Source organism: Ammodytes marinus, assembly GCF_949987685.1.
Source record: "Ammodytes marinus genome assembly, chromosome: 20".
Taxonomy (NCBI): domain Eukaryota; kingdom Metazoa; phylum Chordata; class Actinopteri; order Uranoscopiformes; family Ammodytidae; genus Ammodytes; species Ammodytes marinus.
Window position 1 is genome coordinate 16,231,240 of NC_137224.1, and position 144,179 is coordinate 16,375,418.

Below are 144,179 nucleotides of genomic sequence, written 5' to 3' on the forward strand. Positions count from 1 at the left end.
TCAGTTGGTTCCCATACGGAGGCTGTGGAGTCCGCCCTGTCCGCCCGGGCTGCTGGTCAACCACTCTGGATGATCTGAGCGCATATCAAGGCCAGCTGAGCCCGGAGAAACGCCGTGAGAAGAAGAAGCGTCCTTGGTGTAGCGGTGTGACGGTGGATGTGTGGTCGAGCATCCTGCAGCCTCGTCCGGCTCTCTGCGTCCTATTGTCTCCTACTGCATCGCTCTGTCCTCTAGGATGGGAGGAGAGAGAGAGAGAGAGAGAGAGAGAGAGAGAGAGAGAGAGAGAGGGGGGGGGGGGGAGGAGGAGAGAGAGAGGGGGACCGGAGCGCCAGCAGTGAGGCGAGGAGATTGAGAAAAGCCCTCCCCCTCCTCGTCGTTCTGGCCAATGGCAGCGCCTCTCCGCCGGGAGCCGCCGCTGCTCGCTGTCTCCGTACAGACTATATGCCGCCTTCAGGGGCCGCCGGAAATATTAAAACAGGTGCGATATTCAAGATGCCTTTTATTGTCATTCAGCAAAAACACAAACATATGTTAAGCAGTTGCAGTGGCACCTGGAAGAGGTTTAAATGTCGCTGTTATTGTCAACTACAACAGTGTAACATGCAGTGACTGTGACCAGATTTCTGGGGACAAAGTAAAAACTACTGAAGTTTGTTCATCATAATCAGTCATCATAATTATAAACATATCACAGTGTAAACTCAATCAACAGTTAATATGGACTGAAGATTTAGGATGAAGCAAAAGCTTAAAAAAAGGGTTGTAGTAATGCAATTTATTTTAGTGTTAGAATAGTGAATCATTTATTTGTATGTGTTTCTTTATTTCCTTAACCTTTGAGGGATGTGGGGGGGGGAGAGGGGGAGATTTAATTGATAACCCTCGATTGGGTCTTTGGTATATTTTGATTCCCAAATGAATTCTGGTCAAAATACCATTATACCTTTTGAGATTCATCTAATGTATCGTAGATCACAATACACACAGTTTATCTGCGGTCTCTCTGATGATTAAAGAGTCCATGTGTTCCGTTCCAGTCTCTTTGGACAGCCTGCTAGAGGAATCTCTCTGGCAGAAGTCAAGACAATTGTAAAGTCCAGAGTGAATGATTCCATTGCCAATTGCGTCTGTTCTAATCAAGCCCATTTATAGCCTTTAAAGGTGGAGTCAGCGATTCTGGGGACTGCCTGTTGTCAAAATCAGTGACACACACGGCAAACACAGTACTGAATTGGTATAGGTATGATATTCACTGATTTTGATAACGAGCGTTCTCTATAATCGCTGACTTCACCTTTAATTCAGGAAAACTATATTTTTATCTGTTTTGTGAGTTTTTTCAAATGTTTTTCAACCTCAGCGGGACTTACCTTGCGAGATGGACGTGATATTTTTGTTTATGAACCGACTGAATCAATAACACACACTCAGAATAAGAACCCTGTTAAATACATAAACAACAGTCATTTAAAGGAATACTTCACCCAAACGGAACCGGCGTTCTATCATTATAAAATAGCTATTATAAAATACTGAATGAGGTTTTTCTTCCCTCAGTCTTCCCTTGGCTCTGCTGTCCTGTTAATCCTAACCCTACATTTCTACTAGTGTGATATCACACTAGTAAAATGTAAGGTTAGACAGTGAGACCATAAAACACTATTTCTGCCTTTTCTCAGGCTAGGATGAACAGATCTCATAAATGTTTGCACATTTATACTACATAGGATCTCAGAGTTCAATACACCTTCATATTCCCACTGGTGAAGTAGGCCTTTAAGAACTCTTAGGTCACAGGTAAGATTGTTTTTTAAAAACTTATTTTAAGATCAAAGCGCTACAAAGTTGGGCGTTTACAAGCTGCACATGAACGCCTCATGAGTCCAATACAGAGGGGGCATTTATGCTGGTGCGTGAGGAGTCCCACTTCTAATATAAATGTGTTTTTACCAAATAGCACCTGGTAGTCATCACTATTCTGTCTCATGACCGTGGCTCAATATCAGTCTCTGTGTCTCTGACATAACATATTCAGCACTGCAGCAAGACGACAGTGACTTTATCTGACCTGCTGCGGATTGGCATTTTTATTTACTTGTGCTATGAATACATTTTTAAACCAATAGCACAGAGTTGTCTTTCATGAGCTCCTGCAGCCATATAGCACACAGCTTTACATAAAAAAAACCTTTGTTCTGATTCAAACACGCTGCAGTTGGCTAATTCAGGATGTTTTGCCTCTCGGCCACGCTTTACCCATGACTGATTCTTTGTACTAAAAAGCCCTGTGGTTACCCAGAGGTTGCATCAGAGGATTAAAATAAGGAGGTGCTGTCCCCCAAAGGCGGCTACTGATCTCTCCACCAACACTCCACTATCACATGGATGAGTGTGCGTCCTCTTCCACTTTGGCTCTCAAAGTGAGGTTCAGGGACCACTGGAGGGTCCTTTAGGGTGGTTTTTTAGTTGTTAGTTTTTTTTGCTGGGAGTTTTTCCTCAGTCAACCTTAGGGTCTAAAGGCAGAGCATGTGATATTGTGTATGGAAAAATGGCGATTTGTGATATTGGGCTTTATAAATAAAAACTTATTTGATTTTGATATGGTTGCATCAGGGTCTCAGGAAAATAAAATTTAGGAATTTATGCAACATGATGAAGATTTCTCTGCTTCATGACCCCTTCCACGGAATCCACCTTTTTTTTCCAATTATAAAGTATAACATGTTATTCAGAGTTTGTAGCCTGCCGCTGCTGCAGTTTTTCTGTGGATCAGGCCCAATCTGAGGCAGAGTGTCAGACGGCCCTTTTCTTTGAAGAGTAATAATTCTTCCGACGAGAGCCTGGTACAAGGTTAAAGATGAATGGAAGAAGCTCTGTGACAGTCATATAGATGTTGTGTGTGTGCCCCATGGACCTATTATAAAAGGTGTGCCCGCTCTATCGCTCAGCGCAACGGGGTAATTACCAGGAATGATGGGAGTCTGTGAGGGAGGGACCGGTCCGCTCCGCCACTTCCACTTGATATAACATAAACCTCGGCTGTAATCACTTCATCTGTTTGCCAGGTTAAGGTGACACGGTCCCTCATGTATTCATTTAAGGCGTAAAAAAAAACTGGGACGTGTTGTGTCTGATCTAATACAGTCAAAAGCATTGAGTCATTCAGTTGACATCAAAAGGAGTTTATTTCAAGGGAATGCTAGAGAAAAGGTGAGGTAGGGGCAATACAAAAAAAAAGTTAAAAACACTTAAAAATTGTACACATACTACAAAAAACACACAACTGTGTAAACTGGCTATAGAAATATGCTGGACAACAATTTAAAAAAAGGAATGTGCAATGAGCTCACATTAGCTGGTAAAATAAGTCAGGAAAAAACACAGTAGTTATCATAGGCACATTTAAAAAAAACGAAAATCAGTGCAGTAAGGATTAATTTGAAAAAGGCATATGAGGGTAATGGACTGCCACTGGGGCGTGATATAGTGATATAGTGCAAAATATCAACACAAACTAACAAAAAGGACTTCAAACAAAGAGATAAAGTGCCAGGTCTTTGGTGTAGAGATGCTGCGCCAGGTTCTTAATGCGACACAGGCGCACGTTGTGGGCGTCTCCCGCGCTGTACACTCTGAATATGTGGTAGCGCTCCTTCTCCTTCAGTGCAAAGTCCAGCTCGTTGGCGGAGAGGTGGATGAAGGACTTGTCTTTCTTGATGGTGGACTTGACTTCCACGTACACCGTCCCCTCTGCGTCGGGCCCCAGGGTGAGCTTGAAGTCGTAGGGCTGGCCGCTCTCTCCGCTCTGGTTGCACCACAGCACGTGAGCCGGTCGTTTGGGGTCGTCTCCGTCTCTCCAGTGGCACAGGAACGAGTTGACCAGCTGCTCCCCCCAGTCCCCGATGGCTGCATTGTCCATCTGGTCATCCATTAACACCACCTACATAGACATGGGAACCATTTAAAGGGGACATTTTGGTGACACTCAACTGCTGAGAAACTAGGGCTAGGCAATTAATTGAATTTCTATTTTGGTTACGATTCTGGCTTCCCTGGGTAATTAAAAGAATATATCTGTGCACTCCCCTCTGCTCCCACCTGAACGTTTTTGCTTTCAGCTGGTGCTGAGACGCTAAGAGGGAGATTGAAGTATTGTCGGGTGTTTTGAAACACTTCTAGAAGAAGGCACAAAGGAAGCCTTTGGTCAAGTAGAAAGGTAAAAACAATTTTTGTTGTCTTGAGAACACTTTGGTTGGAACGGGCTAAATTAGTGTATAAGATACGTCACAAAATGGACATGTGAGTCACCATACGAATGACCAAGCAATAAAAACACAGAAAGTCAAAAGCTCCTTGACTCCTGTCATCTATAAACCAGACTCTCTACAATGAAACCACCTTTAAAAAAATAACAGTTGCCCTCACATTCCGGCCAGCAAAAGACAATCAACCTTATCAACACATTTAACGGTTTATTTTTTATGTATTTTTGACATATTTTTAAATGTATTTATTTTTGAATATTTTTATCTGCATTTTTGTAATTTTCCCATTCAATTGGTCCCATATTAAAGTGTTCAAACTTCAATAAATAAACGATGTTCTCAAATGAATGAATAATCGTCTTTAATATTGTAATCACGTTATTTAAATCAATAATAATGGGGATTATGATTGTTGCCATAATGGAGAGCAGCCCTATGAGAAAGCATGTGTGCAGCAGTGAGTGGATGAACATACAGTGGTGGGTCTTTGGCAGGTGAGCTCCATGTCCTCCAGTGTGGTGTGTGCGTTCCACTGGGGGAAGTCCAGGTTGAGAGGAGGACGCTCTGCTGTGGCCGCTGTGCCCTGGAACAGACCGGACACAACCACCGCCTCAGGAACCATACTGACAGAGACAGAGAGAGAGAGAGTTTAGAATGGCAAGGGGAAATGGGATTATGTAACTGTAAAAATGTATTAATTTTTGGAGATTTTTGGAGATGAGCAGTAGAAAAAAGGCCTACAGGCTGTTTGAAGCTGGTTGGTCACTGGTTGTCTCAGCAGACTGTGTAGCAGATGGAGGACTGTCTGCTGCTGGTCTGGGATCTGTGAAGCCTTCCTCTCCATTCGACTGTGGACGGCGCTCTGTCAGTGACACACAACACCGCATGGAAGAATTTAACACAGGTGGTTGTGTAGATGAAAAATAGAGCCAATACTATGTGGAGAATGCTCGCGCGATTATGGCATTGTTCAGCTTGTGCCACCATGTCTTCTTTCAGAACACTCAGTTTGAAATGGGCTAATTCTTTACAAAGTGGTTTACCAAAACACAATTATGAATTTGACATGTCCAGAAATCTAAACTTTTTTTTACTGAGAAACCTTGCTTTAGTAGATTGGATTGGCCTTCTATTTTGACAGAATGCCAATCTGGCTAAAGGCTATAGCTAGGTTTAAAAAATGAAGCTAAAAATATCCAACAAATATTCTTAATATCAAAATGAATGACATCCCTTAATCTATTACTATCCTGCAAAATGCAAAAAGCATTCATCAGCTGCACTGATTAATTATTTGGCCCCCTTGCGAGCAACATAACAATCTGATACCAGTTTACAGAGCCTAGGCTATGTATTGACACTCAATTTATTTTTTCAGCGCACGCACAGTACGGACTGGTAGCGGGTTTCGTGAGGAGATATTAACTGATTTTGACGAAAAAGTGAACTTGACAACAAGGGTTCTCTAGAATTGCAGACTACAACTTTAACTCTCTGAAGCGTTGTGAAGAATGGATGTGTAACCTGGAGGTGGCAGTGTGCTGGCGGTGGGTTGTCCTGGATGGTTAATGACTCTCTGGGTGCCTGTCTGCTCTGTAGGTCTGCTGGTCCTGGGTGGCTGGTTCCCCTCATAGCTGCTGCTAATGCTGATGCTGCTGCTGCCGCCTGGACTCTGAGGCCTAACATGGCCGCTGCTTCTCTCTGGGTCTCTGTCTGTAGGCGGAGCAGGAGGAGGCCACATCTTCATGACGGCATCTACCGCACCGCTATCAGCGTGAACTACGGGCACAGACAGAGAGAGGCATTATGGGAAAAAAAGTGAGAAATCTACCTCCTTAATTTACGTTTCCTCAGCATTGCTTTAATCACATTTTCAGATTATTACACCACACACATTATTATGGTATTGATTACTATTAAATATAATTAGTATTTTTAGGCAAGGCAAGTTTATTTATATAGCACAATTCAGACACAAGGCCACTCAAAGTGCTTTACAGGGGCAAGATTTTATTTAACAATTGTTTTGGTATAACAATGTTGTAGTACTTTTTATTGATTTAAAACTATGATTAGAACTAAGCATTTCTTCTCTCTCTCTCTCTCACTGTTGAACTAATTGAACTTTAGTGTTGTACAAGATATATTTTCTCTTTTTCCTTTTAGCCTTCCTCTCCTATCTTCTTCTCATCCCAATTCCAATAATTCCAGTGCGTGAACTATACCTTGTCTTATTCTTTTAGTGTTATAGTCTGTATATTGTACCACTATATCCCTCATGTTTTGTCTCCCTTGTTGTTTACTGTTGTCGTTATTTGTGTGCACATTTTCTTTTTTCAATTAAGTGAAAAATGTAGTTTTCCTTGTGTTTCTCAATGTACCTGTGCGACTGGCTCCTGTGTTCTGTATGGAGGCTCGAGGAGGCCAGCAGACCAGCGTCTGCTCCCCGTCCTCTTGTGCCGGGCGAGAGAACTCCTCCATAGAGCTGATGGAGGAGTAGCTCCTTGATAGCACTGAAGCAAAAAAACATTTTCAACAGTTAAAAACCCGGGGAGAAGGGGAGAAGAGACTGGATTAAAAACTGTGAAACACATTACATATAAACCCCGTTTCAGTGCCCTAATGCCATTACAACAGATTTGGGAGGAAAAAGTCCTTTGATCATATTAATCCTTTTAGATTAGAAGTGTGTTTGCCTGTGTGTGTGTGTGTGTGTGTGTGTGTGTGTGTGTGTGTGTGTGTGTGTGTGTGTGTGTGTGTGCACACGTCCTCTTTGCTGCAGTAAGAGATCTGCTACTCTCACTCTTTGAGCCCTGGCAACAGCTGCTCTTTAATGTCGCCACACACAACGGCGAACAAACCTCGAATTAGCATATCTGAGACACACACACTAGCTATCTGTGTGTGTGTGTGTGTGTGTGTGTGTGTGTGTGTGTGTGTGTGTGTGTGTGTGTGTGTGTGTGTGTGCACGTGTGCTGGCTGGTGTGTCAGTGTTTGTGCAGGGCTGACACTGAGAAGAAATTAAAAAGAAGAAAAAAAACTCTTTGAACATTATGAAATGATAATGGAAATGTTTGGAAGTGTGTGTCCCAGGGAAACTGCAGATGTTAGATGTCATTAAGTTAGACAGGGAGAGAGCAGCAGTGCCGTGTTGGCTCCAGTTATGGTGTGACTTACTGCATCATACTGTAATTCCATCGCACATTACTGCGGCTAAAGATTTATATTTTCCCGACACTCTCTGGAGGTGTTCATCTGAGTGAGGATGTGAGGAGAACTCCCAAAATATTTTTCTGCGCTCATTTTTCCTACACAACCATTGCACGTTGAGCCTCTAACCAGTTAAAGACTCCACAAAATCCTTCTAATTATGTCATTTGGGGAGTTAGTTGCATGATAGTAAGCGTCTGAAAAGAGGTAAGCATATTTATCGATCCAAATGAAAGATATTGTCATTTAGGTTTGACAAACTTTACAGAAATGAAGTTTAGATGAGGCGGGCTGTGCTCTGGTTCTTATTACATAATAAGCTGTTCTTTGCCCGAACGTTCTATAAAAACAATGACTGTTGCCACAGAGACCGTTTGATACGGCCACGCCCACAGTCCTGTCAAACGGTTCGGATAATTAAAAAAATAAAAAAAGTTTTATAATATTTATGAACATTTATTTTCAATCAGATTTTTGTAAAAGCTTATTGACACACCCATCTACGATATCATGTATTGTTTTTTTTTTTTTACTATTTTGGACTAGGTTTCCAGAGGCTTTAAAATATGAGGCTGGTGGCACTCTAATTCTTTGTTAATGTTCACAAACTGCATGTAAAAACTGAACCAACAATTCATTAGGCCATCTCTCAAGACTTCTATTCTCCTGTCTGTGGCGCTCAGGCCCAACACCATGAGTTACAACTGGAGGGTTTAAACTTTAAAGACTCACTAATAGTTCTATAAATAATAAATGAGAAGGCTAAATACTTTACTAAAGCAGCTGGGTTGTGTGGTCTTCTACAAATGTTGGGATGTTTAGTGTTTGTGTGAATATCCAAAGCAAAGTAGCCAAAGGGTTTCTTGTGCAGCAAAGACATATTAATACGCGGCTAGAAATAGTCCCCTATAGGTTTTTAACGGGACTTTAAAAAAAAAAAAAAAAAAACATAAATGAGACGGTCGTTTTAAAGGTGAACTAATGTTTGTTGTCTTCATGCCATTTGGCAATTAAATAAAAATTTAGAATATAGAACATGTAGAATAAATAAATAAATAAAGTATTTTACCCTTTAAGGGGTTATGTGTAATAGTGCTACATGTATTATTCATTCAACGACCTGAGCACTTTTACAGCATTGAGCTGGAATATGTTTTAATGCTTCAGATTAAATTCCATCCCCCTGCTTCGATCCAGATGTGGCTCACGGAGTTCTCAAGTACACTATATATGGAGAAAATCCGCTATGAGATCTCAGGGAAAGCAAAAAATACAGATATGGCAGCCTTTCCTGGACTATATAACAGTACTTTTTGACTTTAAATTTTTGCTTAACATTTACCTTTAGTTCAAACAATGTCCTCAGAAACCTGTTAAGTAAAGTACGCCACGTAAATTGTTTATTTTATTTTGTCTTTTGTTTGTGTGTTCACTTTTTCAGTTGTGTGTTTGTGTTCCTTAAAAAAAAATCCCCAAATAAAATATTTTAAAAAATAAGAATAAATTCCATTCCTTTTGTCAAATGTTTTTAAGGAATATCTACAGAAATTCTCCAACCAGTTCAACATCATTGCAGTGTCAGAAACATGGATTAAAGAAGGTAAAAACATGGACTTTGAACTAAAGGGATTTAAACTGGTTTGTGTCAAAATATAAGGTTTGAAATCGTAAATACAATGTGCTCTGCAATTGATAACCTAATGGAATGTGTGACTATTGAAATTCAAATGAAAGATACATGTTAATTATCAGCTGTGTGTACAGAACACCCGATTAAAAAATTACTTTATAGAATACATGGGAGAATTACTTTCAAAGGCAAATCAAAAGAAGATATTTATCTGTGGGGATACAAACATTGATTTACTTAAAAAAAACTCATTCACTGACTGAAACATTTGTAAATACACTGCATGTTATGGGACTGCAGCCGAGGTCAGCAGACAGACTGACTGTTTTGAATACTGTTGCAGATGTGTTTAGACTACCAGAGAAGAAATGGACAAGGCCATATCACTATCTGTATTGTCACAGGCAGAGAGGAAAATGGAAAGCATGTCCGGTGTACACTGGCAATAAATAAGGAGACCTAAAATTGTCTGTGTATCTTCTTAAAAAAAAAAAAAAAAAAAAAAAGTTTTAACTATCAGTAGCTGTGTATCTGTGCATCTGAATCTTATGGCAGTGGGGGCGGGACCTGATAAGCCTTTGGCTTCTCCTGCCACCCTTCGGACGATAACACAAAGTAATATGTATGAATATGCAAAGAGAAAATTGTGTATTGTGTGTAATTGTCCGGAAGAAAAAAAAGAAAAAGAATTTTTTTTTTTAACGTTTATCCATTGTACCTCTGTCCAGGTTGACCTCTGGTTTGGGCGGCTCTGGGACCTCCCACGGCTCCTCCTCGGCGGGCAGATCTCTGATGTCCTCCTTGTGCAAGAATCTCTTCAGGGATACTGGGTCCTGCACACACAAACAGAGGTAGCCATTCTAATGACAATATGCACAGAGCTAATCTTCATGTAAGAGTTTCTTATTGCTTTCCAAGAAGAGTGGAATGTCATTTTTACAGTCTATAAAACATGGCCTCCTTTTTTGGGGGGAATATGAAGTGATGAAGCAGATGAAGTGGAGGACTCTCCCGGCCCTGCTTCAGAGGCGTATTGACTCCTTATAATGATCATGAACTAATTAAACATGCGCTGCCACTGACTGTTTGCTCAAATCCCTGGAATAATGTCAAAAGCTAAAAGGAATAAGTGAGAGGCAGATCTGTACGCAGTCCCCCCTAAACCTCTCAAAACTCTAAATTTGGCACAGTGCCATTGATGAATCTCCTCTTTGCAGCTTCTGTCTGAAATGCTCAATTTTAGAGCATGTCTGATTAAGCCCCGCCTTCCAAAAAGACCAGTCTGCTTTGATTGGCCTTGAATGTAATTGCCGGTTTGAATCTAACTGCTAGTTTCATTCAGGGGTATCTGTGGGTGTGTTCTTATCACAGGCGGCGGTAGTGCTCAGTTAGGTTGGTCATGCGGGGGCTTGGCTTCTCCCCTTGTGATGTCAGAAGGGGAGAGAAATCTGACTGGGGTTTTTGAACACAGGGTTTCAGAAAGGTTGGAGATGGAGAAAAGGAGAGATGTATTTTTTCTCTCATACATTGGAAGGCTCTAGACACACCCATATTAATGTTGAAAAAACATGAAAAATCAATTTGAACAGTAGGTGACCTTTAAACCAAACAGATTACAATATGGATTATAGATTGCATTCCTCAGAGAAAGCCACACATTCACCAGAGAGGGATCAAAGTTGAGGCCTGGTGTGAGCCGTGTCACCCTTTTAAATGTCTGCTGTTGCACTACTCTACATAGAGGAAATCAAGTTGCCATGTCTTGTAAAAATCAAGCATCCTTCAGGGAAATGAGCCCGCAGTATTTAGCTGTAGCCGCGGTCAGTGCTGCGGCGGTGGCGCTCAGTGTGTATGTGTGAGAGGAAAAAGACAGAGTGGCAGCATTGACAGAGCGCTAGCCAGCACAGGCCTCTCCTCTGGCTGGGTTATTGATTGAGCGATCGTATATCACTTACATCCAGAGAGGTTATCAGGCCGCTCAGGAAACGCATCAGCTCTTTCCTCTGGCCGCTCTCTGTGCAGAACAGCTTGACCAGCTCCCTGGAAAACACACACACACACACACATACACGATGAGAAGGTGTTGAAAGATAACGGATGCGTATCGATTCAAACACAGACACACGGAATATAGGAGTGAGACCTGTTTTAATGTGCAGTAAAATGTCTGATTGTTTCTTGATAGGACTGCCTGTTTCCACATGATCCGCTACCTGTCCGTACTGTGTGTGTTGAAAAAAAAATCTAATGTTCATACACAGCCTGGGCTCTGTAAGCGGGTATGTAAACAATAGGGGCCCATCTTAAAAAAAACCTTCATGTGTGGTGTGAATCTTTAGAATATTGTGGTGGTAGTTTGTTGTAAAGACTCGGAGGAAAGGCTAATTAATCTTCTCATTCTATCTCAGCGTATTGATTTCACCTTCACACCTTGGTAATTAATCACTGCTTTACATAAACCTGCAACCAGAAGGGAGAATACATTAGAGCTACTTCAGAGTTCAGATCGGGGTACATTTAGTTGCTACACAAATTGAGCACGGTTCTTAACAGCAAACTGAGTTTTCAATGTGGGAATTGGGGATTAGACTGACAACAGGAGAGAGAGTTTTTTGGGGTTCTATCCATGGCCGACAAACCTGCAGATTTCCAGCTTGGCGTTGAGGTTGTCTTTCTGAATGTAGAGCTCCTTCTCGTCCTTCAGTAGACAGATGACGTCCTGCATCTCCACCACCACCTCATCACTGTCTGCAACATCCAGCTGGTAGCGGATGTACAGCATACCCACCTGTAATAAACAAGACAACAATGACCTTTTTGAGTATGTCTCTTTCGTCAAACAACCAAATAAGGAAACCTGTAGGTTTTATCTGCTCTAAAGCCTCGTTTCCACTGAGCTGAGCGGTGCAGCTTGGCACACATTCATTTGCATTTCCACTGTACCAGGTTACCAAAATAAGCAAACCGTGCCGCACCTATTTTTGTCACCTATTTTGTTGGGGTACCAAGCAGTCCCAAAAGGTCCCAAACGGGTGGAGCTAAAGACTGCAGTCCGTTGATTGGTTGACAGAATAGTCATTTCCATACGAGAGATGTGTGTAGTGACCTTGGCAAGAGTGAGTGATAAATGGCGGTGCGTAGCTCTTTTTTTTTATTGTGTGGTGTTTTTTCGTCATTGAATTAATCAGTGTGCTGCATAAACCCAGCCTGCAATGAAAGGGTATCGGCAGTGGAAACGCAAGCCAGATCTAGGGTTACCGTGCCCTGCCAGACTGTGCCGTGCCGAACAGAACCGTGCTACCCAGTGGAAAGGGAGGATACACCAGACTAGGTAAGAGCATCTGACCTGTCCGTAACGAAGCTGCTTGATTTTCTCTGCGATGTTGGTGTCCATCAGCTCCGAGTAGACTTCAGCCAGCTCTTCGTGGTGGAAGAGGAACTTCTGGATGGAGGGTATGACAGAGCGCACCATGGCCTGCATGGTAGGACAGGGCCTGAAGTTCTCAGTCTGAGGCTCCGTCTTCACACAGTGGGACAGCCGGCGGATCCCACAGATCTCCAGAAACAAGGAGCGGTCCGCCTCGTTGAAGGCAGGTACGGTGTTAGCTCGTTCTCCAGGCCCTGTTTGACCTAGCAGGCAATAAGGCAGCAATAATCACAATCTCCATTTTGAAACTCATATATTCTAGATTCATCAGACAAAGTGAAATATGTCAGGCCTTTCTTTTGTTTTAATTTTAATGATTACAGCTTACAAGCTCATGGAATAAAAAAAACCCAGTATCTCCAAATATTAGGATATTACATCAAACCAATTTAAAAAAAATATGTATAATACAGAAATGTCAGCCTTCTGAAAAGTATGTTTATTCTAGATCAATTTAACTTTATGTGTAATGAATCTAGAATATATGAGCATTTCACTCTTTGAATTATGTTAATTTTTTTAGATGCACGTGTATATGTAGGAAGACATTTAGAAGCAGCAGCAGTAGTTAGTATCATACCAGCGTTTATACCAGCCCGGCCCCTGGGAGCGCTCTTCTTCTCGGCTGGCGGCAGGTGCAGCAGACAGATCTGCTTGTGAGGTTTGAAGACCTTCTCCAGCTCTTTGTTGTCAGCGATCATGGGTTTGCGTGCCAGACTCACCCAGCTGTTTTCCTTGGTAGGGAAGACCCTCTTATCAGACACCATTCCTGAATATATGGCAAAAAAAAAAAAAAAAAAAAAAGCACAGTCAGGGTCAGTTTAAGGCCTTGTAACAACGACCCATTATGTAATACAAAATTATAATAAAACCCAAACCCTAATAACTTTTTGCACATTATAACAACTCATTACATCTTGGTTCACTTATTACAAAATATTTTTCACCTACTAGTTTAATAATTGTATTATATGTTATTTAATGTAGAGTGTAGTATGCAATAAAAGCAATGTTTCGATAGTTTTTACTGTAATTTAAGGCTCAAAGTGTTCATACACAAATGTGTGTCGGGCCGTTTATGTATTAACAATTTGAACCTTGAATTACTGTACAATTATGGGTGGTTGTTACATTATGGGCTATCGTGTGTGGTCACGGCCTTGTGCGGGTGGATGATACCTTACCAATGGGGGTCAACACGTGAACACATCATAGCTGCCAGTGGTAAAAAAAAAAGCTCAACAGGGTGCCAATAGAGGAATGATGCTCCACTAATCTGAAGCTGCTGCCCTTAAAACTTCATTATAAATTAAGGACAAGAGGATGAGTTTCGTACTCATCGAATTATCTGCATTAAATTAAAGCTCTCTGACTGCTCTCATGAAGTCATTCCGGGCTGCAGCCACTAATTCCCCGCAGCTGCTTTGAAATGTGTGCCGCACTGACAGGTGGTGGAGGATGCTCGGTCGCTGCAAATACTTGTGCAGTGAATAGTTTGGTCATTGAGGACTGAAGGAGTTATGAAGGATGTGTTGTGTTTGCAACATGAATTATGTATACAATAGGGTTGGTAGGTATTACATTTTTGACAGCTTTAAACCTTCCCCAAATTCTACCCCGGTAATACTGTCGTTTTGCTTTTAATATTTTTACTGAGCAGTACTTGATCAGATCGCAAAGTGACTCAATACAACCTACGAAGGAAACCGTAATTTAAGCCGCATTCTTATACTTTAAAATACACTGCTATTCACAATTTTTGTTTGTGTTGGCCATCTTTTCTTCTCTAATTATCCCTTCTTAGAAGAGGCTGTCACATGACGTGTGAGTAGGAGCGCACCGTCTAGATATCTTGGTCCTTTTTTGACAGGTTCTTTATTTGATATCATTAACAGGAGTTATTTCATCAATTTTTACAGCATCTTGGAACACTGTCGCTATCTCTAAATACCCTGGGATATGGTATTACTGCATCCCCGCCCAACCCTAGTATGCAGTACTCACCCTTCAAGGTGGAGCAGTAGTCAGGATTGAGCTTGGGCTGGTGGATGTTTTCCGGCTCGCCATGTACCGGAGCTGCACACTTTTGAGCTGTTGAAAATACAAAGATGTGACATATAGTTAGATTAGATCTGAAGTCAGAGAACAGAGGGAGGCTGTGACAAGCCAAGAGGGAAATACATCAGTGGGATAACAAACTGTGGACAGATGGGACATAAAAGTTTAAGGAAATGTGTGTGAGTCACTGTCTGAACGCCAGAAAATCAAAAGACTCGCAATTCAAACGTTTTCTCACCAAGTCTGGCATACAGCACCGACACATCCTGTAGCACTTCAGCCGTCGGTATGGGAGACGATGAACAGATCAGCTCCAGCAGACCCACATACTGGTTAATGTTGGGAGTGAGATCCACGTTGAGCTGCTGTACAAGCCATATGTAAAAGTGTACATTAGCAATGGTGTAGTTTGGTTTGAGAGAAATTGGCTGCAAACAATTAGGTATCAGCTTATTGGAACAACAGACGGCAACGTGACTATAATAATAATGATATAATATTACTCTTGTCCCTGCATTATATGTCTGCATTAAGATTACATTACATGACACATCAGCTTGTTTTAAACGCATTGGTGCTTTCCATTGGAACAATTTCTACGTTGGTTATGCATCTTCCTGGCGACATTTAAACCACTGATATACACTGGATCCAGTGCTATTTAGCAATAAAGTCATTGATAGAAAATCTCATGATGCATCATGTACTTTCCATGTATTGCCCACCAATAGATCTAAGTCATGAATCAACAGGAATATATAATCAATCAAACAGATGGGAAAGAAACCAGAAGTCAATATACATTTGAGAAATGAAGGGAAATGACATGAGCAGACAGTACAAGTGGAAGTATAAGTAACAGCAGCATACTCCGGTGAAGAAGACTTTCATGTCGTCCAGTACGTTGTAGAATGGAGCCAGGACTTTGGGCTCCTGCACGGGGCTGTCCGCTCCGTGAGTCAGCTGTTTGTAGCGCTGGAACATGTTGGTGGGGTCACTCCAGCACACCTCCTTCAGGTGGTAGAAACATCCAGAGCACCAGCCATCGTCTCGCCTGGAGAATAGGGGGGCAGGGTTTGATTTGTGGCCTGGGAACACTACATTTAGACTTTAAAAATGGATTTAGCATTTTTGGAGAATGTTGGTTGTCAAAATCATTTCATTTTCCTAGCCCTACTGCTTGTGTGCTGGAAAAAAAATCCTGTGTCAATGCACAGCCTAGGCTCTGTGAAAGGGCATGTTGCTAGCTATGGTGGCCTCCCTTTTTTGACATACCCCTTTGTTTACATACAGTACCTGTTTACATAGCCTAGGCTGTGATTTAACACCAGATTGTCACTGATTTTGACAAAAAATTATATTGACAACAAAGCGATCTGCAGAATCGCGGACTCCACCTTCAATCTGAGGTGGTGTGTGGATAGATCTAGCCTGGCGTTACCTGTTGTACTCTATGAAGACGGCGGGGGATTGCTGGAAGAGCTCCTTCAGGCCTTTGGGGGGACAGTTCTTTTGCAGGTAGCTGTAGACGCTGTAGATGTGCTCCACTGTGGAGGTGAAAGCCGTCCCCTCAGTCTGTTCCTCTGGTCTGACGCACCACTCTTTCAGGTAGTCCATCAGAGCCTCCACCGAGATACTCTGTCTCATTCCTAAATGCAGGGAAGAAAGTGATGGACGGATTGTCTGTTATGTAACTGACTCAAAATAACCTACTTAATACTTTCTAAATTCTAATATGTAGCCTACATATGATAATGGTACTCATCTGTACACATTTTGATGTATTGCAATGGGTGGGGTTTTGGGGGAGAAGGTAAGAGCCTGTGTGTGTGTGTGTGTGCTTGTCTTTGAAATAGTTTGTTTTGTGTCATTGTATTCTTATCACCTGTATACTTTTTGTTAAAATCTTTGTTTCCTTTGTTGTTTTTCTGAGGAACTCGAAAAAGAAAAAAAACAGATGCTGCATCTCAAGGGATTTATCCTCAAATAAAATTTTGAAAAAAAAAAAAAAATCTAAATCAAAAATTCAAATAACCTGCAGCAGTTATACAATAATTATAAAAAATGACTATGCCTATTGACAGTGAGACATCATTTTCTACCTAAAGCTCTGTTGAAGTCGCTGGGGTCCATGTCCACATAACAGACGTGCGTGCCCAGCAGGCTGCAGATCTCAGGTAAGTTGAGGTAGACAGAGTTTGGACACAGGTACTTCCTCTCTTGGCGTTGTCCTTCCAGCGGCCGATAGGCTGGCACCCATTCAAGGCTACACAAGAAGTGGTAGAAGGAGGATTTGGTGCTTCTGATTGGTCGACCGTCGCTGTCAATCACCTGGGCTGTGATGTACTGAGAGTAGCGGTGTCTGGAAGAAATGGGAAAAGGTGATTACAACTAAATGTTTGGAATAGCTTAATACAAACTTCAAAAGCCCCTCGCAACAGTGAACTGAATAGACTATACTCAGCAGCATTGTCCGCGAGAAAATACAACCGATTTCCTAAAGAAAGATCAACTTATGTCAAACCGACCAGTAAAATTAAAATGGCTACACTCTATATATGTCTACAGAGCTATGGTTAAAAATTAAATAAAAAAAAAGTCTTTCAGTTTGCCCTGTGATTCATGGATATTTCTCTGCGTTTAGTTTGATGTATTACCCCTCTAAGTCACAGTAGATATATAATCTGACATCTAAATTGTATAGATGTTTGTCTTTGTTACAATGCAAGGTTATTCAAGTTTCAGAATATTTACTGCCATTACTGCCAATGTTGTTGCATGCACATTATTTCGCTCCAATGAGCCAATCATTTGTTAGCTTACGTCAGTGGCTTCATGAACATTTTAGAGGGTGTTACAGTTTTCTCTTCCAAACAAATGTATGCATGATGAGACAGTGACAGAAAATATATTGCTTGAGATTAGCAATTATCGATCACATGGAAATGACGTTTCTCTAATGTTATCATTTCTGATTTGAATGATTGCCAGTGTGGTGCATTCGAGTGCTGCTGGGGGATATACCATACTGAAGAACACCTAGGACTGCATTCATAAACTAAAGCTGTCCAAACTTCAGACTAAGAGGACAAGTAGAAAGCAACATTAGAACAAAGCATAATGTGACTAGTTGCCAAAGGCCAGGCTAGAGTTAATAGGTGGCTGTCACATAACGTCGAAATGATAAATGATGTAAAGGCAAACGGTGTGATGCCTTAATTATTAATGCCACTGTGATATGAAGAGAGGCTGGTAGGAAGGGGTTCAACACACACTAATTCACCCAGTAACTCCCATACTGTGTCTGTAATGGCTGTGTGTCTGCCCAGGCTATAACGGTAAGCATTCAGAGTAACTGAATCCGGATGCATTCATCCCCAAACTGATGTTTCTGGCACACAAAAAGGCTGATTTGTGTCACTGCTTTTGTCTCACAGAGAACATTTTTAACTGCCAAACAATGTCCCCGCTCAACCCCGTAATCCCTTAATGGCCATAGTGGAAATGGTGGGAACTGACTACCAGACCCTCAATAATCCTAAAGCCATTAACCTAGCCATTATCTCCATTGCACTTGCACACGTACGTTGCACACACACACACACACACACACACACACACACACACACACACTCACACACACACACACAAACACACACACACACACACACACACACACACACACACACACACGCACACAAACACACCTGCTTATCACATGGGACAATCTTTACTGAATAGAACATGCCATTGGAGGATATGTGTGTGTGTGTGTGTGTGTTATACCCAGTGTCCCAGTTGGTCTCCAGTAGTTTCATCAGGTTGAATCTCTGCTGCTGGAGGATGGAGCCTGGCAGTGTGGCTGTAGCCAGGGCATGGAACTCCTCACAGGGGTAGTCATCCAGCACACAGCCATCCCCGGGATGTTGCTTCCAACCAGCACTTTCCTTTGACCAGGGACTGGAGGCCTGGAGGACCGGGAAACAATAGGATGGATAGTTTTAACAATTAAAATAAACACACACTCTTATGGTGCTTTCTTTTCCACTTCATTGTACCTACTCTACTCTACTCTTTTCTCAAAGTTGTTATTTTTGAAAAGGAACCTAGTACCTACTTTTTTGGAACCTACAGTATTATGTCAAGGTTTCAGGGGACCAGGTACTAAACAGTGATGTGAAACACTCCAGATCATCAGTGGGCGGCGCCCTCCCGTGCACAACAAACAGCCAAGCTAGTGTTGCAGTCGCAGTTTTCGGAGCTTGTTGTCTTTCTGGTTTTCCTCGCTATGACGACCAGCTACACAGAGGCGGTGCTATTATGGGTACTATCTTGTGATGGAAAACCACTTCCAGAAAAGCACCCAGTACCAAAGTCGAGTAAGGTAGAGTCGGTACTATGTAAAAGAAAAGTGCCCTTAGTGAACTGGGTATGACATATCATTAAGCTATGGTCAGAACATAGGAGGATGACTGTTTGACAGTTAATATTGACAATTCTGTTCAAGTGTTCAAATTCATCTAAAGCCAGTAATTTGCCACAATTCCAGGTTTGTCAACACATTTTCTTTGCTTCCTGAAGTGATTATTTCACTTTGGCATATATGTTTTTTTCCTTGTCATCTCTAAATTGTAGGTGAAAGGGTACAATGAAAAAATCTTGACTTGAGTTTTGTCTCTCTAGATCGGCTTCCATTACATTAAAAGATTAAAAGACGTCATGACAAAAGTGAGTGATTGTGTGCGTGATTGATAGTAAAGTATCATCACCTCATGTGTACAGTAGTTGTAAGCACGTATATTGTAACCATCGTTCCCCATGTTATAGAATGGCAGCCAGTCCACACGATGACTGACGGTATCAGGACAAATCCACACCTTATCCCTGTGTGCCTTATCGCAGGCTAAAACGGGCATCAGGACTGTCTGTGCTCTGTCTGTCACCTGCTCTCTCTGCTCATCCTGAAAGCAGCCATCGATCTCTCTAGTCCTAGTGTGACTCATAATGGTTTATATCTCAATCCCCTTTAATCTCTACGTTAGTCACCGTGATGAGTCACACTACAGATTCTAAAGCGCTTTGTTTTTCAGGGAGATTCAGTTGTTCCTTTGGTGTCCATGCAACCAGTAAATATTGTGTCCTAACACAACACCATTAGACCCTAGCCCGGGCTAATGGGTGGGGCTGTCATCATGACCTTGGTCTGCTCTGTTGTTGCCACTTTCATTGTAATTTATTGAGCATGAGCCGAGTGTGTTGACTATAGAGCTGAGCTGACAGTGACCAAGTTAGCATGCACTGCTATCTTCAGATATTAACCTCAGATCACATTCGGAATAAGAAATTGCCAGGTAAACAGCAGTTTCTGTTCACCTGAATGAGAATATACTCATAGTCAGAGTAAGCAATAGTCGCTGCATTTGCGAGGCATGTCCTGCTTTATGGCTGCTAAGCCAGCATGTGTAAACCATTATGTAAACCTCCTTAAGAAGAGGTGTCTTTTTTGGAAAAGACAACAATAATGACATAAAGAGAGTTCCTTTTTCCTAGGATGGGACGGGAATTATTGCCGTAAAAGAACGTGCTGACGTCAGCAGTCACGCCTCTTTGACCTCTACTAGTGAAGGTTGCTGGTTTATTGAGAATATGCTGACAGACATGTATGCTGCAAATTCTCTTAACCAGAATATGGACCGTAATCAGAATATGCTGTGCATGTAAACGTGGTCAGTGACAGGGATGTCCTGCTCACCAGTTCTGCAGCAGTGAGAGTTTGTCTCTCTTTGCGGATGATGAGTCCGTCTCTGACTCCCAGTCTGATGAACAGCTCTCTCCATCCTGCCTCATCCCCGTCTGTCTGCACATAGTAGGGGCTCAGCAACACCCAATCATAGCCTGGGGGTCAAAGGAAGAACAATAAAGACATACTGGATAAGACAGTTTGAACAGTTAACGGAGAAAAGTTAAAGGAGATGAGAAAATCAAACAAAGAAAAAAAAGATAAACGTTAGTGTAATTAGTGAAATCTCACTGGGAATCTGCGGCACTGCCTTAAGGCCAAAATGATACGCTGTTTCACTGATTATGCAATACAAACAGGAGCAGAGCTTTAAGAGTGTCTGCCAATGGTGGAGGGTGACTAAAGCCAATCCCTAGCAACAACATACATTAGAAAACCAAAAAGAAAAATGAGAATACTTTTGGTGGTGGATCAGCTTACTTAACAAAATAAGGTCATCACTTCTTAAACAACTAGCACTAACAAAAGAGTGATATGTGAAAGGCCGGCACTAGTTTTCTACATTAGTTTATACAAGGGATTTTACAGTAACTGGTTAGTTACAGGTTTGATTCCCTGCCTCCTGCCACATGTCACAGTGTCCCTGGATATGACAGTGAACCCCAAATTGCTACAGATGGTTAGCTTGCACCCTGCGTGGTAGCTGCTGCTATCAGAGTGTGTGTGTGTGTGTGTGTGTGTGTGCATGTGCGTGAATGGGTGAATGAGACAAAAACGATATAAAGTGCCTTGGAAGAAAGCATTATGCAGTCAAATTACCATTTACCAAATAATCAGTATATTTGTCAATGTTTGCTGGTATCTGGCAGCCCTTAAATGACTAGAAAAAACATATAGTGGGAACCTCTCTTCAATGCCCCCCCTCCCACACACACACACACACACACACACAGTGTCTGTAAAAAGTCTAGTCTCCCTTTTCTTCTGTAAAAAGCTGTGTGTGTGTGTGTGTGTGTGTGTGTGTGTGTGTGTGTGTGTGTGTGTGTGTGGGGCGTGCTTGTGTGTGTGTCAGTGGGTTTCTCCATACCTGGCAGTTCTTTTGGCAGGTTGATGTTGCCATACTCTTCAGAGAAGTGCACCTTTTGATTGGCCGGGCACAGCAGACCCCTGCTGGTGAGGACGGGTACTGCAGTGTGTGTGTATTCCTCGCTGGAGGTGGAATGCAGCTTGATGAAAACCAAGTAACTGACCACCACTGCCTCGGGCTTGGACTGTGATGTGGGATCGGTGGAGGACAAGGGAAAAGAAAAAGGACAATAAGAGACAGAAAGAAAGAGAGATTTTAATGCCACTTAAAATAAAGTTTAATGACAACGTCAAGGCCATACTAGGCACAATTAGGAAGGATATAAAGGAATGGATTCTGACAAATTTTAAGGTTGTTTTAATACAGAAAGTGCATTATAAACTCCCATTGATATACTGTCACAATAGCTTTGTGAAGTATGTGCATAGATTAAAAACTAAATCTAAAAGTGCTTATTCGTCACATAACGACCCAGTATTTCAAAGGGTAATCAAAAAATGTAAGACCTTTGCAAAGGAAGTTCGATACTCGACAGCGGAATTCAATACATTTAAGGCCTTGTTTTGAGAATATCAAATTCAATGTTTTTTTTTAACGCACCATGGGTACACTGATTAAAGGCAAAAACAATGGCTCTACGATTTTTCAGGCATACAGTAGCTTGTATGTCATAATGGTGGGCGTACCTTCCATCTGTTGTTGTGTATTGCGGGGTAGATGTGCTGCTCCAGTAGCTCCTGAGGCTCCAGGTCATGCACTCCCAGCTTCCTCAGCAGCTCCCGAACCTGCTGACTCTCCAGAGGCTCCACACAGCTCAGCAGAGCGGGGTGCACCACACTCACATCCTTGTACAACGCAGACAGAGGTCCTATGCAAAAGACAGTGAAAAATAGGAGAGCCGGTTTAACATCACAGCATATTAAAGTGTAAAATATCACAATGGAAATTAATCAAGACCCTGATACAATGACCGCATATTAAACCTTTTGAAGTTACAGTTATGTGGTACTGAATGGTATTGGACTGTAGGTTTTATCAGCCAATTGTAAGTTAAAGACTTAAAAAATAAGGACTAATAAAAACGCTAGTGTCAGCCCATCTACATGAAGTAAGCCTTAAGTGATCGCGCATGGTTTTTATACCTACTGCTGTACGTCCAGGTTTCTTCTAAGCAGTAGAATAAATAACTGAAACATTTATTGGCCGCTTCTTGGAATTTTTCGGAGCTCCTGTGCCAGTGACACCAGTTTGTAAAAGCTGCCATACTGAGAAATACAGAGAGAGTTTTGTGGAGCTGATAGGCTCAATAAACTTTGTGTCAACTCGTTTGTTCAATTGGCTTGAATGAAAGCGACATTAATTCACATGAAAAAGTTGCACTGTAGCTTTAAGAGCTGCTGGTGTAGCAAACCAGCAGCAAGTAAAATAAATTGTGGCAAGTCTGAATTTCTGTCTTGAATTTTCGCTTGGCCTTTTCTCGAAAAAATGTAAACCTGAATATAAAACTTAACATGCATAAATGAACACATCCAGTGCCCTACTTTTCTTACTTTCTGAAACTGAAGGAATGTTCCCCAGCTGATTTCTGTACTGCTCAATATTTCAGAGGAACACTCAGTTTAACCGAGCTGTCACTCTGGAGCTATCCCACACTCCTCTGTCCACTCGACTGCACCTTTAAGCAGAGCCTGTGGTTTGCACTGCTGCACGCTGGATTTCACATGTGGGCGCCTTACTCCCTTAACACTCGCTGACCTGAAAAACCTGCCTGAGTCACAATTTCTAGTACTACAGCATATCATAGCAAGCAAGCTCAAATTTGATGTAAATCAACGTAAATACAAACCTTATTTTCAACGTTTTACTATTAAGTTTGACTATGTATTTGAACTGTACAAGTTACTGTTTGCTCCTTTGTGTTCTTTAGTTTGAATTTAACTTTAACAACACAAACATGCGTTTACAAAGCCAATAAAAACCCTGCAAATGGAAAGTCTGCTTGGCAAAGAAAACAGCTTTTTCAAAGAGAAAATCTACCTTAGGACACTAGGCTTCTCTAAATCCCCATCCTGATTACTGAAGCCAGATTTTTAGCCAACTGCAATCCAGTTATTCATGTGCAGACAGAAGGATCGACCAACCAAACTTTGTCAACAATTGATATGATAACTGATCTGAATTTCTTTTTTATCGAACAAACCATTCCCAGAGCACTCTTGACATCAAAGCACTTTCACTACATGGTTATTACAGACAGCTAAACAGCAGTGGCAGGCTGCTTACATCTTCATCATCATGTGATAATTCAATTATTCATGCTTGCCATACTAAAGCAATGCTTTGGGATGCGTTCTTAACTGCTATGACGCACGCCACGGGCTGCATCACGTGTGCCTCTGCTTTTCTGTGTGCATGTTCTGATGTGAGTGTATGTATGTCTGCGTATTCTTAGAGAAGGGTTAGGTTTTTTCCATACAACCACTTCTCAGCCCACAATGTTTGCAGGTCCTTCCAAAAGGGTTTAGGGTCTCAGACAAACTAGAGAACCTAGAACATCTGAAAATAAAGGTTTTTATCTGATTTACGGCCTGAATTAGTCTCTCTGTCCGAATGGAACAGATAATTAAATGTGCTATGGTCATTTATCGCATTAGTTTACTATTTTTCACTCTGCCAGTATTTCAGCGATGAGCCTTTAGTATGAGCACGGATGGAAAAGTGGTCCACGTGCACCTCTTACCATCACCAAGGTCATATATATTCATCTTCGTCAGATTATAATTTTTTTTTTGGGGGGGGGGGCCCTTAGCTCAGTTGGTAGGGCGTCCCCCCCCCGGGTCGGGCCCAGCAGCAGACCCGGGTTCGATTCCCGCCCACGGTCGTTCTCTGCATGTCACTCCCCTCTCTGCCCCATTTCACCTCTGTCTCTCTGCACTATCAATAAAGTATAAAAAATGCCCAAAAAATATCTTATAAAAAAAAAAAAAAAAAAAGATTATCACATTTTTAGAAACTGGAAACCTGTGAAACTGTGTCGCCCTATAATCCTGACTGCTTCACTTCCTCTATCTGGGTTTTGTTGTTGTCGTCACAGTTGATTTAGCACCGTGCAATCAGGAGGCACACACACAATCCAGAAATTCTTCACAGTTGCTGGCTATTAATTATCCACACAAAAAGACAAGAATACACACACAAGCTGCTACAGTATATCTTTTTGAGATAGCAGTGTGTGTGTGTGTGTGTGTGTGTGTGTGCAGTATGTTCTGCAGTGTTCTGGGATCTCAGCAATTCATTTGTTGAGAGAACCAATTGTCCCAAAGATACAGAAATTAAGCCTAAGCTGTTTACACTGTAGTTTTCTCATACACATACACACACACACACACACACACACACACACACACACACACACACACACACACACACACACACACACACACACACACACACACACACACACACACACACACACACACACACTGTATACTCTCACGCTCATCCTTATCTGAGGTAGACCATGTGGTTGAAATGTTGTCATGTTAAATTTAAAAGAAGAATTGGGAACAAGACAGCAGTGTGAGAAATGTTTTGTCTTTTTGATTTAGCATCCATTTCAGGTCACTTGATAAGGTGCAAAATAAGAAAGTATCTGCAAAAAACATTTTACAATATACCTGTCGTAGAGTATAGACTAGGGCTGTCAAACGATTCAAATCTTTAATCAGATTAATCACAGGATTCTGTGGGTTAATCACGATTAATTTTACCATTCGAAATATGCCCGAAAAATTCGAATTTTCTCTGTATATTGTTGTATGAACGGAAAGATAAAGGACAGAAGGTGGATATGTACATTTAAAATTAGTATGTTTATTAATTGAGAATCGAAATTATGGTTTTAATAGCCTACTGAAAATAAATTTAAATCAAACTAAAATATGTAGGCCTACCTACCACACCATAATTCAATTGGTCTGTCTCTTTACTATGTCTTTGGGCAAATATAGACTATAAAATGGCATTAATTTGGTTAATCTATAGGTTGTGCATTCTTGAATACAACTTGATTACAGTCCGCGGTGTGTGTGTGTGTGTGTGTGCGTGTGTGTGTGTGTGTGTGTGTGTGTGTGTGTGTGTGTGTGTGTATGCGCGACCACGTCCAAGGGGACTGTTCATTTGTGCCAGGAAGCCGACGTTATGTTGATGTCTACTACTGAAAACTGCAGACGTTTGTGTCCTCGCGGGCTCTGAACAGAGCGGACAATGTTTCTCCTGCCACCCGCGGCAGTTGATTTGATATACTATCGACACAGACGTGGCCGTTAGCAGTTTAAAACACGGCATGGGCTAGCGTGCTGTTATGTTTGGCTGCGCGCAGCTACTGATCCTGGGTCAGCCACAACGTTAGAGTGACTGTAGTGCAGAGCCGGTGGGATGCACGGGCGGATCATTCTGCACATGCGTTAAAAAAATTACCGCGTTAATTCCAGAAATGAATCACCCTGCGTTAACGCGTTAATTTTGACAGTCCTAGTATAGACCCAAGTGTAATTACCTGTGTGAGCTTGAGCTTTCTTTTTCTTGCTCTTGGTTTCCTCCATTGGAAAGAAGACTCCCTCCCCGCTCAGCGCCACCACGCGGCCGTCGGCCAGGGGGATTATGGGTAGCTCCTTGAGGGTTTGCAAGATGGAGTCTGCCTCTCCGTAGCCGTGCTCCAGGGCCCGGAAATTGCACACCAGCAGCTTGGCCAGCTGGTGCAGGCCGCCCTCTGCAAGACAGTGTGGTTGGTGGTGAAAAATTATGAAGCTGTGTGTACTTGTGACATGTTTAAATATTACATGGGTCTGATAATACAGGTGTAGAAACATGGGTTGAATAAGAGTTCCTTTTAACAATAGGACACTACACTGATGTGTTTTTATCACTGATTGGAGTTATTGTACTCACATTGTCTGTAATCTTTCTCTGATGGAATGACAACCATTATATGGTCCCAATAGCACCACAAATCATGAATTGAAAGAGTCTCCCCCTTTTAATACAATGTTGTAAGCCTTTTACTACATGAAAGATGTTGTGCCTTTGTAGTGAGCCCTGCTGTTATGGCTGCTAATGCATCCAAGCTACTGTAAAATCCCTTTAACTCACAGTCTCTTGTGGTATCAGTCAATGTGTAATGATGTTACATCATTCTGTTTGTGGTTACAATCCATTGTTCTCTGCCATAATATGAAATGACACAAGCCTGGCTTCCTATCAGTCCTCTCCCTCTTTCTCCCCTTGCATACACACCCTGACAGCGCACACACACACACACACACACACACACACACACACACACACACACACACACACACACACACACACACACACACACACACACACACACACACACACACACACCTGAATGGATGCCATCCCCTGTCATCAGCTTCTTGGCCATGGCTGTGGTTACCGTAGTAACATCAGATCCCCGCAGGTACCTGACCCCCAGGTGAGTGAGCAGGGAGGTGGGCGTGTCCCGGCTCAGACCAGGATGGAGATAGGACAGAGACAGATGCCTCTGGAGCTCCTCTCCACCGATCACCTCGCGGATCACAGCGTCCTGACAGACGGCCACTTGGGACGGCAGCTTGTACACAACCTGTCCATCTGTGAGAAAAAAAGCATGGAGGGTCTACATTAGATACTTCAATACAATATTTTTCATTTCTTATTTATTTTGTTTATGCTGTTTTTCTGGGTGATTTTTTTTTAGATTTTCAATTATTATAATCTATAAAACTATCATACACAATATTAACAAACTATCATAAGAGTAATACCTGAGCTGAGTGTAGGCAGGAAGGCCTTGCCCTTGAGCAACTGAATAATCTGCCCGGCAACAGGCTTGAAGAAATCCATCACCTCATCAGGTAAGGGGATAAACTGCAGGAACTGAGAGAGGCCCTTCAGCCCGCTGAACTGTGGGTGATCCTGGAATAAGAAGAGAAATCAGGAAATGAATAATGAGTATCATTATGTTTTCATTATGCACTTTCTCGGGGTTTCCCCAACATAGCTATGGGTCCCCGGTTTGACAAGAGACTCCCAAAGTATGACATTAAACAACCCTCTCTCTTTTTCTCCACCTCCCCTTTTCAGAAAACCTGCATTAAAAAAACGATTCAGATTTGATGTATGACGCAATACAAGGGGAGGCCACGCCCCTCCCCCCACTCCCTTTGGAAGACAGGGATTAAAGAAGGAGGCTCTAAAATGGAGGGTTTCAGACAGAGGCCGAAAAGAGGAGATTTAATCATGTCACAATGAGAAATATAAAGGTTTTTTTTTGGACACTACACCATGAAACTACAATTTGAACCTGAGAATGAACATAAAATGTGACCTTTAAATAGGGATCATTAAAGTTACATCTCATCCATTTGTTCTTTAAGTGAATTTTTTTTAAGCCTCACAGTGAACACATCCATGGCCTGGAGGAAGAGCTGTGGGATCTCAGAGCGAAGCCACTGGTTCCATGAGCTGTCTCTGTCCACGTCCTCACGAGAGGAGGGGATGTCAAAGTCACCTGGAGAAGAGCAGAGCGAGACAGAGATTTTTATTCTCCATTACACAAACTGTATTGTCCATGATCCCATGTCTCTATAGCTCTATTTTCTGTTTTAATGGAGTCAGCCATTCTGGAGAATTCTTGTTGTCAAAATCACTTTTTGTCAAAATCTATGAATATCTCCCCATGATCTGTTACCTGAAAAAAAGTGTTAATAGAGAGCCTAGACTCTGTACACTGGGATGTTAACAATTGCCAAACATGCCAATTTACAGCGCCTAGGCTGCGTAATAAAACAAGATTTTTGTTTTAGTGCACACACAGTATGGACAAGTAGCAGTTTGTGAGAAGATATTCACTTATTTTTTTATTATTTTTTTGAAACTTTTATTTGAGTGGTTTTACAAATTTTTACACAGACAAAAAACAGAATAAGTAGACGCATACAATACTAACACAACCCCCACCCCCCTCCCCCTCCCCTTCCCTCATATAAACAGACAAGAAAGACACAAAATAAAAAATGAAAATAATAAATAAACACTACCTGGATGTTCAAACACGTAATATTTACTTATCTTTTAACAAGCTTTCTCTAGAATCACTGACTGCACCTTTAACTCCATTTTCTCACCTTGGATGATGAAACGGAAGCCGAAGCTGCGTAGGGGCAGGTAGGCAAACACAGGTTGTTTCTGCGGCTGACACACCACGTCACTCTCTGCATTGCTGCCGTCCAGCTGGAAGGCCAGGGCGAGCTCCGTGGCCTCAACACCCTCTTTGATCTGAAGGAGCCAAACACATCAATGTCAAAACACATCTTAAAAAATGGGGGTGCAAGAATAAACACAAACTGAAAGCTCAGAGGAAATTCAGTTTGTGTTAATTCTTGCACCCCCTTTGGACAAAAGCGGTAGTGTTTTTTTACTATGCCAGCTGTAGTTCCTGGATGAGCGTACCCATGACAAAGGCTTCAAGAAAAACTACATGAAAATAGCATTCTTTGCACTGATGGTCTCGTTTGCTGTTATATGTCATTTATGATGACAGAGGTAAAATGAGAACGGTTTCAGAAATATTAAAAAGTTCCTCGTAGCACCTTTAAATGCCTGTTAGATGGCCGTCGGAGAAACTGGAGCGCACAACTCCTCAACATACTGTATTTCCTTTCACTCAACTATATTTCTTCTCTTATGTAACCTAACTGCAGGTGACAGGTAGCTGCCTCTGGGAAAATAGAAGAAGAAAGAGAAGTTGTTTTCAGACTGACACATCATTAAAAATGTGTTTGCTGGTGTTATGTGTGTCTGGATCGTTGTGTTTTAGGCCTATATTCCAGCTTGATAGGGGGGAACCAAAGGACTGTCGGATTTGAACTGCAACATGGACTAAATCCACATGGTACCAATGCGCTCTACCCACTAAGCCACCAGAGCGCTGATGGGTGATTTAACACATTCTGTCAAAATGCTGAAAAGGAGACACTTACGGAGCAGGAATAAAAGTTACAGTGAATATGTTTTTTTCTCAAGGAAATGTGGAACATAGAAGCAGATATCAACTTGTTCTGAGCTATAGATATTATACTTGAGCCGGAAATTGAAGTAACAGGACTGAGATTTGAATTTTAGAGTGAGTGTGTTTGTGTGTTTGTGTGTGTGTGTGTGTGTGTGTGTGTGTGTGTGTGTGTGTGTGTGCATTACCTTCTTGGGATGCACGGTAGTTTTGACTACTAGCCAGCGCTCGGTTCCCTCCGTGTGCTCCACTTCTAACACGTTGTGACTCAGGTCTTTACGAGTCATCTTCACAAGACGCTTCTCACTCTGCAGGGGGGAAGCAGATGGGCGGACATATTTGAAAAACAGCTCATGTTTATAGCTCTTAAAGAATGATTTGTGTGTTTGCTACGTGAGTGAAAGTGAGTGAAAAGTGAGAGTTCTACCTGATTGTAGATGGTGATGGAGCGCAGGCGGTGCAGAAAGAGCAGCAGGGAGGGGTGCACGTCATGGAAGAGGTTCCTGGTCTGATTGCTCTCGGAGCGCAGAGGGAGGCAGATCTTAGTGGTCCAGCTGGTAAAAGAACACATGCAGTAAGGTGGTTAAAAAAAATGGTGGTTCACATCATAATTTCTCTAATTATTAAGGCCAACTCCAGGGGGAGAGCAGACATGTCAACTATTAACAAAGTAAGTAGTCTACATATTGGTAGTAGCATATTAAATTTGATTTAGCACCGTTCATAAAACACAAGCTTTTCCGGTCTGATTGTCGTTAATCCTTTTGTTCCCAGCCAAAGGCATTAATAATAATTACAATATAGAAATAGCGTTGCTTCTCTCCGATGGTCTCGTTTGCTGTTACAGGTCTGTTTTTGACCATCGGAAGGATTTTATAAACATTTAAAAGTTTAAAATCTGATGTTGTGTTGTAAATAGGAGAAGAAGACAATTTGACCTGTCATAGTATGAAAAGCACAGGTGTAAATAAAAAACGGTACAGGGTTGATATTACTAATAACATCTGGGCTTTTCTGACTAGTCCAAACATCAGCAGTTAGACAGACCTACTGTCTCTTAACCAACCTGTTCAGATGGGTGTCCTTGAGCTGTGCGTCCAGAGGCCTCTCCTGCTGGGCCCAGTGGGGGAGGATGTATCCCATGGGGCCGCAGGTCTTGTCGAAGCGCAGGTGGAAGCCGTTGGAGTGGATCTCCGGACAGTCTGTGACTTTAAACACCGACTTGAAGCCGATGCCCTTTTGTCCTGGTGATGAGCGGAGAGAAAAATCACTATCATGTTCAGAGTCAAGGGGACATTTTGACGAAAGCTTGGCGACTTTCCAAACCATTAAAGCATTCTGTACGTATACTGACCTATGTATCCGTATTTGTGTTTTCCCTTGGTGCTGCGGCCCACGTCGCAGATGGCCCTGATGTTCCTCTCCTGGAAGCCGGCCTCGTTGTTGAGAACGGTGATGCAGTCTCTCTCCACCACGAAGGCCAGAGCAGGGACCACACCAGCCTCCGATGGGTAACTGTTGTCATCGGCATTCTTAAAAAGAAAAGAAGAAAACAAAGAGGTCAGAATAAGGCATAGTTAGTAATACTTTCAAATAAACTATGAGATGAAACTCCAAAGAGCCATCTCCACAGTAAATCAAACTCTTGAGATTTACAGTATATTGATTACGCTTGAAAACATGCTCGCTAGACAATTTTTTACATTACCTAGACTTACAATAGATGAACAAAAAAGATAAGCGGTGAGGTAGATGTCCAATGTTATAATTTCTCAGGGAATCAGCATAACCCTGTTCTAGCATTGTTACACCATGATTCCAATTTCAAAGGTGCAGTCAGCAATTTAGTCAAAATCAGTGAATGTCTCCTCACGATCCGCTACTTTTCTTTACTGTGTGTGCACTGAAAACAAAATCCAGTGTTTATACAAACCCTCCGCTCTGTAAACTGGTATGTTGCTTGCTACGATGGCCACCCCTTTGATACATACCAGTTTACAGAGCGTAGGCTGTGTTTTGGCATTAACAGTGGATTTCTTTTCAGCTCACACAAAGTAGAGACAGGTAGCGGTTTGCAAGGAGATATTCACTAATTTTGACAAAAAGTGTATATTATTGTTTGTATGTACTGTATTGTTGATATGATAGGAGGCACCTGTATGAGTTCCAGGACAAAGTGTGTGTCTTTGCTGTAGAGTTCGGTGGAGAGGCGGTCCAGGCTGCGGCCCAGTCTCTCCTGGTGGACCTGCATCAGCTTCTCACATTCAGCCGTCAGCTCCACACCAATACCAAACTCATTCTTCCTGTCGGGAGAACAGCACAGACAGAAGCAGAAAGTATACATCAGCTATATTTAGTTGGAGCAATACGAGCAGGGTACCCCCCCAGGGGATCTCACAAGTTAAATTGAAGACTTTTTAATACCTTTTTTCTTGCCACTTAAAAGGAAATGCCAATGTCAGGACATATTGACAAAATTAGGAAGGATATAGTGGCAATTCTGACTATAAACTCACATTTATAAACTGTATGTGTATATACTCTTAATAACAAAATCCAAAAGTGCTTATTTGTCACATAACAACCCATCTCCAGGTAAGGAAATCAAAACATATAAGACCTTTGTGAAGCATGTTCAATTGTCAGCAGTGAAATTCCATACATGTAAGGGCTTTTTTTGAGAATATAAAATTTCATAATTTTTTGATTGCTTTTTAGACACTGCAGGTATCCTGTATTAGGAGCAATATTCGGCTAAACAAGGTTGTAAAGGTTGACACGAGAACACACCTGATTTCTTCAATTAGGGCTCTTTGCAGATCTACTGTGGTCTCTTCCTTCTCATTAGCATCAGACATGTGGGACTGCTCCTGGTCCCTCTCAGAGTCACCGCTGAGGACTGAGGTCTCTCCGTTAGGCAGCGAGGTCAACTCATACAGCTCCTCCTCATCCTCCTCTTCCTCCTCCACCTCCACATCCACATCTAGGTCTCCATTGACTGGAAGAAACACTTCAGCTATTACAGGATGATAAAGGGGAAACTGGTACAGCCCGATGGATTGATGTATACACCTCACCTGCCACTTTGTTCAGTAAACTGGTTCAATTTCTTGTTAACACATATAACTAATCATTCATCTTGATGGATGGATGGATTGTTGGATAGATAGATAGATAGATAGATAGATAGATAGATAGATAGATAGATAGATAGATAGATAGATAGATAGATAGATAGATAGATAGATAGATAGATAGATAGATAGATAGATAGATAGATAGATAGATAGATAGATAGATAGATAGATAGATAGATAGATAGATAGATAGATAGATAATTAACATCACTACTTTCAATCACCTTGTTGTAAGCTCTGGTTGAGATGAGAAGAGGCAAAGCTTTGGTCCATGGTGTTGTCCTCAACGTACTCGTCTTCGCTGGTGTTCAGAGCGGACAGGCTGCTGCTCTCAGAATCTATCAGGTTAGACTGAAGTGCAGAAGAAAAGAAAAAGAAAAGGAAAGAAAATAAGTTTGCCAGGACCCAGGTATGAGACGAGACACACGAGGAACATGACATTGAATTTAAGCTGTATAACAATGCAACCTGAATATACAGTATCTCACAAAAGTGAGTACACCCCTAACATTTCTTCAAATATTTCATTATATCTTTCCATGCGACAACACTGAATAAATGACACTTTGATACAATGTCAAGTAGTCAGTGTACAGCTTGTATAACAGTGTAAATTTACTGTCCCCTCAAAATAACTCGACACACAGCCATTAATGTCTAAACTGTTGGCAACAAAAGTGAGTACACCCCTAAGAAAAAATGTCCAAATTGGGCCCAAAGTGTCAATATTTTGTTTTGCCATCATTATTTTCTAGCACTGCCTTAACCCTCTTGGGCATGTAGTTCACTAGAGCTTCACAGGTTGCAACTGGAACCCTCTTCTACCCATTCATGACGACATCAAGGAGCTGGTGGATATTAGAGTCCTTGCGCTCCTCCATCTCCCGTTTGAGGATGCCCCAAAGATGCTCAATAGGGTTTAAGACTGGAGATATGCTTGGCCAGTCCATAACCTTTACCCTCAGCTTCTTTAGCAAGCCAGTGGTCGTTCGGAGGGGTGTTTGGGGTCGTTATCATGTTGCAGTACTGCCCTGCGGCCCAGTTTATGAAGGGAGGGGATCATGCTCTGCTTCAGTATGTCACAGTACATGTTAGAATTCAATGAACTGTAGATCCCCAGTGCTGGCAGCACTCATGCAGCCCCAGACCATGACACTCCAACCACCATGCTTGACTCTAGGCAAGACACACTTGTCTTTGTACTCCTCACCTGGTTGCCGCTCCACACTCTTAACATCATCTGAACCAAATAAATGTATTTTGGTCTCATCAGACCACAGAACATGGTTGCAGTAATCCATGTCCGTAGTCTGTTTGTCTTCAGCAAACTTTTTGTGGGGTTTCTTGTGCATCATCTTTAGAATAGGCTTCCTTCTGGGATGACAGCCATGCAGACCAGTATGATGCAGAGTGTGGCGTATGGTCTGAGCACTGACATGTTGACCCCCCACCCCTTCAAGCCCTTCAGCAATGCTGGCAGCACTCATACGTCTATTTTCCAAAGCCAACCTCTGTGTATGACGCTGACCACGTGCACTCAACCTTCGTAAACTGGGCCGCAGGGTGGTATTGCAACATGATAACGACCCCAAACACACCTCCAAGACGACCAGTGGCTTGCTAAAAAAGCTGAGGGTAAAGGTTATGGCCTGGCCAAGCATGTCTTCAGACCTAAACCCTATTGAGCATCTTTGGGGCATCCTCAAACAGAAGGTGGAGGAGCGCAAGGTCTTTAATATCCACCAGCTCTGTGATGCTGTCATAAATGGGTGGAAGAGGGTTCCAGTTGCAACCTGTGAAGCTCTAGTGAACTACATGCCCAAGAGGGTTAAGGCAGTGCTGGAAAATAATGGTGGCCAGTGGCCACACAAAATATTTACACTTTGGGCCCAATTTGTAAATTTTTTCTAAGGGGTGTACTCACTTTTGTTGCCAGCAGTTTAGACATTAATGGCTGTGTGTCGAGTTATTTTAAGGGGACAGTACATTTACACTGTTATACAAGCTGTACACTGACTACTTTACATTGTATCAAAGTGTCATTTATTCAGTGTTGTCCCATGGAAAGATATAAAGAAAAATGTGAAGAAATGTGAGGGGTGTACTCACTTTTGTGAGATACTGTATGTACTGTATGCTATATCCTGCTATCAAAGCTTAATTTTTATTTTTTTATTTTAACCTTTATTTATACAGGTATATTCCATTGAGACCGAAGACTCTTTTGCAAAGGAGACCTGTTTTCCTTTCCCACGTGACCTTACCATTCACACACATTCACACGAGGCAAGGTGGGTGAAGTGTCTTGCCCAAGGACACAACAACTGTGACACAGGTGGCAGGGCGGGGATCGAACCTCCAACCCTTTGATCATCGGCCGACCCGCTCTACCACCTGAGCCACAGTCGCCCCATTATTTTAGGGACAACAAAAAAACATTATTAATGCATTTTACTGCTACTGATTTAGCTATTAAATCACTGACAAATGTAAAAATAAAAACAGGATTTGTCTTTTTAGGATGTATGCATGGTAAAATAAATATTCTCTCTTTTTTCTTTTCTTTTACAAGCATCTTTCTCCAAAAGCTTGAGGTGTATAACAGCGATGTGTCATTTTAAAGCAGTGAAAGTGACCATTAGTTCCGTATTGTATTTTCTGACCTTGGTGTGCTCAGCCACTGGTGCTGTGTGCATGCCACCATTTTGGTTCTGTGTTGGGCTGAGCTTCTTGGTGTAGTCTTTGACCCAGTCTGTGATGCCCAGCAGGACGCCCAGCCGGTGCAGACAGTTCATGTGTCTGGGCTCGGACCGCGCCACCGTGATCAGGACCTGTTTGGACTTGGCCTGGCCCAGGACGCGAGAGAAGGGCTCCAAAAACACCTGCACGCAAGTCACACGCAATTAAGGAAAAAACACACACCATGTATTAAATGACAGTTACAAACAGAGAGGCACTTATGTTAGACACTGTTGCAAAAAATAAAAATAAAATGACTCAGCGATTCTCGAGAATGCTTGTATTCAAAATCACTTTGTGTCTAAATCAGTGAACATTTCCTCACGATCCGCTACCTGTCCGTACTGTGTGCGCACTGAAAAGAAAAATCCAGTGTTAATACACAGCGTAGGCTATGTAAACAGGTGTGTAGCTAGGCATGGTGGGCCCAGGTTGTCTACATACTAGTTTACAGAGCCAAAGCTGTTTGTTTACACTGGATTTCTTTTAAGCTCACACACAGTACGGATTGTGAGGAAATATTCATTGATTTTGACAACAAGCCTTCTCCAGAATTGCTCCACCTTTAGTCCTGTTTTTTAATGTTAAGAAGAGAGTTTGAACATACACTCTACTATGTATAAAATCACCAACAACCCTGGCTTCCTGGACATTTTTCTGGTTGGCATGACAACTGTAACTACTGATAACAACCGCCTCCTCTGCAGTTTAGGTGAGCAGATTAAATTCACAGGCAATGGCTGCCCACTCTTTGTGTCAAGGAGACAATGAAATGTTGTTGCGGTTTTTGAGTTTGGTTGTGAAATGTTGTGGTCCATCTGTTTGCTGGAGAAGTTTGAACAATGTTTGTGTTTTGAATGGCATGAGCGTTGGCTCATGTGATGCTACACGCCTACTGGTATTGTGTTGAGCCTAAATGCACTGAATAATAAATGCACCGATTACTCTACACGTCAAGCAGATGAGGGTGATTAAGGGATACATCCACTTGGACTTGTACAGTAAAAGTAACCCTGTGTTCACACCAAAAGCGTCAAACACGCCTGGGGAGGGTCAGTCTCAATAATTTACATTTTCACTGCATATCACTAAGTAAGAAAAAAAAGCATGGGTGTGTGGATTTATTAGATCATTATTTTGAGTTCTTCCTTTCCTTCTATAATTGGGTGCTGCTTCTGCAATGTCGCTCCTCATTTGCTTTAAGTTCAGCTCCGCTCAACTTCAACATTGACGCTGTGGGCGCTCAGCTTGCTGCAAATGCGCTACTTGCCATGCCAACGCTCCTGACGGCCTTTGGTGGTGTACATTGAAAATAAATGGCCGCCGGCTGCCTGTCATGTTGTTTTTGGTGTGAATGCAGGGTTAAGTGAAAGACTTGATCCTGTCATCTCCACTGATAATGAAAGTGTGACTGACTGACTGACTGACTGACTGACTGACTGACTGACTGACTGACTGACTGACTGACTGACTGACTGACCTGCTGCAGAAGAGCCTGACACATTCGGATGGGGATTCGTGTCAAACACGCCAAAAGGAATCTGGCCACTCTGCTGTAACATGACACATCCTCCTCAGCCTGGGACAAGTCTAAGGGACACAAAGAATATGTGAGCAGTGGATGACACACTTATGCTGCATTTGAAAACACAATGCATTATTGCTACAAAACAAAAAAATGCTTTAAGGAATTCCAATTGAACTTAAATCTCCCCGCCCTGATGCAACTCTAACCTTCTTTAGCCACAGCAGCTGCTAGAGAGCTCTGCATGTGATTGGCCAGGAGGGCTGTTGGAGCATTGATGATCCCATCAGCGACCACCATGGACACGAGGTGGCCTGCTGTGCCCACTGGGTCCAGGGTCAACACAGCGCTGGAGAAATGCTTGTCTCCTGTGTGTGTGGTGATCCTGAGCAGCAGACCTGGAGTCACCTCCAACGCTGCCAGGCCTGTGTTAGCTGGGATGGAAGTAAGCAAAGAAAAGTTTAGTCTAGTTTTTACATTATTGTTTTGCAATAATATCCAACCAGCTCTGAACAACATGTTTTAATAAGAAAGACATTCACATTTTCATTTACAACTTCTCACTCCATTTTGACGCCTACCCGCATTTCTTTCGATGAACTCTTTGAGGGATCCATGCAGGGGTTTGAAGATGAGCTCCCATTGGCTCCACTCACTCAAGTCCTCCAGCAGGGGGCAGGAGAGCAGGCTGGCCAGAGCCTGGGCCTTGGACATCTCACCCAGTCGCCCCACTGTCTCACACCCACCTTCACCACTGTACAGGGAAAGGAGTATTTGTTGGTTATTTTATCGAAAATATACACTATTCTTTCGGCCTCATTTCCCCACGGGGGAAGAAGAGGCATAAGTAAAAGTAAGTAAGTACCCTATTGACAGCACTGTCTGATAATACACTGCTTACCACGATTTGCCGGATTTGGCAAACAGAGCTGACTCGTAATAGACGGGGCTCAGTCCTCCTCCAGCCAGGCCTCTCTGGCGTTGGACCAGGCCGGCCAGCATGTGCAGAGTGCCGTAGCCCAGCTCACGACTGTCCCGCACCCGGTAGTGGGACCTGAGTGCAGACTCAATGTGGGAGAGCTGGGGAATGACAACAGGAGAGTGGATGTAAAAGCTCCTGTAAACCCAAATCAACAAAATCCTTCTAACAATGCAAGTTGGGGAGTTAGTGGCATGATAGTAAGCATCTATAAAGAGTTGGGCGTATTTATAAACCAAGCTTTATAAGATGTATGAACATTTATTTTCTATCAGATTTTTGTAAAAGCTTATTGAAACCTCCAACTTTGATATCATATATTGACTTTTTCTATTTTAGACCAGGCTTCCAGAGGCTTTAACACTGAGAAAAGAAGGGCTTTGCTTTAGGATTTAATATGGTTTCTATCTCTTGCATCAGCTTTGCGCGGCCGATAAATGACTGACCTCATCTGGATCAGTGGAGGTTATGTCTCCACACTGGTTGATGAACTCAAACACGTCCTGTCTGGTGGGTCTGAAACCACTGCCTGCAAGCTCCATGCTGCCACCGCCCAGGATCAGAGTAGACCCCAGGATTTCCTGCAGCAGCTGCACACAAACACCGACAAAAAGGGGTGGAAAACAAACAATAGACATTTCTATCTTATGCCTATTAATGTGAAGGGAAATCTTCTTAAGGCGAGACACAGCAGGTGAATAAGGTTGAATTTCTCACTTATATACTGTATATCATCGTGGAACGTTGCCAGTTGATAACATAAATGAAAACAATAATGTTTTTGTATTACCCTTATTATCCCTAAAACATGCTTGATATTGATTGATTGTCACTTTATAAATCAAAATATAATATGTACAAGTCTCAAAAATGTCTTTTCCGCATGTTTCTGAGACAAAAATGTATCATAATATCAGACAAGTGACAAAAACAAAATCTTCTATAATAACCTCCAGACTATTGCAGAGAATGATAATGGTAGGTTTAGTTGATAAGCAAGTGCTTTAGAAGTTGAGAATTATGGTTCAGAGTATTGAAAAAAACTTATTTGAAAATAATGGTCATTAAAGACGATGGTATAGGATAAATATATAAAGAAGCACACAGACTAGGTTTAGGTTTAAAAATTTACAATTTGAACCTTTCATTTATACTAGTAAGAAAGAAGACACATTATGGAAGCACAATAGACAAAAATCTCAAAATTGACCAGTGCTTGTTTTCACCTGCAGTGTCTCGCCTTAAGGGCTGTAAAACGCCACAGAACCATATTTCACTTTCATACAGACTCTGAACATTACCAGTGAAATGAAAGATTTGAGAGACTTGTACCTGAAGGTTTTTGATCAGGAACTCCAGAAAGTTGCCTTGTTCTAAGGAGAGGAAATCTTTGACATGGAAGTGTTTGGTCAGCTTCCTCTCCAGAGAGGCCATATGGGCCAAGGTGAAGGATGAGTTCTGAGAGCACAGGCTGTCTTTAAGGTACTGCTTCACTTTGGCTGGGAGACAAAGAGCAGACATGTCAGTCAGGACATGGACCAAATACATCTTTAGCAGGCACTGTCAGACTAGCTTAAACAGTGTTATATGTGCTCGAAAACACTGGCTGTGTTCGAAAAGCCCTATTAACGTCCTACTCATACTAATTTTGACATAAATTTGAGTATGTTGTGGCTGTGTATGCGAGTTTTTTTCAGGCGAGAAATTCCCAGATGAGTACTTACTTCCGGGAAGGTTTTTGTGTATGGATTGATAGGTTACTTTTCCTACTCAACCGCCCCACAATGCATTGCGTCTTTTCAAACGACACAGAAGTTTTTTTTTTAATTCTTTATTGCTTCTGTAAACTTCAGCGTAAACGGTCCGACGAACCTCGCATACACAATCGATTGCTAAGTAGACAATATGTAGTATACTGTATTTTGAGTACGTAGCAGGGAGGACGTTAGGCCGTTTCGAACACAGCCACTGTCTCCAATAAAAACAAATCTTTACCTTCACTGGGGATGGACGTGGTGGAATTGTCATCTTGTCTAGTTTGTTCGTTGGTTTTGGAAGCCTTGTCTTTGGGCACCAGGTCCTGTGGGACAGCCAGGGAGCCTCCACAGATGGCCAGCTGAAACAGGGCCTTCGCCAGCCGGTTATTAGACACCTGCAGCATGAAGTCCTGGACATGCTGGATTGTAAAATTAAACAAAGGTTTGACATGTTAATGTGTGAATACAGTGTGTGTGTGTGTGTGTGTGTGTGTGTGTGTGTGTGTGTGTGTGTGTGTGTGTGTGTGTGTGTGTGTGTGTGTGTGTGTGTGTGTGTGCCTTCAACAACTTGCATCACAGGCATCACAGGCCAAGTCTGTGTCCAAAAGAAACGCTGACTAATGCCTCGTTTCCACCGAGTAGAGCGGGTCGGGTCGGAGCGGCTCAAAGCGGGACAGCTCACTTTTAAGAATCTCGGTGTTGTTTCCACCGCCGATCCTACCCTTACTGGTGGGGCGGGGTTTAGGCTTGACTGCGATAGCCGCCGCCAGAATGTGGGTCAAACTATCGGGCTGTGGAACAACTGTGGTCAAGCCAGCGGTCTCTCGTTTTTGCTTGGTCAAACCAGCCGCTTCTTTATTTATTCCCCCCATGTTGTTGTGAGCACAGAGACGGCTCGGTGCAACTGATAGAGACAGTGAGCGAACAGCGCTGGCTGCGGCAGCTACGTGACTAGCAGTGGGACACAGTGTAGCCAACTGATTCATTTAATGACGAGGAAAAACCTTATAGGTCCATGGGAAAAACACCACACAATAAACAGTGCCGTGCTCACATTTTCGCCAAAACACAAGACTCTCTTCACTCTTGCCGAGGTGACTACACAGCGGAAATTATTATTTTCGACCAACCACAGTCAAGCCAGCGGTCTCTCGTTTTTGCTTGGTCAAACCATAGATAGTATAATAAAGGGTCAAACCAGCCGCTTCTTTATTTATTCCCCCTGTGTTGTTGTGAGCGTGTATTTACTACTATCTATGGCGTAAACACACAGAGACGGCTCGGTGCAACTCATAGAGACAGTGAGCGAACAGTGCTGGCTGCGGCAGCTACGTGACTAGCAGTGGGACACAGTGTAACCAACTGATTCATTTATTGACGAGGAAAAAAACCCCACACAATAAACAGTGCTGTGCTCACATTTTCGCCAAAACACAAGACTCTCTTCACTCTTGCCGAGGTGACTACACATGGCGGAAATGATTCTTTCGACCAATCAAATGACGGCAGTGTGTAGCTCCGCCTTTTCGGCACCCTTTCAGGCGGCTAGTACCCCAACGGAGGAGTACTGAGATAGGAGCGGCTCAGAGCGGTTAGGTGCGCTTAAACCGTACCCTACCCAACTTTTGGCAAATGAAAAGCCAAACTACCCGGACCGAACCACTCCGCTCCGCTCCACTCGGTGGAAACAAGGCATAAAAGACCTCTACTACAAGCACAGTTCGGTTTGGCACAGTATCCCTAGATTTGGCCTGCCAAACCGAGCCGAACCGACCCGCACTGCCTGGTGGAAACAATGCTATACTGGTCCATTAAAAGTTTATTTAGCCAGTAGTTGGGAACTCAACTGATCCCTGTAGCTATGGTGGTCTTTCTTATTTCTGCAAAACAGGTATCCTCTGCATTTTTATCTTAAATATAGTGTGTTCTTTTGGTCTGAGGCTGGTTTCGTGGTTTAGTTTTAATTAGGGGAGTTCTTAATGCTACAGCATACAATGATGCAAAGACAAGTGTGTGCTTCCAACTTTTTATCTCAGGATGTTAGAAAACAGATGGTGGGTTAACCTTGATGTCTTATAATTAATATAATATTATTCCTAGAAGAGTAGGATCACTTCTCCAGGATAAAGATAAACCCAAAGCACAGAGGGGTAAGTGGCTGAGTATAGCCAAAAATCCAATATCTAGCAAGAATTCATCATCTTAAACTAACTATGTTTCTTAAGCCTCAATTAAAGATCAAGGAAGTATGAATGAGCTTGGAGCTGGAGAACAGCTCTGTAACTTCGTGTTATCCCCCTCGATGGTGGGTGAAATTAACATCCAGCAAAGGATGAAAAAAGCAGCATGTAAAGGTGGAGTCAGCGATTCAGGAGAATGCTTGTCGTCAAAATCACTTTTTGTTAAAATCAGCTCATGTCCCCTCACAATCTGCTACCTGTATGTACTTTGTGCATGTGAAAAAAATGAAATCCAGTGTTAATACACAGCCTAAACTGATATAAGAAGTAGCCTACAGAGAAAGCCTCGGATTCTTTGATAAAATACATTTGCCAGCGTGCGTCACCCACCTTAGCCATTTTAGGATTGAACAAGCCCTCTGCGTTTGAGAAGACGGCCAGCACCACCTCGGAGGCGGGCATGGTGGCGTAGTTTTTCCTGAGGTCGGCGCTGCCTGTGTTGGAGAGGGAGCCGGCTCCTTGCAGCGGCTCCAACACGTTCCTCTTGATCTTCCTCAGCTTATCGTTGACCTCCTCCTCCAGCTCTCTCTGGATCACCTCGGTGGACCGCTCCATGATGGCATGCTGACAGCGGTTCACCTTGGCTAAGGTCTGCGGAGGAGGAGCGTTAAAAAAAAACAAGCAGAGAGTTATACACGAGTAGACTTGTTTTTATCAACTCCCCTGCGCCCACTTTAAAGTTCACCGGATACTAAGATACTGCTACTACTCTTTCATCGGCCCACTGCAATGGAAATCAAAAGCACTTAAAAGGTGGAGTCAGTGATCCTGGCGAATGCTTGTTGTCAAATTCCCTTTTTATTCTCCAAATCAGTAAATATCTCCTAACGATTTGCTAAGAGTCCGTACTGTGTTTGCACTATATAAAAATCCAGTGTTAATACACAGCCTTGGCTCTGTAAACAGGCATGTTGCTAGATATTGTGGGTTCCCTTTTGTTTTACATACACTTTGTTAACATACCAGTTTACAGAGCCTAGGCTGTGTATTAACACTGATTTTGAGCAAGCGTTCTCCAGAATCGTTGTCTCCACCTTTATTTCACAGATAGTGTGATTAATATTTCCTGGTACATTCAACATGTTCATTATATTTAACTGAAGTGTGCCAATACTACCATGGTGTGTTAACCTATGATCACACATTCTACTAGAACAGTTACTCGTGGCCCTTCCCTAAGAATATGTTCAAACCACTCTCTGTGCTTAGCATGATGCAGTAACACGCCATAACAGCTATTTGAACATTTGTGATGGATTCGAATGTCCCCAATCCTAAAATTACAAAAAATAAACAAATGTCATGACCTGAGCTTAGTTGCAAACACAACTTCATACATGTACTTACGATCAATAACAAAGTCAGAACAGTTACAGTAGGTCATGACTCTTACCCCTATTGGCAGCCCAAGGCTGTGTATCCTCACACCCAGCTCGTAGGGAGAGTCACAGTTGTAGTGGTCAGACAGATACTTCATAAACTCAGCCAGGTCCACTCTGTGCTTGTCATGATTGCTTGGCGATCTCCTAAAATTGCGAAGTTGCTAAACAGTGGAAACAGAGTAGACACATTCAGGCAAAATAATGCAAAGTGGAAAAGTAAGACAGAGGCTTTAGGTGAATAGAGAAAACGGTCTTGTCATCAGCTTATACAAGTATCATCTTAAACTGTTAGAAAATGCTACCCTGTTGTTTTTTTTCCTTTAATTCAATTTTCAATAGTTTTTTACGGATAAGAGGGAAAGCGCAACATTGGAAGGCTTTGTTTTGCTATTGTCAGGGTTAGTTGGCCTAACTGATTTGGTTCATGTGAAAATACTGTTAATACTGTAAGATGTTATTTCAGGTGTGTTGATAATGATCTGCATTCGGCACAGCCTTGAGCGCTCTGTGGCATTTTCAGTTCGGGTAACAAAAGTTCATGTGACTCAAACATGCAATCCCAGCTGTGGGATTCCTGTTATTTCAAGCTACATGCAACAACAGCCTAAGCCACACGTTTTTTTTGTTTAGTACTGCCTTAAGGTCATTTGCATTATTTTACATGACATTCCTTACTTTATTGACATCATATAGGAACACCCCTATTGCCCTGGCATCGGGACTTCTTATAAAAGGAGAAGAATGTAGTGTTTTTGAACAGTTAGTTGATGTTTTGTGTACCGTTGTGTAGGCTTTGCACAGTACATTGCAGCTAAACATTAATAGTATTAAACTTAAATGCAAAGCCCCATCAACAATAATGAACCAACATATAATCTACAATTTGCTTGTTGGCGAATGTTTAGAACCAGTTATTTGCCACGTGACACATACCTGTAAGATGTCTATTGTCTCGATCTGGTGGATTTCATCATCCTTAGTGTTGCTGTCGATCTTGAACATGCGGTGGACGAGGGGCAGTTTGCAGAGGGGCCCCAGGTTCAACTCTTCATAGTGCTTCTTGTCCTTGAGGCCGGCCAGTGATTGGCCCAGCTCGTACAGGGTGCAGACAGACGTCACTGCTTCAGTAGACTGAGGGAAAGAGAGAGGGGGGTGGGGGGGACAAAAGGCTTAAGTAGCAGTCAACAAACATCGAGAACAAATCAAGTTAAAAGCAAATGCATGGGTGCCCACCTCTATGAACATGTTGATCTCTCTCGTGATGTACTGAAGGTCTTTGAGCGCTGGAATATTCCTGGGGTTTATCCCTGCTGCTGCCAAAGAGGGAATCTGCATCAGGAGGCACACCCGGGATGTCGCCTGAAAAGAGAGACATGACTTTAAACTCACAATATACTGTATGTAATATTCCGCCATTAGGGGGCTGAAGTTCTAGCCTGGTCCTACCAGACCATCTACTTAATTTCATTTGTACAGAAGGTCTGGAACTGCTCTATTGGCAAACGTTCACTCACTTGGAGGCGGGTGTCTGTTGAAGTTTAAAACTATTGGATCTACCCAGTGCCACTCTGGATCTGCCAACCAATCGCATAACGTTTGGGGCTTGACGTTATGTTATGCATCGGCTTCCGAGCCACTCTCTCTGTGCGCTGGCTGATTGGACCGGCAGAAATCTGGCCGGAGAAAACCTAAGAATATACCGCAGACCCAGACTGACTACTGTAGGGAAAATGAAATTTGAGCGGAAGTAGGTAGGAGGGCGGAGCCAGGCTACTGAAGTTCAATACAATAACCGGAAAATTTGCTTATTCATGGTCTTACCAAGACTTACATGTAAATATATATCCAATCCACTGCACCCAGCCAAGAAATTGTTTGAATAATATCATGTTAAACCACAACTCACTCAATACTGTATGTATTAAATAAAGAAGATATATAAAGTTTTTATGGAGGTGGAGATGGACTGACTTTGTATACCTCTGCGCCGGCGATAGCCGAAGGCCAGAGGCATTACGTTTTTAGGGTTGTCCCCTATTCTTGTGAACACAATATCTCATGAACGCTTTGAGGGATTCACTTCAAACCTGCACAAATGTCCATTCTGACTCAAGGAGAAACTGATTTTGGAGCCGCCAAGTCAAAGGTCAAAGTCACCGTGACCTCATGCCTCACAAACGCAATATCTCATGAACGCTTCTAAGGGCTTTCGTCAAATTTGGCACAAACTCACACTATGTACTTGAGGATCACATTTTGGAAGTCGAAGGTGGTTATTTCTCAGTTTTACCTTCTCTTTGGTGACCAGCTCTCCCTCTGCAGAGATCTGTCGTATGACTTCTTTCATCAGGTTGTTGACTGTCCCCTCATCCAGGACTCTTCTCCGCCCCCGCCCTGCCCCCTCCTCCTCCTCCATAGCTTCTAGTGCCCTCACGTTGGCTCCATGGACCTCTCTCAGCTGGGCGTGGTAGGCTTCTGTGAACACCGGGACATTGGGCTCTCTCGGGGATACATCATTAGCTCTGCTCTTCTTCTTCTTCTTGCTGGAGCTCACGTCGGCCCCCAGCGCTGGAAAGTCAGAGCCGGAGAGGAAGGTGGACACAGTGGCCGGCTCTTGCTGCTCTCTAACAAGAGTCTGTGCTGCTGTGGTGGAAGGACCTGGCAACACATATTCGCTTGATGAGTATGGTTAAAGTGTGGTAGGCCTGCACAATACATCGATATACAATATATCCACTGCTTGAACTACAATAAATGCTAGCCAATTCCATGTTCCGTGCATTCACACTAAGCATGTCAACACATTCGGTCAATCAGATGTAGCCTACCAGAACATGTTGTTAAGGGGGGCTTTTGTGGTGTACTGGTTGGAGCGTCCCTGGCAGAGGACCCCGGTTCGAGTCCGGCTCGGCTCGATCTCTGCATGTCAGTTCTCTCTCTTCCCCATTTCATCTCTGTCTCTCCAAATCTGTCTAATAAAAGCAAAAATACCAAAAAATAATCTTAAAAATAGCAAATGTTGTAAAGGGGGGCATGAAAGTGTTTTGCTTAAAGCCATTGTGCATAACTTCTGTTGCCCCAATGAGGAATTTTGGGTAATTATAACAACACTGTCAACACATCGCATGGAATTTAATTTCTTCCACTGTACGTCCAGGTCTTTTTTAAAGCAGTAGAATCAACAACGGAAACATTTCTAGTGCGCTTCTTGGGATTTTTCTGAGCTTCTGCGCCAGTGTAAGGGGGTGGGAACACCAGTTTATAGACACTGACATACCGAGAAATACTGGAGAGAGTTTTGTGGAGCTGATACGCTCTATCAACTTTGTGACATTCATTTATATGAAAAAGTTACGTACTATAGTTTTAAATGATCAACAAAGAATCGGCCATAAAACCATGTTGTTGGAATGGAAATAATGTATTTCATTGGATTTCATGTGAACTCAAAGCAGAAATACATTAACAGTTTAAGTATTATTATTTTTTTTTATCACAAATAGCAACAATAGCATCGCATGTTTTTCCTGATATCGCGCAGCCCCCAGTATTTGGCTACACGTTCAGGAAGCTAAACGTTGTAATGGTTAGCTACCTGCAGGCGTCTCCAGTAGAACAGGCCTGGGCACTGCTGTAGGTTCAGGTCCAATGGGCAGCTTTGTGGCTTCAGATTGAGCGGGCAGCAGCTTCTTAGGGCCGGCTGCCTCCCAGCTGTCATACAGAGACATGTACTGTGTGCGAGGGAGCTGTTCTCCATACACCTGGGAGTAGCAGCTCTGGAGCTGGTCCATTGATGGAGCAATCAGCTGGTACTTCTTCATCACCTGGAACACATCAATAAACCTTTTAACTGATCTGCTGCTTTACATGGTACAAAGGTTAAAGGGTGGCAAATGTCATGTGTGCTGTAAAGGTCGAAGCTCATTATAAGTAGGTCAGGGGCGATGATAGCCTGGAAATCGTAGGCATCATCTTTGGATAAAATATCTACCCTGGGTCTCTACTACTTACAATAGAATAAGTCTAATTAGAATTGTTGTGTCATTGTCAAATACACCTTAACATAAGAAACAAATTTAGTTAGACAATTGACGTGAAAAATGCTCAGCGGTTTATATATATATATACTTGAAGACATTACTGACCACTAAGACCCTCTGGTACAGCTCCGGATGACTCACTTTCTCAGCTGGCTTGGGCGCAGTAGAGAGTGGGTCCACAGGACAGAGAGTGTTGAATGAAGTAGCAGTGGAAATCAAAGGAGGACCTAAAAAGCTAATTGCTGCTTGAGGGGAAGGCCTATAGGCAGAGCTGACATCCACCTTTGGCATAGTGAAAAAGGGAGCGGTATTCAGTGGCTCGGCTCTCTGTGGAGTTGCAGGCCTGCTGCTGTCCTTTGTAACTTCTGCTGACTTGCCAGCTACAGACTGACTTGGAGGCTGGTGGATCCTATGGAACACTTTTTCCCCGCTCACAACCAGATCTCTTTTCAAAGATGCTACCAGGCAGTTAAGAGAATTGAAGCCCAAAGAGGCTGGAGCCAGGTTGTGGCGGTATTTCTGACTGTAGGCTATAGCCACCTTCTTCAGAAGAATACCATCTGGATGTTCTTCCATCAAGGCCACGACATTGTCCAGAACTTTCTTAATCCTCGCCTTGCCTTCTGGGAGTTTTGCTGTCGCCTTAGCTTCAGCGCCAACTCCAACTCTAGGAACGGTCCGCCTTTCACGGCAATGGTCCCTGTGTAAGACCAGCTCCCCCTCTACAACCAGATCCCTATCAAGAGAGGACACCAGGCCCGCCGTGGAATTGAAGCCCAAGGTGGATAAGGTCAGGTTCTGGCCGTATGTCTGGCCGTAGAATATAGACAGCTTCTTCAGGGGGATCCCATCTGGATGCTGCTTAACCATGGCCAATATATTCTCCAGAATCTTCTCCATCTTTAGTAATGCTACATCAGGGGAACAGAGAACACTGTTAACGGTAAACATTGCAAAGTAGTTGTCAAAATAATTGAATATCTCCTCATGATCCAGCGTACTGTATGCAAACTGCTAAAAAAAATCCATTGTTTATACACAGCCTAGGCTCTGTGAACTGGAATGTAAACAAAGGGGCCTACCAACATGTCCGTTTACAGAGCCACTAAACACTAAAAAAAATTCAGGCGTGAACACTGCACCGCAAATGTAGCAGATCATGAGGAGGTATTCACTTATTTTGACAAAAAGTGATTTTGACAACAAGCATTCTCCAGAATGTGCTTTAAAACAAACAAAAACCTATACACACAGAGGGAAAAGAGGCAAATATATATTGTGATCCCCAACTGTATCAAAGTTCAGTAGGCCATTTTCAGAGCAGACACTGACATGTCATAGCAGGTTTTATTAAAAAATAATTGAAGAATGGCTGAATTCCAACAAGCTTTTGGGTTTGAGGATCCTGCTAATGCGCACGCTGAGGCACTATCAAACTGTCAAGAGTCATTGGGACTCTTGAATAGAACTGCCTCCTCGTTAATGTTACCACAAAGCCCTGGGATGTCCTCGAAAACTGACCGTACAAACATTTGATTTAATAAGCAAATTTCGATACTTGACAGCTTTGCGATATTCACAGTTTTGACAGTAATATGACACTATTGTAAACGATTTCCCAGCCCTGGTTAATATTCCTGTAATTTTTTTTACAAAGACTAAACACCTGCAACGAAAGGCTAAAAACCAGCAAATCCTTCCCCTTTATCATACTCAACTTTCACAATGTAAAACCAAGTAGCCAATACTTTATAATGAGAAGACAAACAAAAGCCATCGACTGTAGTTGCTCCCAACACAGGCACACCCAATGTGAACGTATCTTTTAATGACCTTACATACAAGGCAATACAAGGCAACACGAAAAAGTTCAAAAGGTTTACACTTATCAACCCATCTATGATACTACCCCCAACTGGTCAAAAATGGAATTACTTTTTGGATTTCTTCAATCATTATTATTATTTTTGTTTTAGTATTATTTTCGTTATACCAGGGCATGAACATAACATTACCATGAGTCATTTGTGTACCAAAACATGACAACGGCAATACAACTACGTAGCCTAGATTAGTTTTCCAAGATGAACTAGACAGCAAAAAGTTGCATTAAGAATAAGCACAGAGCGAAGTTTGGATCCATCTTACCTGTTAGTTCAGTTCAATTGACAAGATGTGCTGTTCATCTCCCTCAGAAATGACACTACTGCTTATGAACCAGAAACCTTTGTCTATTAGCTCCTCCTCCTCTGTTTCCTTTTGAGCACAATCCCAGAGAAAGGAAAGTGAAACTAACTCATCCTAGCCAATGGCTGAACGCCCCCCACTTTCATATTCTTAGAAATGGTGAGGCCTCACTAGGCAAGAGCATAGAAACAGCAGGTGTTTATGTGTGTGTGTGTGTGTGTGTGTGTGTGTGTGTGTGTGTGTGTGTGTGTGTGTGTGTGTGTGTGTGTACTCCCTCTCATGGCTTACAGTAAACCTATTTGTCTGAGGCAGTGTCTCATTTATGAGTCTGTTTGTATGTTTTTCTTTAGGATGTCTACTAAGACACAAACTTAACAATGCAATAGTGATGGTATGGTACTGATAAAAGAGAGAAAAACAGCTATGTCAGTAGGGGGGTGATGTCATTGAGGAAGGGAGGGGATATAAACACTGTGGCCTTGAGTTTCACATTCCTGGCTTGCCTGAGGGCTGATTAACCCAAAATGCTGTGTAATAAACCATGTGACCATGTAAAAGCTGTTTATAGCCCAGTGAGTGTCACTGGTGGAAAAACTGTACCTAAGGAAACGAAACCCAGGGTAAGAAAATAACCCCACTTTGGCCCTACAGCAGATTCCTGGAGAATTGATTGCAAAGCTCCCTCACTAACCCCTTTTGAATAATTACACAAGCTACAATGGCCTTCAAGTAAAATAAGCTAGTTACTAAAGATGGCATCCTCCACCGTTGCATCAAGTCTTACCACAGTCTCAATTGATGAGGTGAAGATGTACAGTATATAGATATTTGTTCTATAGTACTTCGCCTTCCAACAGGTGCATTTCCCCAGGACACCCACTATACTGTACATAAAACACATACGGCCGTTTACTTTGTTGTTCTGTGTAGAATCATGGCAGTACTCCATGGCAGCCTCCATGTAAGATGTCCCAAAAGGCTCACTCTAAGGTCATTTTAGTAATGACAACTTGTATCTTCAAGCAATTACAGTTAATAAAATAAACTTAAGAATATTATATTTCATTTCTACCAAGTACTGTATGAAAAATGCCAATAATAATAATAATCTACACACTGACTGCACCTTTAACATAGTCACGTTAGCACATCTACCGAATCTTCCGACCTAACAGGAATGGTCGGCTGAGGTATTCACTGTGCAACTATTACCGGCTTCCCACATTCCGTTCCATTTCCTCCTGTCTACCAGTGACTGTAAAACAGAGTGGATGGCAAAACCAGTGCTATATATTTATTCAGTGTGACAAAACAACAACAAGAAAACACTTTGATGGCTATAACATGATTATACAACTTGGAACAGGGCACGGACAGAGCACCACCCATGATGGTGCCGCTGTGCAAACAAACATATGCCAAGAAATGACAACACAACAGCCATAAAAGATGTTGCTATCACTAGAAGACTGACAATAAAGGAGCACTCCACCTATTAAGCATTGCACTCCTATGACATTCCCTGCTTTCCAAATCGCATACTCTTTCTTTGTACCATTCTACACACTACAGCTGACCATAAAAAGTGCATGCAGTAGGCACACATTTGGGACATACATTTACTTATTTTTTTCATCGTAAAATCGTTCCTTGAACTTGCCTCTTGCTTATATATCTGTTGCATTATAATACGTCCGGAGGAACAAAGTTGATGCATCGGAAGCATCAACACAATCTTCTTTCTTGTCAAAACCTGGCACTGACAAGTTCAATCGCAGAGTTGGTTGTGTTATGCTAGCAGTAGTAGGTAATGTAGCCTCGAGCTGCTAACGCTAACCTCAAGCAGAGATGAGAAGCATCACTAGCCCAGCAGTGCTTTCTCGGTAGTGCTACTTGTCACACACAATTGAATTCTTTGAATTTAAGGCGACCTTGAGAGCTTTTGAAAGGCGCCTCGAAATAAAATTTATTATTATTATTATTATTATTATTATTAAACTTGTCTGCTTCCAGAACAACACAAAGCAAGGTTTGCAATGAGTCAGGAAGTTCCATGAAAACAGATACAGTATGTGCAAAGAAATGAATGATCAGCCGGAGAACTGGTAAAAACAAGCCATGGGCAACAACGTACCTTGCTTGGGTTGGGTCAGGAGATGACTAAGGTGCTCAGCGTGTCTCAACTTCTCTCCTCCCTTCAGTCAGTGCAGTAGCTAACAACATGGGGAAAGCCCTGCAATTAACAAGAAGGAAAATAAATTCATGACATACAATAGTGTGTGTGTGTGTGTGTGTGTGTGTGTGTGTGTGTGTGTGTGTGTGTGTGTGTGTGTGTGTGTGTGTGTGTGTAAAATAGACTGTATATAACAGATGCAGATGCAAAATCAAAAGTAATCTTAACAGCCAAAACATTATGTCACACCCAGGGAACTGTAACCTGTTGAACCTCATCTACTTGACCGGCACAGTAACCCACTGACCCAGCGTTGATGACAGACAGACAGAAAGACAGACAGAAACACACAGACAGACAGACAGACAGACAGACAGACAGACAGACAGACAGACAGACACACACACACACACACACACACACACACACACACACACACACACACACACACACACACATGGCGGTTCCCAACCTACTGTGCAGCAGTGCAATAAGTGGTGATGCATCCACATACAGCAATGCAAGACTGTGCTTACTCTCAAAGAAAGGTGGTCAAATAGAAATGTCAATTTATATAACCCTTCCAGCAATAGCTAAGAGAGCATACTAGTAATTCCACACTTACTGAAATTTGCCCCAAAAAAAGATACTGTAAATGAGAGAGTGAAAGGTTATAACAGAGTGCTATTTGGGAGTAAATGATAATAAAGATGTTGCAAAATATTTTTTCATTCAAGGAAATCTTAAAGCAAACCTAATACGGTTAGATAACTAGAAAGTAGCAAGCGACTCCTGTCAGACGTATTGTTAATGCATCTAGCTGGAAAGCGCGTGCAGCCAGAGACAAAAGGTCCCTACAAAATAACTTTCAACAACTGTGTGAACCTACGTTCTAGTAATACTATCAAACTTAATAGCAGAAACTACTTCAATGGGTGACTGCCTCTCCATGTACCTGTTATTGTGCCAACCCTTTGGCTGCAGCAGTCGTGTGTGTTTCTTTGCGTTCATTCAACATCCTCAGTCTGTGTGCTACAGGAATTAACCATGGTTATGCATAACCTGTGTATAACCAATGGGGCCGTTTGCTTTAGCTAGCGGACCTGATGTGCTGGCTAGCGCTAGCAAATAATAGCACAAACATTATGATATAACTTTAAATGTATCATAGCAGTCGAGCAACAACGAGCGTCAAAATGGCCGTTTGCATACCTTAAGTATTCCGTCACCTTAACATTATTGCAAGTAAATACCATTTGGTACAAAGGTAACTCAATAGATGTTTATATTGTTAGCCGCTGCTAGCCTGGTACCTAGCTCATGTTATGCCGCGTTTGCGAACACGACAAATCATAGTAAATTAGAACTCTAGTTTTTTAATGGCTCATGGGCATGGGCATACAAATGCTCTTAAATAGCCTTCACTTCACCCCACACAGTATTGTTCATACCAGCTCTCTGTTTGTATATGTTTCTTGAGATTTTTTTTTCTTGTCCACTAGCCTATTTATTCTTGTTCGTGAATATTTATCACCAATAGGCTTTCTTAATAGAGAAAAAGATGTCTTCTAAATAAGGCTGGGCCACCACATAAGGGGTGGATTTATTTACCTCTGTATCCCAACAAATCAACTGATTACCATTACCTGAGTATTCTCAGTTATCGGAGTATTGTGGTCATAAACGTGCTCAAGTGTGCGAGAAAGAACTTGTGTGTCTTCCAAAGGGTGCACCTGACTTCACCCGCCGTGTCCACCAGGTGTCAGTAGAATTACATCACACAGTCCTACTGTTTCCTGTGTGGGTAGTACTTTTAATATACAGTCTATGTCTATTAGTTAGTTCAATTGCTTCCAAGGAAAAACATCCAGATAGGCCACTCCCACAAGAGTGTTCAGCTATTGTACAATTAACAGCTCAGTCTCAATGGCAAATAAAATGTTCAATTTATTTCATTCTCCATTTATTTTTATAGCCAATGAATACATCATGGATGTCAGTACTACCTGCCAGCTGGAGCCAATCAAACTTATGGTAGAATCTGAATATGATATCTGAAGTTGATAACAATTCTGGTCAAGGTCTGCATTTTGTGAGAAATTTTGGCTTAAGACAATAACAAACAACAAAAGTGTTTCGATTTTTAGACTCACTGTGTTTAACACTTAATCGTCAAAAGTTGTTATTGATATGCAACAAATTTCACCTCTACTCTTATGAACAGCCTGTTTTTAACCAAACGGATGTACGACTATCGCTCCGCTTTTGTTTTTCAACATGACTTTGCTATTGGACTCCACACTGCAGTGTCGAAGGTGTTCCAAGACACCAGCTTTCAGCTCAGGTGAGGCTGTCTTGCTGAATTCCAGCACATGAGTGACAAAATCAAGCAGCAGCTCCCCCCTCTCATTCCCCTCAGTGAAACACTCTGTGATATCCACTTGATTTGGCAGCTCGTAGCTCTGGTAGCTCACTCCCTTGGAGTCCAGGAAGCTTTTGATGTCTTCACAGGTCACGGTCATACTCATGTCTGTGAGAGGGAGCGTGTTCTCGTAGGTCTTCCAAAACTTTATCCAAGCGTCATCTTGTGAATCCATTGACTTACAACAGGCTTGCATGATGAGAAGCTTCCCATTGTTGTCAAGGAGGCTCTGGAAGAAGCTGATGACCGCTCTAGGATCCTTCACATAGTACAGCATCTGTCAATGTCACCACAGACAATGAGTTGGTAACTGGATTCATAGAACACCTCATTGTAATGTTATGCCAGACAGATGTGCTAATAGGATTCAATGTCGTGGTAATGCCAACAAAACCAACCTGTATCATGTGAATGAAGTCAAACTTCTTTGTCATCTTTTTCACCTTCCACTGCTCCTCAAACTCAGAGGCAGTCATCTGGGTCCAGGTAAACTTGATGTGGTCTAAACCTGGTGTCTGTGACACCAACGCTGCATCAACAGACACAGAACAGAGATTTGCAATGTTATTGCTACAAAACTGTATTTAGACAATACTTTTACAACATCATAAATATGAATCTGTATTGATAGGCCATGTTGCTTTGTATGAATGATGTGACACGAGAAGAGTAAAACATAACTAACTCAATTCAACAGTCAACACACACACACACACACACACACACACACACACACACACACACACACACGCACACACACACACACAAATTTGCATTATAAATTCACTTAAATTCACTTACCAATTTACCTCCAACTTTCATTATAAAGTTGTTGCATACATGTTGTTTTTGTGTAATACCTGGTGATAGAAGTGCTGTGCATTATTAGGTAAAGAACTGTGTAGTTCAGTGTCTGTCTATATTCTATATATATATTTCTTCTAAGTAGAAAGTTGAGTGCAGCAGGTGGAATGGCAGTGTTTAATAAACATGTCAAAATGTGTCTGAGTGTGATAAGAATAGAAAACAAGGGTGAAGGAGGAGATATAAAAGGAGATTGTTGGGGGGCGCCCTTAGCTCAGTTGGTAGGGCGTCCCCCCCATGGGCCTCGGCCAGCAGCGGATCGATACCAGCCCGCGGTCGTTCTCTGCATGTCACTCCCCTCTCTGCGCCATTTCAACTCTGTCTCTACACTATCAATAAAGCATAAAAATGCCAAAAAGATATCTTAAAAAAAAGGAGATTGTGTGTGTAACTTGTTGGATCTTCAGATCTAGTGTCTGTGTTTTAATAAAAGTAGTAAGGCATTTCAGAAAGGACATTTTTTTTCAAGATCATTTCTGCTACAGAAGTAATACAAGTATAACTACAGGCCAAGAGAGCTGCAGACTTGGAGCCAGTAGGGATTTAGTCTTTAACTCAAAGACACCACAGATATGTGGATACTTGCTGACACATGGGGGCTTGAATCTGGGACTGGTGGTTAATGTATACGTTTGAAATTCTAAATCAGCCTGAAAATGTAGTCTCTGCATAACAAATACAGTATATAACACAAAGTAAGATGTATGTCCCATCTTCGCTGTGAAATCAAACATTGAAAGATATTTTGGGGGTTGAAGATACATACTCTTATCCCGTATGGATTTGTGATATGGGAGATAAAGGCCGTATACCTTTGAAGTTCTGGAGCTGCTTGTTGTTTGGCTCCACCACCTCGTAATCCACTGTCACCCCTGGGTGCTTCAGACGGAGCTCGGAGAGAATCTCTAGATCGATCTCACCTGCAGGGTCATCAACATAGTTTTTATGTGAGAAAAAAAGTCATTGTGTTCTCCTTCACCCGCACAGTACAAAAAACGTAATGTATATCTGATACACACTGCAACGTGTCAACTTCAGTTTGAACTACAACATGATCAACTGTCCATGGCTAAATGAGGTTAAACGGAATCGTGAACATTTGGTTTGGAGTTACGTTTTTTTTTTTTTTCAGGCGAGTGTGGAGATATTATCTAATCCACCATAGTCTTGGGTCTTCCTACTCCCAGCTGGACTTGCCTGGAGCACCTCTGTTCAGTTTGGAGGCGCCCATACAGTATATCCTATCCACCTCCAACTGGCTCCTTTTCATGCAAAGGAGCAGCGGCACTAGTCCACGATCCTCACGCAAGACTGAACGTCTCACCCTATCTCTAAGGAAGACGCCAGCCACCCTCTTGAGGATACCCATTTCGGCCGCTTGTACCAGGGAATCTTGTACCTGCAATCTAGTCCTTTGTTTGAGCGTGGGAAAGTTTTATCACGACAGATCCAGTGAGTGTTGAAGGACAGAGAGCGATAATACCATCAGGACCATGTTGTGGATCGAGTGGTTCACACGGTAATGGCGGACTTGAGAGTGATCAACTGGTTACTTTATTGAGGGAATAGTTACAGGGTTGCTTACAGCCAATTTTAGGACGTCCTGACATGCATGAGCAAACAACAAGGAAGCTTTGTTTACTCAAATCCCCACATGTATATTAGACTCACATCTCACATTCCCTGACTTGTCTTTCCCAGAACTGCGGAATAAAAACCATTTCTGCTTAACCCCAATGATCAAATAGTCATCTAGAACAGCTTATTAAGAGTACAGCGATTGGTTGGCCCTGAACATTGACACCCTTACCCCATATAGGCTACTCATGTATAACTTTCCAGGGTATACCTCCTAGTCATATTACCCAGTCATAAGCTTCTCTGGATCCACAAAGCATGTGTATAGAGACAGCATGGACATAAAAGCAGGCCCCCCTCCAATATTACATTTGCAGTAAAAGTCAAAGTGTCCTAGATAGATGGTCTATTCTTACCGGATCCACTTCCAACTCCAATGACATTTAGATGGGACTTTCCATCTACAACGCTGAGAGGAAGAGCAGATTTCGTATGAGGCACCAACTTTTTTATCTTTTTTTTTAAATATTTTGTGTGTGTGGCATTTCTCAAGTTTTATTAAACAGTATTAAGAGACAGATACTGGCGCTGTAGTGGTAAGAGCGCATGGTTAGTTTACTAAACCTCCATTTCTATTGTTCCTTCTTTAGTAAAGATGGTGGACTAAAACACATCGCTTCCAACTGCACCTTGGATAATAAAACATGCCCTTACATGTAGCCCTTCGGAGTTTTTAGCCCATTTGAAGCTAATGTACTTGCGTGATTCTTGTTGTTATGGGTTTGTACCCTCATGGTTGAATGCACTTATTGGAACTGTCAGCTAAGTGAAATGTAACACAGCATACCACTCTAAAAGCTATCTGCTATTCCATTCTAACATATAGGCTATATTCAACTGAACCCTCAGTATTCATTTATCTTTGCAATGGTATGGTCATGAGGTTTTCCTCGTAGTGTGTGTGTGTGGTAAAATTACCTGGCCAGTATACCTGACAGCGTACTGTGGATGAAATCCTTCGCACACTGATGCTCAGTGGAACGCTCCAGATAAAGCTGGTAGGATCTCTGGTACCTGCCTTCATCATGAATCAGACTCTTTAGTGAAGATGCCATCGCAAACAATCTGGCAAAAACACAATTAAATAGTAGGCTATAAATACCAGCAAACCTTTCCATCCACAGCCAATGAAGCCGGATCTGCAAATTGTGTGTGTATGTGTGTGTCTTCATTTTCTCACTTCTCTTTTCATTTTTAAAATTAGTCTTTCACGTCACAGTTTCATTTCACCCATTTTTATTAAATAATTGTTGTCACTTTCTATGGAGCCTTTTGAGTGAAAAAAAAGATCCATAACCTTCACACTTGTAGCAACAGTCCATTACATATGCTAAATGTCATCACTACATGACTATATTTAGGCTATCAGATTGACTTTCAATTAATCAGATCAGAACTTACATGTAGAGTGTTAGCGAGTGAGTCCAAGAAGCTATGCAGGCCAGGCCCTCTAGGAAGGATTTCCAAAGAGATCTGACCAGAGAGAGAGAGAGAGAGAGAGAGAGAGAGAGAGAGAGAGAGAGAGAGAGAGAGAGGAAACGCATGTAGTCTACGCTACGCTGACAACAAGTAGCTGTGTGTGTGTGTGTGTGTGTGTGTGTGTGTGTGTGTGTGTGTGTGTGTGTGTGTGTGTGTGTGTGTGTGTGTGCGTGTGTGTCCAAGATGAACTAGACAACAAAAAGTTGCATTAAGAATAAGAACAGAGCGAAGTTTGGATCCATCTTACCTGTTAGTTCAGTTCAATTGACAAGATGTGCTGTTCATCTCCCTCAGAAATGACGCTACTATGAACCAGAAACCTTTGTGTATTAGCTCCTCCTCCTCTGTTTCCTTTTGAGCACAATCCCAGAGAAAGGAAAGTGAAACTAACTAATCCTAGCCAATGGCTGAACCGGGCTGAACGGCCACCACTTTCTTAGAAATGGTGAGGCCTCACTATGCAGGCAAGAGCATAGAAACAGCAGGTGTTTATGTGTGTGTGTGTGTGTGTGTGTGTGTGTGTGTGTGTGTGTGTGTGTGTGTGTGTGTGTGTGTGTGTGTGTGTGTGTGTGTGTGTGTGTGTGTGTGTGTGTGTGTGTGTGTGTGTGTGTGTGTGTGTGTGTGTGTGTGGCTCGATGGTGCCTGAAGCTGACTGGAAGGCACTATCTGTAACCCTAACCATAACCTCAACTGTTGTCCTCCTAAACACCGTGTGTATTTTTATGTGTGCGTGCGTGCGTGCGTGTGTGTGTGTGTGTGCGTGTGTAAAAGTATCATAACAGTGGATGAGGGGCAAAGCAGAGGCGCTGCCTAAATTAGTCTAAAATGTATTTAGGATACATTCTAGTAGGCTAGCCTACCAGGTGCCTTTCCCACTCCACCAGCTTCCAAGGTAGACTACTCCTAGTCTCTCCTCCCACCTAGTGGCTGTAACACAGAACACAACACAGTAGAATTTAAAATGTTAGAGTGTAGGTTATAAGTGAATGACTTGCCCTGCCCTGAGAGATAGAGTTATGGTAACATCTGGCCCGGATGAGGAAAACAGGCCTGAGCCGGCCTCCAAATGCCCTGTCATGCTCGAGCAGCACATTATTAGCTGTTGTTTCGAGAAAAATAATTCAATACATTTGAAAAGTCAGGGTAAATATCACAACATTTAAAATATTTGTCAACTGGCATCCACTATGCTTCATCCCTGATGATTATATCCAAACGTGGAGTCCATAGGCGTATCACATTCCTTTCTGCTGCACATTCTATATCTGCTGGGCAAGTAGCAACAAACAGAGAGGGAGAGAGAGAGAGAGAGGGAGAGAGAGAGAGAGAGAAAGAGAGAGAGAGAGACAGACCGGGAAAGAGCGGAGATGCTGCATGTCAAAGTCGAACAGTTGAGTCAGAAGCATTGTGCTTGGTAGGTACTGGAGCTGCACACATTGCGCTCTCTCTTCCCTTTACTATGACTGAGGCAGAGCTGTACACGCTGTACAAGGGGGTTTATTTACCTACCGCTCTGCACCCTCCACACAGCCTCAAGTACTACGAGGAGTTCAGTTTCCGCTCCGATGATATCATCATTGCAACTTACCCCAAGTCAGGTGAGTCGACCCGTCACTGTTACGTTTCGTATGTGTGCAATCTGATATCAAACGTTAGTAACTCCATATTTGCAAGAACGCCAATGTGTACAGTTGAAGCCTATGTGAAGACGGTCCAATTTAAACCAAGTTAACTGTTAGACAAAGTGCCACGACCAAAGAGTGCAATGTTTTTTTTTGTGATATTAAAGAAGATGTGAAATAAAGATTAATGAACAGCTTTCTAATGTATCCATCAGTTCCACATTGTCATGACTGTGTTCGTCTTTTCTTAATAGGCTACAGTGTTTGGTGGTGCATTGAGTGTAATCACCGAGGTATTCATATTTGCTTCAGTCTTCAGTCAACCCGAGTTGCTTCATAATTATTTGGCACACCTTATACAAATTAGAGTAGCCTATTACATCACAGAAAAGTAGCAACTAAGTTTGTAATAAATTCTTCTTCCTCTTAGAGGTTAGTCTGCTCGTGACTTGTTTTGAGACTTGTCAGCACCTGAAACCCTCACATACCTGTATCTTTGTCCATATACACATGTACTTTATTTTGTAATACCAGCTTGTTTTTAAAGACAGCCAATATTTCTCCTGTCTCCACTGGTTGCTCGAGGTTTACAAATATGCAGAGGTGGAAAGAGTGCTAGAGTAGGCTATTGTACTGAAGTATATGTACAGTTGCTTGACAGAAATTGAGCTCGTAGTTGTGTCCCTTTAAAATGTAGTTATGTCATAATGTGCTCACTCTGTCGCTGAAAAGTTTATGGTGTTAATACACAGCATGTTGCTATTATATTAGTTACAATGGGCCACCTTTGTTAAAATACCTGTTTACAGAGCAGAGGCTATATGTATTAACCAGACACTCCTTTCAGCACACACACACACACACACACACACACACACACACACACACACACACACACACACACACACACACACACACACACAGTACGGAGAGTTAGAAGATATTCATAGTTGAGAAGATATTCACAGAATTTTTATATTTTTTCTCTCTCTCTTTCTAACTATTGAGACACAATAACGCTTACCATAGACACACCACAATGACATGATCATTCATTGTAATTCATGACTGTCCAGTGTTGTAGGCTACTGTTTACATACTGCCAGGCCCGGATGACTGCACCATATTAGTATGAACCCCCTGACACCCGGCCAGTCAATGGTAACATTTAGAACGTGTTGTTCCTTTGACTCCTCTCGGTGAAACAATGCTCTTCTGCTCTCTGGGTCTCTGTCCTACTGCAGACACAAACACACCAGCTGCTGGTTTGGCTCCTTTCTGTTGTTCCATTCACGCACGTTTCATCAGGGCTTTTTCATGTAACTTTAACGTGTATGGATGTGACTTGAATTAAAGCAAAGTGCAATAGTTTTGATGAAAGTAGGCCTACTTAAGTTAAAGTAAAAAAGACTCTATATCAGATAATGCTAGTGGTGGCCTGAACCCTGTTGGTTAACTTTGCCTACGTTTATTTCCCTTTTATTATGTCATGTAAGCTGTGGTAAGGTTCTTGTCTGTTCTGTGCCAGTGAGCCTAACCCTAACTTATTATTTCGCTGTGCAAATAGTTTATGAATAACTATCAGTTAATGTTAGTGGTGGTGCATGGTAGGAATGTTCATGATCATCAAATGGTATGTACTTATATATCAAAGGTAAATATTACTCATTGGACAAGTTATCCATTAAAAGTATATCATGCCATAGCTTATCAAACTACTAAAATGTACTTATATTTCTTTCCACCACTGCTGATAAGTTACTCAACACTGGCAATATGTGATTAGCCCTGAAGCAGTAATAACTAACTTATTTACTTTTCAGTGTTCCCTCAAGTAAAGTATTACCTGGACTCAACTGATTAATTGGCTACTCAATTTTTTTTTGGAGTATCCCGCTCTCGTTTTATCCAATCTGGAGAAAGAGCACTATAAAGAGGCGGGTCTCTGTGCCCGTGAACGATGACTCGCTGCTTTCCATCGTGGCACTATCTTTCTAAGGCGGCTGTGTGTTCATGTGATGGTGACGCAGAGCCGGCCCAAGCCTTCAGGGGGCCCTAAGCAAAATATGATTAGGGGGCCCCTCTCCAATGTTAGCGCTGCTGAAACTATAGATCTTTGTTAAATATCATTCACACACCCAGTGTTTTCCGCTAGTGCCTCCACTGTGCGAAAATATTAGACAGCCGAGATTCAGTGTGAACAAATAATTTGGAGACACTGAGTCAGATGAATTAGAAGCTATTGAAGAAGGACACATGGATTTTCCATAAAAATATTAATATAAAATAAAATATTATGGAGGGTCCTCTGGGTTGGGCTTGGAGCTCTTTTTCTTTTGCGGGACATATTTCTCTGTAATATAATGAATGCATTTAAATGCAGTGAGAGGAACGAAGCAGAAGAACTCTGTTGTCCAGCTATCTTTTTTTCCACAGACGAGGCTGAAATAGGCTATAGACTATACACAGTGCATGGGCAACTGAGGGCAGCCCCATTTCCAATTGTTTTTAAATAAACTCAATACACACTGTGCATGAATGTGAACGTGACATGATCAGATAATTTCAGATTACCTCACAGATTTTTAGTCTATTAATTATCTAGACCAAAACATTTTATTCCTTTTTTGTATGATAACTCACATTTGTACAATATGATGTTAATATCAAACACACAAACTAAAAAAAAAAAAAAAAAAAAAAAGATATTTTTTTGAGGGGGCCCCCCTGGCGGTCGGGGGCCCTAAGCGACCGCTTAGTTCGCTTATGCCTCGGGCCGGCTCTGTGGTGACGTAGGGACGAGGGAAGGGACCGCTAACTGCCGTCACTGACAGAAAGTTAGCTAAAAGGACCAAACCACTTACTTCTCCTTTAAGACTAGGCCAGACATGATTCAGCACCTAATGTAGAATAAAGGGTTATAACAACTGTTTCATGGCTCTATAACATAATGATGTAGACTCTGCGTTTTGGGATGAGAAAGACGATGTACTTACTGCAGTGTCTTTCTGTTGTTTTCCATTACGGAAATTCTGACAAACTGTAAAGCATTTTAGGAACAACTGCAGTTAACAATTTGAGGCGTACAATCGATGAGTTGCATTTCAAACCAAAGTGGTCAATGACACATTTTTAATTCTCATTTCAAATCAAACAATAAGTGAAACAATATGCATTAGTCATTGGTGTAACTGTAATCTCGTTTCCTTCATTAAGGCACAACTTGGATGCAGGAGATTGTCCCTCTGATCATGAGTGGAGGGGATTCAGCCTCTGTTGAGTCTCTTCCCAACTGGGACCGTGTTCCCTGGCTGGAGGAGAGTCGGGCCTGCATCCTTAAAATTGACGAGAGGCCGTCTCCGCGGATGTTTTCTACACACTTCAAATACGACATGATGCCGCCATCCTTCTTTGAAAAAAAGCCAAAGGTAAGTGTGCCACATCGGTGTAGTCGTGGTTTAAGGCTCCGTAATTGGGCCCCCACCACTTAATAATCTACAGTTTATCCTCCCCCATGGTCAGATACTCCGCCACTTCAGTCTGGACTTCTATTGCTATGCCGACGACACCCTGATGTACCTCAGCACCAATTCCAAAAAGCCATAGGAACAGTTTCACAGTACAAGACTGAAGACTGAAGGCTGGTTGAATGTTCAAAACTGCATAAATGATTAAAGGTGCTGTAAGCGGAATGGTTCTTTTAGCTAACTTCCTGTCAGTTACTGCAGTTAGCAGTCCCCTCGCTCGTCCCTACGTCACCACATTAATGCACTGCAGTCTTCAAGCAGCGAGTTATCTAGCATCATCTCAGATCAGATAAGTGTGATAAAACATGATAAAAAAAATTACATTGGGAAGGATTGTTACCTGCTCCGCCATTGTAGGCGCATAAACATTATTCTTTTATTATTATTTTATTCTTTCGGACAATTCCACCAATACACAATTTTCTCTTTCATATCTTCATACATCTTACTTTGTGTTGTCCGAAGGGTGACGGAAGAAGCCAAAGGCTTATCAGGTCCCGCCCCCATTTTCATCAGATTCGGATTTAGATACACAGTTATTGTTTCAGAAAATTATAAAAATAAAAAATAAAACAAACAATAAAAAAAGATAAGAAAAAAACAAACAAACAGACGCGTGTTGAAAACACGCGGTCAATGGCATTTAGAGACCAACTTAGCAGTTCTCAGCTCAGTTCAGTTTGTCTGTGTCAATGCAAAGTGTGAAGTGGCCTTGTATGTGGCCTGTTCAATTTCTTATCTGGCAGTCTAAACACATCTGCAAAAGTATTCAAAAACATACAAGTCTGTCTGCTGGCCTCTATTATTCGTTACAATATTGTTATGATAGTGACATTCACATTGTGCTCAGCTTATTAGTCTGTAATTTTCAATAATTTTTGAAACATAATTTGTTTTGAAATTGCGCAAACTGCAACTCCCTTTGACATCTTCATCAAGTTCATTCCACAGCTTAATACCCTTTACAGAAATCGAAAAGGATCTAAGTGTGGTCCGTATATTCTTCTCAGTGAATTTTCCTTTTCTTCTTAAATCATGTGAAACTCCTCTCTCTTCAAACATTACTTGTAAACTGTTAGGAAGGCTTTTTTTTGAAGCCTTGTAAATAATTTGTACGGTGTGGTAATTTACCACATCACGTAATTTGAGAATTCTACCTTCGATAAAGAAGTTATTAGTGTGTGCCCTGTAATTGGCTTGGTATATAATTCTTATTGCTTTTTTTTGAAGAATCTCCAAGGGGTGCAATTTACCTTTGTAAGTGTTTCCCCACACCTCAGCACAGTAATGCAGATGTGGGGAAACCAAACTCCAGTATAATGTTAGTAAAGCCTTTTGATTGAAAAAATGTTGTGCTTTCCACAGTATAGAAATACTCCTGGCTATTTTGCCCCTGAGATGGCTAACTTGTTGTTTCCAGCTTAACTTGTCATCAATTATTACCCCTAGGACTTTGACCTTTGAATTTCCATCCCATTTACCTGGATTTTCACAGAAACATCTGATGCTCTCCTACCAAACATCATAAATTTAGTTTTTTCTAAATTTAGTGATAACTTATTTCGGTTTAACCACCCATGTAACTTAGTCAATTCAATGTTTACGATCTCAACCATATTATTCAGATCATTCCCCGAATAAAAGATGTTTGTGTCGTCAGCAAATAAAATTAACCTTAAGACCTTCGACACTTTACATATATAATTTATATAAAGCAGGAATAATTTCGGCCCCAAGATTGACCCCTGAGGGACCCCACAAACAATATCTAAGCATGTCCATGTGATCTCCCCTAATTTCACAAATTGTTTCCTGTCATGTAAATAACTTCTGACCCAGTCCCGTGCTATACCTCTAATGCCATAATTCTCTAGTTTATTAAGAAGGATGTCGTGATTAATAGTGTCAAATGCTTTTTTGAGGTCTAAAAAAATTCCTATAGAGTACAATTTGTGATCTATAGCATTACTAATAATTTCTACCGATTCAGCCAAGGCCAGCGCGGTGGAATGATTCTTTCTAAAGCCAAATTGACTGTCATAAAGGAGGTGATGTTTAGTAATGAATTCATCTAATCTATTGTTGAATAACTTTTCCAGAATTTTAGAAAATTGTGGTAAAATTGAGACTGGTCTATAATTAGTAAATGAATGTTCATCACCATTCTTATGTAATGGTATAACCTTAGCTACTTTCATGTTCAAAGGAAAAATTCCTGTTTCAAAAGATAAGTTACAGATATGTGTTAAGGGATTAATAATACTTTCTTGCACTGATTTTATTAATTTCATGTGAAACCCAAGCGCGTCTCTAGAGGTCTTTGTTTGCATTCCGAGCAATATCTCCCTTATCTCGTTGGCCTCGACTGGCTTTAAAAACATGGAGTGTTGAAGAGACGCTTCCTTCTCCCTAAACTCCCCTACACTCTTCTCACAGATACCTTTTGCCAAATTCGGTCCAATCATAACAAAAAATTCATTTAGTTTATTCACCGCAGTATTCATGCATTCAAACTTAATGTTATTTTCATGGAAATACTGAGGATAATTATGTATTTTGCTGTAATTTCTTAACACTGTGTTTACTATGTCCCACAATTTTTTGGGGTAATTTGCATTTATTTCTAAATAAATTCAAATTCACCCATCTGTCGCTTTGGCGTGCACCGGCAGTGAGACCATGAGTGAGACGGGTGTCGGTTTGTAGCTTTCTCTCTTGTGATTGGATATAAATTCCGGGATCCTCCAAATAGTTTATTTGCCGATTACATGCAGAGCAGCTGACTGAGAAATCGGCTTTATGAAACGCGCACATTATGAAAGTGATCACTGTATGAATAAAGATCGATTTAACACTTATATTAACATAAATAAACTCTTTACTTCACCTTTAATAATGTCATATCATCTCCACAGGTCATCTATGTGATGAGGAACCCCAAAGACGTGTTCACATCGGCCTTTCACTATTATGGGACGACATCCTTCCTGGTCAAGCCGGGCCCACAGAGCGAGTTCCTCCGAAAGTTCCTTGATGGAAAAGGTTGTTCTCATTGTTAAAACTATGAAATGTACAGTATGTATCGATACAATACAATATCATGATACATATCCCTGTAAGTGACAGCTGTTGCCATAAATAATGAATGAGCAAATGTGCATGATTCCCTCATCATAATGGCTTGCCTGTGACTTCTCTGTTCCTCCCAGTTATGTTTGGCTCATGGTTTGATCATATAAAGGGCTGGCTGGATGCTGACGATAAAGAGCATAAAATGTACATCTCCTACGAAGAGTTGATTATGGTGAGCTTTAGCAATAATCCTTTGAAAACTCCTACTAAAGTCTAAGATGAAACATTTAACTAGAATATGGTGATGGACCTGTGTTTGTCTGTGGTGCAGGACCTGAAGGACTCTGTGGCCAGAATCGCTCAGTTCTTGGAGAAACCTCTGGAAGCTGAGGTGGTAGAGAAGATAGCAGAGCGATGTTTGTTCAAGAACATGAAGCAGAACAAAATGTCTAACTACTCTTTAGTTCCTCTTGAATTCATGGATCAGACAAAGTCGAAATTTCTCAGGAAAGGTGTGTTTACGCAAATAATTTATAAACAGTACACAGTCAATTCCAGTTCTATTACTAGCTGCTTTACATAGAGCCAAATGACACTTCCTGGGAATGGACACAAAAAAAAACAATTGTCCTCTACTCTAGACTTCATATGTCGTATAAGGATACAACTTCAGATACACATTCCAAATGCGCATACGAATAATCTTTTTTGCATGCTGTGTTTCAGGAATTGCCGGGGACTGGAAAAACCAACTAACAGTGGCAGAAGCAGAGTGCTTTGATGCAGTTTACAAAGACAAAATGAAAGATGTCAAATATAAATTTGTATGGGATTAAATTGAATTTAATGAAAACGGCATTTTACACCACAACATGATACATAAAGCAGTTTTTTTAAATGGAAGTTGGGAACCTTAAAACCAACACAATAAGCAATGAGTGTTTGTAGGCTCATCCCTGGGGTCAAACCTTTTTAACATTACACATAGTCCTTGTATTGCCAATATGATGATACTGATAGTATAACTTTGAAAAAAAGAGAAACACAATCCCTTTGCTATAAGCCATGCTAAAATGACTGCTTTTCCTGTATCAGGTATTTTATCTAGAAATCTGGACCTAGTTTTATAAACTCATCATTCCATATAAAATCAGATTATACATTAATTTATAAGGTATTGCATGCTGGTCATCGCTGACCACCGTCATTAACCACATTCTGGTCATTGTCATAGCATTTTGATTGTTATTAATTCATTCTTCAAATAATGAGTCTGTAATTATAAAAATGTATATCAATAAATGTTATTATTTTCTGAGCATTGATGTGAAAAACGTGTTCTTCTGTTCATTCTTCACTTTGATGAAATAAAGAAATACCTTGATGAGCTACTGTGGCCCAGACTTCCATTTTAATAATATGAAGCATGAATTCAGAGACACATCTGGCTTATTATACACATCATGGACACAGTCATATACCAATAGATTACAAATCCAAACATAACATATTGTAGGCCTAAATCTTTACAGAGCAAACCAGGTGCTGTCAGATCATGGCATCTGGATACTAATTAAAAGAGGGCAACATGGGGCGCTCCAGTGGCGTAGTGGATAGAGCGCGTACCATATTGGCTCCGGCCTTCGTTGCAGTGGTCGCGGGTTCGAATCTGACCCGTGGACCTTTACTGCAGGTCATCCCCCCTCTCTCTCTGTCTCCCCATTTTAACTCTGTACTATCCAATAAAGCTTGAAAATGCCAAAAAAATAATCTTAAAAAAAATAAAAAAGAGGGCAACACTTTGTCGAAGTTGTTTTATTTATAAACTCTCAGGGCAGTTTGGTAGCCTATACTCTTTGGTACCAAACTTATCTCCAACTCCAGGTTATAATTTATTTTCTAGTATAATACCTTTAATATCTAGCTTAACCGCCATGTCACATCAATTTCCAAAAAGCAGTACATGTTTGATTTTAAAGATCGATGTCACCGATTCTGCAGCCTCAGATCATCAGTTCAATTCATGAACACATATGAATTCATATATCAGCTGGAGTGCTGGTATTTTCTTTTGACATGGTGTATCCACTTGACCTTGCACCCTGTGGACTTTAAATGTTAGTCTACCAAAGGGCTGTTGTTCTACCACTACTCTCCCTCGGTTTTTCTCCCTCCAAACCAGTGTGATGCAGCTAATGCTCAGAAGAAGAGAGGTGTTTCCTATTTTGCGAGTGTGTATATAGTGATTTCAGGAAGTAGAAAAATCATTGTGACAGTGAGTATAGTTCGTTGTTGCTTTGTCTTGCTCTGCTCATCATCATGGCTGTTTATCTCAATGTTCTTATCATCTTTTCTGGACTCCCAGGTCAGTGACAGCGGCCATTTCATGTTGTGCTTTATTATGCGTGAAAGATGATGATCAGCAAATCAGAAGAAAACTGACTAAATGTGGCCATACATGTGGGGCAAAAGAGAGCAAAGGGAGGCGTCTGGGTGGTAGGATGGTCTACACAAGGAAAGACGGGCAACTCTGAAAATTATATAAAACACCAGGCAGGAAAGGAGGCAGTGGAACATGTATTGATGACCTGCAGGATGTATGAGCAGGGAGAGAATGGGTGAGGTAGGACAAGCATGGGCACTGGAGAATTTCCTAATGGATTTTTAAAAAATATATAAAGTAGAATAACATAACGGATAGGATGTGTTGTTATGACTATATTATGTTGTGTGATGAATCATGAATGTTATGCTACTTGTTATGTGATAGATGGTACAAGATCCACACCATACATACTCTAAGCATTTGGCAAACACCAGTGGTTTCCTTCAACAGGTTTTATTGAAGACTTTTTCCTCCAACTTCATCGTGAAAACTATAGATAAACACACACAGTATAACAGAAAGCATGACATTATCTTTACATAAAACCATAAATTACAGAGCACACAGAAAGTCAAATAAGCAAAATAAAATACAGGGAAATAACAAACACATACCTCGTTAGCTGCATGCTATTTACAGGGACTTTGAAACTAGATTCTTCTTCTGAACGATGCATATCACAAGCTGTTCATCTCCTCTCATGCTGCGCCTCTTACTGACAAAGAGTAATCAATAAACGTCTTTCTTTTCTCGCACAAGAGCACAATCCGCCTTTCATGTGACTTCTTCTAAATAACTATTTAAATAACAGTTAAAATTATGAAATTATTAATATAAACAAAAAATATGAACACACAAATAAAATTACATCACATATTAATGATGACAGTTACACACACTATGGATCCATGGAAGCTAACTGCTGATAAAGCAAAAAGAGCAAGAGGAAGAAGTGGGAGGGTTTTATTTACAGTAGGCCTATCTGTCAAGCCTGCAGAGATTCCTGGACACGCTAACACTGGACTTGTAAGTTAATTCTGATCTGTTGAATTTAAGACGATCTAAAAGATACACTGCCATTTATCTTTAGAAGACGAATCTACAGGTTGCTGGTGAACAGAAAATAGTTTCTGGTGCGCACGCGAAAATGTTGTCGTGCCAACGGTGCGCAACAGCAAGTTAAAGTTTTATTTTCTTCTTTTTCCTTTCAGTTTTGGGGCTGTGTAGAAAATAAACACAATTTGACAGCGTTGCGATTGTAATCAACATATTGACAGATATCGTTATCACTTGCAATACGAAACCTTTACTTGTATTGTTACTTCTGGCCTTAAGTCAATAGTGTAGGCCTATAGGCTATAGGCTATATTGTGACCACCTCTCATAACCTACATTTATTTTTCTTATTTTTTGAATGACTTAGCTATTGACGATAGAAGCAATAAGCAATGGGACTGTGGAAGGGTTGTTGGGTCAGTGCGCTGAGCTGTTTTGACGATCGCTGTGTTAATTTTTGACACAATAATTTTAGGTGTGGTTATGGGTCCAAAAACAAACTTATAAAACGCTTAAATGAAAATGTAACATTGAGGACTCCTCATGAACACACACGCACACACACATCTGTCAAGTCAAAAGGCTCGTTAGAGTTCAGTTGCGGCTCGTCTGCAAAGTAGACGAGAGTAGCCGAGTGCAGTCGGGGGAGTGACGAAAAAGCCTGACTCCGGACAGCTCCGAGTTGGCTCGATTTGCATGTGCCATCGGAAGTAGCCTAGCGTCTTTGTTGCGGATGCAGTTCGTTTTTTTCTAGTATTATTTTGAAGGCCTATAGAGCTGTTAAGCGGAAGTGGCGGAATTACGGGGCATGGGACCTATCGGCTGAAAAAAAATGAATGGGAGTCTATGGAAAGTAATCTACTATTTTCTGGTCCCAGTCATTAAATGCCCTGGATTACATATATGTTTTGTATGGGTCTAAATGATAATGTTTCATGTGAAGAGTTTGACGGTATGTTGTATGATTATTCGTCTGACGGCTTTTGAAAAAATGTAACGAGAAAAACTACACGTCTTGTCGCCTCTGTGACGCCGACAATCTCCCCACTCGAGAAAGTGAAACTCTCCACATGTCCACTTTTGTAGTGGTTTTCGCCACGCTGAAGACTTTTGTCTTGTCCTTGAAAGAAGGCAGTAAAGTGCATTATATTGACACAGCCATGTTTCGGAGCTAAACGGGTGCTAGTGGTGGTGACGTATATCATAAGCGTCAAGAGCAGCGAAGAGCTGTAGTCCACAAAAGCGCTCTGCACAAAACCTGACCGTATCCAGCTTCTACTCGCTAAATTGTTCCATTCTTTGCACGAAAAAATACCATCTAAATCCATACAAAACATATGTGTAATCGAAGGCATTTCATGACTGGGACCAGAAAATAATACATTTCTTTCCATTGACTACCGTTGTAATTTTTCGAGCCGAGAGGTCCCATGTCCCGGAAGTAAGGGACTTCCGCTTAACAGCTCTAGGGGCTAAACATAGGCCTACTACAACCCATTAGAAGCAGAACACAAAACAAAGAGGAGTAGGCTAAACACTTCAAAAGCGAGGGGCATTTTCAAAACAAGAAAAGAGATATATCCCCATTCCCCACACATCTTTATCTTTCTTGTTAGTTTACTAGACAACCTACTTTTTAGTGAGAAAAAATAATTTACAAATCCAAATAAAGGAGGTTTAGTATTTCTCCCTTCACATAATGAATATGATCGGCAGAAAGTTAGAGAAGGTCTGATAAAAGATCCCTTATTATTATTGTAGAGATGGATATGATGAACTTTATTATGATGTGTAACATGTAGCCTAACTTACAATTCCCAGACCATTTAGATCACTGGAAATATATGATTTAATCTTAAAGGTGCTGTAAACAGAATGGTTCTTTTAGCTAACTTCCTGTCAGTTACTGCAGTTAGCAGTCCCCTCGCTCGTCCCCTACGTCACCACATTAATGCACAGCGGTCTTCAAGCAGCGAGTTATCTAGCATCATCTCAGATCCATAAGTGTGATAAAACATGATAAAACCATCAAAACAGACATTGGGAAGGATTTATACCTGCACCGCCATTGTAGGCGCATAAACACTCACCCATCTGTCGCTCTGGCGTGCACCAGCAGTGAGACCAAGAGTGAGACGGGTGTCGGTTTGTAGCGTTCTTTGAGTTACTTTTCAGTCAACGTTGCAGCTGCCGTGGCCGCAGATATTTCAGACAGTAGCAATTTTAACAAGTTGGATTTTAATTCAAAAAGGAAATGAAAATAATCAATAGCAAGAAAAAGGCCTGCGCCAGCCTCGGACGGTTTACAGCAGCAAAAAGGACAAGGAGCGTTTCAAACAGACAAGAAGGCCTACATCCTACTTTATTTTTGAATGCTAAACAGAAGTAGTAGTGTGTATCGGCAAAGGTTTGACTCGTTCCCCCATGTAGTTCTCGACCCTTGGTGTTTGAGGGGCGCAACTGAATCCATTTAGTTGACGGATGCAATGTTTTATCATTTGAGGCTAATCTACAGTGTGGGCAAATTTTGGCTTTCAGAACTCCTGACTGCCTACCCACTACAACTGACCTCACCGCACGTCACTGATGGGCAGAAGTGTTTACCTGTGTACCTTAGCTTTTGATTAAAATGTTAGCTGTAATTTGTTCTCAAAAGCTGTCTTTTCTAAACTTCTGTGCCCTGTTGTTTTACCTTGTCACCTGAGGGGTGTTTCAGGAAGCGGGGTTTGAGGCAACTCAGAGTTTGTTCGCTCTGGGTTAGTGGGAACTCTGGGTTTTCCGTTTCAGGAAGCAGGTTCAGCGCACCTCAGAGTCAGTTACTGCGTCAACATCTGCCGCGGGTCTAACCTGCTGGATAGGTGGTTAGACCTACTCTGAGTTTGTTTTTACTTTACCCTGCAGCTCCGACTGAAAAAAGAGTCACTGTCACAACGCGTCCCTGTACAGTTTAAAGCAAAATCACTCCATAGAAATCTCCATCGGGATGTTTTTATAATTTCCTGATGATTTAAAGTTTGATCAATCATTAATCTGATCAGTAGCCTTGTTCTCAGTCGTTCATATAGGCGGCCACCTTACACATCGTGAACATGCTCTACATTCAGATTGATAAACCTATTTGTAATGTATATCATTCTTTTTATTATTAAGCGTAATAATTCTCTTGACAAAAAAAGTTTGCCACGTTTTTTTCTGAATTGCCGGGGTGATTAGATCAAAGTTATGAGATAATATCCCGTTAATTCTTCTCCATACCATAAGCTAATTTGTTAATATTTCCAAGGAGCGGAGATGTTTTTTTTTCTTTTTTTTTGAGAAGTGGAAGGATCAAACATTTGTTTCTCCTGTTTCCATGGTGAATCATGTTATCAGCGATCCATCGACGATGGCTTTTACGCTTGTCTCAACCCAGCGTAAACACGCTCAGAATTGATTGACCCAACGCTGATGCACTGTTCTGAAACCGATAACCCAGAGTTGCTCATGTCTGAGTTGACCAACTCAGAGCGCAGGATTTAACTCAGAGTTTGTAAACCCTGCTACCTGAAACACCCCTCTAGTGTGCTTTGTTTTATTAGTACCCAGTTTAATTCTGTGTCATGCCTTGTATTTAAAAAATCCTTTTTAACATCAGGGCAAGGGGTCGACTGATGAAACATAGAATTTTAGCTAATTCTGGCATTTTTAACCAATGTATAATGATTTGTTTTTTTTATTTGCACTGTCCCATTCCTAAATAAACTGAATTGAATTTGACTTATTTATTTTTTGCCAGATTGTTTTGCTATGACATCTTCACTGAAGAATCTGATTCATGATGATATCAGATACCGGAAATCCTTTGAGGTTTTTCTGGAGAACACCTCTGAGCATCAGTGTATGCGGGATTTCATCCATGGTACACTGCCAGGTATACTGACCAGGTAATGTTCAACACACACACTCAAGGAAAGCCTCAAGACCACACCAATTAGCTAGACCGCTATAACGTCTGCCCAGTGACGAGATTGGTAAATATGGCGGCCAATAAATAACAAGACATTGCAGCAGAGACATGATTTAGGGATCATTTGATAATATTTTCCCCAGTGTGTCATCAAGGAGTCGCTGACAAGATAATTTGTCACAATCTTATTGTGAGCGAAAAGGTATTTCCCTAATGATTGTATAAAATGTATTGCTAAATCATCCATGCTGTTTGCTGTAAACTTTGTTCCAGTAAATGTTCAGACATATGCAACGTGCTCATTTTCACATGGATAAAGGTCCATGAGAAACACTGAAAGACCTTGAAAGAAAGCTCCCTAAGATGACTCCCTACATATACTGTAGTTGTCTGGGACAATAACACCTGCTGTGATAACACACACACAAAATGTAACAATTCACACACATCTTGGGGGTATTAACTTGTGTTCTTCTGTTCATACTTGGCTCAATCTTGTAACATTTGTGATGCTTGTATTGACTCCTTGCTTTGCTGGCAAGTAAACATCTACCAGACTTTGAAACTGTCTGACTCAGATTCTTTATTGAAACTCTTGTGTTTTAATAAATGAGCTAGTGAATTTCACTGACACTTATAGTCCAGCTCTTTGTGAACATATTACTTCTAAGAGATGGTCTTTGAGCAGTCTTTCAAGTATTTGGCAAATTGGAGGATGTGAATTTCAGTTGAAGTTCCAAAGACTCAAAATGCTTGTTCTGCTCTTCCCCTCAGCGTTGTCGATGGAAAGTCCCATCTAAATGTCATTGGAGTTGGAAGTGGAGCCGGTAAGAATACACACTCGATGTAGGACACTGGACTTGCCAGTACCAAAGTCAGTGGTGTTACCTTCAGCACTCACTGTATCGGTTCACATGGCCAGGGGCCAGGGCCATTGCTCTCAGCAGGAAACCAACGCACTGCCTGCTTAGGTTAATGAATGAGTCCTTACCCCAAGTAAAGCAGTAACGGCCCTAGTGTGAGTGGGCCCTTACCTTATAGTCTTCTTTGCGAGTAATGCTGGGCTTACACTAAAGGACTTTTAAAATACATTGAAAAGACTGAAGACTGACACCCTCTCACATCTAAAGACAATCAACTCACATCTGAAGACAATTAGTCATTAGTTCTCTGAGTTTTCAGTCACAGACTGAGATTTTGAAAAGACAGGGGGTCTCATATTGCAAGACTACTTTAGATTCCTAGATTCCTTTTGAAATTAATATCATTTCCAATCCTGCTACGGGGGATTAAAAGTGAATTCAGTTAAATAAAACTTATTTTTTTTTCGCAGGTAAAATGGACTGGGTGTATAAACAACTATATGCCCTTATCACGTAGGCTTTGTGTCATGTATGATCACGTTTAAAACTGCAAACGCGATTGTGATTATATTTAATTTAAAAAAAGTTAATTCAATATTCCGAGCGGGTGACATCCTGTAGTTATTTGACCAAATGTATATGCTGATATCATCCCCAAATAACTCTCACTCCTAACCCTGTATTTGACGGTAAAGTGTTAAGGTTGCGCGTGACAACCTGGTTCCCTCGCCGAGGCTTTTACGTGAAAGTGCCCGGAAAAAGTGCGTCACAGCTGGACACAGGTCGCGACTAATGCCGCTCCTACAGCGTCGTGTTTGGTGCTGGAGAGAGTGTGACAGTGTTTACGTCATTTCGCTTGAGCCAACCCCTTAAGACTAACGATGATATCAAACCTGTTTGATAATGTCGGAACGTCAAGACGGGGAGAAGACTGGCTGAAATCGGGTCGGAAGACCACCATACACCAAACGACTGAGATTACGGTCACGCGCCACAACTCCAGCAAGACTCCCGTGATTTCAGTCTGACATTGAAAGATTGTCTGCGACTGTCAAATCGCTTGAAAAGTTGTGTAGTGTAAGCCCAGCATAAGGTGCAATGGGGTGTGATAGCTGAGCCGGAAGGCAAAGGTCTTGATCTATACCGCTAGCCTACATGGGGGGTAGTCTGGCTGGCCTGATATAGACAACTAGGATCGCCCTCCCGCAAAATGGAGCCGGGAGCGGCCGGGAGCGTTGTCAAATTCCTCCCCTTCCTCTCCCCCACTGTAGCCCACCAATTATGCTCCGCTCAGTACCGGAGACAACAGAAAGTGCAAGTGTGTGTTTGATACGGTTTGATAGTATCCAGCTAATAATGTTGCTGCACACACGCTGCGCATCATTTACGGTGTTGGTCGGCATCTTTTATAATAGGTCCACATGGTCGGCATCAAATTGCACTATTTTGAGAGGACGCGTTGCTGAGGAACACAGAGTAGATCCGCTGCTCCTTTGGTAGAAAGGAGCCAGTTGAGGTGGTTTGGGCATTTGGTAAGGATGCCCACTGGGCGCTTCCCTGTGAGGTGTTTCAGGCACTTCCAGCTGGAAGGAGGAAGACTAAGAATTAGGTGTCAAGATTATATCTCCACACTGGCCTGGGAATGCCTGGTGATCCCCCAGTCAGAGCTGGTTAATGTGGCCCGGGATGGGAAGTGTGGGGTCCCCTGCTGGAGCTGCTGCCCTGGGGCAGACTGCGAAAGTAAGGAGGCTGTCAAATCAACGTGCTACAACTGTCCCTATTACGGTGAAGTCATTTATGGCTGCTGCAGCAGCTAAGGCCTTTACCCTTATTTTCACTGCCAATGGGGTTGGTACTGTATGCCTCTGTCTGATATTAGCTTATAGGTCACATATTATGCTAAATGCACTTTTTAAATGTGTTCTAACATATCCATGGGTCCACGGTGTGCCTAGAGACTGCCAAAATATAAAAAGAAATAACAATCTCTCCTTTTCTCACTCTCCCCCTTTCTGAAACCCCCACCCCTCCCCCCCAATATACTCCAGTCAGAATTCTCGCCGACTATTACGTAATAGTCGGCACAGCCACATCCCCATATTTTCTTTATATGTCCATGCTTCCCCCCCAGAAACGTCCACCGTGCACTAGTCTATGATAACCTCACCCCCCAATTTCTTATTGGTCCACGGCACGAGATCCGATGGAAAATTTTCCGAGCGACAGCCATGTTGTTTTCCCCGCTAAGCGACAAGATGCCCTTAGTACAGCCTGAATGTATACACCAACACAGAATGCTTTTGCTCATAGTCCACTAATTTATCTTAACCACAGCAGTCTATTAATGCCTCGTTTTTAATAACACAACGGATAGGAAGCTACCTGTGCTTTTTTTTAAACGGTGAAACTAAAATAATAGTTTTTATTGGTAGTTTTGCCTGACTGGTGTATAGCTATTAGCTTTGGGACAAGCAACCAGCTTTTGCTCATAACACGCTGTTTATATTCCCCACAGCAGTCTGAAAATGACTCGTTTTTAACATGACAAAGGATGGGAAGATATTCCTGTAGAAATCACACTTTGAAGCTACTGTTTTCACTGGTTTAAATCGTCTGAGTCTTATTTTTAGCGTTAGCGCCCATGTAGCTTCGGGTGTAGCACCAAGTTTTGCTCCTAATACACTAACTTAGCTTTCCCCTTGCAGTCTAATAATGCCTCGTTTTTAATAACACAACGGATAGGAAGCTACCTGTGCTTTTTTTTAAACGGTGAAACTAAAATAATAGTTTTTATTGGTAGTTTTGCCTGACTGGTGTATAGCTATTGGCTTTGGGACAAGCAACCAGCATTTGCTCATAACACGCTGTTTATATTCCCCACAGCAGTCTGAAAATGACTCGTTTTTAACATGACAAAGGATGGGAAGATATTCCTGTAGAAATCACACTTTGAAGCTACTGTTTTCACTGGTTTAAATCGTCTGAGTCTTATTTTTAGCGTTAGCGCCCATGTAGCTTCGGTTGTAGCACCAAGTTTTGCTCCTAATACACTAACTTAGCTTTCCCCTTGCAGTCTAATAATGCCTCGTTTTTAATAACACAACGGATAGGAAGCTACCTGTGCTTTTTTTTAAACGGTGAAACTAAAATAATAGTTTTTATTGGTAGTTTTGCCTGACTGGTGTATAGCTATTAGCTTTGGGACAAGCAACCAGCTATGGCTTAGCTCCGGGTAAACACTGTGTTCGCAGTCACGCAGTGTCTCTCTAGTATCGTGAGAGCACGGCAGAGACGGTGGGAGAGCCCCATGGACATATAAAGAAAGCCCGGCAGAGAGGTGGGAGGGGCCAGCCAGATCGCACAAATATAGGTCATCCTGAGACCAGAGGACAATCAGGGTATAGAGGCTTGCTACAATAAATGATCTGAACGGGTTTTTCAGCAAACATCTAAAAAAATAAGTATTAGGGACTACTTAGACCATATAAAATTGACAGCAAAGTGCATAATATGTGAGCTTTAATCTTTAACCCTAGCCACATAAAAAACAAACTCATCAGTCTGGGGTTTTACTACACTGTATTTCCAGCTGTCATGATCCAGCCAAGTTTATTTTAACCCTTCAGTTATGTACTAACCAATCCTTTTATTTACCTGAGCTGTCATGTCAGTATCATAATGGAGCAATGTCCTATTCTCTGATGGACTGGTTCTGAGTCCGTTATTGAGTAGTTATTTCAGGCATCATTGAAGCAGAAAATTAATGCTTTCCTGCCATTAGCATTTTCCTGTCTGCAGCACAATTTGAACGGGAGGATTATGACGGTTGATTAAATGTACTATTATTTTGATTTTTATTAAACCATGTTGATGACTGCAGGTGAGGTTGATCTAGAGATTCTCTCTGAGCTCCGTCTGAAGCACCCAGGGGTGACAGTGGATTACGAGGTGGTGGAGCCAAACAGCAAACAGCTCCAGAACTTCAAAGGTATGGCCTTTAACTTGCATATCACAAATCCATATTGGATAGAATCTGTATATTGGACCCTCAAAGTATGTTTCGATGTTTGATTTCACAGCACAGATGGGACTTACTTGTACTTTACGTTGTATTTTTCTTATGCAGAGAATATATTTTTAAGGCTGCTCTTGACTTTCACACTAATATTCATGCATAAGAAGGGGGATGGTCTTTCAGTGTTGAGGCCCTTTCCCGCCGCTGTGCAGCAACTTGCCGCCTCCATTCATTTCAATGAGGGAAGGGCGGCAGAGGGGAGGCGGTTACAACCGCGGCGGTTATTGGACCAAGATGTGATTGCCACCCACGTGAACGCGCACAGATTATCCCCAACTGCTGGCAAAGTGTCTGGCATTTAAAAAATATTAAATATATATTTTCTACGTTAAACACAAACATGTGGAACCAGAGATTGAAGACAATTTTCTTGGGGAACTTTATTTTTTCTCTCGACTTTTATTCCTCATAAAAGCTCATATACAGAGACTGTAACACCGTTATACATAGAACATCTGGACACTGCAGGGACCTACGCCAGAATTCTGTTCCTGGACTTTAGCTCGGCGTTTAATACCATCTTGCCACCTATACTGGAGAGTGGGCTCTCTGCGCTGCAGGTGCCTGACTACACCTGCAGGTGGATTACAGATTTCCTGTCTAACAGGACCCAGTGAGTGAAGCTCGGGAAGTACATCTCTGAGCCGAGGTCGATCAGCACCGGTTCCCCGCAGGGCTGCGTCCTGTCTCCCCTTCTGTTTTCCCTCTACACCAACTGTTACACCTCCAGCCACCAGTCGGTCAAGCTCCTTAAATTCGGGGACGATACCACACTGGTAGGGCTTATCTCCAGGGGGGATGAAGCTGCCTACTTGAGCCAGATCGACTTGGTGGTTTCTTGGAGCAACCAAAATAACTTAAAGCTAAATGCTCTTAAATCTGTTGAGTTAATAGTGGACTTTCAGGAGAAACCCGCCCCCTTCCCCTCCAATCATACTGGGAGGCACCCCAGTCGCCACAGTGGAGACTTGCAGATTCCTTGGGGTGACACTCTCTCGGGACCTGAAGTGGGGGCCCAACATCAATGCCCTCACAAAAAAGGCCCAGAAAAGATTGTTTTTCCTGAGGCAGCTCAGGAAATTCAAACTGCAAAGATCCATGCTGGTGAATTTCTATACCGCCATCATAGAGTCCATCATCACCTCCACCATCATCACCTTGTTCCCCGCTGCAGCGGCCAAGGACAAGGCCAAGCTGCAGCGGGTGATATGCTCGGCGGAGAGTGTGATTGGCTGCCCCTTGCCCCCCCTTGGGGCCCTGTTTAACAGCAGGGCTCTGGGGAGGGCCAGGAAGATAATAGCTGACCCCGCACACCCAGGCCACAGTCTCTTCGCCCCGCTCCCTTCAGGCAGGAGGTTGCGGTCATTAAAGACTCTAAAAACTAGACACTCGCACAGCTTTTTCCCCACGGCTATCCGACTACTAAATGCGTCCCCCCCCCCGACCTGTCTCCCCACTCAGTGACCTATGGTCTGTCGTACCAAATCACTTGATCTCTTGGCACTTCTTTATTTATTATATTATTTACTATTTACTCATTTTGCACTATTATGTTGGTTTGCATTGTCTTGTCCTGTCTTGCACCTGTCCTGTTGTAAACTCCACTGTACCAAAACAAATTCCAAACATGTTTGATATGTCATGGCAAATAAAGACTTCTGATTCTGATTCTCGGTTCTGTCTCTGTTGATGCAGCGTTGGTGTCACAGACACCAGGTTTAGACCACATCAAATTTACCTGGAACCAGATGACTGCCTCTGAGTTTGAGGAGCAGTGGAAGGTGAAAAAGATGACAAAGAAGTTTGACTTCATTCACATGATACAGGTTGGTTTTGCAGACATACAGGCTCACAGACTGTGCTTCCGACACACTTTATTCCCATATTTATTTACTTGTGCTCCACATCATGAATCCTACATGAACATATGTCTGGCATAGCGTTATTATGGGGTGTTCTATGAATCCAGTTACCAACTCATTGTCTGTGGTGACATTGACAGATGCTGTACTATGTGAAGGATCCTGGAGCAGTCATCAGCTTCTTCCAGAGCCTCCTTGACAACAATGGGAAGCTCATTATCATTCATCTGTCTGGTGGGTGGAAGGAACAAATATCAAACTGACTAACAAAAATTTGATTGATCCTAGCGCCCCCTTTCGACAAAAGCGGTAGTGTTTTTACCACATCATCGCTTGCTGTCCTTAAGATCTTTGATAGCACATGCGGGTGGTGCATGCACTTGTTTTGGCGACGAGGTAATGTAGTTATATGTCAACTATATAAGATTAATAATGGTAATTTGACAATGGTGAAGCAAAGATACCTGCTTATCATCTGCATGTTAGCACTGGCATAATGTGTATGTCAGCATGCTAATGTTGGTATTCAGCCCAAACAAAGCATGCCATAATTATTTTTAAGCATGTTCTTATATATGCATGTCGAATGCAATTTGCCAATAATACCAAAAATGCTTCTGTTTGCAAGCCAACTGGTATGTGAATTGGAAGGAACACAGGTTAAAGGCCCTGGCAACCCACATACATTAATATATGACATTAATGTTTGGTTTCTCTTTAAGCTGTTTACATTTATCCAATTAAAAATACATTTTCATAAATATTATAAAATTTAGTCTAAAAAACAGCTTTTTTGCTGTCTAGAACATTTTGCAGGGTGGTGTGGGCGTGGCCAATTACATTCTCCAAGGGAACGTTCTCTCAGTCACGGTGCTGAGCAGGTTTAGCCCAGTTCAGACCAAAGATTCACCACACAACGAGACGCAAACTTGAAAATGCTGCACATGCTCACAACGAGCCTGACTGGCAGTTCACACTGCTGCACCGGGCTGCGAGGTAGCTGGTTTCCCTAGCAACGGTGAATGCTCTGGCACAGCTGAGAGCGCAAGCTCAACATCACTTGCAGAAAGTAGCCTAACTTATTATTATTAGGCCTATATAGGTTTGCAATTAGTTGTAGGCTATTTTTTCCCACCACAACCCGCAACCTATTTAATTGAAACAGGTGTTAGTGTCACAATGAAAATATATAAAAATATCTCTGTCTCATATGTATTGTTATCTCTTATTAGTTTTATTTCCCATTTAACTTGCAAAAAAATCCGCTATCTATTTTAGGCATATGCATTTTTAAAATCAGATTTTTCTGAGGATAGGATTGGGAATAGAGAGAGAGAGAGAAAACGGAGTCTGGTTATGTTTCTCATCACGTGGGCTGATGCGATATGCGGTTTGAATTAAGAGCACAAGGAGTAAACTCGTAAAATATAAAAAAGACAATCAAATGAGTTCAAACCAGCCGGCCAGTTGGATCCTAAGCATGCAGGCTAACGTTGTGTAGACGATCAACAGTGTGGAGACCAGCTGTTGAAGTAGCCTACGCTACAGGCATAGCCGCAGAAACATATTCTCAGAAGGGAGTGGTGACAAAAAAAAAGCTCTGCCTGCACTTGAATAATAACTCGCTCCATTGATTAAAAAAAATGCATCACCAATACAATATCGTTACATGCAGCGGTGACACATGCCGTGGGCCAATTATAAGACGGGGTTTCCCCCTGGGAATAGGTCGTAAAAAGTCAGGTCGTTTTATATTCGGGGTCTAATATTCAACGTCCAGTTATTACCTAGGGGGCAAAACCCCTTTTTTTTTTTAAACAGACATGGAGCGTTGTAAAAGGTTGTTCACCAGAAATGATATCCAGGACCTTCCACGATCACAACCTGGGTGGACAACCTTGTCAACAAGCTGCTGGAAAGCTACAGCGGGCCGACATAGAGCAAATCAGAACCACTGTTTAAGCGAATGGGGGTGGGCTAATAGGGAATTTTTTAAACTTATATATATCATTATGAAACTTTGCAAGTTGATTACTGACATTAAAACAACAACTTTTTGTATTACAGTATTTTCCAAAAGGTTTGAATAAATATGAAAAATCATCAATATCTTACTAATGATGCGTAAATTTGCATATCTGCAAAGCCCCAAAATCTAGATGTTGGACAAAAACAAAGTCAATTTATTTTTAAATTTTGAAAACAAAACAAGTGTCCAACTGCCTGAAGCCTTTCCTAATCACAGTTCAAATTTGATCAATAACCCATAGAAAATGAATTTTTTACACTGTTTTTTCCAAGGGAATGTCTAGCCGTTTCCTAAAATACCAGCTGGAGACTCCAAAAGGACACTTTTGGTCCATGGCACATGAAATGTAACTGTGTAAAAAATGTATTTTCTATGGGTTATTGATCAAATTTGAACTGTGATTAGGAAAGGCTTCAGGCAGTTGGACACTTGTTTTGTTTTCAAAATTTAAAAACAAATTGACTTGGTTTTCTTCCAACATCTAGATTTTGGGGCTTTGCAGATATGCAAATGTTCGCATCATTAGTAAGATAATGATGATTTTTCATATTTATTTAAAAATTTTGGAAAATACTGTAATACAAAAAGTTTTTGTTTTAATGTCAGTAATCAACTGGCAAAGTCTCATAATGATATCTATAAGTTTAGAAAATTCCCCATTAGCCCTTCCCCATTAGCCCATCCCCATTCACCCCCATTCACTTAAACAGTGGTTCTGATTTGCTATGTCGGCCCACTGTAGCTTTCCAGCAGCTTGTTGACAAGGTTGTCCACCCAGGTTGTGATCGTGGAAGGCCCTAGATGTCATTTTTGGTGAACAACCTTTTACAACGCTCCATGTCCATAAAATCACTTTGCCCCCTGGGTATATGGACTGACCAGAGCGATCATCAGCTTAAGGGCCTGTGTCCAACTTGTGTTTATTTATTTTCGGGTGGAGCACGAGCTGCGCACTCAGATGCGGCCGGGACATGCGTGTGTGCGCTTGGATAGAGAACGATGGGTCGAGAGGAAAAAGAGGCACGTGAAATGGCCAAAGAGCTCCACATCCCCAGCACTGAATTCAAAGCCTCGACTTATTATGACGTGTCAGAGGCATGAATCGGCGCAGTGATCGACAGTGGCTTTTCTGCTGTGGCAGGCGTAGTAAGGAGAGCTTGCCAACTGCCCCGTCCTTTTACGCCCTACCTCTGCCATCGTAATGTTCAGATTTAATAATTTGCATCAAAGCCCTTATGACAATAAGAATGAGAGGCTTTATTTAAACGTTGTCAATGCGCAGGTGGTGATTATATTAACTGTGTCGGCTGTAGACTGAAACTAACGGAGCGAGGCGGTTGTTTCACTTTGCAGTTAGTCGCGCAATTTGGAGACATGTCTCTGTGTAGGCCTATCAGGTCTCGGGACACAATCGGATCGCGAAAGCCTGTCCCCTCTACAACGTTAACGTGCAGGAATCCCCAGTGATCATTTAGTCTTAAACCACATAGTTTTTCTGCACGGCGGCTCGGCGAGGTCTCACTGTGAACGTCACCATCACAGTGTTTCACTGGGGTACGCGCTGCTTCGCTCAGACGGGGCTTTGAGTGGAGGCTCAAGCCTGATTTATACTTGTGCGGCTCTGCGCCTCTGCGGGCTTGCGCGGACACCTAGCGCGCGCGTGAAGTATTTATAGTTGTGCGCCGGTTTGCGTAAGTTGCCGCGGTAACGGACTTGGCGCAGCATAGTTGGCGTACTTGGCGTAGCATCATTGGCGAATAATTTTGATAGAAAAATGGGAGAGTTTGAGGATAAAGAGGAAGAGCTCCTGTGTATCGAATTGCTAAGGAGAAAAAGAAAGGTGAAGAGGAGGAGGTGGTATGTGCGTCCGCTTAATGTGTCGAGACTGGAGGAGGAGAATTTAGTTCCAGGAACTAGGAACCTTTGCAGGAACTATGCCTGTTTGCACTGCATGAACCAGGGTCCAAACCATAGTTCCTGGAACCTTTTCTTACCCAAGAAAAAGATATTAGGACTTTACAAAGGTTCAGTAACCTTTGGGGCATGGCTGTAGTGCTAGAGAATTCTGATTGGTTGAGTTGCCTATACTCGCAGCATTCACCCACCATGTCTAAAACTCTGCCTTTGCGACCAGTGATTCCTCTGTACTAACGCCTGCGCCTGTGTCTGCCTTTTTTTCTGCGCCTGTGACTAAAGTCATGTTTTCATGTCCCCTTTATTAGATAATAGCGGTTGGGCAAAGATGTTACAGACCTTCAGGGACCAGCTCCCTATCACAGACATGAGTATGACTGCGACCACAAAAGACATCAAAAGCATCCTGGACTCCAAGGGAGTGAGCTACCAGAGCTACGAGCTGTCAAATCAATTGGATATCACTGAGTGTTTCACTGAGGGGAATGAGAGGGGGGAGCTGCTGCTTGATTTTGTCACTCAGGTGCAGGACTTCAATAAGACAGCCTCACCTGAGCTGAAAGCTGGTGTCTTGGAATACCTCCGGCACCCAGACTGCAGTGTAGAGTCCAATGGCAAAGTTATGATAAACAAAGACATTGGATTGATAGTCGTAGGTCAGCTCACTTAAAAACAGGCTGTTCATATAGTGAAGGTTAAATTGGTTGTAGATCAATAACAACCTTGTTGATGTAGTGTTAACCACAGTGGTTGCCACCCAATTCTTCTCACAAAATCCAGAAAAGATCTGAATTTGAATGAACTTCAGGCATCAGATTCAGATTCTACCACCATTGTTGATGGGTTACAGCTGGCAGGCTGCACTTCCATCCATTACACTGCTGTACTCATTGGATATAAAAAATAAATGGAGAGTGAGCTGTTCATTTCAAGTTGAACACTCTTGTGTGAGTGTCTTTATTTTGTGTCTTTGCTTTTGAGTGTTATGCCAATGGTTGCAGGAGTCACCATTACATTCTATTTCTGGATTTGTACAAAACAGACCAAATTTGGCCAAACATTGGGGACAAAATAGGACAAAGGGAGACATCTGTGTGGTAGGATGGCCTACACAAGGAAAGAGGGATGACCAGTAACCATGAGGTTGCTGGTTTGATCCCCAGCAGCAGATTTAAAAAAAAGATATAGGCCTACTGTAGATAATAACGGATGGAGTGTATTGTTGTATGACTATATTATGTTGGGTGATGAATGTGTGTAGAGCGTATAACCTTTGGAATAGGCAACTGTTATGGGATTAGATGGTAAAAGACCCACAATATGGATCAGTGAAAGCTAACTGCTGATAAAGCAAAAAGAGCAAGAGGAAGATGTGGGAGGGTTTTATCTGTTTTTTTTCTCTGTTATTATGTCCATGGTTTTATTCCAGCCCGTAGAGCTTCCTAGACACATCGCTACCACTCGACATGTACGTTCTTATCTGATTAATTTAAAAGACGATCTGATATATATATATATATGATTTTATTCAGGACACATGAAGATCCATAGTACAATGTATAAAAAATAGAGTCAATACATAAATAACAACAAAAAGCACACCAATGCATGCAGATTAAAAAGAAATAAAATAAAAATAAAATAAGAGATCAGCATACAACACTTGCAGTATACAAAGATGCCCTCCAATGTCTCCAGAGTGTGGATGAGAACCTGACAGAGCTGAGCCCAGGCTTGGCCAATGCTTGAATAATACTGTTTTGTGATGCTGTCACTCTACATATAAAACGATACATCAAATTCCTAATTAAAGCATGACAGGTAGGCACACCAACATTTACAAACATTTGACTGGCACTAGACCATCTCGGTATTCTGAGAAGTATCCGCATTCCGTCATTATACGCCACAGTTAGTTTTTTCATATTGCTTTTTCTGTAAGCACGCCACAAATGGGCAGTATATAGCGGGGTACAGAATGCTCTAAATAGCGCAACCTTTACAGCAGTAGAACACATGTTAAATTTACGTGCAAGCATATTAGCTTGACCATACATCTTACGACACTGTCTTTTAATGTCTTTATCATCTGACAAATCATTAACAAAATGGTGGCCTAAATACTTCACATCATCACATACTTTAAGAGCAGTACCAGATAAAAAGAAATCAGGTCTTGTCTTCTTTGCCTCTGACAATCATAATATTGCTTTTATTTGCATTATATCGAATATTAAAATCCACACCGTATTGGGAACAAACCTTCAAAAGTTGTTGTAAGCCAGCACTATATGGGCAAAATATAACCAAATCATCTGCATACATAAGGTGATTAATGAGACTATTGCCAATCACACATCCTGTATTGCATGCATTCAACTGCTGTGACAATTCGTCCATATACACATTAAAAAGAAAAGGAGATAGGATTCCACCTTGGCGTACACCGTTATCAACATAGAAAGGTTCTGACACAGAATCCCCCCATTTCACCTGCATAGACTGATGAGCGTACCAGTAGACTAAGATTCTAATAATGACTTTAGGCACTCCTCTATGATGCAACTTAAGGAACAGTTTCTGATGATTCACACGATCAAATGCCTTGGAAGCATCTATAAAACACGTAAAGATAGTGGAATTCAAGCTATTATATCGGTCTAAAATTTCCTTTAAGGCAAATATACACATATCAGTACCATGTTTACGTTTAAAAACGAATTGGTTATCTGTGGTAAGAATGTACTTTTCCAACCTGCTAAGGAGGATTTTCTCCAAGATTTTGGAAACAATGCTGGCTAAAGCTATGGGCCTATAATTGTCTATGCTGTTTATTTTGCCAGCTTTGTCCTTAAGAACAGGGACTAATAGTACTGGTAAAATGGCTTCAGGCAGAGACCCATGGCCTAAGAATCCTGTCATACATATAGCAAGCAGAGTAATAAGTTTCCTGCTAGCATATTTTAGATGTTCAGCAGTTATTTTATCAGCACCACAAGCTTTGTTGTCATCTAAACCCAATACTGCAGATTGTATCTCTTCTGAATTAATAACCACATTTTCATTATTATAAACATATCCAACCTCAAAATTATTCCTCCCATTACAGTTAAATAACTCACTATAATGTTGTCGCCACATCTGACAGATAGCATCTGATCCACTGACTCCCTCAATATCTGTAGGTAAGGGCAATTTACTATTGTTCATGGCTCTAATCTCTTTCCAGAAATCATTATAGTTTTTATATTGTAACTTACATGCCAGAGACTCAGACCTCAGCGAGTTCTCATTCCTTTTGATGTATCGAAGTGCGTATTTAAAATGTGCATTTACACGTTTCTTCTGTTCAAATAAAGGTCCCTGTCTGTCTCTACCAGAAACTATCCAGGCTTTAAAAGCCCTCCTAGCTTCGGCATGAAGCCCTGCCACATGCTCATTCCATCCAGGCTTGATATTCTGAAGCCCACACTGGAATTTATAAAAAGGCCTACAGGCAGCATGAAGTGATTTCACAATTAAATCATATAAAACACATAAGTCATTAATATGTTGCGAATTTTTACAGTTAATATCACAACATTGTATGGCATCTTTAGGCAATGAAATGTTTCCCAGCAACCTATCAGTATTAATTAAATAATTCTGGACATCTCCTTCAGTTAGCTTAGACCAATCCAGTCTCCCTGTGTTGATGCTACTAGCCACAGTAGACAAAGCGGGTAGCTTCTCAACATTCACAGACAAAGAAAATGGTATATGATCAGCATTTGCAAACTCATAATGAATCTCCATGGCATCCACTGAGTCATGAGCATCAGTTGTACCAACACAGTGATCTAACCATGAGGTAGAATGCCATGCTTCACTGATGTGAGTGTAACTATCAGCAGGCAGGAAAACCTTGCTTGAGAGTACTAAACCAGCATCAGAGCAAAAATGAATTAGATGTCTAGCAAAGAGAGAATTCATATCAGAGATGTCAGCATTCATGTCTCCTACAATGAAAATACAGGTTGAGGCATTATCTTGAATAAAAGAGCCAAGAAATGCTAATCGATTAAGATATTCTGCTTCATTGACATAACACTCATAAGGAGTGTATATGTTTATGAGGATAAACTTTGTATCATGACAATTAAACTCTATACCAATAGCCCAATCCACTCCCAATCTTACCACTGAAATAAGTGGATCATATTTCTTATTCCAGAGGATAGCTACACCCCCGGGTATCCTACCTCGGACAATTTTAGTAGTTAGATCAGTAGTAGATTCTCCTACCCCATAAAATTCATTATGTAATGCATTTAGACCTTCCAAATCCTGTTTGGCTAAGAAAGTCTCTTGAACACACAAAACATCACAGAACCCAAGAAGTTCATCTACAATAAAACGACGTGACCTATCCCCTGGACTGTGTCCAAGACGGAGGCCACGCGCATTATACGACCCAACTCGAAACTTCATGATAGGGATTTATTTTCTACACAGACTGCTCATGATTCACTTGCCCATTGTCTTTGGATGTAGTGGGCTCCAGGCTTCGGCCACCAGGAGACAGAACAGCTGCATTGGCTTTGCGCTGGGCTCCAGTGGCACGCTCAGCTGCGTGATCTCCACCAGCTGATGCGACACGGGGCTGACGGGCTTCATAGTAACGGCGAACGTAAATTCCTGCTGGCCACAGCTGCGGATCGTACATCTCATCTACTTCATTGCATTCAGCCATGATATGAAAAGAGCTGAATCTGTCCCGTGCTGATTCAATTCTCCGACATGACACCGATCTGCCCAGTTTATGTGTCAGATAGTCACGTAAGGTGTCAGCTTCCATATCAGGAGCAAATCGTGTGGCGAACACACTCACCAACTTGGTTGAACTTGTGACAACTCGAATATTACTCCCGTCGCCAGTTCCAACTATTCCCATCTGCTTCCTCTCACGTCTCTTGGGTTCACGCAGGTTAGGTTCACGCAAATGACGGGGTTTTGGCTGAGAATGCCCCGAGGCATTGGCGTTATTCGGCCCCGGCTTAGCACGCCGACTGTCTCTCACAACCTCGCTCCATTTAGGCGACTGGGTCAGAGTTAGTGGAGGGATATTCATTGCCGTAGCTCCCGGTGCAAACTCCGATGTCAGAGCGCGCACACCCAGCTGCTCTTCCTCCTGAACATCACCGGTGATATCGGGTGCAGGTGATCCATTAGGCCTCTCTAGCACAGCCACCCGCCGGTCCATATATGGACCGGCTATAGCCGCTGTTAGCACCCGCAGGTCATCACTAATACTTGCTTGAGTTACAAGAATCATTTTCATGCTGGATACTTCCTTGTTAAGCTGTTCAATCCTGCCAAGTAGGGCAGAAACATCAATGCTGCTAAACGTGACAGGAGGAAGCTCATCTAGATAATAAGAAACAAATCTGGGAATATCTTCCCCACATTCGTTCAGAATCTTTAGGCAGGCCTTAACGTTATTAACATCCTTCTGGGGACCTTTGTGCATAACACATCGTTGTGTCGTGTTCGGACAGACTTCAAAGAGCACCTTTTTAGACTCCTCAATCCACTCCGACGAGAAGTTAGTAGAAGTCAGCATAACGATTTCGTCTTGGCTAAGTGTCCTCATTTTAGTGACGAGGAAGTTTAAAAATTCATCCTCCACAATCAGTTTGCCATCGATAGTTTTAAAAATCTCGGGCTTAGAACGTGAACAAACTTTACTGCTGGTGTGACCTCTGTGGTCGGTCTCTCGCACAATAACGTCTCGGAACCCAGGTTTTGGCAACAGCAGTTTTTAATGGCTCTGCATCTGCATATTTCATAGAACAAACAGCGGAGAGAGTCATCAACGTGGGCACGGACAATAGTGTGTTCACTCATGGAATTCTCTCAATGGCTTTTTAACTATTACAGTGTGATCGTATAGTGGTATTTGGTTCACATAAATAAAATAAATAAAGCATAACAGAAGTCTCACTCTTCTTTTAAACAATAAAGAAATGTCCTATATAATAACAAAAATATATTCTTCTTTTCACAGAGCTCACATAAGTGCATTAACCTGCTATTACCATAGTTTTAGTAACCTCTTAACATGTATTACAAAGTGACAATAAAACACTAATATAACAAACCAGCAGACAATATTTGAGCTGCACAATATTAAAACACCTTGCAAAAGTAACACATAGCTACTGTACATACCTGCATATTTCATAGAACAAACAGCGGAGAGAGTCATCAACGTGGGCACGGACAATAGTGTGTTCACTGTAAAGACGGCACATAACGTGAGCTAGCTTAAAACAGGAATTTTCCCGACCAATAAAACATACAAAAGGCGACTTGAAAACAAGCAAAAACATGGCGAAACGTATCTTTAACATATATATTTTCCTACTTTACATAAACAGCTCAACTTCTAACTACAGTTCATATAGTTAATTATTAAATATGCGCACAGACTCAACACACGTATTACCTCATGGAATTCTCTCAATGGCTTTGGAAAATCCCCAGAATGCATTGCCCTAATGACCCAACTACTCCGTGCAGGTACACATTTACGACAGTAGATGGCACTGTTGCACCATTTTAGCTGGATTTAAACAAGAACTCAACCAACCATGTTACATACACCCCCCTTAAATCCTGCTAAATTGGGGCACAATAACGAGAAAGAAAAAAAAAAATATATATACATGTAGCTACCCATAAGAGCATATTCACAGTCATAAAGTCAGTTCAACAACTTTCCACATGGAATTATGTCAGCAAGAGATTGGCCAGACCCCTCACAAACATAGACTAAAAAGATGCCGTATACACCTCTCGTACAATAAACTCAACTCTTTCACAGGGATAACCATAAGTCACCATAGACAAGCACTAGCGTGAGTAAAAAAACAACTGCAAGAAACTATCCCGAAAACATGTTTCTGACAAAAGAAAAGAAAGAATCAGCTGTTGATACTGAATCATCCACAACCTGTTCATTCATCTCACAAATAAGTCTGTCTGGAAGTTTAACACGTCTACCTGCCCTAGTGCAAATGGGTGGTGGCTGTGTGCAAACTGTATGTTCATGTGTGAGTATGACTGATTGTGTGTCATGTTCAGGGGAGGGGAACTGTTCATCTGCCACAGCTGAGGGCGGGATGGCTGCATTCTGGGAAGCCACAATTTCAGCCGGTAGTACAAGAGAAGGCAACTGTTCAGCTTGTACAGCAGAATCAGAGGACTCTGGAGCTTCGTACACAGTATGTGGGGTTACAGTAAGCTCGGCCTCCAAGTGTGAGTCGCTCATAGCTGTAACAAGAGAATCAGGCTGGCTGTCTATGGATTCCACATCACTTGCATCATCCATCTGCTGTAGCCAGTTACGTGTCTTTGTCACACTGTCTTGAACATCAACGACTGGTTCACATTGTTCACTTCCATCAACAGAAGGGCAGCTCAACTCATCATCATCTCCGGCAGGAAGAAAACTCACAGGGAGTAGAAGGTTTCTGTGAACAACTTTCTCTCTTGATGTCACAGGGTCCCTGATGCAGTAGACATTGATTCCAGGCTTTACAGATGTCACTTCGTAGACTGTGGATTCCCACTTATCTGCTACTTTCCTCTTCCCTCTCTCACCACGATTCGCAAGTAAAACTCTGTCACCAACTGTGAGAGGAGATCCTCTTGCCTTGCGGTTGTAGTTTTTCGCCTGACGAGCCTGCTCTGTGCGACTGTTCTGCCGAGCGATGCGTGCAGCTTCAGAGAGGTCACGTCTCAAATGGAGGACAAACTCATTGTGACCAACAACAGCATTGCTGGGGAGGGCGTGCTGGAACAAAACATCAACTGGTAACCGGGGAATCCTGCCAAACATAAGAAAGAAGGGTGCAAAACCAGTTGTTTCGTGCTGAGTGCAATTGTAGCAGAATGTCAGCATTTGCAGCATTTGTGGCCACTTAGCCTTTGAGTGGGGAGGCAGGGCCCTGATCATGTTCCCAAGAGTCCTGTTGTAGCGTTCCACAACTCCATTTCCCATGGGATGGTACGGGGTGGTATGTGACTTGTGGACACCGGCCACTTCTAGGAGCTCTTTAATGAGTTGACTCTCGAAATTGGCTCCTTGATCCGAATGAATGCGTTTAGGGAAACCATAGATGCAGAAGAAGTCATTCCAAAGGCGACGAGCAACCTGCTTTGCTGATTGGTTTTTGCATGGGAAAGCATGTGCCAGTTTAGAGAAATGATCCGTGACAACCAAAACGTCAACACTTTTTTTGTCAGTGTGCTCAGCAGTCCAAAAATCAATACATACAAGCTCCATTGGCTCGGAGGTGCAAATACTTTCAAGTGGGGCACGGTCTTTAGGCTCTGGAGTTTTCCCAACCACACAGCGAAAGCAGTTTCTGACATGATTGATAACGTCTTGCTCCATCCCTATCCAAAAGAATCTCTGTCTGGCAAGTGCGAGCGTGCGAGCCTGCCCCTGATGACCAGCGGAGTCATGGAGACCATTGAGGACTTGTGCCTTGAGGGCGTTTGGGACAACGAACTGGTGAGTTGTCATGTTCATTTGTTTGTCTCGTTTCACTTTGTACAACACACCGTTCTTTACGGAGAGCTTGGGCCAATGTCGTAACAGCTTCAGCACACCACGAGGCTCACCAGCACGTTCACGTCTACTGGGCCTCCTGTGACGCTGGACATAAAAGAGAGCTCTGCCCAGAACATCATCCTGCTCCTGCAGATTTACCAGTTCACTACTTGGCAGAGAGGCAGTTTGGTCGACAGGAGCGAGCTGGGGAATATCTGGTCCAATGCCTCTGACTTGGCTTAAACCTCCAGTGTCATGTGCATTCAACACAGCTGAGACGTCCTGTGAAGACAGTGATCCATGAGAGGATGGTGATGTGACAACAGCTTCCTCCTCAGACTGATCTACAACCATCTGACAGTTAGTAGTACATCTGAACGCATCTTGTACTGTCCTATCCAACAACCCACTGACTTGATTCTGCAACAAAGCATATGGCTCATTTACAAGGCGGTGGCTCATGCATGACTGGACAAATGGCTCTCTACTTAGTGCGTCAGCGACAACATTCTTTGGGCCAGGGACATAGTTCAAGTCAAAACTGTAAGCAGCAAGCTTTGAAACCCATCTCTGTTCACATGTATCTAACTTAGGCTTAGTTAAGATGTACGTCAATGGATTATTATCCGTCCAAACTGAGAACTTTTTAGCTCCTTTTAGCCAATGGCTAAATTTATCGCAGACTGCCCATTTAAGAGCAAGAAACTCAAGACGGTGTGCTGGATAGTTAAGCTGCGAGCTTGAGAGAGTTTTGCTGGCAAATGCCACAGGTCTGGCAATCTTTCCATCAGGAGGCACCTGTGAGAGGACAGCTCCTAAACCATCAAAGGAGGCATCAACAGCAAGGATAAATGGGGAGTCAAAATCAGGATGTGCTAGTGTAACACTGTGCATAAGGTCACGCTTTAAAACCCTGAAAGCTTCTCTACACTCGTCAGTCCAATCAGATGGCGACAGTCTAACTGGGCCCTTTTTGAACTTTGGTTTATTTCCCCTTCCTCTTTTGGGTGATGCAGCGGGTTCAGCCACGAGGCTGAACAATGGCTTAGCTTTGGCAGAGCAACCTTCAATAAAGTGATGGTAATAGAGGACCATACCTAAGAAGGATCTGATTTTCTTTGCAGACGGTGTCTCTCCATTATGCTCCATCAGGTCAGCTTCCTGCACATCATTAATAGCCTGCACTTTACTCGGGTCAGTCTTAACACCATCTCCACATATGATGTGCCCCAGGAACTTGACAGACCGGCGAAGAAAGTGGCACTTTTTAGGCGAAAGCTTCAAATTGTTGGCCGAAAGGCGGGAGAAAACCATCTGCAACCGCTGGAGTGCGACCTGTTCAGATGGAGCATAAACCATTAGGTCATCCAGGTAACATAACAGGCTTGTGAAATTCTCATCACCAAAGATGGACATCATCATTCGCATGAAAGTAGCAGGGCTGTTTGTGAGACCCTGAGGCATCCTGTTATATTCATGTAGACCAAAGGGGGAAGAGAACGCTGTGTATTTTTTGTCATCCTCATGCAGCCTGACATTGTAGAACCCGGAGGTGAGGTCCATTGTTGAAAAGAACACATTTCCACCGAGTGCAGCGAGAGTGTCTGTCTGATGAGGCAATGGATGTGCGTCTTTGACAGTTCTTGCGTTCAACCACCTGAAGTCATTACAGATGCGGAGATCACCATTTGACTTGACAACCAGGACGAGGGGAGATGCATATTCACTCTGAGACTTGCGAATTATCCCCAATTCCTTCATATCGTTGATGGCAGTGCGGAGCTTATCATAATGGCAGGGTGGGACTCGTCTGTATGGAAGTCTGAAAGGCTTATCATCCATTAAACGGATTCTATGTACAAAATCTTTTGCCTCACCACAGTCCATTTTGTGCCTCGAGAATATGTTCTCATACTGTTCAATGATGTACAGCAGTTTATCTTTCCACTCCGGAGAGACTTCACAGGATAAAAGGTCCAAATCTTGCAGGCCAAGGTCGCTCAAGATGCGTGATATTTCTTCCTCCGACCTTGCTTTAGGAGGTGAACTGTGTGTGTGCTGCGCACTGGATTGGACGTGCTCTGGTTCCGGTAAGTCCTGCACAGAGAGACATGGGGACACATCGGCAACCTTTGCATTTCTCTTAAGCGTGAGTGGCTTTTCAGTTGGATTTAATATTTTCACTGGAACCCAGCCTTCTCCTGACAACGAAGTCACAACTCTCCCCACAAGAATTTGTGCAGGTCTGGCCTTGGACTGTGTGGGTTCAATGACAACTGTTTTTCCCACTGCAGATACATCAGAAGCAGGTAACTTAGCCCACACTAAATGCTCAGACATCGGCTGTAAAGTGACACATCTTTTAAGTTTAGCCGTGCCGATCCTGTTCGGCGTCGCTCCAGCTTCACATTTATCCATGTCAGACAACAGAGACATTAAATGGGGTAGATTATCACCTTGAGTGTTTTCAACAGGAGATGTGAATTCACCAACTGTCTCCTTCATCTGTGAGATAAGCCACTTAATTAAGTTACTGCCAAGAATCATTTCATCAGTCTGGCCTGGCACAACCAGAACTGGTATTATCACTTTATAGCCATACACTGATGTTATGAGGTCATACATGGCGGTAGGCGTGACAAGGTTACCCCCACAACCAACAATGACAAACTCTTCAGCTGATTTCTTTTTCATGTCGGGGATGGACTGGGAAAGTTTGTTGTCAGCTGCCACACTTACAGTGCATGCCATAGAACCACTGTCCACTAATGCTCTCAGGACTAGATTATTAGCAGTGGTGACATCTGTGTAGAATAGGCTGTCAGTTTTTGAGAGTCTCTGCAAGTCTTGTACAATCATTGTTTTATGTGACGGCAAAATATTGCTGTAGGTCTCACATAAGGTGTCATAATCTTTGATTTCTGTCATATTCAAGGTGGGAGGCTCACTTACTTGATCTACACTGTCCTCCCCTATGTGCAGATCATTTAGTTTCCCTGTTGACCATGGGGAGGAGGGCGTCTTCCCTCAGGGCAGTTGCGACGTGAATGGTCAGGTGAGTAACAAAGAAAGCACAGCCTGTGCTCGCGACAGTGTGTGAGAGCAGAGTGAGAGCCGTCTTTACATAGCTTGCATGGCATTTCATTCAAGCCCTCAATCCTTGGCAGCCTGTTCTGTGGTCTCTTGTTAGCTTGAGTGTAACCAGGGCTCTGCAGCAACACTTTCTCCAGCATTCCAATCATCCTCTCCAGAGCACCGGCGTCTTGGCTCACAGCTTGCTTTTGTTCTGGGATGTCTGAAACAGGCGCAGTGTTAGGACAAACCTCGACTTTGTTCATCTTACTCCTTTCTCAAGGTGGTATTCATCTAACACTTCTTGAACCTCTCGTGTGGACCATTTGTCAACCGTCTTGGACCTAAAGGTAAGGGCTAAATCTCTGTTGGGGCAGTGTCTGATGAACATACGTGTGACTTCAACACTGGGGTTGTCGAATACTTTGCCTTGCTCTTTGAGAGAAGTTACAGCATCGTCAGCAGCTCTGTTAAGTCTTATCCAATATTCATATGGATCCTCCTCCCCCTTTGGTAAAGTGGAGTAAAAGTCAGCCAGCGGAACAGGGGAGCAATGGCTTGAGCCAAAATGTTTGTGCAGTAGCCTGTAGATTGCATGTGGATTACGCTTAACATCAATCTCACCATTTCTTATCCCATATCTCACCACATCCTTTGCCTTGCCTCTCAGGTGGACGAGAATTTCCTCAGCCTGATGTTCCAGCTGCACGCCACTTTTATTGATGTAGTTCTTCATCGAGTCCTCCCAGTCATCAACATCCAGTTTATCCGAGCTCTCCCCTCGAAACGCAGGTGGGTCTTTAACTCCTCTCTGTGCGACCAGCTGGACTTTGGATTGATCTAGTGTGTGGCTCTGGAAGGACTCTTTGTTATTGCAAGACACATCATGGCTTGTGTGTGCAGCAGCTTTGGGGCTCGATGTGTTAAGGTGGGACATTACGCTATCAGCCAACTGCTGTCCTATCTGCTGCACAATAGTGCTCATTTGGTCAAAGAGTCTAACATCATCATGGGGAGGGGCTGGGGGTGATGTGTTAGTGCACTGTGGTGGACATAACTCAACTTTAAGTTCACTGTGAGGTGTCGCTACATCATCACCAAAATATGTCTTATTCCCCACATGATGATCACCAAGAGAAAATGGGACTGGGGTGCTATGTAACCCTCTACCCCTGCCAATACCCAGTGGAGTGATATCAGAGTTACAAAAGTTACTGAAGCTCATTTTTGTCATCAAAAGTCACCAGTTATAACTAAGAACTCAATCAAATATAGCAACTAGGCTGGCACTTAAACACACTTAATAAAAAGGACACAGTTCCAAAACGATGTAGTGGCGAGAAGACGTCTGTCCGGTCCGGCGTGGTCATGGACGAGTCACGGCACCAATGTGACCTCTGTGGTCGGTCTCTCGCACAATAACGTCTCGGAACCCAGGTTTTGGCAACAGCAGTTTTTAATGGCTCTGCATCTGCATATTTCATAGAACAAACAGCGGAGAGAGTCATCAACGTGGGCACGGACAATAGTGTGTTCACTCATGGAATTCTCTCAATGGCTTTTTAACTATTACAGTGTGATCGTATAGTGGTATTTGGTTCACATAAATAAAATAAATAAAGCATAACAGAAGTCTCACTCTTCTTTTAAACAATAAAGAAATGTCCTATATAATAACAAAAATATATTCTTCTTTTCACAGAGCTCACATAAGTGCATTAACCTGCTATTACCATAGTTTTAGTAACCTCTTAACATGTATTACAAAGTGACAATAAAACACTAATATAACAAACCAGCAGACAATATTTGAGCTGCACAATATTAAAACACCTTGCAAAAGTAACACATAGCTACTGTACATACCTGCATATTTCATAGAACAAACAGCGGAGAGAGTCATCAACGTGGGCACGGACAATAGTGTGTTCACTGTAAAGACGGCACATAACGTGAGCTAGCTTAAAACAGGAATTTTCCCGACCAATAAAACATACAAAAGGCGACTTGAAAACAAGCAAAAACATGGCGAAACGTATCTTTAACATATATATTTTCCTACTTTACATAAACAGCTCAACTTCTAACTACAGTTCATATAGTTAATTATTAAATATGCGCACAGACTCAACACACGTATTACCTCATGGAATTCTCTCAATGGCTTTGGAAAATCCCCAGAATGCATTGCCCTAATGACCCAACTACTCCGTGCAGGTACACGTTTACGACAGTAGATGGCACTGTTGCACCATTTTAGCTGGATTTAAACAAGAACTCAACCAACCATGTTACACAAGCATGGGCACTGGAGAATTTCCTAATGGATTTTAAAAACATATATAAAGTAGAATAACATAACGGATAGGATGTGTTGTTGTATGACTATATTATGTTGTGTGATGAATCAATAATGTTATGCTACTTGTTATGTGATTAGATGGTACAAGATCCACACCATACATACTCTAAGCATTTGGCAAACACCAGTGGTTTCCTTCAACAGGTTTTATTGAAGACTTTTTCCTCCAACTTCATCGTGAAAACTATAGATAAACACACACAGTACAACAGAAATCATGACATTATCTTTGCATAAAACCATAAATTACAGAGCACACAGAAAGTCAAATAAGCAAAATAAAATACAGGGAAATAACAAACACATACCTCGTTAGCTGCATGCTATTTACAGGGACTTTGAAACTAGATTCTTCTTCTGAACGATGCATATCACAAGCTGTTCATCTCCTCTCATGCTGCGCCTCTTACTGACAAAGAGTAATCAATAAACGTCTTTCTTTTCTCGCACAAGAGCACAATCCGCCTTTCATGTGACTTCTTCTAAATAACTAGCCTATTTAAATAACAGTTCAAAATATGAAATTATTAATATAAACAAAAAATATGAACACACAAATAAAATGACATCACATATTAATGATGACAGTTACACACACTATTATGGATCCATGGAAGCTAACTGCTGATAAAGCAAAAAGAGCAAGAGGAAGAAGTGGGAGGGTTTTATTTACAGGCCTATCTGTCAAGCCTGCAGAGATTCCTGGACACGCTAACACTCGACTTGTAAGTTAATTCTGATCTGTTGAATTTAAGACGATCTAAAAGATACACTGCCATTTATCTTTAGAAGACGAATCTACAGGTTGCTGGTGAACAGAAAATAGTTTCTGGTGCGCACACGAAAATGTTGTCGTGCCAACGGTGCGCAACAGCAAGTTAAAGTTTTATTTTCTTCTTTTTCCTTTCAGTTTTGGGGCTGTGTAGAAAATAAACACAATTTGACAGCGTTGCGATTGTAATCAACATATTGACAGATATCGTGATCACTTGCAATACGATCATGTAGGCCTACTTTTATTGTTACTTCTGGCCTTAAGTCAAATAGTGTAGGCCTATAGGCTAGGCTATATTGTGACCACCTCTCATAACCTACATTTATTTTTCTTATTTTTTGAATGACTCAGCTATTGACGATAGAAGCAATAAGCAATGGGACTGTGGAAGGGTTGTTGGGTCAGTGCGCTGTGCTGTTTTGACGATCGCTGTGTTAATTTTTGACACAATAATTTTAGGTGTGGTTATTGGTCCAAAAACAAACTTATAAAACGCTTAAATGAAAATGTAACATTGACGACTCCTCATGAACACACACGCACACACACATCTGTCAAGTCAAAAGGCTCGTTAGAGTTCAGTTGCGGCTCGTCTGCAAAGTAGACGAAAAAGCCTGACTGCAGCCGGACAGCTCCGAGTTGGCTCGATTTTCATGTGCCATCGGTAGCGTCTTTGTTGCGGATGCAGTTCGTTTTTTTCTAGTATTATTTTGAAGGCCTATTAGAAACATATTCTTAGAGGGGCTAAACATAGGCCTACTACAACCCATTAGAAGCAGAACACAAAACAAAGAGGAGTAGGCTAAACACTTCAAAAGCGAGGGGCATTTTCAAAACAAGAAAAGAGATATATCCCCATTCCCCACACATCTTTATCTTTCTTGTTAGTTTACTAGACAACCTACTTTTTAGTGAGAAAAAATAATTTACAAATCCAAATAAAGGAGGTTTAGTATTTCTCCCTTCACATAACGAATATGATCGGCAGAAAGTTAGAGAAGGTCTGATAAAAGATCCCTTATAATTATTGTAGAGATGGATATGATGAACTTTATTATGATGTGTAACATGTAGCCTAACTTACAATTCCCAGACCATTTAGATCACTGGAAATAGGCCTATTTAATCTTAAAGGTGCTGTAAACAGAATGGTTCTTTTAGCTAACTTCCTGTCAGTTACTGCAGTTAGCGGTCCCCTCGCTCGTCCCCTACGTCACCACATTAATGCACAGCGGTCTTCAAGCAGCGAGTTATCTAGCATCATCTCAGATCCATAAGTGTGATAAAACATGATACAACCATCAAAACAGACATTGGGAAGGATTTATACCTGCTCCGCCATTGTAGGCGCATAAACACTCAAACGCTCATCTGTCGCTCTGGCGTGCACCGGCAGTGCAGACCAAGAGTGAGACGGGTGTCGGTTTGTAGCGTTCTCTCTTGTGATTGGATATTAATTTCGGGATCCCCCGAAAAGTTTATCAGCCGATTACATGCAGAGCAGCTGACTGAGAAATCGGCCTTATGAAACGCGCACATTATGAAAGTGATCACTGTATAAATAAAGATCGATTTAACACTAATATTAACATAAAAAAACCGCTTACTTCACCATTTATGGTATAAAGATATCACTTCACCACAAATTAATGTGACTCAAGTTTGTTTTCACTTTTAAATAAATCTATACAGGAGAGTTAAACCTGCATGCTAATTATTGCTCTCCAAATTATTTCTCTGTCAAGGGTTCAGACCAGTGGAAGTTTAACTCTGATTAAATATATTTCTGCTTAAATGCATACACGGTGTGGAGTAAGCCTAATGATTAAAAATAAAACAAAATAAAAAAGAATGGGTCGTAATTTTTTTTTTTTTAATATGGTATACCAGAAGTCTTTTCCGTTACATAGGAAAACCTATACCTATCATAGCCTACATGGACCAATTAAAATCGAAATATTACTAGACATTTACGCAGCTTACGTCATTACGCCGGCTAACCTTGTTAACGTCGTAAGCCCCGAATATTTTTCAGTCAACGTTGCAGCTGCCGTGGCCGCAGATATTTCAGACAGTAGCAATTTTAACAAGTTGGATTTTAATTCAAAAAGGAAAAGAAAATAATCAATAGCAAGAAAAAGGCCTGCGCCAGCCTTGGACAGTTTACAGCAGCAAAAAGGACAAGGAGCGTTTCAAACAGACAAGTAGGCCTACATCCTACTTTATTTTTGAATGCTAAACAGAAGTAGTGTGTATCGGCGAAGGTTTGACTCGTTCCCCCAAGTAGTTCTCGACCTTTGGTGTTTGAGGGGCGCAACTGAATCCATTTAGTTGACGGATGCGATGTTTTATCATTTGAGGCTAATCTACAGTGTGGGCAAATTTTGGCTTTCAGAACTCCTGACTGCCTACCCACTACAACTGACCTCACCGCACGTCACTGATGGGCAGAAGTGTTTACCTGTGTACCTTAGCTTTTGATTAAAATGTTAGCTGTAATTTGTTCTCAAAAGCTGTCTTTTCTAAACTTCTGTGCCCTGTTGTTTTACCTTGTCACCTGAGGGGTGTTTCAGGAAGCGGGGTTTGAGGCAACTCAGAGTCAGTTACTGCGTCAACATCTGCCGCGGGTCTAACCTGCTGGATAGGTGGTTAGACCTACTCTGAGTTTGTTTTTACTTTACCCTGCAGCTCCGACTGAAAAAAGAGTCACTGTCACAACGCGTCCCTGTACAGTTTAAAGCAAAATCACTCCATAGAAATCTCCATCGGGATGTTTTTATAATTTCCTGATGATTTAAAGTTTGATCAATCATTAATCTGATCAGTAGCCTTGTTCTCAGTCGTTCATATAGGCGGCCACCTTACACATCGTGAACGTGCTCTACATTCAGATTGATAAACCTATTTGTAATGTATATCATTCTTTTTATTATTAAGCGTAATGATTCTCTTGACAAAAAAAGTTTGCCACGTTTTTTTCTGAATTGCCGGGGTGATTAGATCAAAGTTATGAGATAATATCCCGTTAATTCGTCTCCATACCATAAGCTAATTTGTTAATATTTCCAAGGAGCGGAGATGTTTTTTTTTCTTTTTTTTTTGAGAAGTGGAAGGATCAAACATTTGTTTCTCCTGTTTCCATGGTGAATCATGTTATCAGCGATCCATCGACGATGGCTTTTACGCTTGTCTCAACCCAGCGTAAACACGCTCAGAATTGATTGACCCAACGCTGATGCACTGTTCTGAAACCGATAACCCAGAGTTGCTCATGTCTGAGTTGACCAACTCAGAGCGCAGGATTTAACTCAGAGTTTGTAAACCCTGCTACCTGAAACACCCCTCTAGTGTGCTTTGTTTTATTAGTACCCAGTTTAATTCTGTGTCATGCCTTGTATTTAAAAAATCCTTTTTAACATCAGGGCAAGGGGTCGACTGATGAAACATAGAATTTTAGCTAATTCTGGCATTTTTAACCAATGTATAATGATTTGTTTTTTTTATTTGCACTGTCCCATTCCTAAATAAACTGAATTGAATTTGACTTATTTATTTTTTGCCAGATTGTTTTGCTATGACATCTTCACTGAAGAATCTGATTCATGATGATATCAGATACCGGAAATCCTATGAGGTTTTTCTGGAGAACACCTCTGAGCATCAGTGTATGCGGGATTTCATCCATGGTACACTGCCAGGTATACTGACCAGGTAATGTTCAACACACACACTCAAGGAAAGCCTCAAGACCACACCAATTAGCTAGACCGCTATAACGTCTGCCCAGTGATGAGATTGGTAAATATGGCGGCCAATAAATAACAAGACATTGCAGCAGAGACATGATTTAGGGATCATTTGATAATATTTTCCCCAGTGTGTCATCAAGGAGTCGCTGACAAGATAATTTGTCACAATCTTATTGTGAGCGAAAAGGTATTTCCCTAATGATTGTATAAAATGTATTGCTAAATCATCCATGCTGTTTGCTGTAAACTTTGTTCCAGTAAATGTTCAGACATATGCAAAGTGCTCATTTTCACATGGATAAAGGTCCATGAGAAACACTGAAAGACCTTGAAAGAAAGCTCCCTAAGATGACTCCCTACATATACTGTAGTTGTCTGGGACAATAACACCTGCTGTGATAACACACACACAAAATGTAACAATTCACACACATATTGGGGGTATTAACTTGTGTTCTTCTGTTCATACTTGGCTCAATCTTGTAACATTTGTGATGCTTGTATTGACTCCTTGCTTTGCTGGCAAGTAAACATCTACCAGACTTTGAAACTGTCTGACTCAGATTCTTTATTGAAACTCTTGTGTTTTAATAAATGAGCTAGTGAATTTCACTGACACTTATAGTCCAGCTCTTTGTGAACATATTTCTTCTAAGAGATGGTCTTTGAGCAGTCTTTCAAGTATTTGGCAAATTGGAGGATGTGAATTTCAGTTGAAGTTCCAAAGACTCAAAATGCTTGTTCTGCTCTTCCCCTCAGCGTTGTCGATGGAAAGTCCCATCTAAATGTCATTGGAGTTGGAAGTGGAGCCGGTAAGAATACACACTCGATGTAGGACACTGGACTTGCCAGTACCAAAGTCAGTGGTGTTACCTTCAGCACTCACTGTATCGGTTCACATGGCCAGGGGCCAGGGCCATTGCTCTCAGCAGGAAACCAACGCACTGCCTGCTTAGGTTAATGAATGAGTCCTTACCCCAAGTAAAGCAGTAACGGCCCTAGTGTGAGTGGGCCCTTACCTTATAGTCTTCTTTGCGAGTAATGCTGGGCTTACACTAAAGGACTTTTAAAATACATTGAAAAGACTGAAGACTGACACCCTCTCACATCTAAAGACAATCAACTCACATCTGAAGACAATTAGTCATTAGTTCTCTGAGTTTTCAGTCACAGACTGAGATTTTGAAAAGACAGGGGGTCTCATATTGCAAGACTACTTTAGATTCCTAGATTCCTTTTGAAATTAATATCATTTCCAATCCTGCTACGGGGGATTAAAAGTGAATTCAGTTAAATAAAACTTATTTTTTTTTCGCAGGTAAAATGGACTGGGTGTATAAACAACTATATGCCCTTATCACGTAGGCTTTGTGTCATGTATGATCACGTTTAAAACTGCAAACGCGATTGTGATTATATTTAATAAAAAATGATATCATCCCCAAATAACTCTCACTCCTAACCCTGTATTTGACGGTAAAGTGTTAAGGTTGCGCGTGACAACCTGGTTCCCTCGCCGAGGCTTTTACGTGAAAGTGCCCGGAAAAAGTGCCTCACAGCTGGACACAGGTCGCGACTAATGCCGCTCCTACAGCGTCGTGTTTGGTGCTGGAGAGAGTGTGACAGTGTTCACGTCATTTCGCTTGAGCCAACCCCTTAAGACTAACGATAATATCAAACCTGTTTGATAATGTCGGAACGTCAAGACGGGGAGAAGACTGGCTGAAATCGGGTCGGAAGACCACCATACACCAAACGACTGAGATTACGGGCACGCGCCACAACTCCAGCAAGACTCCCGTGATTTCAGTCTGAGATTGAAAGATTGTCTGCGACTGTCAAATCGCGTGAAAAGTCGTGTAGTGTAAGCCCAGCATAAGGTGCAATGGGGTGTGATAGCTGAGCCGGAAGGCAAAGGTCTTGATCTATACCGCTAGCCTACATGGGGGGTAGTCTGGCTGGCCTGATATAGACAAATAGGATCGCCCTCCCGCAAAATGGAGCCGGGAGCGGCCGGGAGCGTTGTCAAACTCCTCCCCTTCCTCTCCCCCACTGTAGCCCACCAATTATGCTCCGCTCAGTACCGGAGACAACAGAAAGTGCAAGTGTGTGTTTGATACGGTTTGATAGTATCCAGCTAATAATGTTGCTGCACACACGCTGCGCATCATTTACGGTGTTGGTCGGCATCTTTTATAATAGGTCCACATGGTCGGCATCAAATTGCACTATTTTGAGAGGACGCGTTGCTGAGGAACACAGAGTAGATCCGCTGCTCCTTTGGTAGAAAGGAGCCAGTTGAGGTGGTTCGGGCATTTGGTAAGGATGCCCACTGGGCGCTTCCCTATGAGGTGTTTCAGGCACTTCCAGCTGGAAGGAGGAAGACTAAGAATTAGGTGTCAAGATTAAATCTCCACACTGGCCTGGGAATGCCTGGGGATCCCCCAGTCAGAGCTGGTTAATGTGGCCCAGGATGGGAAGTGTGGGGTCCCCTGCTGGAGCTGCTGCCCTGGGGCAGACTGCGAAAGTAAGGAGGCTGTCAAATCAACGTGCTACAACTGTCCCTATTACGGTGAAGTCATTTATGGCTGCTGCAGCAGCTAAGGCCTTTACCCTTATTTTCACTGCCAATGGGGTTGGTACTGTATGCCTCTGTCTGATATTTGCTTAATCTTTAACCCTAGCCACATAAAAAACAAACTCATCAGTCTGGGGTTTTACTACACTGTATTTCCAGCGGTCATGATCCAGCCAAGTTTATTTTAACCCTTCAGTTATGTACTACTAACCAATCCTTTTATTTACTTGAGCTGTCATGTCAGTATCATAATGGAGCAATGTCCTATTCTCTGATGGACTGGTTCTGAGTCAGTTATTGAGTAGTTATTTCAGGCATCATTGAAGCAAAAAATTAATGCTTTCCTGCCATTAGCATTTTCCTGTCTGCAGCACAATTTGAACGGGAGGATTATGACGGTTGATTAAATGTACTATTATTTAGATTTTTATTAAACCATGTTGATGACTGCAGGTGAGGTTGATCTAGAGATTCTCTCTGAGCTCCGTCTGAGGCACCCAGGGGTGACAGTGGATTACGAGGTGGTGGAGCCAAACAGCAAACAGCTCCAGAACTTCAAAGGTATGGCCTTTAACTTGCATATCACAAATCCATATTGGATAGAATCTGTATATTGGACCCTCAAAGTATGTTTCGATGTTTGATTTCACAGCACAGATGGGACTTACTTGTACTTTACGTTGTATTTTTCTTATGCAGAGAATACATTTTCAAGGCTGCTCTTGACTTTCACACTAATATTCATGCATAAGAAGGGGGATGGTCTTTCAGTGTTGAGGCCCTTTCCCACCGCTGCGCAGCAACTTGTCGCCTCCATTCATTTCAATGAGGGAAGGGCGGCAGAGGGGAGGCGGTTACAACCGCGGCGGTTATTGGACCAAGATGTGGTTGCCACGCACGTGAACGCGCACAGATTTTTCCCAACTGCTGGCAAAGTGTCTGGCATTTAAAAAATATTAAATATATATTTTCTACGTTAAACACAAACATGTGGAACCAGCGATTGACTATAACACCGTTATACATGTTGTACGAGAGAAATAAGTGTTGTGGACTTCTGGTCGGGCTATCCCAACGATACGATCATCGAAGCACCTCGCTGTCATTGCCGCCGCGGCAGCAGCAGCTTTTAAAGATGCCGGGCTCACCGGGGGAGTCCTCCGGCAAGGAGGCGGTTGCCACATGGCGGTGGGAAAGGGCCTTTAGGATTTATAGGATATAGTGAATTTCAAGTAATAATGCAGAGAAGTGTGTGTATGTTAAGTTGAATTACTTGCTTGTGTTGTTTTACTTTCCCTGTTAAATAGACACATCATTCACACAAGGCAATATGGTACAACAATACGGATTACATTTTTGATGTTGTAAAAGTATTGTGTTAATACAGTGGTGTATCAAATACATTTCATATCTCTGTTCTGTGTCTGTTGATGCAGCATTGGTGTCACAGACACCAGGTTTAGACCACATCAAATTTACCTGGAACCAGATGACTGCCTCTGAGTTTGAGGAGCAGTGGAAGGTGAAAAAGATGACAAAGAAGTTTGACTTCATTCACATGATACAGGTTGGTTTTGCAGACATACAGGCTCACAGACTGTGCTTCCGACACACTTTATTCCCATATTTATTTACTTGTGCTCCACATCATGAATCCTACATGAACATATGTCTGGCATAGCGTTATTATGGGGTGTTCTATGAATCCAGTTACCAACTCATTGTCTGTGGTGACATTGACAGATGCTGTACTATGTGAAGGATCCTGGAGCAGTCATCAGCTTCTTCCAGAGCCTCCTTGACAACAATGGGAAGCTCATTATCATTCATCTGTCTGGTGGGTGGAAGGAACAAATATCAAACTGACTAACAATAATTTGATTGATCCTAGCGCCCCCTTTCGACAAAAGCGGTAGTGTTTTTACCACATCATCGCTTGCTGTCCTTAAGATCTTTGATAGCACATGCGGGTGGTGCATGCACTTGTTTTGGCGACGAGGTAATGTAGTTGTCAACTATATAAGATTAATAATGGTAATTTGACAATGGTGAAGCAAAGATACCTGCTTATCATCTGCATGTTAGCACTGGCATAATGTGTATGTCAGCATGCTAATGTTGGTATTCAGCCCAAACAAAGCATGCCATAATTATTTTTAAGCATGTTCTTATATATGCATGTCGAATGCAATTTGCCAATAATACCAAAAATGCTTCTGTTTGCAAGCCAACTGGTATGTGAATTGGAAGGAACACAGGTTAAAGGCCCTGGCAACCCACAGACATTAATATATGACATTAATGTTTGGGTTCTCTTTAAGCTGTTTACATTTATCCAATTAAAAATACATTTTCATAAATATTATAAAATTTAGTCTAAAAAACTGCTTTTTTGCTGTCTAGAACATTTTGCAGGGTGGTGTGGGCGTGGCCAATTACATTCTCCAATGGAACGTTCTCTCAGTCACTTTGCTGAGCAGGTTTAGCCCAGTTCAGACCAAAGATTCACCACACAACGAGACGCAAACTTGAAAATGCTGCACATGCTCACAACGGGCCTGACTGGCAGTTCACACTGCTGCACCGGGCTGCGAGGTAGCTGGTTTCCCTAGCAACGGTGAATGCTCTGGCACAGCTGAGAGCGCAAGCTCAACATCACTTGCAGAAAGTAGCCTAACTTATTATTATTAGGCCTATATAGGTTTGCAATTAGTTGTAGGCTATTTTTTCCCACCACAACCCGCAACCTATTTAATTGAAACAGGTGTTAGTGTCACAATGAAAATATATAAAAATATCTCTGTCTCATATGTATTGTTATCTCTTATTAGTTTTATTTCCCATTTAACTTGCAAAAAAATCCGCTATCTATTTTAGGCATATGCATTTTTAAAATCAGATTTTTCTGAGGATAGGATTGGGAATAGAGAGAGAGAGAGAGATAGAGAAAACGGAGTCTGGTTATGTTTCTCATCACGTGGGCTGATGCGATATGCGGTTTGAATTAAGAGCACAAGGAGTAAACTCGTAAAATATAAAAAGACAATCAATTGAGTTCAAACCAGCCGGCCAGTTGGATCCTAAACATGCAGGCTAACGTTGTCCAGACGGATCAACAGTGTGGAGACCAGCTGTTGAAGTAGCCTATGCTACAGGCATAGCCGCAGAAACATATTCTCAGAAGGGAGTGGTGACAAAAAAAAAAGCTCTGTCTGCACTTGAATAATAACTTGCTCCATTGATAAAAAAAAATGCATCACCAATACAATATCGTTACATGCAGCGGTGACACATGCCGTGGGCCAATTATAAGACGGGGTTTCCCCCTGGGAATAGGTCGTAAAAAGTCAGGTCGTTTTATATTCTGGGTCTAATATTCAACGTCCAGTTATTACCTAGGGGGCGAAACCCCTTTTTTTGGAAAAACAGACATGGAGCGTTGTAAAAGGTTGTTCACCAGAAATGATATCCAGGACCTTCCACGTTCACAACCTGGGTGGACAACCTTGTCAACAAGCTGCTGGAAAGCTACAGCGGGCCGACATAGAGCAAATCAGAACCACTGTTGAAGCGAATGGGGGTGAATGGGGATGGGCTAATGGGGAAGGGCTAATGGGGAATTTTCTAAACTTATAGATATCATTATGAGACTTTGCCAGTTGATTACTGACATTAAAACAACAACTTTTTGTATTACAGTATTTTCCAAAATTTTTAAATAAATATGAAAAATCATCATTATCTTACTAATGATGCGAACATTTGCATATCTGCAAAGCCCCAAAATCTAGATGTTGGAAGAAAACCAAGTCAATTTGTTTTTAAATTTTGAAAACAAAACAAGTGTCCAACTGCCTGAAGCCTTTCCTAATCACAGTTCAAATTTGATCAATAACCCATAGAAAATGAATTTTTTACACTGTTTTTTCCAAGGGAATGTCTAGCCGTTTCCTAAAATACCAGCTGGAGACTCCAAAAGGACACTTTTGGTCCATGGCACATGAAATGTAACTGTGTAAAAAATTTATTTTCTATGGGTTATTGATCAAATTTGAACTGTGATTAGGAAAGGCTTCAGGCAGTTGGACACTTGTTTTGTTTTCAAAATTTAAAAACAAATTGACTTGGTTTTCTTCCAGCATCTAGATTTTGGGGCTTTGGAGATATGCAAATGTACGCATCATTAGTAAGATAATGATGATTTTTCATATTTATTTAAACATTTTGGAAAATACTGTAATACAAAAAGTTTTTGTTTTAATGTCAGTAATCAACTGGCAAAGTTTCATAATGATATCTATAAGTTTAGAAAATTCCCCATTAGCCCATCCCCATTCACCCCCATTCACTTAAACAGTGGTTCTGATTTGCTATGTCGGCCCACTGTAGCTTTCCAGCAGCTTGTTGACAAGGTTGTCCACCCAGGTTGTGATCGTGGAAGGTCCTAGATGTAATTTTTGGTGAACAACCTTTTACAACGCTCCATGTCCATAAAATCACTTTGCCCCCTGGGTATATGGACTGACCAGAGCGATCATCAGCTTAATAATAATAATAATAATAAATGTTATTTATATAGCGCTCTTCTCTCACTCAGAGCGCTTTACAAAAACAAAACAATAAACAAACAAAAATGTCATGTAGAGTTGGGTTGGTGGGTGAACTAGGGGTAGGCAGAGGAGAAGAGATGGGTCTTGAGTTTGGACTGGAAGATGGTGAGGGACTCAGAGTCACGGATATGTTGGGGGAGGCTGTTCCAGAGCCTGGGAGCTGCCCTGGAGAAAGCTCTGTCACCAAAGCTGCAGAGTTTAGATGTGTGGGTGGAGAGGAGACTGGCTGAGGAGGATCTGAGGGCCCGAGGGGGTTGATAGGGGGAGAGAAGGTCAGTGAGATATGGGGGGGCCAGATGGTTGAGGGCTTTGTAGGTGAGGACCAGGAGTTTGTAATTGATCCGGAAAGAAATGGGGAGCCAGTGGAGCTTTTTGAGGACTGGGGTGATGTGGTTCCACGAGTTGGTGTGAGTGAGGAGACGGGCAGCTGCATTCTGGACACGTTGGAGTCTGTTGATGGAGGTGGTGCTGATGCCGGCGAGGAGTGAATTACAATAGTCAAGGCGGGAGGAGATGAAGGCATGGATGAGTCTTTCAGCAGCATGGGGTGTGAGGGAGGATCTAATCTTTGCAATATTACGGAGGTGATAGAAGGAGGTTTTGACAGTGTGACGGATGTGGGGTTCAAGGGAGAGGGTGGGATCAAAAATTACGCCAAGATTGCGGGCCTGGGGGGAGGGGGAGACCATGGTGCCATCAATAGTGAGTGTGGGGGGGGTTGTAAATTTGCTGAGGGTGGATTTGGAGCCAATTAGGAGGAGTTCAGTTTTGTTGCTGTTGAGTTTGAGGAAGTTATTTTTCATCCAGAGTGTAAGGGAAGACAGGCAGGATTCAATGTGGGAGATGGGGGGGTTGTGGGGGGATTTGGTACTGAGGTAAATTTGGGTGTCATCAGCATAGCAGTGGAAGTCCATTGAGAAATGGCGAAGTAACTGACCAAGTGGGAGGAGGTAAATGATGAAGAGGAGGGGGCCGAGTACAGAACCTTGGGGAACACCTTGTGTGACGGTGACTGTGGCAGATGTGTGGTTATGGAGGGAGATGAAGTTAGATCTGTCAGAAAGATAAGAATGAAGCCAGCTGAGTGCAGTACCTTCGATACCGAGGTTGCTGAGTCTGGTGAGCAGGATGGTGTGGTTAACAGTATCGAAGGCTGCACTCAGGTCAAGGAGGATGAGGAAGTTGAGGGAACCAGCATCGGCAGAGGTGAGGAGGTCATTGAAGACTTTAAGGAGAGCGGTTTCTGTGCTGTGGAGGGGGCGGAAGCCAGATTGGAGGGATTCAAAAAGGTTATTGGCGTGGAGATGGGATTGGAGTTGTTTGGTGACTATGCGTTCAAGGGTTTTGGAGAGGAAGGGGAGGTTGGAGATTGGGCGGTAGTTACAGAGGGAGGCGGGGTCGAGACCAGGTTTCTTGAGGGTGGGGGTGACAGCAGCAGATTTGAAAGCAGAGGGGACAATTCCATGGGACAGTGAGGAGTTAAAGAGGTTAGTGAGGTAGGGGCAGAGAACGGGGAGGCAGGACTTGAGCAGGGGAGTGGGGAGGGGGTCAAGGGAGCAGGTAGTAGGTTTGGAGGAGCTGATAAGCTTGGAGAGTGCAAGAGGGGTAACCAAGTCAAAGTGGGAGAGACGGCAATGGGGAGGAGGGGTTGGGATGTCCAGCGAAATGGGTAGGGGAGGGGCCATTGAATGTGCAGGGGGTTCATGTACAGGGAAAAGTGAATGGTTGATGGTGGTGATTTTGTCAGCGAAAAACTGGAGGAATGAGTTGCAGAGATCTGGGGAGGAGGTGGAGAGGGTGCTGGTCCGGGGTTTGAGGAGGTTGCTCACTGTGGAGAAGAGGGTTCTGGGGTTTTGGCAGGGGCAGGGCTGTACAGTGCGACAGTTTTGATCGCATTTGCTACTGAAATTGATCACGTGCGATGATGAATACGAATCCTTTCGCACTCGTGCGACAGGTTGATAATGAGGAGAGGCTGTCTTTAAAACACAGAGGTCAGATGCACAACACTGCTTAAGAGGGCTCTACATTAACACTGCGGGTAAATGAGTCTAAGGCAAGTAAGTTATTGAGTCCACCCTTCAATTTGGCTGGTGAAAGATGTGTGCTCGGGATCTGTGTTCATGCAGCGATTCTAGGTATAAAAACTTCACGGCTTCAACGGCAATTACCGGAAGGAGACGGCACATTACCGCAGTTAAGTTAGCGCGTGTACAAACAGAACATTTCCTGTGCGCCTTCACATTAAAAGCCTGTTACTAGACAAACGTGAGTTGACTTTTATTTTGAAGCCAGTAAGAACAGGAAGTTAGCGCTTTTTTCTAACTTGAAAGGCAACTCCTTCAGCTGCAGAGAGCAGTCAACAGTATCCTAGTCTATTTAAACAAAGTTTTAAATAAGCCACTGAAAAGCTACTCCCAACACATTCACAACAACCTATTTAATTTATCCTAAATTGTACCAATATGTATACTTATTTATTTAATAGGCTATGTTTAATGTTTTAAAGTTTGGTTTTAATTAACAGAAGGACATTATAATAATAATTCTGAATCAGCAAAAAATTGCAATTGGCAGGTTAGATTCTTTTTTCTAAATTGCAATCAGTGCACCCCTATTCATTTTTCTACAATTATTACTGCATCATATTAATTGTGAATCTCAAATGAGACCAGGATGACATGCTCAAAGGTAATTAGAGCAAAATGCAAGGGTTAAGGTTATGCAAGTTTTCAATAGCCTACTTTGCGTGCTACCAAATTAATTTTTGTGCTACTGAATTTTTTTGCTTGCTAGCACCGGTGCTACCACCTAAAAAAATAAGCGTACAGCCCTGGGCAGGGGTCAGAGAAGATGGCAGAGAGGTAGGCAGACTTGGCAGCGGTGAGGGCGTCTTTGTAGGCAGTGAGGTGGAGTTTGTAGGCTTGGTGGTGGACTGTGAGAGAAGTTTTTTTGGAGAGTCGTTCCAGTTGGCGGCCAGTCTGTTTCAATTTGCGGAGTGCAGGTGTGAACCAGGGGGAAGAAGTATTAAAGGAGACAGTTTTGGTTTTTAGGGGGGCCAGGGTGTTGAGGGAGGAAGACAGGATATAATTAAGGTGGTTTGTAAGCTCATCAGGTGAGCTGAGGGTTGAGTCCAGGGGGAGGGTGGAGGAGAGCAGGTCACAGAGATGGTGGGGATCAATGGATTTGAGGTTACGGAAGGTGATTTCTCTGAGGGGGCGGGGGCAGGGGGTGGGGGAGAGGATGGTGAACAGTATAAGTTTGTGATCAGAGAGGGGAAAGGGGCATGGGTGAAGGCTGAGTATAGGGAGATTGATGGAGCAGACAAGGTCGAGGATGTGTCCTTTGTCATGGGTTGGGAAGGTGACATGTTGGGTGAGATCGAAATTGTCCAGTACAATGGTGAGTTCAGATGAGAGCTTGGAGGTGGGGGAGTCCATGTGGATATTAATGTCACCGAGTAACAGCAAGCGTGGAGAGAGGGTTAATGCTAATGTGATGAGTTCGGTGAAGTCAGAAAGGAAGGAGGGATTAGGTTTGGGTGGCCTGTAGATGAGGATAACTGTCGTGGAGGAGGGGGCTTTAAAAGCAATGAATTCAAATGATGATACTGAGCTTAAGGGCCTGTGTCCAACTTGTGTTTATTTATTTTCGGGTGGAGCACGAGCTGCGCACTCAGATGCGGCCGGGACATGCGTGTGTGCGCTTGGATAGAGAACGATGGGTCGAGAGGAAAAAGAGGCACGTGAAATGGCCAAAGAGCTCCACATCCCCAGCACTGAATTCAAAGCCTCGACTTATTATGACGTGTCAGAGGCATGAATCGGCGCAGTGATCGACAGTGGCTTTTCTGCTGTGGCAGGCGTAGTAAGGAGAGCTTGCCAACTGCCGCGTCCTTTTACGCCCCACCTCTGCCATCGTAATGTTCAGATTTAATAATTTGCATCAAAGCCCTTATGACAATAAGAATGAGAGGCTTTATTTAAACGTTGTCAATGCGCAGGTGGTGATTATATTAACTGTGTCGGCTGTAGACTGAAACTAACGGAGCGAGGCGGTTGTTTCACTTTGCAGTTAGTCGCGCAATTTGGAGACATGTCTCTGTGTAGGCCTATCAGGTCTCGGGACACAATCGGATCGCGAAAGCCTGTCCCCTCTACAACGTTAACGTGCAGGAATCCCCAGTGATCATTTAGTCTTAAACCACATAGTTTTTCTGCACGGCGGCTCGGCGAGGTCTCACTGTGAACGTCACCATCACAGTGTTTCACTGGGCTACGCGCTGCTTCGCTCAGACGGGGCTTTGAGTGGAGGCTCAAGCCTGATTTATACTTGTGCGGCTCTGCGCCTCTGCGTTCTCTGCGGGCTTGCGCGGACACCTAGCGCGCGTGAAGTATTTATAGTTGTGCGCCGGTTTGCGTAAGTTGCCACGGTAACGGACTTGGCGCAGCATAGTTGGCGTACTTGGCGTAGCATCATTGGCGAATAATTTTGATAGAAAAATGGGAGAGTTTGAGGATAATGAGGAAGAGGAAGAGCTCCTGTGTATCGAATTGCTAAGGAGAAAAAGAAAGGTGAAGAGGAGGAGGTGGTATGTGCGTCCGCTTAATGTGTCGAGACTGGAGGAGGGAGAATTTAGCCTACTCGTGAGGCAAATGAGGGCAATGGACGAAGAAATCCACTTCAGATATTTCAGGATGTCTGCCCATCGTTTTAATGATTTAGTACACCGGTTGTGTCCATTTATAAGTCACCAAGCAACCCACAGCGCTCCGATCGGAGTTGCTGAGAGGTTGGCAATCACACTCCGGGTCCTCGCCTCAGGTGCGTCCCAACAGAGCGTTGCCGCAAGTTACAGGCTGGGTCCCACCACTGTGTCCCTAATCATTTCAGAAGTCTGCAAGGCATTGTGGTTGGCCTTGAAGAAGGATTTCATCTCTCCTCCAACGACATCGAAGTGGGTTGACATCGCAGCAGACTTCTGGCGGATTTGGAACTTTCCAAATTGTATAGGAAGTGTGGACAGAAAGCATGTTGCGATAAAAGCGCCACCAAGATCTGGAAGCGATTATTTTAATTATAAGGGCCATTTTTCAATAGTCCTTATGGCAATGTGTGATGCACAGTACAGGTTCACCCTGGTGGATGTTGGAGCATACGGCCGGGAGAGCGACGGCGGTGTGTTCCAGGCAAGTGAGTTTGGGTCTCACCTGTTGGCCGGTAAACTGAATATACCTCATCCATCAACACTCCCTCGGTCGCACATCACCATCCCACATGTCGTCATCGGAGATGCAGCTTTCCCTCTGACGGTCAATCTGATGGCCCCTTTTAAAGGTGACCCTATAGTAGGCCTATATGTTTTTATGCATGTGCTGTAAAATAACTGAACTCTCACTAGACATTTTGCGATATCACGCTGTGCAATATATTACTATACTGGAATTATGCAATTGATTGATTGTCTTTATTTCGAACATGTAGCCAAGTTAATATATTAACAGATGAATTTAGCCTGGATAATTAGTATTATATTATGTTTATATAGGCTATAATTGTAGTTATGTGTATACATTTCTGACAGAACTGTGTAATTATAGTTATGAAAAAGTCATAACTATTATTACACAGTTCTGTCAGAAATGTATACACATAACTACAATTATATATAAACATTATAAATAACTATGGATATTATACTGACTATAAATATTAAAAATACAAATACCATACGTTACAAAGCTACAGTATACATATGCATATGTTACAGAGGCTCTTATAAATGTCTCTACTTTGTGAAGCTGAGCCAGGAGCAACAGCGATGCAATTACAATAAAGGCATTCTGTTTCTGATTATTAATTGTAATTTTAATGCATTATTATTTCCCTATAAGGAAACAACCTCAATGACAGCCAGCAGATATACAACTACCGCCATTGCAGGGCCAGGCGTGTCATCGAGAATGCCTTTGGTATCATGGCTGCAAGGTGGAGAATACTTGGCAGAGCCATCGAATTCCAGCCACACAAGGCAGTAGATGTGACAAAGGCCTGCATTGCTCTGCATAATTACCTGGCCTACACTGATACAGCAAACGGACCGCGTGCCAGGTACATAGCACCTAGCTTTATCGACTCCACCACTGCTACTGGTGACGGTCAGCCAGGAGATTGGAGAAGAGTGGTTGCAGGGGATTCAAATCTACTAAATGTGGGTCGCTTGTCCACCGCCAGGGCTACAAGGGCTGCCATGGAAGTTCGGAATGATCTCTGCTCATTCTTTCAGTCCCCACCAGGGATTGTGCCATGGCAGGAGGAGAATGTCAGAAGAGGAAGACTCTACTGACACGGGCTGCCTGAACAACAAGAACCGCAGTCCAAATTCTACCAACATCCTAAAATATTAAATTATCATCCAAATCAAAATGATGCATTTGTCAGTATTCAATTTATCTATTATTTATTTCAACATTTCAAAAATATTATGTATCAATTATATATTCTGTATCTTAAATAATGCTATTTTAACAAATGTACAACAGTTGACATGTTTAGCCTACCCAGTGAAATCATATTTTTTTTAAAAAGGATTCAGAACAGAGCAGAGCATTATTGCCAATGACACTACAGTCCCTCCGTTGCAGTGTCATTAGCAATAATGCTCTGCTCCATTTCATACAGAATTCTGTGGATCCTAAATTTAGCCTCTGATTTCTCCCTCCTCGGTAATTTTCTAATTAAATCAGCTACTGTCTGTCCAAATCGGCTCTCCTCATCTTGCTCCTGAGCCCTCTGCTCCCGTCGCCTATCCAGCTCGCTGAGGCGATGAAGGATGTCGCTCTCCTCGTTCTTCCTCTTTGTTTGTCTGGACCTGGCGTGAGTTGGGGAGCTTGTTGTTAGAGGGGTTGGTGGTGGCCTGGAAAACATAGGCCTAGGTGATGGGGAGGGAACAGCGTAGCTCTGGTCCAATTCATCTGACTCCAGAGGGGTAGGCCTAATGGGCGACCCGGATGGATCATCTCTTTCAAGCTGAAATGACACCACATCATACTGTTTTAAGGATGACATTATTCCACTTGACAGTAAACTGTATTAAACCTTGTGTGTGTCATTTAGAATATTGTATTAACAAAGTTAAGGTAGGCCTATATCAAATTGCACTTGGACTGTGAATTAAACCTCTTTCAAAATGAAATTCACATTGTGGAAATTGCAGTTGCCTTTTAAAGTTTCTCGTTTGCCTTCACACACACACACACACACACACACACACACACACTATCAACAGTCAAGACCCCACTGTGCTATAAGCTAGGTTACATCTACTATAAGCTAGCCGAGATTTAAGCACATCTGTTCTGAATACAATGAAGACAAAAATAATAATTAATTGTAGCAAAACTCCCCTCCACTGTAGGTATGTAGTTGCCCTCCGTTTCCCGGTGTTTTATGTACGGGAGAAGCCAGGAAAGCATAATATAAAATGCTGGCGTTTTTTCCCCAGCCGCACTGCCTCTACTTTTTGATAGCTTTCTTTTTACCTTGACAAATTTGTCCCAAAGGAGTTTCCATTTCCGGACACATTCTCCGACCTCACATTTGAGCTCCTCCGCAATCTCCTTCCATGAATTAAAGCTCATGTTAGTTTTTTTATAATCCATCGATTGCGGATCATATAGATGTTTGTATTGTCGGACCTGCTCCGCTAACCTCTCGTCAAATTGCTCCATTTTTTAATGTAGTGTTTGTTGTAACGGTTTAAAACGGTTGTATGAGGTAATTCTCGCTACTCTGACGTCCTCGCGACTGCTCTGTCGTCCAATCAAATCTCTGCGGCGTCTGTGGCATCTGGCGCGTAGTCACAATTTTCAGTTGGTACGCGACCCGGCTCTGCGGGGGTCTGAGGCCACCGCACAGGATCTCTGCGGCTCCGCGGAGGCTCTGCGCACGCGGTACCGCACAAGTATAAATCAGGCTTCAGGCGCAAAGAGACACTTGCGCGGCACCAGAGAGATTGTATAGATTTGTTTTTTAGAACGTGTGACGTCCCAAGATATTGACGTAAGCCAAAGTTCGAATCAGACATTTTCAAATGGCCGTCCCAATGCATTTTAGAACGGAGATTCATCGAGTGACGTCCCAAGATATAGCTCGCTCTAAGCTAAGGCAACATTCGAATCAGGATTTTTCAAATGGTCGACCAACTGACATGACAGTATGTTTGCGGGGGGAAAACAGATATTCCTAAAACCTTTCATATACATATTAGCACTGATTTTACCCCCCAAATAACATAGTTACAAGGATTTAGTGGATTTGGGTTGCCAGGGCCTTTAAAGCCACGTTTCTACCGCAGGAACTAGTTCCAGGAACTAGTTCCAGGAACTAGGAACCTTTGCAGGAACTATGCCTGTTTGCACTGCATGAGCCAGGGTCCAAACCATAGTTCCTGGAACCTTTTCTTACCCAAGAAAAAGATATTAGGACTTTACAAAGGTTCAGTAACCTTTGGAGCATGGCTGTAGTGCTAGAGAATTCTGATTGGTTGAGTTGCCTATACTCGCAGCATTCACCCACCATGTCTAAAACTCTGCCTTTGCGACCAGTGATTCCTCTGTACTAACGCCTGCGCCTGTGTCTGCCTTTTTTTCTGCGCCTGTGACTAAAGTCATGTTTTCATGTCCCCTTTATTAGATAATAGCGGTTGGGCAAAGATGTTACAGACCTTCAGGGACCAGCTCCCTATCACAGACATGAGTATGACTGCGACCACAAAAGACATCAAAAGCATCCTGGACTCCAAGGGAGTGAGCTACCAGAGCTACGAGCTGTCAAATCAATTGGATATCACTGAGTGTTTCACTGAGGGGAATGAGAGGGGGGAGCTGCTGCTTGATTTTGTCACTCAGGTGCGGGACTTCAATAAGACAGCCTCACCTGAGCTGAAAGCTGGTGTCTTGGAATACCTCCGGCACCCAGACTGCAGTGTAGAGTCCAATGGCAAAGTTATGATAAACGAAGACATTGGATTGATAGTCGTAGGTCAGCTCACTTAAAAACAGGCTGTTCATATAGTGAAGGTTAAATTGGTTGTAGATCAATAACAACGTTATTGATTAAGTGTTGGGTTCAAGTGTGCGAAACACAGTGATTGTTTCAAATCGTTTAACTGACTGTATTTAATCACCTAGCGCTTAGCCTATTAAACAAGGAATTGAAACACATTTTGTTTAATTGTCTTTAGACAGCTAAAAAAATTCTAGCAAGACGCAGAAAAGAACTGAATTTTAATCAACTTCAGACCAAATCTCCAGATTGTAGAATATCTGTTGATGGGCTGCAGCTGGCAGGCTTCACTTCCATCCCAATTACACTTGGGTGTACTTGGGTTAAGCATTAGATATAAGAATAAATGGAGAATTTAACATTAATTGGATTTTGTGTGTTTACTTTGTAGTGTTATGTCAATGGTTGCAGATAAAACTTCAATGAGAGGAATTGACTGCACAAAAATAAGAATACCAGGACTTGTTTATGTTTTTTTTTTTTTTGTGGTATTTTTTGTTATTTTGACTTGTAGGAGTGGTGAAATAAAGATTTTTTCTAAATCATTATTGCAGCTAGTCCAATTTTCTAGCCCATAAGGATTTTAATAAGAGAGGTGTAAAAATATGGTGGCAAAATGTATCGGCCAAAGTTGACTGGATGATCATTCAATTTCACACACTGACAGCACACATGGAAATAATCTCTAATGCCCTAGTGGTAAAATTCAACCTCAACGAACTAGACAAATAGGCCTATAGGTTAGAACCAAATGCTGTATAACATAATATACTGGATAGTTCAACAATGGCACAGTGGTAGCTGGTGGCCTTTGTTGAATTTTTATTAATTTTGCTTATAGATTCACATGTCATCGTTCATCGCCATGTTGTCGGGGAAATTCTATATTTCCGACATATCTGTAATAGAAGACTAAACTCAGAGAGAATTAAAGAATTTAAATATTATACAATAAGACAAAACAACAGAGTCGTAAAATGTATTCAGAACCTGCAGGGAGACAGCCCAGGAGGGACTGCCTCCTGATCAGTATTTTCAGAGACCCTTTATGCCTCTAGAGGAGAGGGGTGTGTGTACAAACATTGGCCTCAGGGTTACAGGATAACACAATTAACAGTTGGTCTTGTGTTTATATTGTAGTGAGGAACTAGATATCTTCAAAGGGACAGGTAAACCCAGTTATATTGCCCCCAATAAATATTCCACATGTACAACAGTTATCTAAGAATCTCTACACATAAAGACATAAAGACTAGAGAAAGATTACAAGAGAGCAATTGTAGATATATATTCTAGAGCTGCAACAATGAATCGATGAATCGATTATTAAAATAATCGCCAACTATTTAGATAATCGATTAATCGTTTTGAGTAATTTTTTTATAAAAAATTTCCAAATTCTCTGATTTCAGCTTCTCAAATGTGAATATTTTCTGGTTTCTTTAATCCTATTATGACAGTAAACTGAAATATCTGTGTGTTTTGGACATAGCAATACATTTGAGGACGTCAACAGGGCTTTGGAAAATGTATCAACATTTTTCACCATTTTCTGACATTTTACGGACCAAAACACTAATCGATTAATAATCGATTAATCGAGAAAATAATCGATTAATCAAGAAAATAATCGACAGATTAATCGATTATCAAAATAATCGTTAGTTGCAACCCTATATATTACTACAAATAATTCTGCCCTCACATAGTGGTTTTCAATCAGGACCAGTTCTAATGCGGTCTGGATCACAAACAAGTGTTGAAATGTGGATTATTTGCATTTTCACAAATAGAAAAAGGGTTTCACAAATCTGAAACTATGTTTTTAATCATGTATAGCCTCACTGTGATAATCTACTGTAGTCCAGATTTGAAGAGTCTAGGTGCAGTGGTTTTCAATCAGGACCAGTTCTAATGCGGTCTGGACCCTAAAAATGCATTGACATGTGCCTTTATTGCATTTTTACAAATAGGGTAAAAGTTTCACAAATCTGAAACTATGTTTTCCATAATGTATAGCCTCACTGTGATATTCTAGTCCAGATTTGAAGAGTCTAGGTGCAGTGGTTTTCAATCAGGACCAGTTCTAATGCGGTCTGGACCCCAAAAAACCATTAAAATGTGCATTCTTTGCATTTTCACAAATAGAATAAAAGTTTCACAAATCAGAAACTATGTTTTCTATAATCTATAGCCTCACTGTGATAATCTAGTCCAGATTTGAAGAGTCTAGGTGCAGTGGTTTTCAATCAGGACCAGTTCTGATGCGGTCTGGACCCCAAAAAAGCGTTGACATGTGCCTTTATTTAATTTTCACAAATAGAAAAAAAGTTTCACAAATCAAAAACTATGTTTTCTATAATGTATAGCCTCTCTGTGATATTCTAGTCCAGATTTGAAGAGTCTAAGTGCAGTGGTTTTCAATCAGGACCAGTTCTAATGCGGTCTAGACCCCAAAAAAGCTTTGACATGTGCCTTTATTGCATTTTCACAGATAGGGTAAAAGATTCACAAATCAGAAACTATGTTTTCTATAATGTATAGCCTCACTGTGATAATCTAGTCCAGATTTGAAGAGTCTAGGTGCAGTGGTTTTCAATCAGGACCAGTTCTAATGCGGTCTGAACCCCAAAAAAGCGTTGACATGTGCCTTTATTGCATTTTCACAGATAGGGTAAAAGTTTCACAAATCAGAAACTATGTTTTCTATAATCTATAGCCTCACTGTGATATTCTAGTCCAGATTTGAAGAGTCTAGGTGCAGTGGTTTTCAATCAGGACCAGTTCTAATGCGGTCTGTACCCCAAAAAACCATTACAATGTGCATTCTTTGCATTTTCACAAATAGAAAAAAGTTTCACAAATCAGAAACTATGTTTTCTATAATGTATAGCCTCTCTGTGATATTCTAGTCCAGATTTGAAGAGTCTAGGTGCAGTGGTTTTCAATCAGGACCAGTTCTAATGTGGTCCAGATGCAAAAAAGGCAGTGAGATCTCCCCTCTCTTTCTTTTAAACAAACTTAATAAAGGTTACATCAATTGTAATCTGTTTTTAAAGAATGGTTAGTTGGTTTTTACATTTGCTCCCCTCTAAGCGAGCTAAAATGATTTATCACTCAAATTTACACATTTCCCATTAATTCAGGATGTTTCCTAGAAATGGGCATTAGCATCATTTTTGAAAAGACAAAGGGCAGTGAAAGTATGATTGTTTTAAAAAAAAGTTGTCATGTGGCTCACTTTACCCCAGCTGTGGGATAAACTGATCCACTTACTTTTTCCACTCTGAAACTACCATAACAACACATATTGTAACAGTAAGAATCCTGAAAGATAGCCACACATTCCAGAACTAATGTCGGACTAGTAAAAGAATGATGGGTTTGGTCAATTAAGCAAAGCAAATTTTCTAAACACTTGAAAGTAACTCTGAACAAAATCAAATACAACATATCATAATTCAAAAGGTTTTAATAAGATTCAAATGAAAGATAGAACCAGTTAGATTAGAACACAGTCTGGGGGTCAGAACACAGGACCCTTAGAGCCAGCTTGTGTCTGGGGGTCAAAGCATAGGAAAACCAGAACCAGCGAGAACAGCCTGGGACTCAGAACACAGGAGAAGACCCAACTGGATTATAACATCAGCCTGTCATACTCTACAACTAGGCCTACTCAACATTCCAGCCCTGAAGGTTACAGGGAACGATGAGAAGGTGCTCTGTACGTGTGGTTGCCCCAGGTCGTCTTCCTGGTGTATTTCCTTGGCATGATGGCTTTTCTACAATGTGTATGACATTACAATAAAACATATGTTATGTAATATTACATTAAAATATGTTTAAGACTAAACTTAACTTGTGCCTCATGGTGGGGGAAAGTGGGACAGTGGCTCACTTTCCCCCACAGCATTTGGCTCACTTTCCCCCAACACCACAATTTGAGAAAAAAATACCTCTCTTAGCATTTCAGGCTAATCTTCAATTATCAGCTTCACATGGTTTCATATGTTGGTAGTTCATCAACACGTATGATAGAAGTTTTTCTATGTGAATACATTTGCTTTGGCACAACAGTTGATTAAGTTGACAGCAAGAAAATGTAGGCTACTTTTACATGCAAAATACCTATTTTGGTGAAAAAAACATGCTTACCACAGCACCATGATGTCCTCTCTTTCAGGGCCATGGGGAAATGAGAGGGGCTTGAACACATATCTCACATGACCACAATTGTTTTACGTTGCCTAGATACAGGGGGTGGCTCACATTACCCGATGCCTCAGATCCCCCGTTCTCCCCTATTAACATTGCTCTGCAAACTTTATTCTTACCTTAAACTTCAGTCGAGTCCACGTTCAGCCAACTGACAAAATGTCCGGACAAGAGCTCTTGACCAATTGAGAGAATATTTGAATCCTCCCACTTCACAGTTTAAAGCAGGGGTGGAGGGTAGTGTGGGTCGATCGCGTGGCATTCTTAAAAAAAATTTTTAAAAAATTATTTATTTTTTTTTTTTTTTTACTATGAAAGAGCGAACGAGCCACGTTCGGTGGAGGGAGAGAGGACACCACTTTCTAATTTGACATACAGTACATATCAGTTTGTTAGCCAGTGAGCTAACCACAGCTAATCCAAGTCAAGGAAGTGGATAGGCTTCTACACTGTGACAAATTCTACTATGTAAAATACAGCCAGAGAGAGGAAGACTGTTCAGACAAACAGACCACCACATATTCTAGTGGGGCAGAAGTGATCATTGAGAAGGATTTTTTTTGTATGACTCTATAAGTCTGCCTTTAAGATAAACCTATGCATTTGTGTATATTTCTTGCTCTTTTAAATTAGAATTGCTTAAGCCAGTGATTTTCAAACGCGGGGTTATGGCAGGGGGGGCGCGGATGAATATGTGAGTTTGTGTTTTTTATATTAAGATCACGGCATAGCTGGACAAGAGTTCTTCTGCTTCGTTCCTCTCGCTGCATTTAAATGCATTCATTATATTACAGAGAAATAGGTCTCGTTAAAGAAAAAGAGCACCAAGCCCAACCCAGAGGACCCTGCATGCATTTTTTTAATTTTTAATTAATATTTTTATGGAAAATCCATGTGTCTTTCTTCAATTGCTTCTAATTCATCAGGCCCAGTGTCTCCAAATTATTTGTTCACACAAAATTCCTCATATTTAGCCTCTTAATTTTCCTCTCAAAGTGCACCAGATTCATGCATTTCACTTTAAAAAGGTGAAAAAAAATCTCCCGGGGGGGCATGCCCCCGGACCCCCCTAGGAGGGTCTGGTTCTCTGCTGGCTACTATTTTCCTCCAGCAGGACATTGGAGGTACTAGCATGGCACTGGATGTGTGAATGACATTTAACTAGGCAATAATTTGGGCAAGTCTGTCTGCCTATCTTTCTCACTCCGCTGATATTTATTGGAGACTTTGGTTGTATGCAGCAGTTTTTTCTTTTCTATACTGGAAAATACCTTTAGGCTGCAATTCTGCAGACATGTTTCCTCTTAACTGAGAACCGTACCGTACAGAACAGAACCGTGACTTAAAAACCGAGGTACGTACCGAACCGTGACTTTTGACCCCTAATAGTAGGTGGTAGCTCACTTTGACTTGGTCATTTTAAAAGTAGCTCACAAGCTGAAAAACAGTGGCCACCCCTGGTTTAAAGAGTATAAACACAACAAGATCATAGCTCGTTGTGTATGTTTACATAAAAACATTGGTTGGGATTACGTAGCCTACATTTATCTTTTTGTGGAGGAAATGCACAATGTATTATAATACTAACAAATGCAGATTAAGTCCAGGACTAGATTTGTTTTTGTAGAGATACAAACATATATTTTCATTGTTAATATTACAGGTGAAAATTGTAGGCTATAACATTTAGGCTACATAATTTCAGAATATTTTTTTTTAGCTTTATGACCCTGTGATTTACAGAAAACCAGAATATTTCCATTCCTCAGCATTCTCACATTGAGCACACCTCCCATTGTATCTTTTATTTCATCCGACAGTTTGAGTGGATTTAAAGCTATCATTCTTATCTTTGAATTTAACAAGAAACTTGAATCTCCTTCTTCCTGAAACTTTGAAACCTTCCAGCTGCCTTGATCACTGTCCCCCTCGCTATTGGATTCATCAGACCTGTCCCTTTTATTGCCATCATCCTTCTTTCTGTTCCCCTTTCCCCTTTGGCCACCTCCCGAAGCCATCCCAAAACTATAGCCTACCCTCACGGGGAAGCCTTGATGGATTAAGTCCCAAAGTTTCGTTGTGATACGGAATCCGTAGCAGCCCCAAACCTGTCTGATGCAATAAACAAAGCTCGCCAACAAGCCGCGCGCTGATTCAAACTCCGCTCCTCCTCCGGAAAAAAAACTCGCTGTCTTCCATGGTTACGTTCCAAAATAAGGTGAATTGATTCACAGGTCACGTTCAACTTCTGTTAGTGTTCTATCTTCCGAGTTTTAAGGTTTTGAACCACAACAACAGTGGGCATCCCTGAACACTATCCTACATATTCTGTAGGTCTGTAGTTGAATTGTAGGATACAGAAACTGGATTAAAATGGGGGAACCAAAGCAGGATGTGGCTATCCAACTCGTTTTCAGCAGCAGGGAGAATGCCTGGAACTACCTCAAGGAGAACCTCTTCATGGTTTGCAGTGTGGGTTCTGTCTTCCTGGGTAAGTTTGACCGAGTAATGAAGAAGAGCCCTGGCGACACACACACCCACACACATGACGGTGTCATTATCTAGCTAACATTAGACCTGGCGTGAATCCAGCAGCAACTGTTCCACGTCTTTATTGATGACAAAAACATAAGCCAAGTGCTGGCAAGCATATTAATAACTCAAAATCAATCAAATTTTAGATAAAGTAAATATAAAATGTTCTGTACATACAATAAGATGCATGTAAGTAAGGTCAGTGCAATTAACGTGTCTTTATCTACTAGTATAACGGTGACAATACTTTATTACGCTTTTACTAAATGAAAAAGTGTTAAGCAATTAGCTAATGCCACATTATGTTGCCGGGGCAACGCCCCAAGCGCTTTCACGGGGCTCAAATCTGTTAAAGCTGCCGCTGTGTGCAGTGCACGGGATTTAGGTTCATGCTCAATTACTAACTGAACATTTATGTTGAGTAATGTTATAATGGAGGTATGGACAATAGGCTACTGATAGTCCTGTTCAACCTAAAATGACATTACAACAAAGACATTTCATGTCAGAATTGTGCTAGGCTAGATTTAATCTGCTGAAGGAAAACAAAATCTGTCAGCCTAGACATGAGTTCAAGACGCTTACCTACGTAGATATATGAGTATGTCTTTATATGGTTTTAATTACTAGTTTTGGAAAGCATGTTAAATGTGCAAATTATAAAGAGTGTAGCCTACCTCCAGTGCAAGCTATAGCCTACTGTGAATAGAGCTGTCAGTGACGCACATAGGCTATATTTGTATAGGCTACTGCCATAATATGCAGATTTCATCTGAATCATATCTGTGTTTGTTTATTTGTTTTTTTCCACACAGGGATTTTTCTCGGCTTGTTCATCAAGGTCTACATCCCTATGACACAATCCGAGTTACTCTACATCGGCTTTCCAGGAGAAGTGCTCATGCGGATGCTTCAGTTCATCACTGTTCCTCTCATTGTGACCAGTGTGGTAACAGGTTAGCCAGAGGAGGATTTATCCCTCTGTTTACTGTTTGTAACTGGGACACTAGTGTCTTTTGTCACCTTCAATGTGGCAGCACAAGCCTCAGATATGTCAGTCTCTGAAGTAATAATAATAATGATAATAATATCCTACAATTTATTTGTGGGCGCCTTTCAGGACACCTAAGGACAACTAAACTAAGTGAACTGAGGGTATCAGTGAGAGAGGAAACCAAGAGGGCAACATTTAAAAAATATAGACAAACTCTCCCTTTAAAAGTGCGGTAAGCGATTCTGGAGAATGTTTATTGACAAAATCACTTTGTGTAAAATCAGTGATTATCACTTTAAAATCTGCTTCCTGCTGTCCGTACTGTGAGTGCGCTGAAAAGAAATCTAGTTAATACACAGCCTAAACTGGTATGTAAACAAAGGGAAAGTGAACAAAGGGGGGCCACGAAGCATGTGAACATGCCAGTTCACAGAGCCTAGACTGTGACTATTAACACTAGACTATTATTAACACCAAAATACATTTTGTCAAAAAACATTCTACAGAATTGCTCACTCCACCTTTGAAGGGCTGTTGGTCCTTCAGCCCAATTAGATAATTCTCACAGCAATCGGAGAAGAATTATGATCCCGACAATCAACACATAGTAGATGTCTCACAACTTGGCAATGGCATGATAACGTTTCCTTGTGGGAGTTTTATACAGAAAACCTAAGCTCGCTTGTTGTTCTTGAACTGTAACCATTGCAAACTGAACTGTAACCATTGCAAACTGAACTGTAACCATTGCAAACTGTAACTGTGTTGTTTAAGATGATCCATGATATGGCACTGATGTATGATGAATGTGTACTCCCGATTGTATATTGTTTAATTTTTCTTTTCTAGGAGTTTCTGGTCTGGAAGTTAAAACCTCCAGAAAAATAGCAAAGCGTGCAGGAATTTACATAATCTCCACAAGTGGTATTGCTACATTGATAGGTAAGAGAAACACAACATGACACTCAGGAACATATTTGAGTTGTTTTCACTTTTTTTGTTGGACGTTTCTGTAAAACCAATCACATTGGACAGGTTTATTCACATGATGTTTCTGCCTATTGCTTTAGGTTCCTTCTTGTTTTTACTAACTATTTCCACTCAGGGTGTTATTTGCCAGGTTTTATTTGTATTAATGAGAAAAAAAATACTGCTTATTTTCTTTGGCACTGAGTAAGTGCATTGAACAAATCAATGATTGGATGTGCCAACATTTCCTTCAATTAAACAACGACAAAACTGAAGTAATTGTCTTTGGTGCCAAAGATGAACAATTAAAAGTCAGCGCACAGCTTACATCCGTTATGTTAGAAACCACACCCCAAGCCAGAAATCTTGGTGTAATCGTAGACTCTGACTTGAATTTCAAGAAACACATTAAATCAATTAATAAATCAGCCTACTACCACCTAAAAAACATATCAAGAATTAAAGGGCTTATGTCTCAGCAAGATTTAGAAAAACTTATCCATGCATTTATCTTTAGTAGACTTGACTACTGTAACAGTGTCCTTGCTGGCCTTCCAAAAAAATCTATCAGACAGCTTCAGCTAATTCAGAACGCTGCTGCTCGAGTCCTCACTAGGACCAAAAAAGTGGATCACATTACCCCAGTTCTGAGGTCTTTACACTGGCTTCCTGTCACTCAAAGAATTGATTTCAAAATACTGATGTTGGTTTATAAAGCACTAAATGGTTTAGGGCCAAAATACATTACTGATATGCTGATACGTTATGAACCGTCCAGAGCCCTTAGGTCGTCTGGGACAGGTCTACTTACAGTCCCTAGAGTTAGGACTAAACAAGGAGAAGCAGCTTTGAGTTATTATGCACCAAAAATCTGGAACAAACTCCCAGAAAACTTGAGGTCTGCTGCAACTCTCAGTTCTTTTAAATCGAGTCTGAAGACTTTTTTGTTTCCATTTTAACCTGCAATTTTTATTTTATTTGCTTCTTTTATTAGCTTTTAAATGTTTTATAATGTGTCTCCATTTTAACTTGCAATTTTTATTTTATTTGCTTCTTTTATTCGCTTTTAAATGTTTTATAATGTGTTTTATGTATTCTAATCTTGCCCCTGTAAAGCACTTTGAGTGGCCTTGTGTCTGAATTGTGCTATATAAATAAACTTGCCTTGCCTTGCCTTGGATAAAAAATAAACAGAGTAACCATGAAAGAAAAGTAAAAACAAATCACACAAAGAAAATAAATCATGTCCTAATCTTTGGAACAAACTTACCTGCTCATGAAGACTCCAACAATTCACCAGTTTGGGTGTGTTCTTCAGAACTTTGCAACTTTATTTAGTGAAGTCCTATTGAAACAATTGTTACTATGAATTCTCTGACGACATGGAACAGCTAACAGCGTGCTGCATGTCATTCCGGTTTGCTTACAGGGTTAACACTGGTGCTGATATTCAAACCCGGAACTTCCAGCCGTGTAAAGACTATTGATGATGAAGACGAAGACGAGGAGATTTACAACAACATCGACGCCTTGTTGGATCTAGTGAGGTGAGAGCAAAGTCACATAATCCCTGCATTCCAATACCCATACTTTCTGCTATTTAGTATGGTAGAAAAAAGATCTTGGATGTCAACTGGATGTAGTAGGCACCCGGTTGACATCCAACATCTTTTTTTGTTTAGAGATTGTTTAGTGTTGAAATCAGCATGCTATTTGGGCGATTCTGACCCACAATCCAGTGCGCACTAGAAGTCACGTCACATCGACGGAGCCTCCGTATTAAAACAACCGGAGAGGCGACAGATATAAGCTAGTGGCAAGATCAAGGTGCAATGTGATCATGAAATAAATAAGTAAAAGTATGTCCCAATTGTATGCCTTCTGCATGCTAACTAGATACTTTTTATGATGAGATGTAAGTATTTAGATTACAAAAAAGAAAGAGTGTGCGATTTGGAACACAGGGTATATCTGAGATGAGGCTAAATTGATGGTGGTGTTGTGACTATTCCTTTACTCTTTATAGAAACATGATGCCACAGAATCTAATTCAGGCTTGCTTCCAATCGGTATGTTTTTCATCTCCATGATCCATTTTTCCATGTGAAGGTTGAGCCGATGGATGTAACAATACTCACGTGAGCACCATTATTCTCTTCCTCAGTACAAGACGGACCACATTGAATTTGAGGTCCACAGACGTATTCACAATTCCACCTATGAGACGGTAAATGCTTCACTACGATGTTAACTCAACCATGCCGTGATGACAACTGATATGACATTCTCTGACGGGAGTTCTCCCCCTCCCCCCTCCCTCTTTGTGTTTTCAGAATGAAACCGAGGTGCGTCTGGTGGGCAACATGGTGGAAGGTGCCAACACCCTGGGCCTGATCGTTGCCTCCCTTGTTTTTGGTGTCACCATCAAGTCCATGGGAGAAAGAGGCAAACTCCTGGCGGAGCTCGTCCAAATCCTCAACAACGTCGCCCAATTTATTATCGAATTGATTTTGTGGTAAAGTGACTAGGCAATCATCGCCTGTATGACAATGTGAAATAATTTAAGTTTAGTTACAGAAGTGGAGTAACATCTGAGTGTTTATGAATTAAATAAAACTACGCGGTTTCAAGGGACGGGGATTTGTTTACATTTGCAGAGCCTGCAGTTAAGTTTACAAAAACATATTTTCTCTTCATGTAATTCTTGGTATTGAATAATTCTATCATAATAAATCAAATTATTTTAAGACACCTGGAACTAAACGTTGGACTAGAATATGTTCTTAAACAAAACTGTGGGCCCTATTGCTGTAACAGTGAAACGCTAATGTTTTATGTAGATTTCTAACTTCAAACGGTGTTCAATGGATCCAATGTTCCTTGGAAGAAAGTTTGTTTATCCAGTTATGAGACTATACCTTAGAAAATGTTCACTTCTCTGACACACCAACAGTTACATAGTGCATCTTAAACACTGATTTCACTCCAAAAGAAACCACACCAGGTTTCTTTTGGAGTGATCTGAAAATTGCCCCTAATGTTTGATAGGTCTATGAAGTAATCCCCTTCCTTCTTTATTCTCTCATATCCCCAGCTACTTGCCAATCGGAGTAGTCTTCATGATCGCAAGCCACGTGGTTGAGGTTCACGACTGGGAAACAATCTACAAACTGGTCAAGTTCATGATTGTGGTCTTTGTCGGGTATGTTCTCCTTTTCCTCGTTACACACCCCTCCCATAGCAACTAGTGACATTACATTTTATATCTCTAACAATAGAGCTTTGATGAATTTACAGAGGAGGACTGTGGGAAACAAGTGTGTCTGATATCAGCCAATAACATTTAGAACACACTGAGTGGATGAGAGCAAGAGTTATGGCCCGTATGTTCTCATGCAGGTTAATCTACCTGCTGCCTATATTCACCCTGTGCACCAAATCACGTACTTTTTCTTTTTTTATACAACCATACTAAAGCATACGGTTTGCATACTACAAAATTCAATTGGATGTTGTAGGACATCCGGATATTGCCATACTGAATTTGACAAGCTTGAATTGGGACATCCTAAATCTTTTTTTTCTGTCTTGATAGTATGGAAGTATGGGTCCTTCCCACCATAATCTTAAACCTGCCTTTACTGAGTCAAAAGTCATTGACAGGTCTTTTAATGCAGTTAAAGGTGCAGTGTGTAATATGACATCATCAAGTGGTACAAATCTAGATCACAACAGTTCGTCTCTATGGCTCCCGTTCAGAGAAGCAACAGAAATTCTTCAAGAACACTCCAACTGGTTGTTCTGATGGACACACTGTGGCCAACTGTTCCGTTCTGTGCTTCTGTAGAACTGATGACATTCCAACCATGACGCTTCCAACATGGCGGCGCACAGGCCTGGGCCCCATGTATGGAGAAATATGGAGATATAAGAGACCCTTTCTAAGGGTAAAAATAAATAAATCTAAAAATGCTATTATGCACTAAATTAAACATACTTATGGATAGGGCTGGGCGATATGGACCAAATCTTATATCACGATATAGGTAATTTTATATCACGATATGGATATATATCACGGTATAGTATTTTTCCTTAAAATTCAATGGATTACAATAACCGTATTGAACTTTAATCACATTAGATTATTTTCATCTTTTGCTTGGAACTTAAACTTCCATACAAAAGAAAAACTGGTGCAAAATACCACACCAGTCTGGCTTTAGTCAGTCAGTGCAAAATAAAAATGACAGAGCCAAAGAGCATACTTATGGCCAACATTTTCCAATTGATAGTAGCCTATATCAAAATAATGAAAGACTTGAATTTTCCTGCAGTATTTGCTCATCTTCATTTAAAAAAGCTGTCAAAATTAACTAATGAGCAAATGTTTGGTAATACTTTAACTCCAGCTTCAACACAAATAATATTTTCAAGTTTGAAATGTTTTAAAGTTACATAAAACCAGCCTTGCTGGCTGTCTCCAACAATATCAGCACGGGGGTGAAGCCCCGAGTAGGCTAAATATGTCATTATTAGCCAGCTAGCTCATGAGAGCTAACCCATGTAGTTTGCGGCTTAAAACAAGCCAACTCTGCGTCACGGCAACAGCACGCTGATGCAGCAAGCACGTTTCCTTTGCCTGATGACATTTTTGACCGTTAATACCAGCTGCTCTGCCACCGTGACACGGAGTTGGTTTGTTAACTGTAGTGATGGTGCACCGGAGCTAGGCATGAGCTAGAGCAACAGATGAGGCTTCTTCTGTTGAGGGTAGAGAAGCTGTATTGCAGCCCAGAACTCTGCTGCAGAGTCCCTGTGTGGCGCGGCGGTGTAACTGCAGTGTAACTGTAGGGACTCGGAGGGACAGCTGCCTCCCGCTCTATCTATGCTCCCGCCACATGAACTTTTTCTCTCCGCGATATAAACGGTATGTCCAAATCTCTCCCGGTAGACACTTTCATATCGTCCACGATATGATATCGTCATATCGCCCAGCCCTACTTATGGATATTATAATTATTCATAAGTCTGCTATGAAAAAAAGAAAAAAATTCTACACACTCAGCAGGTTTAAGAGAAATTATTTCTGACCCTGTGAGAGGAAGCATCTGCAGCAGGAACACAGATCAACTGTATATTTGCCATTGAATAGTAGTCAAACACCTTTAAGTGTCCTTTCCTCTACTCTGTTTGCCCTGGATCAATGTCGGTATCCATCAGTCGTCATTGTTTGTATTGAATGTGTGTTTCAGACTCATAATCCATGGAGTGTTTGTCCTGCCGACACTGTATTTTTTCTTGACGAGACGTAACCCGCTGACCCTGGTCAAGCATATTTCTCCTGCGTTGATAACCGCGTTGCTAATCTCGTCCAGGTGAGAGAGCATTTCATTTCATTTCCGCAATTCATCTTTTTAAGAAGAAATTTTTAACTTTTTCATGAGTGTGGGAGACTAAGAAAAGATGATTTTTTTTTGTGTCAAAGTGCTGCCACTCTGCCGCTCACTTTCCAATGCTGTGAGGAGAAACTCAAGGTCGACAAAAGGATCAGTCGCTTCATGCTGCCCATAGGCACCAGCATCAACATGGACGGAACGGCCCTTTACGAGGTGATCGCAGCCGTGTTCGTCGGCCAACTCCAGGACTTCCCTCTGAACTTCAGCCAGATCATCACCATCGGGTCGGTCTCAGTTCCCATCATATAAAGAATCATAGTAGACAACAACTATAGAAAGATCTGTAACTTTTCATCATAGGAATAATGCCCAGTACTCGAGATGAGGGGGGATGGCATTAGAAATTAAGATCGCAAAATCATCCCCCTTGTAAATGGGCCATCTCCCCTTCCCTGTTATTTTATAAATGAATGGAGAAATATTACCACTATTTCAACATTTAGTAGCACAGGCACTTTGGCTGCCGGTACTCCACTGTGCCATCGATGCCGGCGCAGTCTCTCCTTTGCAAAGGCAGTTAGAACACTACCGCTACTCGGCGACTATTTTTCACTCATTAACTTGTTCTTTCGGTTAGTAAATGATGTGCGCAAAAGCTAATTTGCTTTCTACTTTATCCAAACCGACTTACACAACTTTTTGTGTAGCGTATCGATTATTTAAGCCTGTAAATAAGCCTATTGCTGCTTCCGCCTTTCGCAATGCTGCTACTGACACATCGGGTGGTCACTGTCCCTCAGCAAGCACTCCCCCAAAGCCTTCTCTTCTATAGTACAGCGGATAAGCTCACATTTGAATAACAATTGTGCACTTTTTGAGAAAAGCATGAAATTTCTAACATAGTTAGTACATGCCATAAGGTGTATTTTAAGATGTGGAGGGAAGTCAGATTTTGCCTGTGACGGCCGTGAGACGCCAAATCCAAGATGGCCGACATTCCGCTGGGTATAATGTTCAAACTCTCATAATTTTGGAACCATACAATGTAATAAAATATATAAGATGTCATTTCCAACTAAAGTGGACATGCCCAATCATTTGGTGACACTTTTGAGATCACCAGTGTTTGAGGAAACATATTTAGGTCAAGGTCAAGGTAAGAATTTACCAAATTTTGTCCGTAAATGCAAACTTTTGCCAGGTGGTGGCGCTACAGCAAATCTCTTAGGGTTACCAAAATCAACGTGGTTGGTCCTGTACATGTCATGAAGCTTCACAGAAAATGTGACATGATTCCCATTAAAACTGTTTGAGTTATCAAGGTCACAAGGACAGCCCACGTTATCGATGATCTGCCTTTCAGTTTGGAACCTTTAATTTAAATTGCTACACTGGTTGAGATATATAATAGGGAAATCATTTTCTTGCCCTTTTAAGAAATGATAATGATAAGTGAACAACCATGGTCTAATACTTCATAAAAATTATTGAAGAAAAAAATCTTACTGTTATGCCCTAATCTTGGGGTTGGAGGACACAACCTAAAATAAATTATTTCCACAAATTAAGAAGCAAACAGAGATGTACGTATACAAGTATTTACTTTACAAAACAGTGAACAGCTAAATTAAGCTCTGCTGATTCACCACTTCTACTTATACTAAGCTACTGTTTAGCAGGACAGCTAACAGGACAGCTAACAGTCTCCAGAACAGTAGCACAGTGCAGTGCACTTGAGTCCAGCTTTGGCACACTTGCATCGTCCAGTGCATCCTTTCTCACACCGACAGCAGATTAATTCATGGCATGACTTTGATGCTTCAGGAAGGGTGGTCCAAAGCGGCTGCCATCCAGTGGTTTCTTTTGTCCAGCCCCAGTCAGATGGGTCTGGCATCTCTGGATTCAGGACCAATGCCTGGTTCCAACAGTTAGCCTGGTAGCATGCGCGTTTAATGTGCTGCTTTAGTGCTGCCTGTGTTGGAGGAATGTTCTCTAGATTTCTAGACTTCTGTGTGAAGAGCCTTTTCCTAGCATCATTGACATCCATGCACTCGCTAGTTCGGCCGTACATCAGCACTACAAATCGTTCAAGGTGTTTCATTGATTTTTGACTAGCCTCATTTTGCATACTGAGTAATTCGGTGAAAGCATCATTCACCTCGGGGAAATATTTCCATGTTTCCCAGGCCGTTTTCTTCCCTCTACCTGCAAAAGCGGATACAGTGTCACATCCGGTGAAAGCGTGGAATACTGGAAGAGTCAGACACTGGGTTGGATTCATTGTGTTGACAATTTCATGAACGGCTATGTAGCGAAAGCTTGATCCAACCCCGAAGGCCACCCACAGCTCATCAGGAGCTATCTTTCTGAATGAAGCCACAGCCAGTACCACAACGTCAGTATCTACTGTGCGTATGGTCACCTTCTTACACCCCTTTTGAACAGCATCTGCCACATGCAGAAGTAGGCGAGTGTCGGCCTCCTCTTGTGAACATGGGGCTAAGTAGGCAGAGTCTGACTCAGCAGGAGAGCAGAGGACTCCACTTCCGTCTGTCACATATAGTTCCTTGCCTTCTGCTAGAGGAAGGTTGATCACTTCATGTGTGAGGAATGTGAACAATTCATTTTTGTTCTCATCACATCGAAGGAAGTCCCTCCAGTTCTTTGGCATGACAGTAGAAGGAGCCACCCTTTTCCTTGTGCCCTTTCCCCTCTTCTGTCTGGTTGAGGCTTTCAGGCTGGCAGGTAGGTATACATCCCAGACGAGGTCGATGCGACTGCTTTTTACCAGATGAGCAGAGATGTATGGTGCAAATATTCTTTCTCCATATTCTTTAAATGTCCTTGATGTTCCAGGATTTAACATTTGAACCACAACTGCACCATCGAAAATTGTTGCATCTGCCACAGGCACAAATTTATTTTGAAGCAGGTCTGATTCCAGGCAGCAAAGTAAATCGGCTTTAACCCCAATGCGGAGTTTTCCTCCAGTTGACAGAGCTGGTGGGGCTGCCTGGTTTTCATGGGAGAAGACATTTTTGAGATGTACAGCCGAGAAAAAAGACCACAATCACTTTTTAGAGCTGCAAGTTGTGCCTTCTGTTTTGACATCATTTTGACTGGTGGCCTACTGAACAGTGGCAGTTTGTTCTTCGGAATTGTTTGTGTGACCAGTGTTGTACACTGTTCTAGCCTATCTGTCACAAACTTTGTGTACTGCTCCTCACCAAGGGTCTCAATCCTTCTCACAGTTTCAGCTACTTGGGGGTCCATGATGTCCCTTGTGTCAATGACTAGTAGGTCTTGGCTCTGTTCTAAGAATGGATTCCCCATCTCTTCCAGCACATTCACGAGTGCCTTAACTTCCTTCAAGAAGGCAGCTTGTACTCCGGGTGTATGATCATGGTGATGGTGTCCAGTGCCACTAGCACCATGTTGCTGCTTTACTGTTTGCTGCTCAAATTCTGATGTGATCCTGGCGATTTCTGGCCCGGCTACCATCCAGCGTCGGAGTGCTCCTGGATTGCCAGTCAGTCCAATAGCCCCACCAGAACCTTTCACCTTTGCATTTTTCTGCTCGTGACACTGGTCAAGTGCCATGCCAGAGAATTGGTTGCAGGTTTTGTGCACTACGAAATTTCCAGATGTGAATTCTGCTAGGACATCAGGATGTTTTTTGGCAAGAGTTATCAGTTATCATATCAGTGTGTGTGATCGAGGGAGAACATCCAGGGCATGATCTGCGTAAGGGACTCCACAAACAGCTGGAAGTTACCTTCTCGAAGTGATCTGATGTAACGCAGCATGAGAAGCTCCAACGACAGGGTCTTAAGCCAGTATTCAAAGTGAACAGTGGTCTTTGCTCGCTGTATGCACCACTCCTCAAAAGGCAGACTATCAGATTGTATTTCATCAATATCATCAGATGTGCATTCTTTGGTGTAGGCTTGTTGTAAAAGTGTATACAGGCTTGCAGCTGTGACCTGGTGTGCATGGCGGGTCTTGGTGACATGGCTGACATTTATAAAGGACTTTGATGTTCCCGAACTTGCAATACCAGCCTGTACCAATGCATTTGTCCAGCCACTGTCTTCTAGCCAGTCTCCCAGCAACTTCAAAGTGGCCATCTCAATGTGTAGACCACCAAACATGATCACAAAGTGATCCTCTCCGTGAGTGGCTGGCCAGGTCCACTGAATTTCCTTAGCAAGTGCATACAGAGGTTGATCAGCAGCAAGGACAGGAATCTGACCAGGGTTCACATTCTGAACTGCCGCTCTTACAATGTCCATTGAGTGACGCACCATTGCCACTGAGAGTGCGTTATCAAGAAACAGAGGAAGTAGTGAGTTGATTGCTGCAGGTGGACTGACTGCTTGGTGTGTGTCAGCGTGATAAGCAGACCACGATATCATGCCATCCATGGTAGAGTTTTCAACAGCTGTTTTGACTTTGTTGAGCCATACATAGTCATCTTCTTTGGCAGCTGCAGTAACCAGGAGGTCAGAAGGTCTCACAGGACCTTGTACATTAGGGGCATTGAAGTCTTTTGTCTTGAAGGCAGCTGGTGGCACAAATGTGTAGGCTGATGGCAGAGGTGTCACTGATTTTGTGGAAGAGCCACCCTGATGAATCACTAATACACCACGATCAGTTCCTCCATTTGTGTGTGATGGATGCTGCATTAGTGAGATTCCAGTGCCATGGAAAGAATCTTTGGCTGTTGCAGAACTTGGATTGTGATCAATGTTGTCCACTGCTGCTGTTGTGAAAAGTCCATTACGCAACTTGGGTGGGCACACTACATCTTCCAACTTAAAGCGCTGGCATACACCATTTGCAATGTCTGATGATCATCGATAATGTGGGCTGTTTTTGTGACCTTGATAACTCAAACAGTTTTAATGGGAATCATGTCACATTTTCTGTGAAGCTTCATGACATGTACAGGACCAACCACGTTGATTTTGGTAACCCTAAGAGATTTGCTGTAGCGCCACCACCTGGCAAAAGTTTGCATTTACGGACAAAATTTGGTAAATTCTTACCTTGACCTTGACCTAAATATGTTTCCTCAAACACTGGTGATCTCAAAAGTGTCACCAAATGATTGGGCATGTCCACTTTAGTTGGAAATGACATCTTATATGTTTTATTACATTGTATGGTTCCAAAATTATGAGAGTTTAAACATTATACCCAGCGGAATGTCGGCCATCTTGGATTTGGCGTCTCACGGCCGTCACGGCCAAAATCTGACTTCCCTCCACATCTTAAAATACACCTTATGGCATGTACTAACTATGTTAGAAATGTCATGCTTTTCTCAAAAAGTGCACAATTGTTATGCTTATCCGCTGTACTACTATAGGCTCAGGCTGCCTACTGTAAATATGTTTTCCAGTTGATGCAAGGGACGATTTAAAAAAAGAAACAAAAGGGTGATTTGCTTTTATTCATGAAAAATTTGGAAACAAAACAGCAAGAATTACATTTCCCACACAGGAACAATCAAAAACGCATATTGTATACTACAGGTTTTATTCTTTTATTTCTTTTAAATAAATTAGATTTTTCCCCCTTGCAATTATACTTATTGTGTTTGGAACATTCCTTAATATCAGTGATTCTGACAGCACAAGTTGATTTTTAATTGAGAGATACTGTCATGATCATTATTTATTATTTTCTTTGAAAATTTGAAAATTAAACACTTCTGCTTTTTATAAAAGGTGGCAGATGGTTGTTGTACTGATGTGGAAAGCTTCTGGTAGCAGTGCTATAATGGTAAACCCCCTATCCTTACATTACAGCAACTGTGCCCGAAAATCTGTACGCACGCTCGCATCTTAGGTATCTATCGGGGCATCGCTCAGCCAATCATGGGAGATAGACAATGGAGCACAGATGTTAGAGAAATGGTATCAGTTATGCGTGGGCCCGTGTCCACCTACCGCCTTTTTCCCACCGCAAGCGCCTTTTTTCAATTGATTCCCAATGAGAAGCGGCCGCCTCGGGAAAAGGCGACCGCTCGGAGAAAAGGCGCAGCGCCCAGAGTTTTTTTTTCGAGCGTTTTTGCCTTTTTGTGCGGCCGCTTCGAGATTTGCAAGTTGAAAAAAGTTCAACTTTTCAGAAAGGCGGTGGGGACGTCACAGCCGCTTTTTTCAAAGGGCCAATCAGATAGTAGATCGTCGGGACTCGTCGCCTTGGCAACAAAGAAGACGGAAGAGAAACTGCTTTTTCCGTCTCTGTTTACCCGAAACAGTACGAAAATAGTGACTTAAAATGACCAGAACAGAGGGAGGAGATCCCGTTTGTGGGAGCAGATTAGGCGAACACTTGATTCGCTGTATTCTTTATCTCCTACGGATCGTTTCATCCGCACACGTCAGCCTACAACTTGCATCGTGTGTTTGCAGGAGCCGCGATAACTCCTCATCGAAACAGAGGATGGTGGAAAGTATTCTCTGTTTCATAAGACTACTCATATTAAAATGTAACGATTTAAATAGAAAACAGCAAGCCTAAAGAGTTAAACCAGTGTTGATAGGTCTGACTGACAGGTGACGATCAGCATTTTGTCTCCCCCGATCACAGCACTCTCTCTCCCAGCTCATAAAACGCTTGAAAAAAGCGGTCGAAAAAAACCGCTCGAAAAAAACGCTCAGTAGACACACTCCCGAGCGCACAGCCAGCGTTTAACGCTGGAAAAAGGCGTTAGGTGGACACGGGCCCTTATGCGTTTGCGTCGGCAGGACAATTTTTCAGTGGGAGGACAACCGGTACTCAGGCCCAGACAAACCGAGACCGAGGCAGCTCCTCAGGCTGTTACTAATAACGCTATAAACAATGTTAAACAATATGAACACAATTAACATTAATTTACATTGATTTACACTCTTCCGTTCCCCGCCAACACACAATCGGCGCCAGCCCCCCAGACCCAGAGCCAGCCCCCCAGCCCCTCTCCCCCAGAGAGCACGCCCCAGTGCGGCACTAGTCCAGAGGAGGTCCGGGGCCATAGATAGAGAATAGACAGTATAGAATAGGGAATAGAGAATAAATAATACACAGCCAATGCACTGCTGCCACAAGAAGCAAGCACAACCGAAACCACCGGAGTGGAGACCCGTACGACCCGCCCAGGCCCGCCGGACCGGCCACGCCCAGCCAACGAGGCAAGGCCAGAGGCACCGAGCATAAAGGGCGCGACGCATCCGCCACCGGCACACCCAGAGCCAAGACCAGCCGGAGGAGCACCAATGCCCGGCAGCTTCTAACCGCCCCAGGACAATCTATCCGCAGTTCTCCCGAGGTGGTCAAAAGCAACCCACGTCTAAACAATTAAAAACATCAGAGTGCCCACCTACCAGTGCAACAATTACACAATCTGCACCCGATGCCCCATTTCCACCCCACCCAACGGTCCAGCAGGCAATAGCACGGCGCCACCGAAGACGCCTGAGCACGCACCCCGACACCACCACCCCCCCGGCCACCCCCAGCCCAGAGCACACCAACGACAGCGGCAGGCAGCACCGCCACCCAGATGCCCCACCCTCAGCCCCACCCCATCAGCCAACGCGACTAACCCAGCCAAGCCCCGCAGGCCGCCGCGACTGCACGTCCAGGAGGCAAGGCATGATCACACCCCGCAGCAGCGGCGCCCAAGGTCAGACGCCAATTTGCCCCAGCCCGGGCGGCCAGGGCAGCCCACCGGAACAGTCCAAGACCGGCAGAGGCCAGAGAAACCGACCCCAGACAGGGGTAACCGCCACCGACCCCGCGCCAGCAGAGAGGTGGACGAGCGCTAACCAAAGGTTAATTCAAAGAGATAAGTCTTAAGTTTAGACTTGAACACCTTGATAGACTCAGATTGTCTGATCTCTATCGGGAGTGTGTTCCATAACAAAGGAGCTCGATACGAGAAAGCCCTGCTGCCGGCAGTTTTCTTAACTCTGGGGACAGACAGGAGCTCTGCAGTCGTAGACCGTAGTGCCCATGATTGGGCATACCGCGCAACTAGGTCAGACAAATATGAAGGTGCAAGCCCATTTAATGCCTATAAGGTCAATAGCAGCACCTTAAAGTCGGATCTGACATGGACTGGGAGCCAGTGGAGAGACGCAAGAACGGGGGTGATGTGGTCGTATTTTCTAGTTCTGGTCAAAAGCCTCGCCGCAGCATTTTGTACCTTTTGTAAGCTTCGAGTACTTGCCCTGGGCAACCCAGACAGTAGTATGTTACAATAGTCAAGCCGAGAAGATAGGAAGGCGTGTATTAATATTTCCGCATCAGCCATGGACAGACTGGATCGTATTTTTTATATGTTCCGTAAGTGAAAAAACGCTATTTTGGTAATCACTTTGATGTGTTGATCAAAGGACAGGTTGGAGTCGAAATTAAAACCAAGGTTTCTTGCTGCGACATCCAGCTTTTAACAGCGGATAGGCAGACCTCTAAATTAGCGGTTTGAGTAACATCGTTAACTTTGACCGGGACATTGAGCTGAGTATCGTCTGCATAGCAGTGAAAATTGACTCCGAAGCTACGAATAATTTGACCAATCGGAGAAATATAGAAAGAGAAAAGCAGAGGTCCGAGAACAGACCTTGAGGTACTCCGTATTTCACGTCAGTGAATATGGATGTAGTGTTGTTGTAGGAGAGGCACTGAGTTCTACCGGATAGGTATGATTTCAGCCAATCGTGGGCCGGCCCTGTAACGCCAAACAGGTTTTCCAGCCGATCCAGGAGTATGTCATGGTCGATGGCGTCAAACGCCGCCCCCATGGACTTCTGGGTTACAGAGCATGGGGTAGGCACGATCGCTCTATAGCTCCCACAAAATATTTCAGACCTAACTGATTAAACCCTATTCTCGTCGATTTTTTTTGTGCTTGTGTTGCCGGTAACACTGATACTGTTTTGGAGAAATGCCTAGAAGCAAGAAAAACGCAAAAAGAGATTCGGCAGAGTCAGATAGGTCCTCGGACAGCGTGGTTAGCATGGACGTTGGTGCTAGCTCAATGGCTTCCATTTCGGACCTGCTTGAACAGCATAGAGCAGCGATAGCCGCCGAGTTTAAATCATCTTTCGCCAGCATGGACGCTAAGCTGGACAGCATCCAGGCCGTGGTCTCAAGCCAGGGGAAACGTATAACCGATCTCAAGGAGAATGCAGAAACTGTTTGCGGACGCCTGGAGCAACTTGAGGCTATGTGCTCCTCACTGCAGGAAGATAACAAGCTGTTGAAAGCTAAACTATCGGATTTGGAAGGGAGGAGCAGGAGACAGAACGTTCGTATTGTGGGCTTACCAGAGTCACTTGAGGGTGCGCGCCCCGCCGCCTTTTTCGAGCTCCTCGTCGAGGTGTTTGGTGGTCAAGTTCTCCCTTCTCCCCCGGAGCTGGACAGGGCTCACCGCACTCTGGCACCCAAACCGGGCCCGCATGAGAGGCCGCGATCCGTCGTTATCCACTTTCACCGATACCAGACTAAAGACCTGATCATGAAAGAGGCACGTAAACAGGGCGAGCTGGAGTACCACGGCCACAAGCTCCGGTTCTACGAGGACTACAGCGCGGAGGTCGTGAAGCAGCGGGCTGAATACAAGCGGGTCATGGCTGACTTTATCAGCGCGGTCTCCGTCCCTCTCTCCTCTTCCCTGCGAGGCTTCGCATTACTCTCCAGAGCGGCGAGAGAAAGTGGCTGCAGTCTGTCTCTGAAGCATCCAACTACATATCTACACTGGGTGTGAGTCCGTAGTAAATACGATTGCCTGCTGTGAGTATACAATGTGGACAAATGCTCTTTTCATATCCCCAGCCAAACTCTCAGACTGATGGTACTATACGCATTTTTTCTCCCTTTTTAAATGAGTAAATTAGCTGGGTGAACGTGACATTTTTGTTGCTTGTCATTTTGACGTATTGTCTAGCTCACTCGCTTTTTTTTATTTGTATCTCTATTTTAAAACGGCTATATAAGCGTGTCTGTTCTTTATTTTTTTTTTTTTTTTTTTTTTTTTGCCATTTGGACAGATTGTCTAACTCACGCCTTGTTCTTTTTTTTTGTATTTCGAATTTGTGGGTTGAGCACGGTATGTTTGTTTAGTGTGTTGTCATTTTGACAGTTTGCTGGATTGTTCATAGTGTTACTAGCTGTTATGGGGTGAATTGTACAAGACTTATGTGGGAAGCTAGCACAGGCTAGAAAGTTAAGGCTTGGAATGTTTGTTGTGAGACTAGTAAGGGTCTTTCGGGGTTTGCTGTTTAGAGCAATATATGGGGTGGGTTCTGGGTGGGATGGGGTGGTGTCAATTGGGGGTTTAGCTGATGGGTTATCACCTGCTGTGTTTTCAGTTATCTGTGTTTTCCTTTTTTTTTTGTGTTTTTTTTCCTCTGTATTTTGCTACTCTTTTTGTTATTGGAGCAACTCTTTTTACTCTCACTATAACTGAGCTAGATGAAGGGCAATCTTAATTTAATTAGTTGGAATGTCAAGGGGCTAAATCACCAAGTGAAAAGGGGTAAGGTCTTAACCCACCTAAAACGGCTCAGGGCTGGAATAGTTTTCCTTCAAGAAACCCACTTACATGACTCTGACCATGGGCGACTAAGTAAATGCTGGCGTGGACAATTTTTTCATTCTAATTTCAGGGCTAAGGCCAGGGGCACAGCTATCCTTATTGATAGTAATATTCCTTTTGAGTCCTCAAACATTATATCAGACAAAAATGGACGTTTTATTATTGTTTCAGGCAAACTTTACAATAAGTCAGTCATCTTGGCCAACGTCTACGCGCCTAACGTCGATGATGTATAATTCTTTAAGAGATTTTTTTCTCAACTCCCC

General features: G+C 42.2%; 5 protein-coding genes across 8 annotated transcripts; 3 read left to right on the forward strand and 2 right to left on the reverse strand.

Moving 5' to 3' along the window:
- Positions 1–3,166: 3,166 nt before the first annotated feature.
- LOC307267382 (uncharacterized protein) lies at positions 3,167–52,978 on the reverse strand. 3 transcript variants are annotated; one of them, XM_080049697.1, is made up of 49 exons: positions 52,860–52,978; positions 51,609–51,707; positions 47,393–48,198; positions 46,843–47,071; positions 46,076–46,219; positions 45,538–45,905; positions 44,481–44,606; positions 44,181–44,378; positions 43,259–43,408; positions 42,196–42,456; positions 39,864–40,044; positions 39,201–39,367; positions 38,315–38,458; positions 37,791–37,969; positions 37,471–37,643; positions 37,099–37,323; positions 36,845–36,954; positions 35,289–35,507; positions 32,850–32,976; positions 32,279–32,486; positions 31,644–31,791; positions 30,843–31,020; positions 30,555–30,732; positions 29,916–30,042; positions 29,677–29,796; positions 28,608–28,758; positions 27,879–27,991; positions 27,246–27,396; positions 26,824–27,072; positions 25,976–26,188; positions 22,104–22,285; positions 21,418–21,601; positions 20,343–20,485; positions 18,377–18,558; positions 16,693–16,952; positions 16,032–16,239; positions 15,461–15,644; positions 14,829–14,955; positions 14,537–14,623; positions 13,113–13,301; positions 12,452–12,735; positions 11,745–11,893; positions 11,061–11,145; positions 9,824–9,938; positions 6,647–6,778; positions 5,790–6,044; positions 5,007–5,127; positions 4,741–4,888; positions 3,167–3,940 (listed from the first exon to the last, which is right to left on the reverse strand). In XM_080049697.1, the coding sequence occupies exons 3-49, from the start codon at positions 48,185–48,187 to the stop codon at positions 3,530–3,532; spliced, it is 9,078 nt and encodes a 3,025-aa protein (XP_079905823.1). In that variant the 5' UTR covers positions 48,188–48,198; positions 51,609–51,707; positions 52,860–52,978; the 3' UTR covers positions 3,167–3,529. The 3 variants fall into 3 exon arrangements, with proteins under 3 accessions (XP_079905823.1, XP_079905824.1, XP_079905822.1); XM_080049698.1 differs by lacking the exons at positions 51,609–51,707; positions 52,860–52,978 and adding an exon at positions 49,436–49,506 and having other exon boundaries at positions 47,429–48,198; XM_080049696.1 differs by lacking the exons at positions 51,609–51,707; positions 52,860–52,978 and adding an exon at positions 49,436–49,506.
- A 604-nt stretch (positions 52,979–53,582) lies between these two features.
- On the reverse strand, positions 53,583–58,376 carry LOC307266967 (histamine N-methyltransferase-like). 2 transcript variants are annotated; one of them, XM_080049111.1, is made up of 7 exons: positions 58,298–58,376; positions 57,973–58,044; positions 57,490–57,636; positions 56,928–56,980; positions 55,746–55,853; positions 54,468–54,598; positions 53,583–54,346 (listed from the first exon to the last, which is right to left on the reverse strand). In XM_080049111.1, exons 3-7 carry the CDS (start codon positions 57,624–57,626, stop codon positions 53,879–53,881), a joined length of 897 nt encoding a protein of 298 aa, XP_079905237.1. In that variant the 5' UTR covers positions 57,627–57,636; positions 57,973–58,044; positions 58,298–58,376; the 3' UTR covers positions 53,583–53,878. The 2 variants fall into 2 exon arrangements, with proteins under 2 accessions (XP_079905237.1, XP_079905236.1); XM_080049110.1 differs by lacking the exon at positions 57,973–58,044 and having other exon boundaries at positions 58,298–58,357.
- Positions 58,377–59,451: 1,075 nt separating this feature from the next.
- sult2st2 (sulfotransferase family 2, cytosolic sulfotransferase 2) lies at positions 59,452–67,488 on the forward strand. Its single transcript, XM_080049494.1, has 6 exons — positions 59,452–59,648; positions 62,889–63,100; positions 66,115–66,241; positions 66,409–66,503; positions 66,603–66,783; positions 66,998–67,488. Exons 1-6 carry the CDS (start codon positions 59,510–59,512, stop codon positions 67,105–67,107), a joined length of 864 nt encoding a protein of 287 aa, XP_079905620.1. The 5' UTR covers positions 59,452–59,509; the 3' UTR covers positions 67,108–67,488.
- A 2,127-nt stretch (positions 67,489–69,615) lies between these two features.
- Positions 69,616–85,334, forward strand: LOC307267077 (histamine N-methyltransferase-like). The gene is made up of 7 exons (XM_080049282.1): positions 69,616–69,683; positions 73,489–73,636; positions 74,434–74,486; positions 78,403–78,510; positions 80,293–80,423; positions 80,600–80,693; positions 84,711–85,334. The coding sequence occupies exons 2-7, from the start codon at positions 73,500–73,502 to the stop codon at positions 85,070–85,072; spliced, it is 885 nt and encodes a 294-aa protein (XP_079905408.1). The 5' UTR covers positions 69,616–69,683; positions 73,489–73,499; the 3' UTR covers positions 85,073–85,334.
- A 13,771-nt stretch (positions 85,335–99,105) lies between these two features.
- LOC307266634 (histamine N-methyltransferase-like) lies at positions 99,106–119,761 on the forward strand. The gene is made up of 7 exons (XM_080048702.1): positions 99,106–99,160; positions 102,774–102,921; positions 103,719–103,771; positions 105,991–106,098; positions 106,974–107,104; positions 107,281–107,374; positions 118,842–119,761. The coding sequence occupies exons 2-7, from the start codon at positions 102,785–102,787 to the stop codon at positions 119,201–119,203; spliced, it is 885 nt and encodes a 294-aa protein (XP_079904828.1). The 5' UTR covers positions 99,106–99,160; positions 102,774–102,784; the 3' UTR covers positions 119,204–119,761.
- Positions 119,762–144,179: the final 24,418 nt, after the last annotated feature.

Coding starts and splice junctions, on each gene's coding strand:
- LOC307267382 (XM_080049697.1), bottom strand. CDS start 48,187: ATGGAGAAGATTCTGGAGAATATATTGGCCATGGTTAAGCAGCATCCA. Junction 43,409..44,180: donor AGACAATAGACATCTTACAG/GTATGTGTCACG, acceptor TCCACTGTTTAG/CAACTTCGCAATTTTAGGAG. Junction 30,043..30,554: donor AAGGACACCCATCTGAACAG/GTTGGTTAAGAG, acceptor TTCTTTTACCAG/CTGGACCACTAAGATCTGCC.
- LOC307266967 (XM_080049111.1), bottom strand. CDS start 57,626: ATGGCATCTTCACTAAAGAGTCTGATTCATGATGAAGGCAGGTACCAG. Junction 56,981..57,489: donor CTGTCAGGTATACTGGCCAG/GTAATTTTACCA, acceptor TCTTCCTCTCAG/CGTTGTAGATGGAAAGTCCC. Junction 54,599..55,745: donor GCAGCTCCAGAACTTCAAAG/GTATACGGCCTT, acceptor CTGTTGATGCAG/CGTTGGTGTCACAGACACCA.
- sult2st2 (XM_080049494.1), top strand. CDS start 59,510: ATGACTGAGGCAGAGCTGTACACGCTGTACAAGGGGGTTTATTTACCT. Junction 59,649..62,888: donor TGCAACTTACCCCAAGTCAG/GTGAGTCGACCC, acceptor TCCTTCATTAAG/GCACAACTTGGATGCAGGAG. Junction 66,242..66,408: donor AAAGTTCCTTGATGGAAAAG/GTTGTTCTCATT, acceptor TGTTCCTCCCAG/TTATGTTTGGCTCATGGTTT.
- LOC307267077 (XM_080049282.1), top strand. CDS start 73,500: ATGACATCTTCACTGAAGAATCTGATTCATGATGATATCAGATACCGG. Junction 74,487..78,402: donor TGGAGTTGGAAGTGGAGCCG/GTAAGAATACAC, acceptor TGATGACTGCAG/GTGAGGTTGATCTAGAGATT. Junction 80,694..84,710: donor CATTATCATTCATCTGTCTG/GTGGGTGGAAGG, acceptor CCCCTTTATTAG/ATAATAGCGGTTGGGCAAAG.
- LOC307266634 (XM_080048702.1), top strand. CDS start 102,785: ATGACATCTTCACTGAAGAATCTGATTCATGATGATATCAGATACCGG. Junction 107,105..107,280: donor ACTTCATTCACATGATACAG/GTTGGTTTTGCA, acceptor TGACATTGACAG/ATGCTGTACTATGTGAAGGA. Junction 107,375..118,841: donor CATTATCATTCATCTGTCTG/GTGGGTGGAAGG, acceptor CCCCTTTATTAG/ATAATAGCGGTTGGGCAAAG.